This window comes from Dendropsophus ebraccatus, chromosome 9, assembly GCF_027789765.1.
Source record: "Dendropsophus ebraccatus isolate aDenEbr1 chromosome 9, aDenEbr1.pat, whole genome shotgun sequence".
Classification (NCBI taxonomy): Eukaryota; Metazoa; Chordata; class Amphibia; order Anura; family Hylidae; genus Dendropsophus; species Dendropsophus ebraccatus.
In genome coordinates, this window is record NC_091462.1 from 108369225 (window position 1) to 108508512 (window position 139288).

Consider the following 139288-nt stretch of genomic DNA (forward strand, 5'->3'; position numbering starts at 1 on the left):
ATATTACTATGGCTATTACTATGAATATTACTATGGCTATTACTAAGGATATTACTATGGCTATTACTATGGATATTACTATGGATATTACTATGGATATTACTATGGCTATTACTATGGATATTACTATGGATATTACTATGGCTATTACTATGGATATTACTATGAATATTTCTATGGCTATTACTATGGATATTACTATGGATATTACTATGGCTATTACTATGGCTATTACTATGGATATTACTATGGCTATTACTAAAGATATTACTATGGCTATTACTATGGATATTAATATGGCTATTACTATGGCTATTACTATGGCTATTACTATGGATATTACTATGGATATTACTATGGCTATTACTAAAGATATTACTATGGCTATTACTATGGCTATTAATATGGCTATTACTATGGCTATTACTATGGCTATTACTATGGATATTACTATGGATATTACTATGGCTATTACTATGGATATTACTATGGCTATTACTATGGATATTACTATGGCTATTACTATGGATATTACTATGGCTATTACTATGAATATTACTATGGATATTACTATGGATATTACTATGGCTATTACTATGGATATTACTATGGATATTACTATGGCTATTACTATGGATATTACTATAGCTATTACTATGGATATTACTATGGATATTACTATGAATATTACTATGGATATTACTATGGCTATTACTATGGATATTACTATGGATATTACTATGGCTATTACTATGGATATTACTATGGCTATTACTATGGCTATTACTATGGCTATTACTAAGGATATTACTATGGCTATTACTAAAGATATTACTATGGCTATTAATATGGCTATTACTATGACTATTACTATGGATATTACTATGGCTATTACTATGGCTATTACTATGAATATTACTATGGATATTACTATGGCTATTACTATGGCTATTACTATGACTATTACTATGGATATTACTATGGCTATTACTATGGCTATTACTATAGCTATTACTATGGCTATTACTTTGGATATTACTATGGCTATTACTTTGGCTATTACTATGGCTATTACTAAGGATATTACTATGGCTATTACTAAGGATATTACTATGGCTATTACTATGGCTATTACTATGGATATTACTATAGCTATTACTATGACTATTACTATGGCTATTACTATGGCTATTACTATGACTATTACTATGACTATTACTATGGCTATTACTAAGGATATTACTATGGCTATTACTATGGCTATTACTAAGGATATTACTATAGCTATTACTTTGGATATTACTATGGCTATTACTATGGATATTACTAAGGATATTACTATGGCTATTACTATGGCTATTACTATGGCTATTACTATGACTATTACTATGGCTATTACTATGGATATTACTATAGCTATTACTATGACTATTACTATAGCTATTACTATAGCTATTACTATGACTATTACTATGGCTATTACTATGGATATTACTATGGCTATTACTATGACTATTACTATGACTATTACTATGGCTATTACTAAGGATATTACTATGGCTATTACTATGGCTATTACTAAGGATATTACTATAGCTATTACTTTGGATATTACTAAGGATATTACTATGGCTATTACTAAGGATATTACTATAGCTATTACTTTGGATATTACTATGGCTATTACTATAGCTATTACTTTGGATATTACTTTGGATATTACTATGGCTATTACTATAGCTATTACTTTGGATATTACTATGGCTATTACTATGGCTATTACTAAGGATATTACTATGGCTATTACTAAAGATATTACTATGGCTATTAATATGGCTATTACTATGGCTATTACTATGGATATTACTATAGCTATTACTATGGCTATTACTTTGGATATTACTATGGCTATTACTTTGGCTATTACTATAGCTATTACTATGGCTATTACTAAGGATATTACTATAGCTATTACTATGGATATTACTATAGCTATTACTATGGCTATTACTATGAATATTACTAAGGATATTACTATGGCTATTACTATGGATATTACTATGACTATTACTATGGATATTACTATGACTATTACTTTGGATATTACTATGGCTATTACTATGGATATTACTATGACTATTACTTTGGATATTACTATGGCTATTACTATAGCTATTACTATGACTATTACTATGGCTATTACTATGGATATTACTATAGCTATTACTATGACTATTACTATAGCTATTACTATAGCTATTACTATGACTATTACTATGGCTATTACTATGGATATTACTATGGCTATTACTATGACTATTACTATGACTATTACTATGGCTATTACTAAGGATATTACTATGGCTATTACTATGGCTATTACTAAGGATATTACTATAGCTATTACTTTGGATATTACTATGGCTATTACTATGGCTATTACTAAGGATATTACTATGGCTATTACTAAGGATATTACTATGGATATTACTATGGCTATTACTATGGCTATTACTAAGGATATTACTATGGCTATTACTATGGCTATTACTAAGGATATTACTATAGCTATTACTATGGATATTACTATGGCTATTACTATAGCTATTACTACGGCTATTACTATGGCCTCTTTGTAGGATACGGACTGTTTACCCAGTGAGTGGGGTGGACTCCTAACACTGGGGAGTCTGCCATGTGCTACTGCTATTTTTTTAAAGGTTTTAGGTGTTTTTAAGATTTTCTGTATGGTTTTCGATACGTATAGGTATTTGTTATCTGGTTATATGATCTTAATGCTGGCACAATAATGAGTTTTTAATAAGATTCCTTTGGGTGTACAGCTTCTCCTAAAGGCCCTATTACAAGGAACGATTATCGGCCGATATTGTCCATTGTGTCCGATAATAGAAGGCAACGATTAGCCGACATAAACGATGTTGACTGATCGTTGCAGTTGTTGATAGACAAACGACTCATACAGCAACAATCTGCTGCCAACAAGCAGCAGACCGCCGCTATCCTCTATTTGCTGCCTGGACGATCAGCTCCCCTTCCACTTACCTGCTCGCTGCCATTGCATGTAATAGCGGCGGCAGCGAGCGGGGAACGAGGAGCAAACAAGTGCTGACAGTGCTCGTTTGCTCCTCTAGTCGCCCGGTGTAATAGGGGCTTAACACACAGCTTGTCTCCTCTTGTAAATTGTTTCTTTGTGTACTTAGCTGCACCCGTGGTCCTTGTACGGATGTTAGCGTAGTACCCACCTACCTGCATTGTTTACAGGGGTTATCTTAGTGACATCAATTATAATTTTTTTTTTTAAGTTACTCTCTGGGGTACTCCTAAAAAAGAAGTCATTTACAAATCTCTGTAACTTTTGGGAAAATAATATATATTTTTTTTTTTTATTTCCCCTCTATATATATACCTTAGGATGTGCAGTAAAGGAGGCTAGATAAATCCATGTACAGCTCACAAACGGAAGCAGGAAACAACATATCTATAAATTAACTCAGAATACATTAGTGTTGTTGTATAACCTATGGATGGTTTAGTTCTCACTGTAATGTTTTATGTAGAAAATGTAATTTTTTTAAAATAATGTTATGTGCTGTATTTCTAAGTTATATATATATATATATATATATACGTTATATATAACGGTATGCTGGGCTGTGTATTTATAATGGTATACTGAGCTGTATATATAATAATATTCTGGTCTGGTCTATATAATGGTATACTGGGCTGTATATATATATATATATAACGGTATGCTGGGCTGTATATATATAATGGTATGCTGGGCTGTATGTATAATGGTATGTTGGGCTGTATATATAATGGTATGCTGAGCTGTATATATAATGGTATGCTGGGCTGTATATATATATATATATATATAATGATATGCTGGGCTGTATATATAATGGTATACTGTGCTGTATATATAATGATATGCTGGGCTGTATATATATATATATATATATATAATGGTATGCTGGGCTGTATATATAATGGTATGCTGGGCTGTATATATATATATATATATATATATATATATATATATATATAATGATATGCTGGGCTGTATATATAATGGTATACTGTGCTGTATATATAATGATATGCTGGGCTGTATATATATATATATAATGGTATGCTGGGCTGTATATATAATGGGATGCTGGGCTGTTTATATAACGGTATGCTGGGCAATATATATATATAATGGTATGCTGGGCTGTATGTATATCATAGTATGCTGGGCTGTATATATGATAAAAATTTGTCCTACCTGTAATTTTCATTTCCTGGAGTCCGTAGGCAGCACAGTACGGGTTAAAGTCTATCCCCTACAACGAGGCAGAAGAGACATTAACAGCAGTAATGAATTAATTAATTAAGCACAGAACCTCCTCTATAAAACCCCCAGAGATACACAGACACACTGAGTTAGTATGCAGCAATATAGAAATTTTATTAGGGTGGGATCCCTGTGCTGCCTACGGACTCCAGGAAATGAAAATTACAGGTAGGACAAATTTTTATCTTCCCTGGACGTCCTACGGCAGCACAGTATGGGATCTAGGTAGCAGTGCAAGTTATAGGGAGGGTAGTTATTTGGCAATTGCAGCACTAAGCACTCTTTTGCCTAAGGCTGAAGTTTCTGACATGCTCAGCCGGTAGTGTTTGATAAATGTTGATGGTGAGGACCAGGTCGCAGCGCGACAGATTTCTTCCAACGGGATTCTTGCGACCTCTGCCCATGATGTGGACACAGAACGGGTGGAGTGCGCTCTAATCTGTATTTGAGGATCCAGTCCTTCTTGCTGGTAACAGAAAGATATGACATCTTTGAGCCATCTCGAGATAGTTGGTTTTGCAGCTTTTTTGCCTTTACCTTTGCCAAAGTACTGTATAAACAGATTCTCAGAGTCTCTGAAAGGTTGGACTTGGTCCAGATAACACAGTACGGCTCTTCTGACATCTAATAGATGTATAGAGGGATCTTGCTCCGATGACAGTGAGGGCAGGATTACTTCTTGTTGCATGTTAAATGAAGAAGCAACTTTAGGCACAAAACTTGGAAGAGTACGAAGAACCAGTGAATCCCCCAAGTCTCTTAGGTATGGTTCTCTTGACGATAATGCCTGTAGCTCGCTGACCCTTCTGGCGGACGTGATGGCCACCAGGAAACATGTCTTCCAGGTCAGATGTTTTAGTGTGGCTGAGGCGAGAGGCTCGAAAGGTGGAAGGATCAATTGTTTGAGAACAAGTTGTAAATCCCATGAAGGAAGAGGCTGATGGACTGAAGGGTGAAGGTTGTTGATTGCTCTGAAGAACTTTTTGATAAGTGGATGTTTAGTATACTTTCCCTGCAGGAAATGATTTATCGCTGTGAAATGCACTTTCAACGTGTTTAACTTCAGACCCTTTTCCAGACCATTCTGAAGAAATTGAAGGATTAAGGGCAAGGTCACTTCTGAATCAGATGCAAATGTTTTGAATATGTTCCAGATCCTATTATAGGACCTGTTAGTGGACCTTTTATTAGCATTTGAAAGGGTGGAAATGACTTTTTCTGAGAACCCTTCCTGTCTTAATTCATTTTCCATGCAAAGAGGTTGAGTCTCTTGATGTCTGGGTGATGAAGTCCTTTTTGAGATAGAAGATGTGGGACCTTGGGGAGTTCCCAAATCCTGTTCTTCGCCATCGATATTGCCAGAGTGAACCATGACCGACGAGGCCAAAACGGGAGAATTACAATGGCTGTCACATTTTCCCTCTTTATCTTTTCCAAGGTTCTCTGAATCAGAGCTGGAGGAGGATAGGCGTAGATAAACTTTTTCGCCCAGGAGACTGACAGACCGTCCACTGCCCAAGGATGGTGACTGGGGCTGAGTGAGCAAAAGTTCTTTAATCTGGCATTCTCCTTTGTCGAGAAGACATCCAATTCTGGGAGACCAAACTTCGCTATGACCTGTCTGAAGATGTCCATATTCAGAGACCACTCCCCTGGCAAGAGAGAGTGCCTGCTTAGAAGGTCCGCTTTGCAGTTCAGACTCCCTTTGATATGAACTGCCGTCAGGGATCTTAGGTTGGCTTCTGCCCACAGACAAATCTCCTTGCATTCTTTGATGAGTGATGGAGATCTTGTGCCCCCCTGTTTGTTTATATAGTAAACAGTGGGCATATTGTCCGACTGGACTAGAACATCCTTGTTTTGGAGAAGATTCTTGAAATGATAAAGTGCCAAACGTACCGCTTTGAGTTCTTTGAGATTGGATGGCATAGTTTTTTCTGCAACCGTCCATTTCTTTTGCACCCATTTGTCCAAGGCATGGGCACCCCAGCCGAAGGAGGAGGCATCCGTGGTGAGCACTATTCTCGTTGTCTGAAGAAGAGATGCTCCCCTGGTCAGATGCATGGGTTTCAACCACCACCGGAGGTTGTGACAGGTTTGATGGGAAATTGTCAGACGACGGTCCAAGGAGGACGAGCTTCTGTTCCATATTTGCAGGATTTCGTGCTGTAGAGGTCTGAAGTGGGCTCTTGCCCATGGAACGGCATCTATTGCTGACGTCAAGCAGCCCAGCACTTTCATGGCAGACCTGATCGAGAGTGTAGGGTTGGCAATGAGGTGGGATACTTCCTTCTTGATTTTCCTGACTCTCTCCAGAGAAAGAGTGAGATTCATCATTCGGGAATTGATTATAAATCCCAGAAACTGGATGGATTGAGCTGGGACCAGATGCGACTTTGGACGATTTATCAAAAACCCGTGAGATTGTAGCAGATTGGTTGTAATCTGGGTATGATGAATCAGATCTTCCTTGGATGAGGCCTTCAGTAGCCAGTCGTCGAGGTATGGTATCACATAAATCCCTTGGAGACGTAGGATGGCTGTACAATGGCGATCTTTGAAAAAACTCTTGGCGCTGAGCTGAGGCCGAATGGCAGGCAAGTGAACTGTAACTTCCAGACCTTGTCCCCTACTTGGATTGCTATTCTGAGATACTTCCTGTGGGCAGGCAGTATAGGGACATGGAGGTAGGCATCGGTAAGGTCTATTGTTGCCATGTAGTCGAACTGTGATAGGATGGGAAAGATCGATTTGATGTTTTCCATTTTGAACTTCTTGTTCACCACATGTTTGTTCAGATATGTTAAGTCTATTACTAACCTCCACCTCTTGTTGGGTTTTGGTACACAAAAAATTCTCGAGAACACTCCGCCTGCAGGATGTTGCTCGGTGACCCACTCTAGAGCGCCTTTCCGGATGAAGTCCTCTACAAGAGGAAGAAGGTGAGGATTTTCTGTTGTGTTTAGAAAGAACTTGTCTTTTGGAATGCGGCTTAGTTCTATTGAGTAGCCGTTTTTTATTGTGGAAAGAACCCAGGCATCGTCCACTGAGGCTGACCATACTTGTGAAAATCTCTGCAACCTTCCTCCAACTTCCGGAATTGGCCTGGCGTCATGCATCTGGCTTTTTAGTTTGGGACTTGTTCTTGTTATAGGAGCTGTAACTTTGCTTCTGGTTTTGTCTATAGCTCCGAAACTTACTGAATTTGTAATTCCTTTTAAATTTTGGCGAGGAACGGCGTCTCTGGTGAGAGGATTTAGGTGGTTCTTTTTTGCCTGGAAACTCCGAGCCTTTATCTTCATTAAGGTCCTTCAAGATCTCTTTAAGTTGGGAGCCAAATAGGCTATCAGGTTGGAACGGGAGGCTGCAGAAGTTCTGTTTGGATGCCAGATCACCTGCTGACCATTGCTTGATCCATAAGGATCTACGAATAGAATTTGCGAGAACTAAGTTTTTAGAGGAAGAGCGTAGTATGTCCAAAGGAGCGTCACATAAAAAATCGGTGGCGGATTTCAACATAGGGATTTTTTCTAAGATTTCTTCTCTCCGGGTGCCGTCTTGTAAATCTCTGGTCAGGTGACTGAGCCATACTCTCAGGGATCGGGCGACCGGCACTGATGAGAGTGCAACTTTAGAAACTGAGGCTGCCGCAGAATAAGATTTTTTAGCTAGAGCGTCTGCCTTTTTATCCAATGGATCTGTCAGGAGTGTAGAGTCTCGGGATGGGTACACTGATTTTTTAGCTAACTTAGCCAGTGCAAGATCCACCTTGGGAGGAAATTCCCACTGTGCAGTGGTTTTATCTTCCAACTTATAGACAGATTTAAAACGTGCCCCTGTATCAAGACGTTTTTCTGGCTTCTCCCAGTCCTTTTGAAACCATTCCTTCAGAAGGGGATGCTCTGGAAAAACCTTTTTGTCAGAGGAGGGAAAATAATACAAGGCATCTTTGGGTGATCTTCCTTTAATGCTCTTGTCGGATTCAATGGTTCGTTTCACTGCCTTTAATAGTCCTGACAATTCATCTTTATGAAATAAATACATATCTTCTGAAGAATCTGTATCTGAATCAGAAGTATTAGAGGATGAATGATTAGAAGACTTTGCTGGAGATTTATCTCTGGAGTCAGCTACTTTCTTTTTCTTAGCAGGTTGGGCATTAGACATCATCACTGATAATTGACCCTGGAACCATGAGAAGAAGTTTTGAGCCTGTGTTTTAAATGGGTCAGCTGAAGCCTCAGCACATCCATTGCATTGTTCTCCATCACAGTCATCAGGTAGTGGCTGAGAACAGGTAACACATAGTCTGTGTCTAGACTTGCGGCTCCTCTTCCTTCCTCCTTCAGAAGCAGAAGACTGAGACATCTGCATGAAAAAGGAGGGAATATTACTATCTGTAAGACACATAATAAATCTCCCACTGACATATACTCACTGTAAGCATCAGAACCTCCGGCTGCCCGGCAGAGTGCAAGACACTGACACTCAACATAGGAGGTTTAAATGGCCGCGCGAATCAGGCGTGTGGCGTCACTTCCGGTACGCCCTAACCGGAAGTGCCACCTCCGCCATGTTGGTACACCTTTTTTTTTTTTTTTTTTTTTGGGGAGTCCACCTTCTGGTTTGCTTAGCCTCCCATGCGGCCTAATAGACATAACGGGTCCCCGAGGTGCTTCAGGACTCACCCGTTATCGTTGCACGTCTGCTGGTAACGCTCCGGGCGGAATAGGGAGATCGGCCGTACTGCGGCATCAGCGGCTCCAGCAGCATGGGGAAGATTTCAGAGAAGACTGACTGTAATCCTGACAGTACTAAGCCTCTCTGTGTGCACATTCCTGCCTGCAACACTGCTAGGTAAGAAGGAAAAGTGCACTTATAAAAATACCAGTACTAGCAACACTGCTTAGTGTATAGTATGGAGGCATGCAAACCATAAGATTAATACCTAAAAAGAACAGAAATGAGATATGTTATAACAGATGTCTCTTCAAGCTAGTGCAGAAGAAAAAAACTCAGTGTGTCTGTGTATCTCTGGGGGTTTTATAGAGGAGGTTCTGTGCTTAATTAATTAATTCATTACTGCTGTTAATGTCTCTTCTGCCTCGTTGTAGGGGATAGACTTTAACCCGTACTGTGCTGCCGTAGGACGTCCAGGGAAAATGGTATGTTGGGCTGTATATATAACGGTATGCTGGGCTGTATATATATATATATAATGATATGCTGGGCTGTATATATAATGGTATACTGTGCTGTATATATAATGATATGCTGGGCTGTATATATATATATATATATATATATATATATATATAAAATGGTATGCTGGGCTGTTTATATAACGGTATGCTGGGCAATATATATATATATATATATAATGGTATGCTGGGCTGTGTGTATATCATAGTATGCTGAGCTGTATATATAATGGTATGCTGGGCTGTATATATATAATGGTATGCTGGGCTGTGTATATAATGGTATGCTGGGCTGTATATATATATATATATATATATATAATGATATGCTGGGCTGTATATATAATGGTATACTGTGCTGTATATATATATATATATAATATGATATGCTGGGCTGTATATATAATTGTATGTTGGGCTTTATATATAATGGTATGCTGGGCTGTATATATAATGGTATGTTGGGCTGTATATATAATGGTATGCTGGGCTGTATATATATAATGGTATGCTGGGCTGTATATATATATATATATATATATATAATGATGTGCTGGGCTGTATATATATAATGGTATACTGTGCTGTATATATATATATATATATATATATATATATAATATGATATGCTGGGCTGTATATATAATTGTATGTTGGGCTTCATATATAATGGTATGCTGGGCTGTATATATAATGGTATGTTGGGCTGTATATATAATGGTATGCTGGGCTGTATATATATAATGGTATGCTGGGCTGTATATATATAATGGTATGCTGGGCTGTATATATATATATATATATATATATATATATAAAATGATGTGCTGTGCTGTATATATATAATTGTATACTGTGCTGTATATATAATGGTATGCTGGGCTGTATATATAATGGTATGCTGGGCTGTATATACATATAATGATATGCTGGGCTGTATAGCTAGAGGTATAACCAGTAGTAAGAGGAGATTGTGATCCCGCTGTATATATCTCTAATGACATCACATCTGGAATACTGTGTCCAGTTCTGGAGATCTCACCTACAGAAAGATACTGATACCATAGAATGGGTCCAAAGACGACTACAAAAATGGTGGAGGGTGTGAGGTATAAACCATATCAGGAAAGACTTAAAGGGGTTGTCCGGCGATAAAAAATTATTCACAGAATAACACACATTACAAAGTTATACAACTTTGTAATGTATGTTATGTCTGTGAATGGCCCCCTTCCCCGTGTCCCACCACCCCCACCCGTGTACCCAGAAGTGTGGTGCGCTATACATTACCTGTCGCGTGCCGACCACGGTCTCCGATCGTCAGCAGTGACGTCTTCTTCGGGAGGCCACGGATCTTCCCGAGTGCCGGCCGCCCTCTGCAGCGTCATCCGAAGCTCAGCCGCGATTGGCTGAGCATAACTGTGCTCAGCCAATCGCGGCTGAGCAGCTGATGACGTGGCCGCGTCATCAGCCGCTCAGCCGCGATTGGCTGAGCACAGTTATGCTCAGCCAATCGCGGCTGAGCTTCGGATGACGCTGCAGAGGGTGGCCGGCACTCGGGAAGATCCGCCAAGCTCCCGAAGAAGACGTCACTGCTGACGATCGGAGACCGTGGACGACACGATATGCGGTGAGTATAATGCACCACACTTCCGGGTCTAGCGTGGGTGGGGGGAAACACGGGGAAGGGGGCCATTCACAGACATAACATACATTACAAAGTTGTATAACTTTGTAATGTGTGTTATTCTGTGAATAATTTTTTATCGCCGGACAACCCCTTTAAGGATTTGAATCTGTATAGTCTGGAGGAAATAAGGCTGTGTGTGAGGGGAGGGTGTTTGGATTGGATCTTGGATAACTTACTAATAAGGCTTGTGATAGGCCAAAGCACAGAATCAATCATAAACAGTAACAGAGCTTTTACTTTCAGCTGAATCGTAAACTGTAGAACTGTGACACCAAGTGGCGGGAGTTGCTTACTACAGTTACCTATTGCAGTGCATACACATATACATATACAGGATAACGACCCATACCTGCCCGAAAAAGAACAGCGGACCCCATTCCTGGACACTGCAGAAAAGATCCGAAGCAATGTGAAAAAATATTACTTTACTAAAAGAGTAGTAGAAGCTTGGAACAAACTTCCAGCAGATGTGGTTGGTAAATCTGCAATAACTGAATGTAAACCTGTCCTGGATAAACATATATCTATCCTAATATCTTTTAAAAAATTTGTAAAAAGGCAAACTAGATGGACCAGGAGGTCTTTTTCTGCCGGCAATCTTCTATGTTTCCAATAATGAGCCCCAACACTAATTCCATGTATGATCAGAGGCAATAGACATTCATACATCTAAGTCTTACTACACATGAATAGTATATGCCGTCTACAGTTCTCCTGATGTGCGGGTGTAATATACATCACAGGCACATGGTAGTCACACAGAAAATTGATCTGGTTTAGATAGGACATATCATTTGTTAGGCGGACATATCACTTGTGCAGCCTTTTTAGCTGCACAGGGGCCCAGGCCAATTGAGGGGCCCACCAGGCTCAGACTCTAAAGTGTAAGCTCAGCATGGCACATGTCTATAGTGGGCCCCCAGGCATTATCAACACCTGGGAAGTGTGGGCCCCCTACTCATGTGGGGCCCACTTAGTGACTGGACGCTGTGCCCGGCAGGGGCTGGTTCTCCTCTCTCCTCCTGCACGCTACTGCTGCTGACAGCCCCTCCCCCTCCTGTGCTCCACTGTCCGGCATACCTTGTATGAGGAGGAGAGGAGAGAGAGCATGTGGTGACAGGGGATGGAGGGATCCTGCAGGGTTATGGCTGCCAGGGACGGGATGTGATGACAGGGGATGGAGGGATCCTGCAGGGTTATGGCTGCCAGGGACGGGATGTAATGACAGGGGATGGAGGGATCCTGCAGGGTTATGGCTGCCAGGGAGGGGACTGTGAAGAGGAGCAACAGCAGCAGCTCTGATAATGAGTGATTGTCAGTATGTCTGTCAGGCTGCTGGAAGTTGTAAGATAGAGGTGGACTGTGGAAGAGAAAACACAGAGCCCCCCCCCCCCTTCTGATGCTGATGTTTGATTATAAGTTTATGCCTTTTTTGCCAATAACTGTGCCCCCCTCCACCCTGCAGCATGGTTGTTTTTCTCTTTAAGCCACATACAGTACATGTATCCCACCTGTTCCCCCCTACCCCCAGCAGCATGGTTTTGTATTATTTCCTCTCCCCTAAGCAGCTACATACAGTACGTCTCCCACCTGTGCAGCCACATACAGTACATGTCTCCCACCTGTGCAGCCACATACAGTACATGTCTCCCACCTGTGAAGCCGCATACAGTACATGTCTCCCACCTGTGCAGCCACATACAGTACATGTCTCCCACCTGTGCAGCCACATACAGTACATGTCTCCCACCTGTGCAGCCACATACAGTACATGATGTATCCAACCTGTGCAGACACATACAGTACATGTCTCCCACCTGTGCAGCCACATACAGTACATGTCTCCCACCTGTGCAGCCACATACAGTGCATGTATCCCACCTGTGCAGCCACATACAGTACATGTCTCCCACCTGTGCAGCCACATACAGTACATGATGTATCCAACCTGTGCAGACACATACAGTACATGTCTCCCACCTGTGCAGCCACATACAGTACATGTCTCCCACCTGTGCAGCCACATACAGTACATGTCTCCCACCTGTGCAGCCACATACAGTGCATGTATCCCACCTGTGCAGCCACATACAGTACATGTCTCCCACCTGTTCAGCCACATACAGTACATGTCTCCCACCTGTGCAGCCACATACAGTACATGTCTCCCACCTGTGCAGCCACATACAGTACATGTCTCCCACCTGTCCAGTCACATAGAGTACATTTATTCCATCTGTGCCCCAGCAGTGATTAAGGGCCCATTTGTTCTCTCTCCTATTACATTAGCAGCCCCCCCTTTCAGGTCTCCATTACATTAGCACCCCCCCCCCTTTCAGGTCTCCATTACATTAGCAACCCCCCCTTTCAGGTCTCCATTATATTAACAGCCCCCCCTTCAGGTCTCCATTACATTAGCAGCCCCCCCCCCTTTCAGGTCTTCATTACATTAGCAGCCCCCCCTTCAGGTTTCCATTACAGTAGCACCCCCACCCCCTTTCAGGTCTCCATTATATTAACAGCCCCCCCTTCAGGTCTCCATTACATTAGCAGCCCCCCCCCCCCTTTCAGGTCTCCATTATATTAACAGCCCCCCCTTCAGGTCTCCATTACATTAGCAGCCCCCCCCTTTCAGGTCTCCATTACATTAGCAGCCCCCCCCTTTCAGGTCTCCATTACATTAGCAGCCCCCCCCCCCTTAAGGTCTCCACTACATTAGCAGCCCCCCCTTTCAGGTCTCCATTACATTAGCAGCCCCCCCCTTTCAGGTTTCCATTACATTAGCAGCCCCCCCCCCCTTCAGGTCTCCATTACATTAGCAGCCCCCCCCCTTTCAGGTCTCCATTACATTAGCAGCCCCCCCTTTCAGGTATCCATCACATTAGCAGCCCCCCCCCCCTTTCAGGTCTACATTACATTAGCAGCCCCCCCCCCTTTCAGGTCTCCATTACATTAGCAGCCCCCCCCCCCTTTCAGGTCTCCATTACATTAGCAGCCCCCCCCCTTTCAGGTCTCCATTACATTAGCAGCCCCCCCTTCAGGTCTCCATTACATTAGCAGCCCCCCCCCTTCAGGTTTCCATTACACTAGCCCCCCCCCTTTCAGGTCTCCATTACATTAGCACCCCCCCCCCCCTTTCAGGTCTCCATTACATTAGCAGCCCCCCCCCCCCTTCAGGTCTCCATTACATTAGCACCCCCCACCCCCCCTTCAGGTTTCCATTACACTAGCGCCCCCCCCCCCCTTTCAGGTCTCCATTATATTAACAGCCCCCCCTTCAGGTCTCCATTACATTAGCAGCCCCCCCCCCCTTTCAGGTCTCCATTACATTAGCGGCCCCCCCCCCTTTCAGGTCTCCATTACATTAGCAACCCCCCCCTCAGGTCTCCATTATATTAACAGCCCCCCCTTCAGGTCTCCATTACATTAGCAGCCCCCCCCCTTCAGGTCTCCATTACATTAGCAACCCCCCCTTCAGGTCTCCATTATATTAACAGCCCCCCCCCTTCAGGTCTCCATTACATTAGCAGCCCCCCCCCCCTTCAGGTCTCCATTACATTAGCAACCCCCCCTTCAGGTGTCCATTATATTTACAGCCCCCCCTTCAGGTCTCCATTACATTAGCAGCCCCCCCCCCCCCGTTTCAGGTCTCCATTACATTAGCAGCCCCCCCCCTTTCAGGTATCCATCACATTAGCAGCCCCCCCTTAAGGTTTCCATTACATTAGCACCCCCCCCCCTTTCAGGTCTCCATTACATTAGCAGCCCCCCCCCTTTCAGGTCTCCATTACATTAGCAGCCCCCCCCTTCAGGTCTCCATTACATTAGCAGCCCCCCCTTTCAGGTCTCCATTATATTAACAGCCCCCCCTTCAGGTCTCCATTACATTACCCCCCCCCCCCCCCTTTCAGGTCTCCATTACATTAGCAGCCCCCCCCTTCAGGTCTCCATTACATTAGCACAACCCCCCCCCCTTCAGGTTTCCATTACACTAGCGCCCCCCCCCCCCTTTCAGGTCTCCATTACATTAGCGGCCCCCCCTTTCAGGTCTCCATTACATTAGCAGGCCCCCCTTCTTCAGGTCTGGTCTCCCATCTCTTGACGACCTTTTTGGGTGTGTCCTCTACCTTCCCGACTTTCTTTGACCTCCCCAATGAGCCATGTATGGTGCTTTATATACCCATCTTACCCCTTTGTTCTCCCCCGTTTCTCTACCTTTTGATCATCACAGGAACAGATTGTCAGATGGTCTCACAATGTTATTTTGCCTCTGTAAACCGTCTACCTGTGAAATCAAGCGACCTTCTTATGCGAGAATCTTGGGAAACAATGGGTATTTGGCATGCATGGAATCCAGACATGCAGCATTATACATAGTCCTCCATCCTGATCCCAATAAATAATATCAAATATGGAATCCTACGATAGTCATTTTCATAAGGTCCATTTCTTATCACTGTATTTTATGAATAACAATTTATGTTTTCCCACAGGATGCCTTCTGGGTATAAAGCTGCGGTCATGTGTAGGAGGTATCTTCCAGTAGTTATTACTGTTTCACTCTTTTTGGGCCTCACGTGGCATCGAAACCTATTTCAGGTGAGAAATAATGTTCAGTTTTAAGGGAATTATTGTACTTATTAATTTATCACCAACATTAAAAATTGGTAAATAACTTTATCATTTCTTTGAGATCTGTCACTAAAATGTGGACAGATTTGGGATTAAAGGGGAACTATTAGCAGGTTAGAAGAATCCCTATTGTGCACATGGTGCCGAGGAGGAAGGTATGTCTATTACCTGCATTCTCAGCGCCGTTCCCGTGTTATTAGCAGTGTAATCCTGGGTCCGTAGCACTGTTAGGACCATTGCCCCGCCTCCAGACCGCCCACTGCATTGATTATCATTAGAAGGAGCGGGGCATTGCTGTTAACGGTACTCCAGACATACCTTCCTCCTCGGCACCCGTGCACAGTAGGAGGCTTTCAACAAGTTAGATTCATCCAACCTGCTGATAGTTCCCCTATCCTTTAGCTCTTTCACAAAAAAAACCCCACAAGTCTGGAGGAACACAAGCTTATTTTGAGGATCTGTTACTGCATTGTCTAGGATAATAGATTTGCATATTTATAGATAACATATTGGTTTTTTATGGCCCATAAACTGCAGGATTCATTGAAGCAGGTGCTTCAAAATTGTCTAAGTCCACCAGAGGAGGCAAAAAATCTACAACAAATCAACAATCGACAAATCAACGATCGACAAATCAACGATCAACAAATCACCCAAAGGACTAATCCACCTAAGACTGAACTTCAAGCAAAAATAGATGCAATGTATCACAAAATTGAAAATCTCATCCCCAACGAGACATTCACAACTTTTTCCGCAACCACAAGTGGGAAAAAAAGCCAGGTTTCCCTTATAGACTCTCGAAAGAAATATTGTGTCGGAGAGGAATTTGTGGTACGGATTGATATGTACGACCATTTGGGTAAGAGGAAGACCTACGGAGGAGACTTTGTAAGACCAAGACTCATTTCTGAAGATCCTGAAGCTGCTGTTTCTGGAATTGTGAAGGACTTCAACAATGGGTCCTACCATGTGCACTTTCCCTTGTACTGGGAGGGTAAAGTCAAAGTCAACATCCTCTTATTCCACCCCAGTGAAGGGGTGGCTGCTTTGTGGCGGGCCAGGCATTCCAGTCTAGGAGTTATCGGTTTCGAGGGAAAATTTGAAAGATTGGGTAAAGAAGCCTTGAGTAAGTGTGGGTTTGAACTTGAAAAAGAAGAGGGTAAGGAGATCTGCGAGTACAAGGACGCTCTTTACGAGGAGGCCTACTACTGCTACAAAGTTCCAGGCTTCGCATGTGAAAATCTAAGAGACATGAGGGGCTACGAGCTAGATGTATCATATCTCACTGCGGCGGAGAGAGAAATGTTTCAGAGGTACATTGCCTATTCTCTATACTTACTAAAGAGGTCTCGAAAAAGCCCCAAATTTTTAAAGTCAATGTACATCTGGAAAGCACTTAAATGACTCAGAGCCAACTTCCTTATAATTGGTTGTACGCATAGCACCATGGTGGGAGGCTTAGCGAGCAAGGGAGTCTAATAATCTGCAAGATCGGCGCTCACTTAATAAGCCTATTACATGGCTATATATGTATGGGTAGCGATGTTCGTGCAGTCCTTGCCTTAAGTGTAAAATAATAAACTATATACATACCTGTTCATGGTCCCCAGTGTTCTTCTAGCTTCTGCCCGCTCCCCTGGAATTTCTGTGCCGGTCTCTAAAGTGACAGGCGCTCAGCCAATCACTGGCCAAGACGGGACAGTGCCAAGACTGCGGGGAGCAGGCAGAAGCAAGAAGAACACCAGGAATGTGGACAGCGACTCCTCCGATACCTACGAGTGTAGAGCCAGGCGGTGCCATCTGCTGTGATCTGATATATTGGACTAAAATAAAGAAGGTTCTTCACTAAGACTGGTCTATGTAATTACCCATGAAGGTTGAGGCCACTATGGAGGTGGAGCTCTTTAATAGTGTGTAGCTAAGACATCTTCATAACGATAAGAGATCATTTTTTGTGACCTCAAAACCCTCTGCACCGGTTTTGTGCAGTTTGTAGTTTAATACAGCATCTAGTAAGATCTTTAGGAGCACTTAGGGCCCCCAGAGCACCGATCTCCATCCGTCCTTCTCCACTGATAGAAGAGGTGGGCCGGCTGGGGGTGACTCTGGCCCAGTGCTCCAAATAGCCTTAGTAGATACTCCTGGCTTTTATAGTAGGTTTGGGTGGAGGGTTGATGTGCTTCTAGAAATGTCTATGTAGACCACTGTTGACCATGAATGGAAGTTTCCCAGGCCTTGTACATATTTACCAAGCACAAAGGGCACATGGTTTTACAACTACAGCTACAAGGTTTTCAGCTGGACAATAACAGCAATAACAACTGTATCCTCCAATGTTGATGCTATTGGGGAGGTTTATGGCCGGACAGTTGACCTAGGTGTGAAAGTTGACATGAAAATTTTGACAATTACAAAAGGGAATGGGTATACATATGGGTTCCCACACTCACAACTACAATGAGTTTCACACATATAGCCATACAAAGCCAGCTAATCTATATACAGTATATATATATATATATATATATATATACACCGGCATGTAGCTTCAAAACCAATGACAGTAAAAATCAACATAGGTACAACGTAAATATGCAAAAAAAAAAAAAAAAAACAAGAGCCCGTGGAGCATCATTTAAGAGTCTCCAAACACAGGATTAGCCAGATATCCCTCCGGGAAGGGTCCAGCCAAGGGGTGGCTCCTGTAGGGAAACCACCAAAACCACCTTTTTTAGTGGCCCTATAAGTCAATGTAATGACAAGGGAAAAACCAAGGCCAGGTAGCCATCCACAGACAGCTGTTTTGGGGTGTTGCCCCTCATCAGTGTGGAGCAGGATTCTGGCTAGGTGGGAGCAATGCCTAGTAGAGCCATAAGAGAAACAGATCGCTGATCTCAGCCAGACCAGCCAAACGACAACACTGCCAGCTTCCAGCTAAAGCGCTCAATGCAGTGAAATTCTAGGGGCATTGCCCTAATATTTTATTAGATCTTTATAAAATGTTAGCTCTTTACAGTTTTTGTTTTCTTTTTTAGTGAAAATATTGCTGTTGAAATCCCCGCAACATTTGATTCCGTAAGTGTTAGCAAATGTAAAGGTAAGTTTTTCTGAACCCAGACAGCATATAGATTTTAACTCAACAAACCATTCAATATAGGATGGACAATGTATGCTTTTGGCCTTAGACATGCATATACAGTGGTTTTGCAATAAATAAGAATATCAACAAAACATTTTTTTTCAGTAATTTAATTCAAAAAGTGACCTCATATATTCCATAGAGTCATTACATACAGAGGGAACTTTTACAAGCGTTTATTTCTGTTAAAGTTAATGATTATGGATTACAGCCAATAAAAACACAAAAGTCAGGATTTCAGAAAATTAGAATATTATATACAGTAAAACCAACACAGAAATGTCGACCAATTGAAAAGTCTGTACAGTAAATGCCCTCAGTACTTGGTCGGGGCACCTTTAGCATGAATGACGGCATCAATGCGGCAATGTGGCATGGAGGCGATCAGCTGATGGCACTGCAGAGGGGTTAGTGAAGCCCAGGTTGCTTTGATAGCGGCCTTCAGCTCGTCTGCATTGTTGGCTGTGGTGTCTTTCATCTTCCTCCTGACAATACCCCATAAATTCTCTACAGGGTTAGGGTCTGGTGAGTTTGCTGGCCAATCAAGCACAGTGATGCTGTGGTTAGTAAACCAGGGATTGGGACTGTTGGCCGTGTGGACAGGGGCCAAATCCTGCTGGAAGATGAAAATTCCCCCAAATCTTTTTGTTGATATTCTAATTTATTGCAAACCACTGTAAAAATATACATATATAAGGCATCTGACATGTTTTATATCATAGACCTCATGGATGGGGCCTCACTTTCTGCATCTGCTGCAGTCTATTATTTATAGGTGCTGAGTCCTCTTCTCCTATGGGAGGACAAAGCAGGACTGTATAAATCATGTAAGTACATGAAACCTATGATTAGTTCCTGTTTTTCCTGTCTCAAAGTAACGTTAGGTCACCAAAAATTTCCATGTAATGTAAAACAGTTAATAGAAGTGAGGGAGGAGGGAGATGCAGCTGCAGTTTGTCATTGTGAATGTGAGAATGCATGTTGTGAGAGGGAGAAGCATGGGAGACATCTTCTATAGCACTTTATTCTCTCATGGAAGACTCCTCTGGGATGTCTGGGTCTGGTCAGGTGGTGAGTCTTAAGGATGAAGGAGGAGGTAGGCCTCCCCAGGCGAGGAGGAACTGAGAACACAGTCACGTACACAGTCACTTGCACTCTCTCTTTCCCATCTTTGTGGTCATTTATATTATCGTTGATGAATTTAATAGGCCACATGTAGGATACAGTGATTGTTCTTGTGTTCAGTTTACACCAAGCTCAGAAACATTTTCTACTAACGTATCAAAAATAGTAGATTTTTAGATTGAAATATAAAAAACACAGATATTACCTCTTTAAAGCAATGTAAATCCAAAGTGTAACATAGGCACAGAACACAAGATAAAGCTATGGAACATGGTGAACATGGTGAGGGGTTATTTGTAGGAGTTATCCAGGATTATAAAAACATGGCTACTTTTCTCTAGAAACAGCACCACTCTTCTCCTGAGTTTGGGTGCAGTATTGCAGCTCAGTTCCATTGAAATGAATGAGGCAAGCTGTAATACCACACAAAACCTGAGGACTGGGGTGGTGCTGTTCTTGCAAAAAAGTAGCTATGTTTTCAATAAACCAAAATAATGACACATAGGTGTGCACTGGAGTTGTATACTCAAAACGCTAGGCGGTTTTTGTCCTATTTTTTTTTTCTTGCACATTAGTACAATAAAACAATGATTGCCAAGGTAGACGCACCCTTTACTGCGAATCAGACTAACTACTAATAAAATCCATGAATAAAGTAATTACTCCATTGACAAGGTGCGGCTTTATGAGGAATGAGCTGGTATCTGCACTGGTAGACATGCCAAGTAGCTATTTTTTACTAGACACCTTTATGGTTCTTGCATGTAATGGTTTTATTTACACTGTCACTGCCATTACAACTTACAAAGTCTAAATCAACAGGAGATGTGAAAAAAGCAAGTTTGCAATACACATGCATAATTTTTTGTTGTTGTTGTTGTTGTTGTTATTATGCTGTATAACAGCTATACTTACTGTATCCAGGTCCAGTCTCCTGAAGGCAGCTATATAACAGCTATACTTACTGATTCCAGGTCCAGTCTCCTGAAGTCAGCTATATAACAGCTATACTTACCGTATCCAGGTCCAGTCTCCTGAAGGCAGCTATATAACAGCTATACTTACTGTATCCAGGTCCAGTCTCCTGAAGGCAGCTATATAACAGCTATACTTACTGTATCCAGGTCCAGTCTCCTGAAGGCAGCTATATAACAGCTATACTTACTGTATCCAGGTCCAGTCTCCTGAAGGCAGCTATATAACAGCTATACTTACTGTATCCAGGTCCAGTCTCCTGAAGTCAGCTATATAACAACTATACTTACTGTATCCAGGTCCAGTCTCCTGAAGACAGCTATATAACAGCTATACTTACTGATTCCAGGTCCAGTCTCCTGAAGGCAGCTGTATAACAGTTATACTTACTGTATCCAGGTCTAGTCTCCTGAAGGCTGCTATATAACAGCTATACTTACCGTATCCAGGCCCAGTCTCCTACAGGCAGCTATATAGCAGCTATACTTACTGTATCCAGGTCCAGTCTCCTGAAGGCAGCTATATAACAGCAATACTTACTGTATCCAGGTTCAGTCTCCTGAAGCTTTTTAGTCTTGTCCTTATTGAAAAAAACAGAATAAGCATAAGAATTAGGCTCAGTACAGAGTCACAGCTCAATGTGTCCATCAATCACATGACTGTCTTCTCTGTGAGTGCTCAGATGACCTGGACTTCCTGTTTTTGCACTCCTTGAAGAAAAAAAAAGGGGAGGAGATATAGACACATTGGGGGGCACCAGGCCTGCCTCCAGTGCATAGAGCCAGACCGGTACAGGGAAAAAACATTGCTGAGTATTAGGCAGCGTTTAAAAAAAAAAAAAAAAAAAAGCACAGAAATTAAAAATAGCAGAGAATGCCTCCACCCGGACAGAATATTTTACACAGGAAGTTTCCACAAACGTTGCATAGATCATTAGTACAGGTGAATGGAAGAAACTTTGTAATATATCAGAGGGAGCTGAGAAGAGAATTTGGAGCCATATGAAAGGCTAATATCTTATGTAAATATGAAAATACCACAGTGAACAAATGATGTGTACGTAGACCGAAAGATTCACGAACGATTAATGAAAGATTAACTAGGATTTTATGCTCGGATAAAAGATGCCATCAACGTCACATGAACAATTTTTCGCTAGCCGTTTCATTGTTGCCTGTACACACATGGAAAGATTATTGCTTAAAGGGGTAGTGCGGTCTAAATGATTTTTTTACTAAATAACACACATTACAAAGTTCTACAACTTTGCAATGTGTCTTATTTAAGTGAATGGCCCCCTTCCCCGTGTTCCCCCCACCCCGGAAGTGTGATGCCGTATACTCACTGAATCACTGTCGACCCCGACCGCCATCTTGGGTCGAACACATCATCTTCAGGAGGCCGGCCGGATTGCTCCAACCCTCCCTCATGCCGCCCCCCCTCCAGCGCGTCATCAGCTGCTCAGTCGCGATTGGCTGAGCTCTGTTATGCTCAGCCAATCTCGGCTGAGCAGCTGATGACGCAAGTAAGGTATTAATAAAAAGTACTAATGGTGCAAAATATGATGCCGCAAATAGCCCCATAGACCAAAAGAAAAAATTACACCTCAAATAGCCCCATAGACAAAAAGAAAAAATTACGCCTCAAATAGCCCCATAACCAAAAGAAAAAATTACACCTCAAATAGCCCCATAGACAAAAAGAAAAAATTACGCCTCAAATAGCCCCATAGACCAAAAGAAAAAATTACGCCTCAAATAGCCCTATAGACCAAAAGTGTTATAACAGATCAGAATAGAGAAATTTTAAACACATCTATTCATTTTTGAAAAGTATTGAAATAGATAATACATACATAATGTCAGTTTTACCATACATTGAAAGGCGTAAAGACGAAACCCCCCTTACAAGTTTGGCGTTACAAAGTACAATTGTTGGAAAAATATAAGAGCATATATGTCTGTAGGTGAAAAAGTGCAAGCGCTATGGCCTCCAAAACATGAGGTAAAAAACAAAAGTGCAAAAATAAAAATTAGCCCCATCCTTAAGGGGTTAAAAGCATTTTTTCTGATATCTAAGAGATTGAGAGAGAGATTTTTTTTTCCTATTCAAAAAAAGTGTTTTATTTAAAGTTTTATGAAAAGGGTTACAAAAGCATAGAAACAGACAGTGTCAAGAACAGCAGCAGACCACTGATCACCTACGATCAAAAAGAAGGTATGAATAGCAACTAGAGATGAGCGAACCTGGAGCATGCTGGAGTCCATCTGAACCCGAACTTTCGGCATTTGATTAGCGGTGGCTGCTGAAGTTGGATAAAGCCCTAAGTCTATGTGGAAATCATGGATATAGTCATTGGCTGTATCCATGTTATCCAGACAACCTTAGAGCTTTATCCAACTTCAGCAGCCACCGCTAATCAAATACCGAACTTTCGGGTTCAGATCGACTCGAACCCGAACCCGGTTCGCTCATCTCTAATAGCAACATAATGTGTGTCACTGGAGCATTAGGAAAATAACAATCAGGTGTGAGTATCAAACATACTATCCTTAAAGAAGAAGTCCGGCCAAAATTATTTTTTATATGTTATTACTGATGGAAAGTTATACAATTTTCTAATGTACATTAATTATGGGAAATGCTTATATACTGCTATTTCCCTTAATTTAGTGTATCAGGAAGTGTTAGAATTCTCTCAGAAGCAGTGACGTCACGACGAATGGTGTAATTCCTATGGAGTGTCCAGCAGGGGGCGCACTATATATAGAAGTCAATGAGTACCATTGACTTCTATATATAGTGCGCCCCTGCTGGACACTCCATTGGAATTACAATGGATGTGTATGTAAATGTAATATACAGTATTTTTGATTGAATACATTTATGAAATACTTTGGGGAGCAAGTGTCTTTGCTCCCCAAAGTATTCCATAAATGTAATCAATCAGTACATCACAGTAAGCCCGCCAAACCGCTGCCGCCCGCCGCTACTGAACGCCCGCCGCTCTGGACTACACTCAACTACTACTCTCCCCTCATAGCATGAGCAGGTGATGGGAGAGTAATAGCTGGGTTATATCGCCGCCGCTGATGCGGCGCAGAGGGAGCCGCTCATCACTGCAGCCATCAACCCCCTCCTGCTGCTTCCTTACACTATCTGATGGCTGACTCCCCGCCCGGCCGCCGGCACGTGTGATCGGAGAGCGGCGGCCGGGCGGGGAGTCAGCCATCAGATAGTGTAAGGAAGCAGCAGGAGGGGGGAGCGGAGGGGGATGATGGCTGCATTGATGAGCGGCTCCCCTGCGCGGCGATCTCGACTACTACTCTCCCCACCTGCTCATAGCATGCGCAGGTGATGGGACAGTAGTAGCCGGGTTATATCGCTAATATCACCGCCGCTGATGCCGCGCAGGGGAGCCGCTCATCAATGCAGCCATCACCCCCCACCGCTCCCACCTCCTGCTGCTTCCTCACACTATCTGATGGCTGACTCCCCGCCCGGCCGCCGCTCTCCGATCACACGTGGCGGCGGCCGGGCAGGGAGTCAGCCATTAGATAGTGTAAGGAAGAAGCAGGAGGGGAGAGCGGAGGGGGATGATGGCTGCAGTGATGAGCGGCTCCCTCTACGCGGCATCAGCGGCGGCGATCTCAGAGATATAACCCAGCTACTACTCTCCCATCACCTGCTCATGCTATGAGCAGGTGGGGAGAGTAGTAGTTGAGTGTAGTCCAGAGCGTCGGGCGGTGGCGGTTTGGCGGGCTTACTGTGATGTACTGATTGATTACATTTATGGAATACTTTGGGGAGCAAGTATTCCATAAATGTATTCAATCAAAAACACTGTATATTACATTTACATACACATTTATTGTAATTCCAATGGAGTGTCCAGCAGGGGCGCACTATATATAGAAGCCAATGGTACTCATTGACTTCTACATATAGTGCGCCCCCTGCTGGACACCCCATAGGAATTACACCATTTGTCGTGACGTCACTGCTTCTGAGATAATTCTAACACTTCCTGACACACTAAGTTAAGGGAAATAGCAGTATATGAGCATTTCCCATAATTAATGTACATTAATTATATAACAATGTACAAATGTACAAATTGTATAACTTTCCATCAGTAATAACATATAAAAAAAAAATTTTGGCCGGACTTGTCCTTTAAAACTAAACAGTAATCACTGAGATGAATTGCGGGAAAATGCCCCACAGCCATGTACCCTACATGGGTCTTAGAACAAGCGATGGCTACTAAAGACTAAAGGAAAGACAGGAGTCAATAAGGTTACTTTCGGGTTGCTGGCACCCACGATCAACAAGTATTTAAACTCACATTTTGCTAAGACAAAATTTGTGCAACAAAAAGAAAACAGAAGGAAGACAAAATAGATAGGAAAGGGAGGGAGAAGAGGGTATCATCCCGAAGAGTACAGGCCTACCTCCGCCAGGTAGAGTAATGATGACCCGGGTGCTCGGGGATATCTGTAACACTGAAAGGGAATGCGTTTATTGACACTGGTTAGTATTATATAGGGCCCGACGAGGAACCAGGACAGGTATCCGGGGGGAGAATAGGAAGTCTAGCCAGCAAAACCACGTTTTTGAGCATTTAGTGGACTCTCGGGGGGTTGTTGCTAATAGTTTTTGAGAGCTAGATCTTACATTTGAAAACGTCCAGCCAAGATTTGAAAAAAATTCTGCAAAGAGTGTCTGTGGACCTCTGGACCTCGCACGTCACTGTATCAGTGGACACTCTTGTTCACTTTTGGTGGTGCTGGATGGAAAATGTGACTTTACTTCTGGATCTCTTCCACCAACTAAAACTCATGACTGAGTGCCCCAGCATCATCAGTTTCTAAATCTTATAGTTATTAATGGTGAAATTTTATGTTCTTGCATTTATTTTCTCAGATCAACCAGAAGCCCCGAAGCCCAAGTGTGTGACCGGGATGAACTCTCCTCTCCCGAGCGGATACTTCTATAACAATGTCTGGAGACCCGTCTACTGTAACATGACTTTATATAAAACTGCTGACGACTTTACTAAATGTCTGGAAGGGAAGAGGTTGTTCCTCATCGGAGACTCCACGTTACGTCAGTTTATAATGCACTTCACCGAGGGAATCAATAGTAAGACGTCTACTTAGAAAGTTGTCTTTACATTCTCAGGTTATGTTCACACTGCGTATGAATCCGTCCATAGTGCGAACCGCGAATATACGCACGTAGTTTTGAGGTTGATGCGTTCGCTGGAAAGTATACGATATACGCCCGCACAGTGCACACTACGTATGAGCTTACGGCCGCATCGTATACAGCGCCGTGAAAAATGAACGAGACCATTGTTTGAGGACGGAAATGTTGAAACTCACGGACGTGGATTTCCATGCGGTCCCGTACGGAGAACTTATTTCAGCCAAATTAAACTTGATTTTTTCGATCCAAAAGGTTTTATGTGGTTTACGGGGCTGGGCGAAGATTTCCAAGTAAATGACCTGTTTCAGATCGCTTCGAAACAAGCTAGGGAAGCATAACTGTACTACGGGCGTATGTTCGCGGTTCGTACGCATCCGGCCGCATGTCTATTTTTCCTACGCCCGTAGTTTCAGCCGCACATGTACGGCGGCGTACGATCTACGGACGGATTCATACGCAGTGTGAACATAGCCTCAAATTTGAATCCAACTGGAAAACAAATTAAGCTTTCCTTCAACTTTTCCCGGGAATCTCCCCAAACATAATAGAAGCCCTCTAGGCAAATCTGCATATGTATGTATGTATTATATTACAGAAAAATCTGAGTAATGATGCAGGTTGAGATTGAAACTTAAAGGAGAAGTCTGGGATGGGCGATTTTTTGTAAAAGTGCAGTGGAGGCTTAAAGAAATAATGGGCTCTCACCTTCCCTGCTAAAGCACTGATTCCACACACCGTTCCAGTCCCCCAAGTCCTGGCCGCTTTCTGGCCTGTGTTGGGACGTGACGTAACCTGACGGGACCCCGCTTCGGCCGCTAACTGGCTGAGCAGGCCTGACACATCACGACCCAGGTCCCAACACAGACCACGAAACGCCCGACACCTGGTGTAACAGGCCAGAGTATACCCCCAGCCCAGACTATACCCGGGGTTAAACTGGCCTAGGCCAGATTATACCCCGGGTATATTTTGGCCTAGGCTATTTTATACCCCGGGGTATATTCTGGCCTAGGCCAATTCATACCCCCTCAGGCCATTTTATACCCCCATGAAATCAGCAGCAGTGAGTGATATGCACAAGAAATACCTAATTTTTCACCATGTTATTGGGGATTCAGCTTTGTCTGCTGAGATAAGTGAGAAGCTGCTAATGGAAATCGTAAAAATCTAGTCACATGGGGGAGATTTATCAAACATGATGTAAAGTAAAACTGGCTCAGTTGCCCCCGGCAACCAATCAGATTCCACCTTTCATTTTCCAAAGAATCTGTGAGGAATGAAAGGTGGAATCTGATTGGTTGCTAGGGGCAACTGAGACAGTTTCACTTTACACCATGTTTGATAAATCTCTCCCATAGGGGACATTTATCATTGCGTTTGCACATTTTAATTTTAATTTTTTTTTTTTTTTGGGGGGGTGGGGGGCTAATAATGAGATTTTGTGAACTTTAAATATCTGTGCAAGAAGGTTTTTCCGCTATTTTACATCAGTTTGCAATGCCTGCACCCTTTTTCAAGGTTTGCAGGGGGGGGGGGGGTTCTATTAACTAGTTTTCATTAGATTTATCATGTGCAAATTTTAGTTTTTTTGCGCAAAATGCTACCTTAGTGTAGCTTTGTAGCCAAGCTGTTTTAAGCTGGGTTCACACTGTGTTTTTGCAGTCCGTTTTTTTCCTTTCCTTTCGTTTTTTTTTTTTTTTTTTGGACCGCGTTTTGTGTACGCTAGAAAAAGATGTGATTTGATCCGTTTTTCAATCCGTTTTTTTTTTTTTTTTTTTTTTGGTGCAAAAAAGGATGAAAAAAACGGACTGCAAAAAATGCAGTGTGAACCCAGCCTTAGGCATAAATTGTGCAATAAATCGTGCAAGATGTATAAAGGCGCTTGGGTCTAATGATGATTTTTGCGCAACAATCATAACTTTTGGCGCAGCCCATAAAAACCTCCTCCATCTACTGTCAGCTCAGTGTAAGCACTGTATTGTATTTCCCAATAAGAGGAAGCAGCTGTGTGTCCGAGTATTATAAAAAAAAATAAAATATGCACACTTTTCAACAAATTAGAGTTAGGCTGGGTTCACACTGCGTTTTTGCAATCCGTTTAACGTATATGTTTTATGGAAAAAAACGGATGCAAAAACAGATGCAATTGTGTTTCATCGGTTTGGATCCGTTTTCCATTGACTTCAATTCTAAAAAAAAATCGGATGCGTTTCTGTTAGGGTATGTTCACATCTCGTTTTTAGCCCCACGTGCAGCCCGACGTGCGGCCGACGGCCACATTGACTTGAATGAGCAGGACAAAGTCATTATGTAACTACGTTCTGCTCATTTACCGGACGTACACGGCTTTTGTGCAGGACTCAAAAGCGTGGTCGACCAGATCCTGCACAAAAGCAGTGTACGTCCGGCAAATCACTGTCAATGTGGCCAGCGGCCGCACTCCGGGCTGCACATCCGCATCGTTTTTTTACTGATTCCTGACGTGTAGCCCGACATGGGGCCAAAAACGAGATGTGAACATACCCTTAACATACACTACTTTTCTGTACGTTAAAAAAAACGTATCCGTGATAACATTATGACCTGGAAGGATATATTCTGGCCTAGGCTATTTTCCACCCCCTGGTATAGAATATATCCCCTGGGATAAACTGTGGCCTGGCCTATGTTACACCCCCTGGTATAGAATATATCCCCTGGGATATACTGTGGCCTGGGCTAGAACTGAGAAAACCAGTGACATGATAACTTGGAGGGACATAGTCTGGCCTAGACTGTTTTACACCCCCAAATATAGAGTTTATCCCCTGGAGTATACTGTGGCCTGGGCTAGACTATCCCCAGGTTTATAGTATGGACTAGGCTATATTACACCCCTGGGTACGAAAATATATGCCCTGGTGTATACTGTGGCCTGGGCCAGGGGTGAGAAAACCAGTGAAGTAATAACATTATGGCTATGTTACACTCTGGAGTATAGTTTGGCCTAGGCTATTTTATACCCCGGGGTATACTCTGGCCTAGGCTATTTTATACAACGGGGTATACTCTGGCCTACGCCAAACTATACCCGGGTATAATCTGGACGGGGGTTAATCTGGCCTGCTACATCGGCACATTTACAAAAAATCGATCAGCCCAGACTTCTCCTTTAAAGTAATCCATGTGGCTATCTGGGGAGTGTCCCTAACCTCAATAGAAACCTGCATAGGATTTATTGTGACCCTGCCCTCCACCACCATGCACCCACACAAAAATTTACATTTGGTAGCTAGGCCTAAATTTATCAGCTGTTATACTTCCTAATGGGCCCTGCTGATTTTCCCTAGTTCCATCTTAACATGCAGGAAATAGAAGGAGATGGCCATAGCTTATTAGTGGGCTTTTTCTGTTTGCCAAGGCAGGGACTGATGATCTGCAGAACCTGGTGATCATCTGATTCACTGGGGGATCAGTGAGAGTAGTTTTTTTTAACACAGTCTATAACTTAAAAAAAAAACTGTACTCAGTCCTGGGACTACCTCTTAAATAAAAAAAAAATATATTTTTTTTTTGTCCTCTAACAGTAGCTAAGTATTTCCGGTTCCACGGATCAGGATGGGATGAGTGGCACAAGGCACTGGAAGCCATAAATATGGAGAAAGACATGTACATCTCCTATAAGAGGCATGGATTCCCCTTAGAACATCCCCCGTTCTATTACTTCAAGGAGGACATGTACACCAGCCGCCAGATTGACGGGTTCGTCGGGGGAAAGGACACCATTATTATGATTACAATGGGACAACACTTTAGACATTTTCCTATAAAGATTTTCATTAAACGGGCTTTCAATATCCGCCGATCGGTGGAGCGGCTGTTCATCCGAAGTCCAGACACCAAGGTGATCATCAAGTCGGAGAACACCAGAGAAACCTTTTCCCCAGTGGAGATGCAAGGAGACTTACATGGCTACACCCAGTATCTGGTCTTAAGAGAGGTTTTCCAAGGGATCAATGTTGGGTTTGTAGACACGTGGGACATGACGGTGGCATCGGCCACTGTGATCGTCCATCCTCCAGGATACACTTTTGAAGGCATCCTGAGTCTGTCTTTTAGTTTTGCTTGTTCATAATAAAACAAAAAAAAGGTGAATCCATTGATCTTGTCCAATTATCCATGTGTCCAGCTTTAGGCTATGTTCACGGAACGGCCGGTCTCTGCATGGATCTTTCGACCACAGGGATCTGATGCGGGCGCATCAGCGCGCGCCCTCATCAGAACCTCCCATAGCACCCATTGAAGCTTTTAGTTTTGCTTGTTCATAATAAAATTTTTTTAAAAAAGAGAAACCCATGGTGGTTTAAAACCAAGAGACTTGTCCTCAGTTTGGGTATGGAGCTAAACTGCAATACCACACACAACCACACAAGTGGTCCCGTGTATTGCAAGAAAGTATCTGTGTTATCTTCAAACTTTATATACTAAACTGTCATTTTTCGTTCTATATACCTAGTTTATATTGTTACAACATGCAATATACTTCTTCCTTGGGATAGTTTGACCTTGAAATATTAACTATAGCTTTGGTGCTTTGACCTATTTTTTAAGTGCTTTGACCTATTTTCACTATTTCATGAACAGCTTGAAGTATGGAGTCCCAAATAACCCTAATCCAAAGTTGGTAGAAGGAATTGCTATGTTCTACTTTTATTACCCACTCATTGTCTTTTATTATTATCATTAAGTAAGTGATGGCTTTATATGACTACAAATCCCTTGGTTGCTTCAATAAACTTTAATTATATTTTATAAAAAAAAAAAAAACAAAAAAAAAACATTTTTACATAACCTCTTTACTGGTGATGAGTGGGTCTGTGGATATTCAGTTTCAACCGGAATACCAAGATGAAACTGTTGCGATCCTTTGTGTGGAGAGAAGCTAGGAGGAGGCAGAGGATGTGATGGGTTGATGACGAGGTCCTAGATCCCACATGGACTGAAGCCCATGAGAGTCTGGCGGAAGAGGTAAGAGGTGGTGGACTTGCAGCACCAGCCACCCAGTGGCCCATAACCAGTTGGTAGGCTGGTAAAGGCCACCACACATTTAAGCCAGCTCAGAGGAGATCACTTGTGTGGCATCTTTGCTGGCAAAATGCTAACAAGAGGACCCTGGTGTTTTGCAGGTTGTGCCACCAGGAAGGGGTAGAGTTCTGTAAAATAAAGTAAGACGAGGTTAACAACAGGGATATGGATAGGTAACAACTCGGGTAGGGATAGGTAACAACTGGGGTAGGTACTGGTAAAAACTGGAGTAGGGATCGTTGTCTGTAAGAGCTTAAAAAGCCATTACCCTTTTATATTTGTCACAACCAAGTCCATAATAACAATGAAATCCATCATATCTGCAATCATATATAGTTGAATCTCCATGCCTGACTTTGTTGGAGCTGTGATCTAGGGGTAACTCACCTGTTTAGAGACCTACAACAGTTCTTGGTTCAATTCCCCTGATGGAAACTAAACTATATATCACTTATCACTTATATTTCTTTTAAGGAGCTATTTATGTATTTATTTATTTATTTACGTACGGCTTTTGATATTCTAATGAAAAATGTAAATAATTATAAAGGGGATATTGATGTTATACGCTTGTCAACTCCTCCCACTTGGGGGCAGTCTGCTACAATGGCATATCTTTCAGTGCATGTAAGTATTTGTTTGTTATGTAATATTAATACCATGACTAAGGGAGAACCCTAAAATGCCTAGGCGTGTTTTTAACGTTGTTTGTTATTTACTTTCTATTTGAACTGTGGAATCCAGAGTTTATTTCTATTCCACAAAACCGGGATATAGCCCGAGTCTTTATCCTTGTGCTCTACTACTGGAACTCCAGACAAGGTACTGGGATATGAACTTTGACTACCGCTCTGTATGAATTGCAGCCCGTCTTTGGACCCATTCTATCTATCAATATACTGTATTTCTGTAGGTGAGGTCGTTAGAACTGGGCGCAGTATTTCAGATGTGATGTCACTAGAGCTCTATACAGCGATAACACAATCTCCCTCTACCTACTGGTTGTACCTCTAGCTATACAGCCCAGATTACAATTATATATACAGCCCAGAATACAATTATATATACAGCCCAGAATACAATTAGCTTTTCCTACCACCTGGTTGCACTAGTGACTCATTTTACGGCTTCTAAGTTACTATTCTTACCTACCAAACCTTCTCCTATGTCACTATCCTTACCTACCAAACCTTCTCCTATGTCACTATCCTTACCTACCAACCCTTCTCCTGTCACTATCCTTACCTACCAAACCTTCTCCTATGTCACTATCCTTACCTACCAAACCTTCTCCTATGTCACTATCCTTACCTACCAACCCTTCTCCTGTCACTATCCTTACCTTCCAACCCTTCTCCTATGTCACTATCCTTACCTACCATACCTTCTCCTATATCACCACCCTTACCTACCAAACCTTCTCCTATGTCACTATCCTTACCTACCAAACCTTCTCCTATGTCACTATCCTTACCTACCAAACCTTCTCCTATGTCACTATCCTTACCTACCAACCCTTCTCCTGTCACTATCCTTACCTACCAAACCTTCTCCTATGTCACTATCCTTACCAACCAAACCTTCTCCTATGTCACTATCCTTACCTACCAACCCTTCTCCTATGACACTATCCTTACCTACCAAACCTTCTCCTATGTCACTATCCTTACCTACCAAACCTCCTCCTGTGTCACTATCCTTACCTACCAAACCTTCTCCTATGTCACTATCCTTACCTACCATACCTTCTCCTATGTCACTATCCTTACCTACCAAACCTTCTCCTATGTCACTATCCTTACCTACCAACCCTTCTCCTATGACACTATCCTTACCTACCAAACCTTCTCCTATGTCACTATCCTTACCTACCAAACCTTCTCCTATGTCACTATCCTTACCTACCAAACCTTCTCCTATGTCACTAACCTTACCTACCAAACCTTCTCCTATGTCACTATCCTTACCTACCAAACCTTCTCCTATGTCACTATCCTTACCTACCAAACCTTCTCCTATGTCACTATCCTTACCTACCAAACCTTCTCCTATGTCTATAACCTTACCTACCAACCCTTCTCCTATGTCACTATCCTTACCTACCACACCTTCTCCTATGTCACTATCCTTACTTACCAACCCTTCTATGTCACTATCCTTACCTACCAACCCTTCTCCTATGTCACTGTCCTTACCTACCAAACCTTCTCCTATATCACCACCCTTACCTACCAAACCTTCTCCTATGTCACTCTCCTTACCTACCAACCCTTCTCCTGTCACTATCCTTACCTACCAAACCTTCTCCAATGTCACTATCCTTACCTACCAAACCTTCTCCTATGTCACTATCCTTACCTACCAAACCTTCTCCTATGTCACTATCCTTACCTACCAAACCTTCTTCTATGTCACTAACCTTACCTACCAAACCTTCTCCTATGTCACTATCCTTACCTACCAAACCTTCTCCTATGTCACTATCCTTACCTACTAAACCTTCTCCTATGTCACTATCCTTACCTACCAAACCTTCTCCTATGTCACTATCCTTACCTACCAAACCTTCTCCTATGTCACTATCCTTACCTACCAAACCTTCTTCTATGTCACTATCCTTACCTACCAAACTTTCTCCTATGTCACTATCCTTACCTACCAAACCTTCTCCTATGTCTATAACCTTACCTACCAACCCTTCTCCTATGTCACTATCCTTACCTACCACACCTTCTCCTATGTCACTATCCTTACCTACCAACCCTTCTATGTCACTAACCTTACCTACCAACCTTCTCCTATGTCACTATCCTTACCTACCAAACCTTCTCCTATGTCACTATCCTTACCTACCAAACCTTCTCCTATGTCACTATCCTTACCTACCAAACCTTCTCCTATGTCACTATCTTTATCTACCAAACCTTCTCCTATGTCACTATCCTTACCTACCAAACCTTCTCCTATGTCACTATCCTTACCTACCAAACCTTCTCCTATGTCACTATCCTTACCTACCAAACCTTCTCCTATGTCACTATCCTTACCTACCAAACCTTCTCCTATGTCACTATCCTTACCTACCAAACCTTCTCCTATATCACTATCCTTACCTACCAAACCTTCTCCTATGTCACTATCTTTACCTACCAAACCTTCTCCTATGTCTATAACCTTACCTACCAACCCTTCTCCTATGTCACTATCCTTACCCACCATCCTTCTCCTATGTCACTAACCTTACCCACCATCCTTCTCCTATGTCACTATCCTTACCTACCAAACCTTCTCCTATGTCACTATCCTTACCTACCAAACCTTCTCCTATGTCACTATCCTTACCTACCAAACCTTCTTCTATGTCACTATCCTTACCTACCAAACTTTCTCCTATGTCACTATCCTTACCTACCAAACCTTCTCCTATGTCTATAACCTTACCTACCAACCCTTCTCCTATGTCACTATCCTTACCTACCACACCTTCTCCTATGTCACTATCCTTACCTACCAACCCTTCTATGTCACTAACCTTACCTACCAACCTTCTCCTATGTCACTATCCTTACCTACCAAACCTTCTCCTATGTCACTATCCTTACCTACCAAACCTTCTCCTATGTCACTATCCTTACCTACCAAACCTTCTCCTATGTCACTATCTTTATCTACCAAACCTTCTCCTATGTCACTATCCTTACCTACCAAACCTTCTCCTATGTCACTATCCTTACCTACCAAACCTTCTCCTATGTCACTATCCTTACCTACCAAACCTTCTCCTATGTCACTATCCTTACCTACCAAACCTTCTCCTATGTCACTATCCTTACCTACCAAACCTTCTCCTATATCACTATCCTTACCTACCAAACCTTCTCCTATGTCACTATCTTTACCTACCAAACCTTCTCCTATGTCTATAACCTTACCTACCAACCCTTCTCCTATGTCACTATCCTTACCCACCATCCTTCTCCTATGTCACTAACCTTACCCACCATCCTTCTCCTATGTCACTATCCTTACCTACCAACCTTCTCCTATGTCACTATCCTTACCTACCAAACCTTCTCCTATGTTACTATCCTTACCTACCAAACCTTCTCCTATGTCACTATCCTTACCTACCAAACCTTCTCCTATGTCACTATCCTTACCTACCAAACCTTCTCCTATGTCAATTACAAATTTATTAAAATGAACAGGACCCAGAACAGACCCTTGTGGCCGTCACCTGTAACCAGTCTCGTAATATACACCATAAACAACAACCCTCGGATATCTATTCTTCAGCCAACAACAAATCCACTGAACAATCCAGGAAAAAGTTCAATTCCCAGTAACTTCTCTATCAGCTCTTTATGGAGCAGTGTATCCAGGGCAGTTTCTAGGTCATTTTGGTAACAGGGCGAATCTTGATAAAAGCGCCTAACAGATAATGTTCTGCTCAATACAAAATCATTATACAGTGACTCACAGGTGACGTCTTCTTTGATCTGAGGCGTCACTTTCCCTTTTGCTCTTTATCCGGCCCAGGCCTCCATGATGATTTCTTGCACCTACGTTTCATCTCTTTAGAACCTGCGAGACAGACATCTCAGGCTCCGCACTTGCAGAAACTTCCTTCCCTTTTCCCACCTATAAGGTCCCAAACTGTAGTAATTCTGCTGTTTGGTGCAGTAAAGTCTGCATGGTGTGACCTCCATTACACTGACATACAGGATGCTGGGAAAGCTGAGTGACCTCCATTACACTGACATACAGGATGCTGGGAAAGCTGGGTGACCTCCATTACACTGACATACAGGATGCTGGGAAAGCTGGGTGACCTCCATTACACTGACATACAGGATGCTGGGAAAGCTGGATGACCTCCATTACACCGACATACAGGATGCTGGGAAAGCTGTGTGACCTCCATTACACTGACATACAGGATGCTGGGAAAGCTGGATGACCTCCATTACACTGACATACAGGATGCTGGGAAAGCTGGATGACCTCCATCACACTGACATACAGGATGCTGGGAAAGCTGGATGACCTCCATTACACTGACATACAGGATGCTGGGAAAGCTGGATGACCTCCATCACACTGACATACAGGATGCTGGGAGAGCTGGGTGACCTCCATTACACTGACATACAGGATGCTGGGAAAGCTGGATGACCTCCATCACACTGACATACAGGATGTTGGAAAAGCTGGATGACCTCCATTACACTGACATACAGGATGCTGGGAAAGCTGGATGACCTCCATTACACTGACATACAGGATGCTGGGAAAGCTGGATGACCTCCATCACACTGACATACAGGATGCTGGGAGAGCTGGGTGACCTCCATTACACTGACATACAGGATGCTGGGAAAGCTGGATGACCTCCATCACACTGACATACAGGATGCTGGGAAAGCTGGATGACCTCCATTACACTGACATACAGAATGCTGGGAAAGCTGAGTTACCTCCATTACACTGACATACAGGATGCTCAGAAAGCTGAGTGACCTCCATTACACTGACATACAGGATGCTGGGAAAGCTGGATGACCTCCATTACACTGACATACAGGATGTTGGAAAAGCTGTGTGACCTCCATTACACTGACATACAGGATGTTGGAAAAGCTGGATGACCTCCATTACACACTGACATACAGGATTAGGGGATAGCAGGGTGACCTCCATTATACACTGACATACAGGATGCTGGGAAAGCTGGATGACCTCCATCATGCTGACATACAGGATGCTGGGAAAGCTGGATGACCTCCATCATGCTGACATACAGGATACTGGGAAAGCTATGTCGCCTCCATTACACTGACATACAGGATGCTGGGAAAGCTGGATGACCTCCATTACACTGACATACAGGATGCTGGGAAAGCTGGATGACCTTCATTACACTGACATACAGGATGCTGGGAAAGCTGTGTGACCTCCATTACACTGATATACAGGATGCTGGGAAAGCTGTGTGACCTCCATTACACTGACATACAGGATGCTGGGAAAGCTGGATGACCTCCATCACACTGACATACAGGATACTGGGAAAGCTATGTCGCCTCCATTACACTGACATACAGGATGCTGGGAAAGCTGGATGACCTCCATCACACTGACATACAGGATGCTGGGAAAGCTGGATGACCTCCATTACACTGACATACAGGATGCTGGGAAAGCTGGATGACTTCCATTATACTGACATACAGGATACTGGGAAAGCTGGTAAACTGTGAAAATTGGCGCCCGGGGCGGGGCATATCGCGGGGGTGGGGCTTATCATGGGGGCTGCTTATCGGGACATATCTGGGGCTCCCTCTGTGCAGCCTTCCCCCCACCCCCTCCTCATAGCCCCCACCAGCTACTCACCTGTCACCCTGCAGCCTCCAGCTCCTCTTCTTGGTGAGTCCGTCCTCTTCTGGCTGCCGGTACAGGCAGCCACCTGTCATACACAGCCGCCTGCACAGGAAGCCTCTGTGTCTCTGCCCCGGCTGCTGTTTCCTTTAGCTGTGTGTGTGTACGCACAGCTAAAGGTCTCTCTGGCCAGGGGATATGGACCTTAGATTCCAGATCCCCCGGCCAGCCCTGATGATGCGGGGGCTGCGGGCCGGGTACTGTCGGGTGCCGCAGGGCGCCCCCTAGCTGTGGTCACCCCGTGCGGTGGCCCGGCTCGCCCGCCCCTAGTTACGGCCCTGAGTGTATCAAAGGCTTTGCTGAGGTCCAGATAGGCAATATCCAGGCACCACCTTCATCCAGCATTTTTGTGACATAATAAGAAAAAAATATCAATGAGATTTCACTCCTTCCCTAAGAAATTACAGTTAGATTATACAGGGAAGCAGTAAAAGGGTTACTGCACTAAAGAAAACAGTGATAAGGAGACAGGAGCAAAAGAAGCACCACCTGGAGACTACACCTTCCCCTTCTCCAGGGTAAAACTGCTGCAGCTGCTTTTGCTTCTCCCCCCTCCAAAACCTCTCACCCAGAGGCAGAGCAGATACTTGCACACAGCAGCTCTCTGACAGAGGGACGGATAGGGGAGGAGGCGGGAGCTCCCTCTATGGTGCTTTAGAATAATCCCCCTCTTGTGGGCCAGAACCCGGGGTATACTTTGGCCTGGGCCCCGGGTTAATTATGGGAGGGGGTTAATTTGGCCTGATACACCAGTGCACCACCGGAGACACCAGTATTTTACATGGCAGATGGTAGCCATAGCGTCCCTTTAAAGACTTTGTATTTGGGCCAGAAGCTAAACTCTATGTTTGGGGGCCAACCCTGGCTTTAACCCCTGAATACCTACCATCTTAAATGGAATTTATTCCACCTTTAATGAGGGCAGCATAAACTAGTGGCAGAAATGCTGAACAGATGGGTGTGTTACTTACATCATTCTGTTCAGCCGTTCTCCTAATATGCAGGAGAATAGGATTGTTGCCACACCCCTCCCCCCAGCTGCTTATTGCCAGACTACTGCCTATATACAGCATGGATAGATAACTGCCAATCAGCAGCTGGTGGGTGGAGTTTCCTGCCTCATGAATATCCAGGACTACTGAGCTCATGCACATAATGGAGAGGACTACTTATTGTCCATGTTATTCAGGAGGAGATATCTGGATCAGCTGCACAGAAAAATGTAAGTGATACATCATTCTGTTCAGCTTCTCTGTCACTAGTTTATGCTACCCTGAGATAGGACACCATAAACTTACTGACATAGTGTTTTTAACCGTTTAAGGACCGTGCTAACTTTCGTTTTTGCGTTTTCGTTTTTTCCTCCATGTGCTTAAAAGGCCATAGCACTTGCATTTTACACCTACAGACCCACATGAGCCCTTATTTTTTGCGTCACTAATTGTACTTCGCAATGACAGGCTGAATTTTTCCATAAAATATGCTGTGAAACCAGAAAAAAATTATATGCACAGTGAAATAAAAAAAAAAACTGCAATTATTTTTCTTTGGGGGGGGGGGGCTTCATTTTTACGCCGTGTGTCCTATGGAAAAACTTAGTTGTTATATATGTTCCTCAAGTCATTACGATTAAAACGATATGTAACATGTATAACTTTTATTGTATCTGATGGCCTGTAAAAAATTAAAACCATTGTTAAGAAATATATGTTCCTTAAAATCGCTCCATTCCCAGGCTTATAGCGCTTTTATCCTTTGGCCTATGGGGCTGTGTGAGGTGTCAGTTTTTGCGCCATGATGTGTTCTTTCTATCGGTACCTTGATTGCGCATATACGACTTTTTGATCGCTTTTTATTACAATTTTTCTGGATTTGATGCGACCGAAAATGCGCAATTTTGCACTTTGGGATTTTTTTGCGCTTACGCCATTTACCGTGCGAGATCAGGAATGTGATTAATTAATAGTTCGGGCGATTACGCACGCGGCGATACCAAACATGTTTGTTTATTTATTTATTTATTTATTTTTATTTGTAAAATGGGAAAAGGGGGGTGATTCAGACTTTTATTAGTGGAGGGGATTTTTTATTAATGAAAACACTTCAGACGCTGCAGACCATCTAAATAGATTGCCGAGTCGGGAACAGCGTTGAAGCGACGCTGAGCCCCGGCCGGCTCAGTACAACGGATCTCTCCGTCGCGATCGCATCGCGGGGGGGAGATCCCCCACTAGACACTAGGGAGAGGGGCCACATTCACTATTCAAATGCAGCTGTCAGCTTTGATGGTTAATGGTTAATTAGCCGGCCGCGCCAGCTAATACACGCGGTCCCTGGCTGCACTTAGCAACCGGGGACCGCGCGCTGCAGAGAGGGCTCACACCGGGAGCCCTCTCTGTTTACTCTTAACGGCCGCATGACGGGTATACCCGTCATGCGTCGTTAAGAGGTTAAAGAGCAAGCAAGTTCTATCTTTGTGTGACACCGTTGTGGAGCATGAATAATAGATAATTATTTTTAAAAAATCTATTCCATCATTTAAATACAATTTTGTTAATAAGTCTGTGGGTGAGTATGAATACGGTGACCCCGGCTATGTACAGTTATTTCATGCTTTAGCACTCTTGAACAATAAAACCATTACTTTCTATAATTTGTCCATGAACATTTGCCAAGGACTGAGCGCTCTGGTTAGACACCTTCTGTAAACCGCCACCGATCTTGTAAATTGGGTCTCGTTTTAGTGAGTCTATTACGAAACATTCCAAGAAAAGGTATACAGGTGGAGGTCGACTGGTAAGTAAAATCTCAGGTTCACAGGCGCTGGTACGACTATATCTAATCACCGACGCCGCGAGGAAAATAGGAGCCGTCGTGCAAGAATAACAGTATAAAATACACGTTTATTATGGACAACGGGTTTCTAGGCATTAACTCTTTATCAAGGACTTGATATTTAATGGGTCAAAACATCCAATGATGCATGTTGTATTTTTTCTGGCCAACTTTTTTGTTTTCGGGAAGATACACCTACCCAATGCCAGAGCTTTCTTGATGGACTGACTTGATGGAATTGTAGTTCTGCAACAGCTGGAGGGCCGAAGGTTTCCCATCCCTGATCTACAGCAATGTCCACACATGTCTCTGTGACCAGGCTGAACTACCAGCACCCAGGTGAAAAATGGGTTCTCAAAGTTTTTCTCCTGTAAAGTCAATAACTCTACACAACCTCAAGGTTGTCAGTTGTTCTTGATTTTGATGGATGAGAGCACTAAGGGATTCCTTGTTTCTTAAGGTGCGGGTGTTATCTGTCATCTGTCTACGTGAGGATAATGTGACTGCGCTGAAGCTTGGTAAAACCACCTAACCTAATCTACCACCTCAAACTTCTGGTATAACTAGAATATGTCTCCAACCATCAACAGTGACCTTTAACCCCTTAACAACAATGATGTATATTTACATCATCGCCCCGCTATGGGGGTTCGGAGGGGGGTCCGCGCCTCCACTCTGAACCGATGCGATCCCGACTACTATCTGCAGCTGTGACTGTGGCTATTAGCCGGCTGATCGCCTCTCCCGCTTATTATAACCATTACATGACAGCTGCATTTAAAAGTTCTCCATTTGCCTTTCCCTGGGGTCTAGTGGCTGGATCCCTTGCCCATGATGCGACCACAGAGGGGGGGATCCCTTCAACTTACCAGCCAGGGACTAAACATTGGAATGACGCTGATCCAGGCTGCAGCAGATCAGATCAATAGAGCACCGATCTCATTGATCAGTGCTGTATAATGTATACTACACTGATCTCTATGAGAGATCAGTGTAGTTACATTAGAAGTCCCCCAGGGGGACTTCTAATTAATGTATAAGATTAAAAAAAAAAGTTTTTTTTATTAAGAAAAGGGAGGGGCCCCTGATAAAAGTCTGAATTACCCCACTTTTCTCGTTTTATAAATAAAATTAAATAAATAAACATATTTGGTATCGCAGCGTGCATAATCGCCGGGACTATTAAATTATCACATTCCTGATCTTGCACAGTCAACAGTGTAAGCGCAAAAAAACCCGCCAAAGTGCAAAATTGCGCATTTTGGTCACATTAAATCCAGAAACATTGTAATACAAAGTCGATCAAAAGTCGCATATATGCAACCAAGGTACCGATAAAAAGTACAGATCATGGTACAAAAAATGACACCTCACACAGCCCCATACACCAAAGGATAAAAGCGTTATAAGCATGGGAATAGAGCGATTTTAAGGAGCATTTATTTTCTTAAAAAAACATCAAATAAAATAAAAGTTATGCAAGTTGCATATCATGTTAGTCGTACCGACTTGAGGAACATATATAACATGTCAGTTTCAACATAGGATGAACGGCATAAAAACGACCATAAGGCTCATGCGAGTCTGTAGGGGAAAAAAACGCAAAAACGAAAATTGGCCCTGTCTTTTAGGGGTTAAGGGGGTGGCAGGAGACAAACCTGTTAGGGAGTGCTGAGGTAGCAGTTGCACCGCAGCTCATTGCTCTATAAAGAGACACCAGTATTTTACATGGCAGGTAATAGCTATTGTGGCCCTTTTATTTCATTTCGGTTCGGCAGGTTCACTGAATTTTGGCGTGATAACCGCACTAAAACAGCTAAGACTATGGCTATCACACTAGTGGGAGTATAGGGGTTCCTTTGCAGTGAAAACTACATAGAAAAAAATTGTTTTCTTTTGCATCAAAAAAAGGGATTTTTAATGTCACATTGCTTTCTATGGGTAAAGCGGCTGTTTCAAGTGTTTCTGCATTTGACTTTGCTGCATAATCCCCCCCCCCCACACACACACACATAAAAATGTATCAACACCAATGCCAGAAAAGCCTGCTAAAAACTATTAGAAAGCTGCATCTCTGCCCTGTGTTTTTCCCCTGTAGAGCTCTGTCTCTGCTCTTGTGTGTTTGCGGCCCTGCATGAACGTAAATCCACAGGATGAAAAGTATGGCAGCAATGTGCTGCAGACGGTCGTGAGCGAGGTGCTTACTGAGAGTCTGGCTGTCCACGAGTGTTTATGTGTTGGCCTGAAGTGGATAAAGGAGTCCACCGGTGCTTCATGGTAGGCCTCAGGCAAATGAGGATCTACCTGTGTTTTGGGGGTAGCCTGAGAAGGATGAGGAGTTCAGGCACCCATGAGTCTTTATGGGGTGGCCTGTGGTGGAGGAGGATATGCCACCATGTTCCTTTCCACCACTGCCCAGCTACATGGAGGTAATCGAGTCCAGCTGGAATGAGGAGCCACTTTGACACAGTCCACCACTGTCTTACTGGGAGGCCATATTGGGCCATGAAGCTCAAGTAAATGACTTGCTACTAGAAGTCCCAGAGAGGCCGTCAAGCTTTGCATGTACAGCAGTCCCAGAAGGGCCTTCAAGTTGGGAGTGTGCAGCAGTCCCACTGAGGCCATCACCTTCTCCTGCACCATCACCATCACCTTCTACTCCACCCCTGACCTATCGTACATGGTATAGGAGCAGGAGTGGGATACCAGGAGACGTGTGGAGCACCCAGACCCAGTTGAAGCTTGTCCTGAATGGAGGAAGGCAGAAATTCAACAAACATAAAGTGTATGACTTTGTGAAAGACCTAGTACATGGCTGCACCTAGGAGCTCTTTAAAAAGGGACTACCTCCCGGACTGTATGCATAACCTGGAACCCGGTGAGGAGGTGGAGTACACCCCTATGAAAGGGCTACGGGGATGGTCTGCTGCGTTGCCGCCTCCTTCCTCTACATCCACAGGTGCCCAGCTGTGAGAGGATACCCACATGTCGTATGGGCCACGGGATGAGGTTATCTCTTGGCCCTGTATGAGCGTCTTGCCAAGTAAGGCTAGTTGGAGAGCCCTAGAGAGTTATGGTTTGTGTTACGTACTGTATGTCCAGTTGGGCAAAGTGTTTAAGTGGACAGGGTATACTGGCAAAAAAAATTAACAGGACAGGAGCCATTTCACAGCTGCTCAGCTTAGGCTGGGTTCACACTGTGTTTTTGCAATCAGTTTTTTTCAAGCGTTTTTGCAAAAAAACGGATGAAAAAAACGGATGCATTTGTGTGCATCCGTTTTTCCATTGACTTGACGGATCCATTTTTTTTTTTACAATGGAAGTCAATGGAAAAACGGATCAAAATGGATGCACACAAATGCAGGATTGCAGGAACGCAGTATGAACCTAGCCTTACACTAACACCCTCACACTATTCCTCCATCTATCCCTGATACCTAATCAACCCTCTATAACCCTCTCTAATGCTGCGTTTACACGGAACGATAATTCGCCCGATCGTACGATTAACGTTTTCGAAGTGCCGATTTTTTAAAATAACGATCAGCGTTTAGACAGAACGATATATCGTGAATGACTGTTTACACGGAACGATCTGCGAATTTTTTGCGAACGACGATTTAAGAACACGTTCAAAGATCAAAATGAACGATTTCTCGCTTGTCGTTTGATCGTTCGCTGCGTTTACACGTACGATTATCTATCTCTCTCTCTCTAGCTACCATAAATGTATGTGCTCAGTTCACTGCACATGACCTGACTTGCTTAAAGGGAACCTGTCACCCCCCCGTGCCGGGGTGACAGGCTCCCGACCCCCGTTAGAGACCCCTATACTTACCTCATCCCGCCGGGTCCCGCTTCTGGATTCGGTCGGGTCCCGGAGATCTCAGCCGCTGCAGCCCGGCGCGTGCGCTGACAGATGAGTCCAACGCTCATAGAGAATGACGGAGCGCTGGACTCTCCTGTCATTCTCTATGGGTGTTGGACTCATCTCTCAGCGCGCGCGCCGGGCTGCAGCGGCTGAGATCTCCGGGACCCGACCGAATCCAGAAGCGGGACCCGGCGGGATGAGGTAAGTATAGGGGTCTCTAACGGGGGGTCGGGAGCCTGTCACCCCGGCACGGGGGGTGACAGGTTCCCTTTAAGTGTATATGGTAAAGGAGAAAAGGTAAAGTCGCAGGGGGGCGCTGCCTTGCAGCCCTTTGCCCGGCTTTTTGCTGTAATGGAATCCGCCATTTAGGAGGAAGCGTTTTTTTTTTGCTCCAACTGTTCAGCGTGCCGTTAAAATCGGTTAATAATTCTGTGGGTCAGTATGAATACGGTGACACCGGCTATGTACGGTTATTTCATGCTTTGGTGCTTTTGGACAATAAAACCATTACTTTATTTTATTTGTCCTTCAACATTTGCCTAAGACGTTCACTGTAAACCAGCACTTATCTCGTAAGTCGGGTCTCGTTTTAGCGAGTCTATTACTAAGCATTGGGTTAGTCCTCTCCCCCATGTAATAGGGGACGACTGATTATTTGATGGGTAAAACTACAGATTTTTTAGTTGTTTTTTTTTTTAGTTCAGCATCAATGTATTGCCATTTTAACACTTGCCCCGCCCAGGAACAATCCACAACAACATAGAGATGCCCCTTTATATGCAAAGACAGCAAAGCTCCTCCCCTTTTAGGACCCAGTTTCCCTCTGACAACGTTTCCGATGTTATTAGGACAACCCAGATTTTCCTAAATCATCATGTACAGCAGGGATTGGGAATCTTCTGCCCTCCTGCTGTGGCAAAACTTAGATTTCCACCATGCCCACCAATTTGTTAACCTCGATTCCTTTCTGTTCTGCATAGACAGTGGAATATAAGAAAATTTTTCAATGCGATTCTGTAATGTTTATACTGTTCACCATGCAGTGAAAATAAGTGAATAATTCTATGGGTGAGTAAGAGAGTAAGAATTACGGTGACACCGGCTCTGTACAGTTACTTCATGCTTTAGTGCTTTTAAACAATAAAAACATCACATTATTTTTTTTTCTCTATCAACATTTGCTATTTTATTGCTATTGTTTATTTGTTTATTTTAACCCCTAGAGGACCGGGCCAATTTAAATTTTTGCGTTTTCGTTTTTTCCCCCTTGCGCTTAAAAGGCCATAGCAGTTGCATTTTTTTACCTAGAGACCCACATGGGCCCTTATTTTTTGCACCACTGATTGTACTTTGCAATGACGGGCTGAATTTGTTCATAAAGTACACTGCGAAACCAGGAATAAACTAAATGTGTGGTGAAATTGAAAAAAAACAACACATTTTTTTATTTGGAGGTTTTTTGTTTTTACGCCGTTCACACTAGGGTAAAACTGTCTTGTTATATATGTTCCTTAAGTCGTTACGATTACACCATTTAAACCATTGTTAACAAATATATGTTCCTTAAAATTGTTCCATTCCCAGGCTTATAGCGCTTTTATCCTTTGGTCTATGGGGCTGTGTGAGGTGTAATTTTTTGCGCCATGATGTGTTCTTTCTATCGGTACCTTGATTGCACTTATGTGACGTTTTGATTGCACTTTATGTGACGTTTATTACAATTTTTCGGGATTTGATGCGACCAAAAATGCGTAATTTTGCACTTTGGGATTTTTTTGCGCCGTATACTGCGCAAGATTAGGAATGTGAGAAATTAATAGTTTGGGCGATTACGCACGCGGCGATACCAAACATGTTTATTTATTTATTTTTATTTATAACATGGGAAAAGGGGGGGTGATTCAAACTTTTATTAGGGGAGGGGATTTTTATTAATAATAACACTTTTTTTTTTTACACGTATTAGTTAGGGTTAGGGTTATTCCCCTTGGGGTTAGGGTGATTCCCCCTGGGGTTAGGGTGGTTCCCCCTGGGGTTAGGGTTATTCCCCCTGGGGGACTTCTAGTATAAGTACACTGATCTCTTATTGAGATCTATGCAGTACAGTTATACTGCATAGATCAATGAGATCGGCACTCGATTGGTTTTCGGCTGCTGCAGCTGAAAACAACCTAGTGCCGAACCAGGATCAGGGCCATTATGGCGCAGACCCTGGCTTGGTAAGGACATGGGGATCGCCCTCCGCGAACACCTCGCGGGGGGCGATCCCTCCAATAGACACCAGGAAACAGGCTGCATATAGTAAATCAGATACAGCTGTCAATTTTGACAGCTGCATCTGATTACTTATTTAGAGGGCACGGCGATCGGACCGTGCCCGCTAATAGCCGTGGTCCCGGGCTCTGAACACCCCTAGGCGGCTGAGGATGTAAGGGTACGCCCAGGGTCGTCTAGTGGTTAATTTTGACTTTTTTTTTTTAATTTTATTTTCCCATAATTTTTTCTTTTTGTCACTTAGGGATATCCAATACATTTTATTTAGAATAAATAGTGTTTACAGATAAAATGAATTTTCTGAGTAGTGTTGAGCGAGCCTGTCAATTTTTCAGGTTCAGCAATGTTAACCGCAACTAAATGCTCATGATTTCATGCCCCTGGCTTAAGAAGTTGGACTTTTGTGGTAATTGTATGTTCTATGTACACTTTCATTTTTTATTTAGACCGCTTATTGTCCTCAGGCTCAGTCACATGACCGCTCTGCCTGTGTTTACTTCCTGTGATGTCACGTTCCCTTCCTGTTTCCTGTTCCTTCCAGTGAGTCATCAGGTGGGTGGGTCATGCATTCATTTAGCCACACTTGTAGGAGGAGCTAACATCTGAGCCCATTAGAAACTGTAGCAGCAAGGGCAGCATGACATGGAGGGGACCAGGAGCTGATAGTGTAGCAGCCTGGAGTGAGGGGATCTCAGGGAAGATGGAGGCTATGATGAATAAATGAAGCTATATCCTGTCACAGGCCGAGTGGTAATAACTCTCTACCTTCCTGAGGTAAATACGGCCACTGAGGTTATAGAGGGGACTGCACCTAGGTGTTCGGTGATGATGGTACTTGTAGTTCCCCCTGGGGCTTCTCTATTACTGCTATTACTGCTGCATGAGGTAATAATGGAGAATCCCTTGATGGTGATGAGGTGCAGAATAATCAGACAACAGGGGGTCGAGGCCGTGAGGTACCGCAGTGACTGTTACTTGCATCAGTGTATAACTTTGATAGTTTCTTTGTGCTTAATATCTCTCAATATGGCCGACTGCCCGAGATGGGTGACTGATGTTAGTCTGGAGGTATGGTGGTATATGTGGAGTCGCCCTTTATGAATTGGTTAGATAGTTTACCACCAGCTGGTAGAATGGGAGTCCTTTAGGTTATCCGGGCCGGGCCGTAAGCCACAAGGTTTCAGATCCCATAAATAACTAAGGGCATGTCGAGAAGTTGCCCCTCAGTGTGATACCTTGATGAGCGGGTAGATCAGGCTCACTCTCTTGGTAATTTCATCCATAAAATAAGCTTCTTGGCTTTATCCTTCCATAGGTCACCCTATCCTAATCCTGGTGGCTCCAACATATCTCCTCACAGGCTGTAGTCCCCTCAGGGGATGTTACTCCTACTACAGCTGCACTCAACTAACCAGTGAATTCCTGTCACAACTGCCTCTTGAGGAGAGCTCATTAGAATAGCTCCACCCTCTTTCTGGATATTTCCACTCACTGATGTATTACACTAAGGAGGTGTTGCTATGGTAACCCTGAGTGTGGCGTGTAGAAGAATAGTTATAATGACCCATCTCCAGCAGAGCTGCAACAACAGAGAATACTAAAATGAATCAATTCCTATTTCTTAAGGATAGGATCCATTCTCTACCCAACCTCAGGGAGACCTCCAACTCCTGTACACTACAAGAGCTGAGCTGTGGGGGGCACAGAGGTAGCCATGTTGTGTGTGTGTGGGGGGCACAGAGGTAGCCATGTTGTGTGTGTGTGGGGGGCACAGAGGTAGCCATGTTGTGTATGTGTGTGTGTGGGGGGGCACAGAGGTAGCCATGTTGTGTGTGTGTGGGGGGGGGGGGGGGCACAGGGGTAGCCATGTTGTGTGTGTGTGGGGGGCACAGAGGTAGCCATGTTGTGTGTGTGGGGGGGGGGCACAGAGGTAGCCATGTTGTGTGTGTGTGGGGGGCACAGAGGTAGCCATGTTGTGTGTGTGTGGGGGGGGGGCACAGAGGTAGCCATGTTGTGTGTGTGTGGGGGGCACAGAGGTAGCCATGTTGTGTGTGTGTGGGGGGCACAGAGGTAGCCATGTTGTGTGTGTGTGTTGGGGGGGGGCACAGAGGTAGCCATGTTGTGTGTGTCAGTGGCGGATTATAATGTGGGCGGTTTGGGTGGCCTCCCGGGGCCCACGCCGCTGCGGCCCGGCCCACCACTGCACTCTTGTGACCGCAAGCATTATTTCGCTTGCGGTCACAGGAGTCCCTGGCTGCCTCCGGCTGATGTGCGGCTGCCAGGGGTGTCTCGTCCTCTCCCCGGCAGCGCGCGCATCACACAGCTAACTGTGCCACCTAAGCCCTGACTTCCGGTATTAAGAGCGCACGTTAGAGACGCTCTGTACCGGAAGTCAGGGCCCAGGCGGCACAGTGAGCTGTGTGATGCGCGCGCTGGCGGGGAGAGGACGAGACACCCCCAGCAGCCGCATCATCAGCCGGAGGAAGCCGGGGACAGACCAGGAGCCGAGAGGATGGACGGGGGAACGGATGGCAGGTGAGTTGTGTTTTTTTTATTTATTTACTGACTGCTGTGCAAGGGGTGGGGGCATCTATAAGGGGGGGGGGAGCAGAGGGGGGGCCATCTATAAGGGGGGGGAGCAGAGGGGGACCATCTATAAGGGGGGGAGCAGAGGGGGACCATCTATAAGGGGGGGGAGCAGAGGGGGACCAGGACCATCTATAAGGGGGGGAGCAGAGGGGGACCATCTATAAGGGGGGGAGCAGAGGGGGACCATCTATAAGGGGGGGGAGCAGAGGGGGACCATCTATAAGGGGGGGGAGCAGGACCATCTATAAGGGGGGGGAGCAGAGGGGGACCATCTATAAGGGGGGGGACCAGGACCATCTATAAGGGGGGGAGCAGAGGGGGACCATCTATAAGGGGGGGGAGCAGAGGGGGACCATCTATAAGGGGGGGGAGCAGAGGGGGACCATCTATAGGGGGGGAGCAGAGGGGGACCATCTATAAGGGGGGAGAGAGGGGGACCATTTATAAAGGGGAAAAGAGGGGGACCATCTATGAAGGGAAAAAGAGGGACCATCTATAAGGGGGGGAGCAGAGGGGGACCATCTATAAGGGGGGGGAGCAGAGGGGGGCCATCTATAAGGGGGGGAGCAAAGGGGGACCAGGACCATCTATAAGGGGGGGAGCAGAGGGGGACCATCTATAAGGGGGGGAGCAGAGGGGGACCATCTATAAGGGGGGGGGAGCAGAGGGGGACCATCTATAGGGGGGGGAGCAGAGGGGGACCATCTATGAAGGGAAAAAGAGGGACCATCTATAAGGGGGAAAGAGGGGGACCATCTATAAAAGGGGAAAGAGGGGGACCATTTATAAAGGGGGAGAGAGGGGGACCATCTATAAAAGGGGAAAGAGGGGGACCATTTATAAAGGGGGAGAGAGGGGGACCATCTATAAAAGGGTAAAGAGGGGGACCATTTATAAAGGGGGAGAGAGGGGGACCATCTATAAAGGGGAAAAGAGGGGGAACATCTATAGAGAGGGAAAGAGGGGGACCATCTATAAAGGGTGGAAAGAGGGGGACCATCTATAAAGGGGGGAAAGAGGGGGGCCATCTATAAAGGGGAAAAGAGGGGGACCATCTATAAAGGGGAAAAGAGGGGGACCATCTATAAAAGGGGAAAGAGGGGGACCATTTATAAAGGGGGAGAGAGGGGGACCATCTATAAGGGGGGGAAAGAGGGGGACCATCTATAAAGGGGGGAAAGAGGGGGACCATCTATAAAGGGGGAGAGAGGGGGACCATCTATAAGCGGGGAGAGAGGGGGACCATTTATAAAGGGGAAAAGAGGGACCATCTATGAAGGGAAAAAGAGGGACCATCTATAAGGGGGAAAGAGGGGGACCATCTATAAGGGGGAAAGAGGGGGATCATCTATAAGGGGGAGAAAGGGGGACCATCTCCTATAGGATTAGCACCCTCCTCTCCTGACATCCTCTGTGCTGCTGTGTTCTCCCCTATAAGATCAGCCCCCTCCTCTCCTGACATCCTCTGTGCTGCTGAATATAGTATAACAGCACAGGCGAAATAGAAAAAAGTAAAAAAATGATGAATTAGTGCACGCCTCACCAGACTGGGCTCAATGTCCGAGATTATCCAATAAATTTGAAGGAGACAGCACTTTGTAGAGTGAAAAACGGTGACTTTTATTCACACCTCAATGTTGCGACGTTTCGGCTATACACAGTAGCCTTCCTCAAGCATAAAACCAAGTGCCAATACACACACTTATATATGTGAACACTACAATCAATTTCAAAGCATCAGTTGTGAATCTTATAAACAGTGATAAAGCAATTCCTAAGTAATCAAAGAATATAGATGTTTAGTGAAGTATATACAATAAAGACATATAAATCATCATGTGTCTGTGTTCATTAATATTCATAAACATGTGACATAGGGAGCGATCCTCACACCGATCGCTCTATAATCCCAATATTTAGTATATAAACAATAAAACAACAAGTGACAATCATGTGTATACTATATACTATAATGAAAACGAGGGAGGGATGTTATTACCTAACACACAAGGATGAATGGCGTCCCATGACTCCAGGTGTAACATGGCGCAGGAACAATGACTACACTGATGCCGCGTCACTATCCGGCTGCCGCGCATGCGCACAGCAGTCGGCTGTTCCGCGGCGGCCATCTTAGAAAAGGGCTGAGGTGCCAGGAGTTCGGTTATAGTGAATATCATGTCAAAGCAATAAATTAATGATGCGAATCTACTAAGGTGGATTATAAAGGGAGGACATGAATAATAAAGAAGCATATGTGTCAGTTGGTAAAGATATAAACTCATAGCCCCGTTCACATCTGCAGTGGATCGTATTGTGGGCTTATATATATGTGACGTCACCTTCCCCGGTGGACTGCGCCACCTTCTATGACTGTATGTCGAAACTCCAACCTCATGTTCATATATGGCAATCTACACATAGTGTTAATCACCACATAGTCAACACAGCAGACCACCAATGAACCTCCGGTAAACCAAGAGACTATCATTGGGGCTGACGTGGAGTTCAACTCAAGTCAATTATTGAGGCAAGGGACAAGTTGCACTGTATAGTGCTTACAAGGACGAATAGCACTATATAGTGCTTACAGGGACAGATTGCACTGTGTAGTGTTTACAGGGACATATTGCACTGTATAGTGCTAACAAGAACACATTGCACTGTGTAGTGCTTACAGGGACACATAAGGGCAAATAGGTTCGCATCATCAACCCATACTAATCCACACTGATTCCACCACTACCATGACTTTACAGAAAAATTAAACAAAATATAAAATGCAAAAAAATTAGTCAGCCTTTTAATAAAAATAACTCCATGTGCATGAAAAGATGACATCAAAATTCTGATATAAAGATATTTAGATGTAGAGTAAAGGGAGCCAAATAAAGTTTCCAAGCTTGTGGTTGGTAGTTTTCCATCCAATCCCATAGATGAATTATCTAGAAGAAAAGAAACAAGAAGGTTACTGATCAAAATAAATCAATATAGATAAATACAACTCTGTGTAATATTGGCACTAGGTAACCTCCCACTACAGAGATGTGGAAAGACAGGATCACAGGGACACACCACGTTACAGTCGTATCCCAGATGGTACATTCAATGGCACACTATCAGATGTTGAATTCCAAATTCAAACCATGTGGGGCCAAGCTGTTCAGTTTATGTATCCACATAAGTTCTCTCTTTTTTAATTCTGCCACCCTATCCCCTCCTCTGCGTCTTCTTGGGATCCTGTCAATGATGGCAAATCTCAGGTCCTCTACTCTATGAGACATTTCCACAAATTGGTTGGAAACAGGCAAATCCACTCTCTTGGTTCTAATTGTGGACCTATGTTTATTGATCCTTGATCTACAGTTCACAGTCGTTTCCCCTACATATAGCATTTTGCAGGGGCAGGTAAGTACATATATCACAAAGTCAGTACGGCATGTCAAATAACTACGGATCTTGTAGACCTGTCCTGTCAGAGGATGTTGGAAAGTAGGGCCTTTTAACATTAGGGGGCAATTGCTACACCCCAGACAAGGAAAACAGCCATTTTTAGAGGGCCTAAGATATCCCTGAGTAGTGATGGATGTGGGACCCAAATCTGCCCTAACTAGGGTATCCTTCAGATTTTTAGGCCTCCTATATGCCATCCTGGGGGCTGTATTAAACTCCTCTATCTGTGGGAATGCCCTACCAAGTACACCCCATTCTTTCTGTAGTATTCGTGAGACATGTCTGCTGGCATGAGAATATGTAGTCACGACTGTCATACGTGGATTAGTCCTTGTCTCCTGTGGATTCGTGGTTGGTCTGGGGGATAGGGCCTTCTCTCTCTGTTGAGCAATTAACATCGGGGGATACTTCCTTGCCCTAAATTTCTCACACATGGTATCAAGTCTTTTTGGGAGTCTCGTCTGGTCTTGTACAATCCTGGTCACTCTCAATAATTGGCTGTACGGTAGAGAGCGAACCATCGGTCGTGGGTGGAAGCTGTCAAACTGAAGTAAATTATTCCTATCGGTCGGCTTTACATAAAGGTCCGTCAACAATCTGTCACCTTCTCTGTAAACCCAAGTATCCAGAAACTGTATCCCTTCTTCTGAGGCTACATATGTAAATTTGACCGTCTCATCTATAGTGTTAAGATAGCGGTAAAAGGACATTAGTTCTTCATCTGTGCCCTTCCAGATGACAAAGACATCGTCTATGTATCTCCACCACCTCAGGACATGCCCGAAGTGGTGGGACACATAGACGTGTCTATCCTCCAACGCTGCCATATACATATTGGCATATGTAGGCGCGACATTACTGCCCATTGCGGTCCCACGCCGCTGGGCATAGAACTGGTCACGGAACAAAAAATAATTTTTTGTCAGAATGATGGTCAGCAAGTCCAGTAGGAATTTTTTAGCATGAGGTGTAATGTCTGAGTAGTCAAGGGCCTCCTCGACTGCCCCTATTCCCCTAGTGTGGTCAATAGAGGTATACAGGGATGTAATATCAAAGGATACAAGGATCACCCGCTCTGTCAAGACTACCTCCTTCAATTTACACAAAAAGTCCTGAGTGTCCCTAATGTACGACCTGGCACATGTGGCAAACCCTCTGAGCACCTTATCCAGGTATATGGCCAGAGGGCCAAACACAGAGCCACAGCCTGCCACTATAGGACGTCCAGGAGGGGTTTTTAGACACTTATGGATTTTGGGAAGTATGTACAGGACAGGGGTCACTGGGTGTGTAACTTCCAAGAAATCCTTAAGTTGGGTATCAATGATATTTAATGCATACGCATCAGCAATAATTCCATCAATCTCATTTTTTATCTCCACCAATGGATCACGATCCAACGGAAAATATACCTCACGATCAGAGAGCTGTCTCTCAATTTCAGCAATGTATTGGCTCGTATCCATCACCACCAAAGCTCCCCCTTTATCAGCGGGTTTGATGGTGATGGAATTGTCCGTCCTAAGTACATCTATCGCTTCCCTTTCTTTCCTCGACATGTTATTAAAGCTATTAAATAAGTGTGTGTGTTTCAGTCTATCCATTTGTTGTATTACATTAGTTTTAAATGTTTCAATCACTGGGTTCGTAATGGGTGGATTAAAGCCACTCCTTTTACGTAACCCCACATCACCCAAATTGAGTTCACTTGGACCCTCTAGTCCCTTGTCACATTTATTAGACTTTTCAGAGAACCACACTGTGCTGCTGTGACCTCTCCTATAAGATCAGCCCCCTCCTCTCCTGACATCCTCTGTGGTGCTGTGACCTCTCCTATAAGATCAGCCCCCTCCTCTCCTGACATCTTCTGTGGTGCTGTGACCTCCCCTATAGACCAGCACCCTCCTCTCCTGACACCCTCTGTGCTGTTGTGACCTCCCCTATAAGATCAGCCCCCTCCTCTCCTGACATCCTCTGTGCTGCTGTGATGCTGTGACCTCCCCTACAAGACCAGCAGCCTCCTCTACTGACACCCTCTGTGCTGCTGTGACCTCGCCTATAAGATCAGCCCCCTCCTCTCCTGACATCCTCTGTGCGGCTTTGACCTCCCCTATAAGATCAGCCCCCTCCTCTCCTGACATCCTCTGTGCTGCTGTAATGCTGTGACCTCCCCTATAGACCAGCACCCTCCTCTCCTGACACCCTCTGTGCTGTTGTGACCTCCCCTATAGATCAGCACCCTCCTCTCCTGACATCCTCTGTGCTGCTGTGATGCTGTGACCTCCCCTACAAGACCAGCAGCCTCCTCTACTGACACCCTCTGTGCTGCTGTGACCTCGCCTATAAGATCAGCCCCCTCCTCTCCTGACATCCTCTGTGCTGCTTTGACCTCCCCTATAAGATCAGCACCCTCCTCTCCTGACATCCTCTGTGCTGCTGTGACCTCCCCTATAAGATCAGCCCCCTCCTCTCCTGACATCCTCTGTGCTGCTGTGACCTCCCCTATAAGATCAGCACCCTCCTCTCCTGACATCCTCTGTGCTGCTGTGACCTCCCCTATAAGATCAGCACCCTCCTCTCCTGAACTCCTCTGTGCTGCTTTGACCTCCCCTATAAGATCAGCACCCTCCTCTCCTGAACTCCTCTGTGCTGCTGTGACCTCCCCTATAAGATCAGCACCCTCCTCTCCTGACATCCTCTGTGCTGCTGTGACCTCCCCTATAAGATCAGCACCCTCCTCTCCTGACATCCTCTGTGCTGCTGTGACCTCCCCTATAAGATCAGCACCCTCCTCTCCTGAACTCCTCTGTGCTGCTTTGACCTCCCCTATAAGATCAGCCCCCTCCTCTCCTGACATCCTCTGTGCTGCTGTGACCTCCCCTATAAGATCAGCACCCTCCTCTCCTGACATCCTCTGTGCTGCTGTGACCTCCCCTATAAGATCAGCACCCTCCTCTCCTGACATCCTCTGTGCTGCTGTGACCTCCCCTATAAGATCAGCACCCTCCTCTCCTGAACTCCTCTGTGCTGCTTTGACCTCCCCTATAAGATCAGCACCCTCCTCTCCTGAACTCCTCTGTGCTGCTGTGACCTCCCCTATGAGATCAGCACCCTCCTCTCCTGACATCCTCTATGCTGCTTTGACCTCCCCTATAAAATCAGCACCCTCCTCTCCTGACATCCTCTGTGCTGCTGTGACCTCCCCTATAAGATCAGCCCCCTCCTCTCCTGACATCCTCTGTGCTGCTGTGACCTTGGGGGGGGGGGCGCAACATCAGGGTGAGTTGGCAATATGTTTATTGGGGGCAGCGGAAGTGGGGTGGGCAATGCTTACTGGGGGTAGCAGCAAGGGACCAAACATTATGTTTACTGGGGTCAGCAGGGAGGGGAGGCAGGCAGTGTTTTTTGGGGACAGCGTGGGGGGGGGGGCAGTAGCGGATCATAATGTGGGCAGATTGACTGGGGGGGGGGGGGGCCAGGTTGGGTGGACAGCCCAGGGCCCAGGGTACATTTAATCCGCCACTGGTGTGTGTGTGTGTGTGTGTGGGGGGGGGGGCACAGAGGTAGCCATGTTGAGTGTGTGTGTAGGGGGCACAGAGGTAGCCATGTTGCGTGTGTGTGGGGGGGGGCACAGAGGTAGCCATGTTGTGTGTGTGGGGGGGGGGGCACAGAGGTAGCCATGTTGTGTGTGTGTAGGGGGCACAGAGGTAGCCATGTTGTGTGTGTGTAGAGGGCACAGAGGTAGCCATGTTGTGTGTGTGTAGGGGGCACAGAGGTAGCCATGTTGTGTGTGTATAGGGGGCACAGAGGTAGCCATGTTGTGTGTGTGTATAGGGGGCACAGAGGTAGCCATGTTGTGTGTGTGTGTAGGGGGCACAGAGGTAGCCATGTTGTGTGTGTGTGTGGGGGGGGGGCACAGAGGTAGCCATGTTGTGTGTGTGTAGAGGGCACAGAGGTAGCCATGTTGTGTGTGTGTAGGGGGCACAGAGGTAGCCATGTTGTGTGTGTGTACGGGGCACAGAGGTAGCCATGTTGTGTGTGTATAGGGGGCACAGAGGTAGCCATGTTGTGTGTGTGTATAGGGGGCACAGAGGTAGCCATGTTGTGTGTGTGTGTAGGGGGCACAGAGGTAGCCATGTTGTGTGTGTGTAGGGGGCACAGAGGTAGCCATGTTGTGTGTGTGGGGGGGGCACAGAGGTAGCCGTGTGTGTGTGTGTGTGTGTGTGTTGGGGGGGAGGGGGGCAGAGAGGTAGCCATGTTGTTTGTTTGTGTGTGTGTTGGGGGGGGGGGCACAGAGGTAGCCATGTTACTTTGTAGTGTTGGGATCCTGGGATAATAGCTGCATGTATGTACACCAGTGTTTGCATGGATTTTATTAACCTCTCCAAAACATTGTGAGCTCTATTGGGGGCAGGGACCAATATGTGAGTATACAATCTCTGTACAGCGCTGCACAATAAGTTAGAGCTATATAAATAATGGAATAATATTGTTTTTATTGTGCTGTAAAGATGTACAGCGTTAGGGCAGTGTAATATGGAGAGGAGAGAGGCTACTTCACCTCATGCCACTCACCATTCTATCTATTTATTGCTGAGAAAAACCTTACTTAGACTGTGTGTGTGTATATATATATATATATATATATATATATATATATATATATATAAATAATGGTATGATTATGCTGGGCTGTATAAATGTATAATGATATGCTGGGCTGTATATATATATATATATATATATATATATATATATATATATATAAAATGGGATGCTGGGCTGTATATTTATAATAGCATGCTGGGCTATATATAATAGTATGCTGGGCTGTATATATAATGGTATGCTGGGCTGTATATATATATAATAGTATGCTGGGCTGTATATATAATGGTATGCTGGGCTGTATATATATATATATATATATAATGGGATGCTGGGCTGTATATTTATAATAGCATGCTGGGCTGTATATATAATGGTGTGCTGGGCTGTATATATATATATATATATATATATATATATATATATATATATATAATCAATCGTATGCTGGGCTGTATATAGATAATGGTGTGCTGGGCTATATATATAATGGTATGCTGGGCTGTATATATATAATGGTATGCTGGGCTGTATATATAATGGTATGCAGGGCTGTATATATATAATGGTATGCAGGGCTGTATATATATAATGGTATGCTGGGCTTTATATATATAAAAGTATGCTGGGCTGTATATAATGGTATGCTGGACTGTATGTATATATATATATATATATATAATTGTATTCTGGGCTGTATATATACTACCGTTCAAAAGTTTAAGGTCACCCAAAAATTTTGTGTTTTCCATAAAAAAATCACACTTATTCAAGACATTGACAAGGTTAGAAATACTGATTTGTATGTGAAATAACATTGTTCTTACATCACACTTTGCTTCCGTCCCAGAATCCTCCTTTTGCAGCAATTCCAGCATTGCACACCTTTGGCATTCTAGCTATTAATCTGTTGGGGTAAGCTGGAGAAATTGCCCCCCACGCTTCTAGAAGCAGCTCCCACAAGTTGGATTGGTTGGATGGGCACTTCTGGCGTACCATACGGTCCAGCTGCTCCCACAACAGCTCAATGGGGTGGTGATCTGGTGACTGCGCTGGCCACTCCATTACCTATGATAGAATACCAGCTGCTGCTTCTGCTGGAAATAGTTCTTGCACAATTTGGAGGTGTTTAGGGTCATTGTCCTGTTGTAGGATGAAATTGGCTCCAACCAAGCGCTGCCCACTGGGTATGGCATGGCGGTGCAGAGTGATAGCCTTCCTTATTCAGAATCCCTTTTACCCTGTACAAATCTCCCACCTTACCAGCACCAACCCCAGACCATCACATTACCTCCACCATGTATAACAGATGGCGTCAGGCATTCTTCCAGCATCTTCTCATTCGTTCTGCGTCTCACAAACGTTCTTCTTTGTGATCCAAACACCTCAAACTTGGATTCATCCGTCCACAACACTTTTTTCCAGTCTTCCTCTGTCCAATGTCCGTGTTCTTTTGCCCATCTTAATCTTTTTCTTTAATTGGCCAGTCTCAGATATGGCTTTTTCTTTGCCACTCTGCCCTGAAGCCCAAAATCCCGCAGCCGCCTCTTCCCTGTAGATGTTGACACTGGTGTTTTGCGGGTACTATTTAATGAAGATGCCAGTTGGGGACCTGTGAGGCGTCTGTTTCTCAAACTAGAGACTCTAATGTGCTTATCTTCTTACTTAGTTGTGCAAGGCGGCCTCCCACTTCTTTTTCTACTCTGGTTAGAGCCTGTTTGTGCTGTCCTCTGAAGGGAGTAGTATACACCGTTGTAGGAAATCTTCAATTTCTTAGCAATTTCTCGCATGGAATAGCCTTCATTTCTAAGAACAAGAATAGACTGTCGAGTTTCAGTTGAAAGTTCTCTTTTTCTGGCCATTTTGAGCGTTTAATTGACCCCACAAATGTGATGCTCCAGAAACACAATCTGCTCAAAGGAAGGTCAGTTTTGTAGCTTCTGTAACGAGCTAGACTGTTTTCAGATGTGTGAACATGATTGCACAAGGGTTTTTCTAATCATCAATTAGCCTTCTGAGCCAATGAGCAAACACATTGTACCATTAGAACACTGGAGTGATAGTTGCTGGAAATGGGCCCCTATACACCTATGTAGATATTGCACCAAAAAACAGACATTTGCAGCTGGAATAGTCATTTACCACATTAGCAATGTATAGATGTATTTGTTTAAAGTTAGGACTAGTTTAAAGTTATCTTCATTGAAAAGTACAGTGCTTTTCCTTCAAACATAAGGACATTTCAATGTGACCCCAAACTTTTGAACAGTAGTGTATACATATAATTGTATGCTGGGCTGTAAATATACATAATATGATGCTGAACTGTATATATATATATATATATATATATATATATATATATATATATATAATGGTATGCTGGGCTGTATATAAAGGTATGCTGAGCTGTGCTCTATTTAAAAATCTCAAGTCTTCTGGGGGCTTCTTCTGCCGACAATTTTCTATGGACACCATCATTCTGAGAAAAGCAAAACCATCAAGAATGAATAGAAACATGCTTATGTCTTGCTTACCTGTGAAGCACAGACCCTTATTTGTATATATAGGTGGTGTCTTATTTCTTAGTGTATCCTTATTCTTCTTCAGTTCCTGCTCATAGTCTGCTTTACACTCACTTAGGTGATCTCTATTACTGCACACCTGAACAGCCACACAGTCTCCAGCAGCCCGGGACACCTGACAACATCGTATAGACAAGAACCGACCCAGCTCCACCGGGGATAAGAGACCAGACTCTAGATCCAATACAGGACTCCAGGTAAGAAGAATGAGTGAGGGCGGGGAGGGAGCCAGGAGGAACATCATATAACTATGCAAGTTTACAGCTATTTTACATATACCCAAGGGATTAGAATGACAATGGATTAAAGAAGGAATTATTGTCATTTATTGTGCTTTGTGATTATTCTGTTTATTATTTAAACAGCAATTGTGGCGTTTTCTTTTTTTTTTTCCATTTATGTTGCTTATTATGCGGTATGTCTAGCATTATATTACCTTACATATATAAATTATAAGTCTTAGGGGAATAGTTGGTGGCAGCAGAAGCCCGTGTCGCCCCTTGCTGCTGCCATTCAATGTATAAGAGTATATATATATATATATATATATATATATATATATATACTGTATATATAGATATAAACTTTCAAATTGACTGCAGCACTCCAGTGGTTTTGAAAGTTTATTTATCTATTCCACCGGTTGGACCGAGGTGGGACAGCTGGCACCCATACACAAGTTACCTGAGTGCTGCGAATTTTTGATTTACTATATATATATATATATATATATATATATATATATATATATACACATATATATTATTTAAGTATAAAAAAAATAAATAAACATTGTTACTCTCCAGAGTGCTCCTATGAATAAATATACTCCTATACATCTGTATAACTTTATTTGAATTTTTTACTTATTTTTTACTTTATTCTTTTACTTTTTAGTTTTTACTATTATTACTGGATGGTTTAGTTCTGACTGTTATGTGTGATCCAGCATTGATGCAGTGTCCTGGAGCGTGGCTATGCTGCTGGGCTTAAAGGGATTATCCAGCGCTACAAAAACACGACTCTTGTCTCCAGCTTGGGCAGGGCTTTGCTGCTCAGTTCCATTGAAGTGAATGGAGCTTAATTGCAAACCGCATCTGAACTGGAGACAAGAGCGGTGCTGTCTCTAAAAGAAAGTGGCCATGTTTTTGTAGCGCTGGATAACCCCTTTAAGATGGTCCCTGTGCACTTGTAATATTTTATGTAGAATAATGTTTTTTGTAATGTTATGTGCTGTATTTCTAAGTTTTAGGATACTGCCAGGCAGAGAATGGGTTGCACAATAGTACAGGACACAACATGGGGTAGACCACAGTGCCACCTACTGGCACTCTTAAATTATTTCTGCTGTTGGATGTTACAGGGAAGTTTCCAGAAAGAGGGCGGAGTTATGTAAATGACAGGAAGTCAGTTGTGTTACAGAGGAGTGGAGAACAACTAGGACGTGAGAGAGAGAGTTCATTAGCTGCAACCTTATGGAGATTAGGCCCAGGATGGACATTGTAATGTTAAGAACTGTTATCCAGGACTTGAGACAACAGGCTTTGAGTGTTTGTTCTTTTCGAGAAACTCAGGCTACTTAGCCTTGTTTCCATGTTTTCGTCAATGTATGAGGAAAAGTTTTATTAGTGCTCTTTAGCATTTATCTGGAACTCGTATAAAAGTTTTTCCTGCCCAGCCCAGAGTCTTTCCTTTTCCCCAGCTGGCACTTAACCTGTTGAGGAGTATGCTTGTCCTGATGCCATAGAGTGAGGGTCCTATTACACTGAGCGATTTTTAACGATTAACGACTAACAATAAACAATCGCAAACGAGATTGTTTATGGTTAACCTGAAATCGTTCACCATATTACACAGAACAATAATCGTTAGTTATGATCGTTGCTATGATCGTTTATTCCTTCTGATCCCAGAAACACAATGAACAATGTGCTATTACACTGAACGATTAGTGAAAAAAACGCGAAACTTAAGCGAACAAATGTGGAATTACAGCGAACGATTAACGATAATTTTAGGTTCAGATCTAAATCAATGATCAACGACATACGAACTATTTTTCGATCGTTGCCTGCAATTACACAGAACGATTATCGTTTAAATTCAAACGATTTAACAATTTTTTGCACGGTAATCTTTCCGTGTAATAGGGCCCTGATGAAAGGGCTGTATTAACAGCTGCTGCTGCCCTAGGCACTAAACCTGAAGACGCCCCATCTTCACGCACCTATTGGCGATACCAGACCTGACCAATAGCACCATACCCCCCACCCCCTGGAAAAGACACTAGATTTACTGGCAAGTCTGAACGGGAGGAGGGAATCTAAAAAAATAAAAACAAAAAAATTAGTTTTTTCTGTCCCCCTGCTCCCTGGTGCTGCCCCCCTGCAAGGTGCTGCCCTAGGCACCGGACCACGGGTGCCTAGTGGTAAATACGGCCCTGCCTGATGATAAGATTGATTAATATAGTACCAATGTACTGCATTGATCTCTATGAACACTCATAGTATTGCTCATAGAAGTCCCATAGACAAACTACAAATAAGTGTGGGGAAAAAAATCTTTCCCTTCCCATAATAAAAGTATGAGTAACCCCCTGCTTTTCCTATATTTTTAAATAATAATAATAATAATAATAATAATAATATAATAATAAACATATTTGCTATTGTGTGGAATCACCCAAACTACTAAATCCACCAAAGCGAAACAAATTAATAAAAAGTAATTAAAAATTCACATACTGTATACTATATTGTACATGAGGTACCGATAAAAAGTACACATTAGGTCCATGTTCACATATTGTAAAACACTGGCTGTTCTGTGACCCGGCTGGGTCACAGAACGGCCGGTGTTGCTAAAGATCATCCCGGTCGATACTGCAGTACAGGCCGGATGATGTTAATTTCTGATGAATTGGAATGGGGGCGAATCAGTGTGCACCCGAATCCCAATTCACAGATGCACACAATGGAGCGTGCGGTCGGAGCCGCACTCTCCATTGTGTGAATTTACTGGTTCTCTGCGGCCACTATTCAATTAATTAATTGATTTATACAAAACATACGTTGTGATAACATGGCCTATAGCACAAAAATTTTTTGTCTCAAAAAGCTCCATAGACCATAAAATAAAAACGTGATAAGGATCAGAATAGCGACACATTGTAAACACATTTTTTAAAAGTAGTTGTCTATCATTGTAATCGTACGGACCTGAGGAACATAGATCACACGTCAGTTTTACTACAGGGTAAACGGCGTAAACATAAACCCAACCCTTCTTCCTCGCAGGACAAATGTCACCAGGCTAATGTTTTTTTTTCTCCCCCAGTTTCACAGCATATCTTATGGTAACCAAGCGTGTCTTTACAAAGTACAATTGGTGTCACAAAAAATACACAGTCTTTTAAAACGTTCGCCGGGGTGATCATGACCATACGACACACCTACTTTTTTTTAAACCTGTTTACGAACGACTGAAAGATTTCAAATTTTACGAACCGATTAGCGAATTATCTTTCAAAGACCAACAATTTTTTTTGACATGCTGAAAAACAATTTTCGCTCGTTCGCTCGTTTACAGCTATTCCACGGAACGATTATCGCTAACAAGCGGTCGTTGGAGCGAGTTTATGAACGATAATCGTTCCGTGGAATAGGGCCTTTAGGCATAGTTATCATGTATTAACTGTTGCTTTCAACGCAGTCCTGATGACACATAGTACCATGATGAAAGGAGCAATGTATGTCAGAAACACTTAGGAAGATTAACGCTTACATGGTATCTAATAACGTTCCTCGAAGCTGGACTGTATCTTTGCTCTGTGAGTCCCTGTTACGTGGAGGCATCCAGGTCTAGGGTGTGCGGAGGGTGTTTGCCAAAGGACTCAAGAGGGAGGGCTGGATCCATTGCTATCCATTTCTACCATGTATGTACTACACATATACTGTGCGCAGACCGATGAAGGCGAATGGCGGCCACATCTGACAGACAATCGATCGGGTTTAGACTCCTCTTCTGCTCTTTCCTTATTGATAACCTATTATTGCTTCTATCTTCTGGGAATCTGTCTTTCCTGGTAGCCACACCTGCCGAAAATGTTTGCACAGTACTGTATTACAGTGGGGCTGTGGAGTCCGGGAGTCTGTGCTGTCAGGCGGATTCATAGCATCTCCACGTTTACTGACTCTTCTGTGAGCAGCGGGATATCGACCAGTAATATCTATATAAATATAGGGCAAGAACCCACCTTACATATAGAAAGGGAGAAGAAGTCGCACAGTTATGTACATATATCTGTAACTATATCACAGCAAGACTGAGGTATATTCTATTCTCTAATATCATAGAAACATAGAGGATTGTCAGCAGAAGCACCCCCACCCCCACTTTATATACTCTGCCCTTATATTATTTCCTCACCTATTATCATATATACAGGAGATACCCAGGTTATACCAGCTGTACACATATAATTCTATACAGGAGATACCCAGGTTATACCAGCTGTACACATATAATTCTATACAGGAGATACCCAGGTTATACCAGCTGTACATATAATATTATATACAGGAGATACCCAGGTTATACCAGCTGCACATATATAATTATATACAGTATATACCCAGGTTATACCAGCTGTACATATATAATTCTATACAGGAGATACCCAAGGTATACCAGCTGTACACATATAATTATATACAGGAGATACCCAGGTTATACCAGCTGCACATATATAATTCTATACAGGAGATACCCAGGTTATACCAGCTGTACACATATAATTCTATACAGGAGATACCCAGGTTATACCAGCTGTACATATATTATTATATAGAGGAGATACCCAGGTTATACCAGCTGTACATATATAATTCTATACAGGAGATACCCAGGTTATACCAGCTGTACACATATAATTATATACAGGAGATACCCAGGTTATACCAGCTGTACATATATAATTCTATACAGGAGATACCCAGGTTATACCAGCTGTACATATATTATATACAGGAGATACCCAGGTTATACCAGCTGTACACATATAATTATATACAGGAGATACCCAGGTTATACCAGCTGCACATATATAATTCTATACAGGAGATACCCAGGTTATACCAGCTGTACACATATAATTCTATACAGGAGATACCCAGGTTATACCAGCTGTACATATATTATTATATAGAGGAGATACCCAGGTTATACCAGCTGTACATATATAATTCTATACAGGAGATACCCAGGTTATACCAGCTGTACACATATAATTATATACAGGAGATACCCAGGTTATACCAGCTGTACATATATAATTCTATACAGGAGATACCCAGGTTATACCAGCTGTACATATATTATATACAGGAGATACCCAGGTTATACCAGCTGTACATATATAATTATATACAGGAGATACCCAGGTTATACCAGCTATACATATATAATTATATACAGGAGAGCCCCAGGTTATACCAGCTGTACATATATATTTATATACAGGAGATACCCAGGTTATACCAGCTGTACATATATATAATTATATACAGGAGGTACCCAGGTTATACCAGCTGTACATATATATAATTATATACAGGAGATACCCAGGTTATACCAGCTGTACATATATATAATTATATACAGGAGGTGCCCAGGTTATACCAGCTGTACATATATATTATATACAGGAGATACCCAGGTTATACCAGCTGTACATATATATTTATATACAGGAGATACCCAGGTTATACCAGCTGTACATATATAATTGTTATTTATTTTATATTAATTATTATTATATTATCGCTGTATCTTATCGCTGTTTACCAGTCTGTTTTCCCACAGGATGCCTTCTGGGTATAAAGCTGGGTTCATGTGTAGGAGGTATCTTCCAGTAGTTATTACTGTTTTATTCGTTTTGGGCCTCACGTGGCATCGAACCCTATTTCAGGTGAGAAATAATGTTCAGTTTTTATCACTTAAAGGGAATTATTGTGCATATTAATTTCTTGTCAACATTGACATGAGGAAAGAATTAGAGATCTGTCCCTCAAACAGTGGGAGGAAATCTACCCCGTCTATGACGCGGCTCCATTGATTCTAATGCGGCGCCATACATGGGAACTGGGAGCCGTTCTATCCATTTTTAGAACTTGATGGTACATTCACTCTAAGGGTACCAGGGTGGAGCTGTATGTGCATTTAATATATCATATTGTCGTAGGGGGAATGGATTAGCTCTAGAAAACTTATATAAAGACTGACATAATAAAATAAACAATTACAGTATTATTATTTATATATATATATATATATATATATATATATATATATATATATATTGCTTGTTGTTTTTTTGTTTTTTTTTTGCAATATCTACATGTAGATAACATATTGTTATTTTAGGCTCATAAACTGCAGGAATCCTTAAAACAGAGGCTTCAAAATTGTCTCAGACCACCAGAGAAGGAAAGGACTAACTATCCTAAGACTGAACTTCAAGCAAAAATAGATGCAATGTATCACAAAATTGAAAATCTCATCCCCAACGAGACATTCACAACTTTTTCCGCAACCACAAGTGGGGAAAAAAGCCAGGTTTCCCTTATAGACTCTCGAAAGAAATATTGTGTCGGAGAGGAATTTGTGGTACGGATTGATATGTACGACCATTTGGGTAAGAGGAAGACCTACGGAGGAGACTTCGTAAGACCAAGACTCATTTCTGAAGATCTTGGAGCTGCTGTGTCTGGAATTGTGAAGGACTTCAACAATGGGTCCTACCATGTCCACTTTCCCTTGTACTGGGAGGGCAAAGTCAAAGTCAACATCCTCTTATTCCACCCCAGTGAAGGGGTGGCTGCTTTGTGGCGGGCCAGGCATTCCAGTCTAGGAGTTATCGGTTTCGAGGGCAAATTTGAAAGATTGGGTAAAGAAGCTGTGAGTAAGTGTGGGTTTGAACTCGAAGAAGAAGAGGGTAAGGAGATCTGCGAGTACAAGGACGCTCTATACGAGGAGGCCTACTACTGCTACAAAGTTCCAGACTTCGCATGTGAAAATCTAAGAGACATGAGGGGCTACGAGCTAGATGTATCATATCTCACTGCGGCGGAGAGAGAAATGTTTCAGAGGTACATTTTCTATTCTTTATTCTATAGGGGTCTCGAAAAAGCCAAAACATTTTTTAAGTTCATGTAAATCTCGAAAGCAGTAAAATGACTCAGAGCCTACTACCTTATATTGGTTGTACGAATAGCACCATGGTGGGAGACCAATGGTCTAAAGTCAAGATCGTTCTCCACTAAGAAGTGGGGTCCATGTCATTATCTGTGAAGGTTGAGGTCATTATGGATTCGTAACTCCTGCATAGTGTGTAGCTAAGAGACCTTCATAGCAATGAGAGCTAGTTTTAGTGAGTTCAATACCCTCTGCATGGACATAGATTATGATAGTCAGAGATGGTCACTTTCCGAGATCTCATTATCCCAAATTGGTTCATTTGGAAAGAATAAATTTAGTCTGAATCAAAAGTGGCCCAATAACCCTAAAAAATCCTATATGATACTTTGATGTATTCTCAGACTGTATCCAACTGTATCAAACCTCCAGAAATGGGCACTGTCATGGAAAAATCTTTTAACATGTCACAGAGACAGGTCAAAAGTTTTCATTGGTGGGGGTCTACGTGTTCATACCCTGGCCGATCAGGAGAAGGAGCTGGGAGAACTCTACACCACATGTTCACTCCCGGCTATGTGTCCTTTTCCAACCTGGTCGGCCCCAAAGACTTACATTATGTGGTCATCCAGGTCACATAACACAGAGCCAGAGGGAACATGTGAACACTCCGACTCCCACTGATCAAAACTTTTGACATGTCTCTGTGACGTGTCAAACGTTTCTTTGTCATGGTAGATACACTTTAACGCCAAGACGGTGTAATCGTAATCTTAGATTAGTATGGTTAGGAACCCTTTTCTTAACCGAAGAAACGAGTCCCAAAAGTTTTGGATTGACAAAATTATAACTTTTTGGAAATTGTCAATTAATTTAATTAGCTTAGAACCGATCTCCCTATCTCTATTTTTGATAAAATCCTACAACTACTAACCTCAGCCCTAACCCTAAGCTTCCACTAGGGGTGGCTGCAGGCAGACAGCATTGTATCATTTAACTTGAGGTCTGTGCAGGGGATTTGGAGCAGTGTATCAGAAAAACAGACCACTCAAGGGGTATGTTATTGAATTTTTAACCACATAAATCATAGAAGATCATAGTGTTCAAATGAAGATAATAACTGTTGTCTGAGGGTTTGCTAAAGTTGCATCTGTCTACCGTATTAATCTGGTGTCGGTGGGGGGGCCGCTTAAATTTGGCCCCGTTCCCTTTTCCCTGGCCGAATCTCCCGGCTGTAAGTTTGCTAAATGTCCCCTTTGGAGTCCAGTTAAAAATTTCCTCAACTGGATGCAGTGTAACAAACTTTCAGCTGTGAGCAGCATGTGTATTGGGTGATGTCCTGAGGAAACTCCAGCCTTGGCACATAGGATCACATTTTCTTGGTTCACTTTATTTCCGAGATTAAAAGCATGTAAATCACAGGATCTCCATCCCTTAACATGTTTCTGGCATGGATGCTGCACCTAATCATGGTACCTAATGTAAATATAAACCATTTGGAATCACTGAACACACTGAAAGGCAAATACCATACGCATTGTACTGCACATAATATGTTGTTTGCTACTTGATCTCTACAGTCCACCATCCGGAGGCATATTGGACTTTCACCTTAAATACTATGATTCCTAATGGTTAAAATTTCAGACTCGGGCAGGCAGAGATGACGCAAGACAGTGGGCCCTAAGGCTAGACCCACCCTCTGACCCTACCTGCTTGCCGCAACGACCCTAAACGGTCGCGGACAACCACGGTGCCGGTCCCTATACTGATGTAAGTGTAACGTAAAACAAAGACAGACGAACAAACACAATAGAGCGCAGTAAACAAGCCAAGTCAGCAACACACGGGCAGCGAAGTACAAAATCGGAAGGCAAGCGGGAAGTCGGTAACAGGCAGAAGGTCAGGAAACAACGTAACAGCAGCAGATAAGATCAGACAGGGTAGATAGGATAGGAATCAGGGGAGCTGGGACTAGAACACTCTAAATAGCCAGCAAATGAATCTGATGCTGGCTGTACTTTATACCGGATCAGGAGCCCAGACCATCCTCTCATTGGTCCGGCCTCCTGAATCCGAACCTTGTACAGCTGAGACACTGCAGGCTGAATGGCAGAGCAATCTGCCCTTCAGCCTGAGTGTGACTGCACTCAGCTGTGAGCGCTGGGCGGTAGCCGGCCGTGACACGGCTGATGCGGTGCTGTGTCCTAGTGCCGTCAGACGGGGCTGAGGCCGAGGAGGACGCCGCTGGATCCGCGGCAGGTAAGTTACTTACACGTGAAGTATTGTATTTCTATTAAAGGAGAAGTACGTCTATGAAATGTGTTTTTGAAAAAGCAGGTGGGGTGGAACATAATAACCATCACTAGTCACCTGTCCCCATGTATGTCCAGCGCTGGGTCGCCGCTCCGTGTCAGGAAGATTCTGAATTTACTACTATTTAAAAATCTCCAGTCATTCAGTACCTATTAGCTGCTGTATGTCCTGCAGGAAGTAGTGTATTCTTTCCAGTCTGACACAGTGCTCTCTGCTGCCACCTCTGTCCATGACAGGAACTATCCAGAGCAGTAGCAAATCCCCATAGAAAACCTTTTCTGGTGGCAGTGGAGAGCACTGTGCAGAGAGCAGCTGAGAAGTAGTGGAAGACTGGAGATTTTAAAATAGAAAAGAATTACAAATCTGTGTAACTTTCTGACACCAGTTGATTTGAAAGAAAACATTTTTACCCTTTAAGCTACGATTTTTAACCAATTATAGTAAAAAACAACAATCTGTATGTTTCTTAGAAAATGGAAACCGTCACCATGCAGGTAAACAATGGGACTAGTTTATGTTCAGGTCCTATATTGCTTTGGATATTCCCCAGAAGGGCAGTCCTGGGTATTTATACAGGCCATGAAAAAACCAATAGCAGCTCATACATGCACTGATTGTATGAATATGTATAACTTTTTTTTTCTTTTTAGGCAAAATATTGCTGTTGAAATCCCCCCAACATTTGATTTTGTTAGTGTTGGCAATTGCGGAGGTAAGTTTTTGTGATGCCAGATGCAGTATGGGTAGTAACAAACTATTCCCAATAGGACAACGTATGTCACTTTCAGCGTGTGTCGCAGTCCTCTATTACTTTGGCCTTATTCACACAGCATGTACTGTAACATGAAGATTTAAACCGTTTTAGACCTCCAGGCATCCAAACAAATGATGATGCGTAATGTGAGGCCTTAGGAGTAGTGATGAGCGAACGTCCCGATGTTTGGTTTGGATGAAACCGTGATGTGATGAAAAAAATTAGGACATATTGTAATGATCGTGATTATGGAACGGTCACCCCCATAGAAGTCTATGGAGAGTGCAAAATTTGCGGAAATTACATTTCAATCCGCAAAACCATCCGTATCACAGATCCGTTTTTGTGATATCACCAATCTTCTGCTGCCAGAAATATCCTGCCTGATAGAAATGACTGTAAAATGGCCCCCAGATGACCATGTGACCTTTTTTGGGCGGTTGGGACAACTAATGACATCATTTTTGCCATCCCCTTTTTTTCTTTACTACACCTTTTTTTTACGTTTTCCAAAAAAAAAAAAAAAACGGATTAAAAAACGGAACACAATACGGATGTAAAACGGATGATTTTTTGCGGATTGCGGATGAAAAATAGAGGATCCAGATTTTCACCCTGGAAAAGATACAGACATGTGAATGCTGCCATAGGCCTTAGCCTTATAGTGCTAAAACACTGGATTCTGTCAGCTTCCCTACACTGACAATTTCACAAGGTGCTAAGCACTACTCGGTCAGCTCTCCCTCCCTACACTGACAATTTCACAAGGTTCTAAGCACTACTTGGTCAGCTCTCCCACCCTACACTGACTAACTACCACTGTGAATATTGCTGCCTAACTATATTCAGATGCTGTCCCTGCTCCTTTCACTCTCCCTACTGAACGGCACAAGAGTCAGGAAAGACTAAGAAAATTCACCTCAGTGTGATGTTTTTATGGCATGTATGTAACGTAGGTAATAATACTAATCGTACAGCCAATCAGTGATCATGGCCACTTTTTGTCCCCTATAGAGACAGAATGTTATCAACAGGTAGTTTCGACAAAATTTGATGAATGTTACAAGGGAATATATCTTATCAGACAAAAATGCCCCCTCTGTTATCAGGCATATCCCCCCCCCCCACACACAAACACACTAAACTGTCATCTGCTCTAAAAAAAAAAAACAGATTAGCAACTACTTTTGTTTACTGACTATGACATGTAGCAGCTTAGGGATCAGATTGCAGGCAATACAAGTCTATGGAGGGGAGAGATGGGAGGGGGAGTGCCTGGGAAAACATACATACATACATACAACATGCTGTATGTCTAGCAGGAAGTGGTATTTTTTTCCAGTCTAGAGAGCAGGAGAGGTTTTCTATGGGGATTTGCTACTGCTCCGGACAGTTCCTGACATGGACAGAGGTGGCAGTAGAGAGCACTGTGTCAGAATAGAAAAAATAGTAGTAAATTACAAATCTCTGGCACTTTCTGGCACCAGTTGATTTGAAAGAAAGAATTTTTTTTTAAACTTCAATACTCTTGTTCCCCTATGGTGCTGCTGTATGGAAAATGTAACTTCTGGATTGCCTCCACCAACTAAAACTCATCACTGAGTGTCCCGGCATCATCGATTTCTAAATGTTTAAAATTTATAAAAATTTAAAAAAAATAAAGTCACAGAAAAAAAATGACTCACCTGCCCCAGGTAATGGTGCTGGTGAAATGTTATGTTCTTGCTCTTTTTTACTCAGATCAACCAAAAGCCCCGAAGCCCAAGTGTGTGACCGGGATGAACTCTCCTCTCCCGAGCGGATACTTCTATAACAATGTCTGGAGGCCCGTCTACTGTAACATGACTTTATATAAAACTGCTGATGACTTTACCAAATGTCTGGAGGGGAAGAAGCTGTTCCTTATCGGAGACTCCACGTTACGTCAATTTATAATGCACTTCACCGAGGGAGTTAAGAGTAAGACGTCTACACATTCACGTTCTCCAACCGTGGGCTGGAGCTTTCCAGTGCAGCAAAAATTTTTTATTAAAAGTATTGTATTTCCCCCAAAAAAACTTATACAAATCACCAATATACACTTATTACAGGAAGTGCTTATGAAGTGCTTTTTCCCAGCACTTACTACTGCATCAAGGCTTCACTTCCTGGATAACATGGTGATGTCACTTCCTGGATAACATGGTGATGTCACTTCCTGGATAACATGGTGATGTCACTTCCTGGATAAAATGATGATGTCACGACCCGACTCCCAGAGCTGTGCGGGCTGCTGGAGAGGATGATGAGATGCTAAGTGTCCCTCCAGTGCCCTGTGTCCCTCAGTACAAACAAAAGACAAAAACAAAGGCAGAGCGCCTCATAGAGTAGCACCTCTGGATCAGAATAGTGATCAAATATAGATTTAAAATCACCGCTCACCTTTTGGGGTTGTGGAAGCAGAGCCACAACACCCACCAGCGCATGTAATGGTGTGTCCAACACACCTCTCAGGGATCGGGGAAGCAGCAGTCTTCAGTCTTCAGCAGTCTTAGATTCAAGTAAACAAAATGTGCCAAAAACAGCAAAAGATGACCTGGAGATTCGCTCACCACCAGAGAATATTATGGAAACCAATGTTCACACAAAACACAATTTATTCAGTGGACTGTTTTGTGTGAACATCGGTTTCCATAATATTCTCTCGTGGTGAGCGCAATCTCCAGGTCATCTTTTGCCGTTTTTGGCATCATTTGTTTACCTGTGTCCCTCAGTGTCCCCCTGCCATCATGCTCCCCCTGCTCAGCTCTGGGAGTCAGGTCGTGACATCATCATGTTATCCAAGAAGTGACGTCACCATGTTATCCAAGCAATGACATCACAATTTTATCTAGGAAGTGACATCACCATGTTATCCAGGAAGTGACATCACCATTTTATCCAGGAAGTGACATCACCATGTTATCCAGGAAGTGACATCACCATTTTTTTTTATCCAGGAAGTGACATCACCATGTTATCCAGGAAGTGACATCACCATTTTATCCAGGAAGTGACGTCACCATTTTATCCAGGAAGTGACATCTCCATGTTATCCAGGAAGTGAAGCCTTGATGTAGTAGTAAGTACAAGGAAAAAGCACTTTATAAGCATTTCCTGTAATAAGTGTATATTGGTGATTTGTATAACTTTTGGGGGGCAATACAATACGAAATCTGCTGTGGATCCCTCTATGCAAATCTTCATAAGCCCTACCTCTTTAGAGTCCTACAATAAAGGGACTTATAGGACATGTGCTTACATTACATTACAGAATAATCCTTCCCTAAGGTGGTCGACTGTCCTGTGTTACAAGTAAGATCCACGGTGTAGGCGAGGGGTGAGACTCCCTTGTCTCCGGCTTCCCTGCTGGTCTGGTCTAATGACCCAGAGTGGTTGAGTAACAAGCTGGTGGAAACAGGTCTGCTCTCCTCTCTGCCTGGAACAAGACTCGGAGGACAGGTGTAGCACGTCATCCCGGGCCAGCCACTAACTAACTAACGGGAAGTTATTATAATAGAGGGAGAAGTGTGTGTAGCTGAACCTGGGTGGCGGCAGCTGTGCTGTGAAGGAGTGTGACATCTGGTGGTTGGAGTAAGGAACAGCGGCCTCCTAGTGTGAGACACTTTTACCTAGGTGTAAGAAAAGAAAGAAAAACAAGTAGTGGGACACTACATGTTTATTGTTTTGTATGCACCAGCAGCAATATATATAAAAGACCGGCCACTGGACAACCCCTTTAAGTCATCTGGTTTGCTGGGGAGTGTCCCTAACCGTGGGGAGCGTTCACACTACAGAATCGTGGATAACATCCTGCGGATTGTGCAGCTTGCCCCCACGCGATGCCACTTGACTCTCATAGACTTCTTTCTCTTCGGGCAGATTCCGTCGCCAGCCCAAAGCATTTGCATGTTATCCGCATGGATTCCGTAGTGTGAACATGCCCTAATAGAAACCCTCTTTATGCAATTTTTTATGAGATTTGTGGTCCTCCTCCCCCACCCAAGAAAATGGAACCTTTGTGAACTACGCCTAAATTTATTTGGGAAAAAAATATGATTATAATTGTAGATTCAAATAAGGAATTACATGTCTGGTAAAATGTCTGCCAGGGACACAGGGCCTTGCAACCACAGTTTTATTATAGAGTATCCCAAGTCAATAATCTTTTTTCAGGTTACCTTAAAGGGGGTGTCTAGGGGTATTATTTAAAAAAATATATATATAAGGTGTAGACGATCTCACTGATCCCCTGCCACTACTGATCTAATTCTTACCAGCTCCTGCTGATCTTCCCTAGCTCCATCTCAACACACAAGAAATAGAAGGAGATGGACACTTAGCCAATCAGTGGACATTTCCTGTTTGTCAAGACAGGATCAGGAAATGAAGATCAGTATAACCTGGTGATCATCTGATCACATAGGGACCAGTGAGAAGAGTTCCTCATTTTTTATTAACACAGTCTATACCCATTAAACGGATACAATAGAGATGAGCGAACCTGGAGCATGCTGGTGCCCATCCGAACCCGAACTTTCGGCATCTGATTAGCGGGGGCTGCTGAAGTTGGATAAAGCTCTAAGGTTGTCTGGAAAACATGGATACAGCCAATGACTATATCCATGTTTTCCACATAGCCTTAGGGCTTTATCCAACTTCAGCAGCCACCGCTAATCAAATGCCGAAAGTTCGGGGTTGGATGGACTCCAGCATGCTCCAGGTTCGCTCATCTCTAGTACAGAACAAAAATTCTTTCAAATCAACTGTTTTCAAAAAGTTACATTGAGTTGTAGTTTACTTCTATTTAAAAATCTCCAGTCTTCCAGTAGCTATCTGCTGTATGTCCTACAGAAGTGGTATATTCTCTCCAGTCTGACAGTAGTAAATCCCCATAGAGAACCTCTCCTGCTCTGGACAGTTCCTGACATGGACAGAGGTGGCAGCAGAGAGCACTGTGTCAGACTGGAAAAACCTATACCACTTCCTGTAGGACATACAGCAGCTGATAAGGACTGGAAGTAAAAATTTCACCAGAGTACAGCTTCAATTATACCCTTGACTGAATCTTTAATCAATTTTTTTGTCTTTTCCCAACAGTAGCTAAGTATTTCCGGTTCCACGGATCAGGATGGGATAAGTGGCATAAAGCACTGGAAGCCATAAATATGGAGAAAGACATGTACATCTCCTATAAGAGGCATGGATTCCCCTTAGAACATCCCCCGTTCTACTACTTCAAGGAGGACATGTACACCAGCCGCCAGATTGACGGGTTCGTCGGAGGAAAGGACACCATTATTATGATTACAATGGGACAACACTTCAGACATTTTCCTATAAAGATTTTCATTAAACGGGCTTTCAATATCCGCCGAGCGGTGGAGCGGCTGTTCATACGAAGTCCAGACACCAAGGTGATCATCAAGTCGGAGAACACCAGAGAAACCTTTTCCCCAGTGGAGATGCAAGGAGACTTACATGGCTACACCCAGTTTCTGGTCTTAAGAGAGGTTTTCCAAGGGATCAATGTTGGGTTTGTAGACACGTGGGACATGACGGTGGCATCGGCCACTGTGGTCGTCCATCCTCCAGGCTACACTTTTGAAAGCATCCTGAGTCTGTCTTTTAGTTTTGCTTGTTCATAATAAAACAAAAAAAGGGGGAATCCATTCCTCCTTTCCAATTATCCATGTGTCCAGCTTTAGGCTATGTTCACGGAACGGCCGGTCTCTGCATGGATCTTTTAGCCACAGGGATCAGATGCGGGCGCATCAGCGCGCTCTCATCAGAACCTCCCATAGCACCCATTGAGCCGGAGCCGCTCGCTTTACAGTGTAAACTGACATGACAGTTATTTGCGGCCCCGTTCAGGATCCCGGCAGGAGGGTATACGATGTGTATACGCTCCGGCCGGGATCCCATAGAACAATAGGCATCGTTCACCCGTACAAAGTACGGCCATTGTTGCCGATGTCAACTTTTACGTAGTGTGAACATAGCCTAAAAGTCCAGGAAAGCAAGGAACCCACCTATGAAGGAGCACCATTTTGTTTCCATCTGCACCATTCTGCCCTATGTCATGTGCCCCATCATATCAATGGTCTGGCCTATATTACTTCACAGCTGCAAGTGAAATTATGTGACAGCTTAAAGGGGTTTTCCAGGCTTAGAAGTGTAAAGAGACATGGGTGATGCAGTTTTCTTTTTAACCTGAATTACCTCTTTAAGCTAATATACTCAATTCTCTCATAAAGCCTATTTTTGGCTCTATAGAACCAGTTTACATTGTTATAAGATACAATATACGTCTGCCTGGAGATAGTTTGACCTTTTAATATCAATATAGCTTTGGTGCTTTGACCTATTTTATTGGCGCTTTGACCTATTTTCACTATTTGATGAACAACTTAAGGTGTGGAGTCCCTTTAAAACAAAATGGCCCCAATCCAATGTTGGTAGAAGGAATGACCATGTTCTACTTTTATTATCCACTTATCGTGTTTTATTATTATTCGTGCCATTACATGATTAGAAGCCTAAGAGCAAATCCCTTGATTGTTTCAATAAACTTTATTTATATAATATCAGAATTTTTTTTTTATAACCTCTGTACACAGTTTGAGCCTTACTTCTGTCATATATATGCATGAACATCTGACGTATACATAACAAGTGACGTTAATGACCAAGGGCTGGGATATTTAAAGAATTGTTAAAGATATCAAAGTTTCATAGTCTGTAATGAAAGTGCTCCTGTCCATAGGAAAGCACTAGATGAGACAACATTAATGTTTACACCCTTCATTCTGTTAATCCATATGGGACCCCCATTTCTCTTAAGAATAGGCCGGCGATGTTTAACCCCTTAATGACCCATTATGTATCTGATACGTCATGGTGCCACTAGGGGCGTTCAGAGGGGGTCGCATGCCCCCACTCTGAATCACTGCAATCCCGACTGCTATGTGCAGCCCGGGACCACAGCTTTTAGCGGGCGCTGATCTAATCGATCAGTGCTCTATAATGTATACTATACTGATCCCTATGAGGGATCAGTGTAGTTATATTAGAAGTCACCTCCCTTAATAAAAGTCTGAATCACTCCCCTTTTCCCATTTAATAAATAAATAAACATATTTGGTAGCGCCTATTATTACAGTATTCAATTTATCACATTCCTGAACTTGCACGGTAAACGGCGTAAGCGCAAACAAAAAATTTGCAATTTTGCGCATTTTGGCTATGTTCACACTGCGTAAACTTACGGTCGTAATTTTTCACGGCCGTGGATTTTCGTTCGAACATACGGCCGTTGTTTAATGTGGCTTCCTAGCATGATTTCAAGTGGCCTGACACAGGTCGTTTACTTTAAATATAGCGCCCAGCCCGAGAAACCACTCAGAATATATTTTATATCAAAATCAAGTTTACTTTGGAAGATATCAGATGTACGTTCGCGTCCGCATTGAAACTCACGGCCGTAGGTGCAGCATTTCCGGCCGCAAATAATGGTCTTGTTCATTTTTCACGGGGCCGTATAAAATCCGACCATAAGTTCGTACGTAGTGTGCACTTCCCGGCTGTAGTTCCATTGCATTACATTCATATCAGTGAACCTCAAACTCACGTATTTTTGCGGTCGTAAATACGACCGTAAGTTCACGCAGTGTGAACATCGCCTAATGTTGCATCAAATCCAGAAAAATTGTAATAGAAAGTAATCAAAAAGTCGCATATACACAAGCAAGGTACCGATAGAAAGAACAGATCATGGCGCAAAAAAATGTCTGACAGCTCAGAGACCGCTCTGTAACTACAGTGGCGGCTGCTGGTAGGGAGCAGAGGGCAGAGGAACGCCGTGACTGTGGACAGGTAGTGTATTTAGTTTAGGGTAAGGGCTATATGGACATATCTGTGCAGCCCTTGCTAAACGATTATCGAGCCGTGTAATAGGCTTGGTAAGCGAACGCCAATCTAGCAGATTATCGCACGCTTACAGGAAGCATCGGGCCGTCTAATACGACCCTTAGTTCTATGCGTGTTTGATACGGGAAACGTGTGTTTGACTGACAGCTGTGTGACGTGTGACTTTACAGTCAGCAGAAAGCAGCTGATAACTGGGAGGAGCAGGCTGCATTGTATTCTCCCATAGTAAACCTCTCCCTAGATTGACATGACTGATAATGAAAACGACAGGTTACACTCACCCCTCCCATAGTAGCCTCTCCCAGGAGAGATGGCTGATAACAGAGAACCATAACTTGGGTTTTGGTGTCCTGCCATTAACCGCTTTCTTTCCTTCCTAGGGAATAATACATTATATTCCGCTGTCCTACACTCACACGTCTCCAGTCATAAAATGACTGATAATAGTGATCAATAATTATGTTTCCTTATCCTATAATAAATCATCAGCCAGCGATGGCTGATAACAGAGAACAACAGGCAGTACTTCCATCTCCTAGATTATAGGACAGACACTTATTAGTGTCCTTAGAAACCTCAGGATAGAGGGTAAAGAGAAGTGAGCGTCTAGTATTCTGCTGTACATAGTATTAGGCTATGTTCACACTACGCAACAAAGGCCGTACTTTTTGCGGGGTGGAACAATGCCTTATTTTCAATGGGATCCCGGACGGAGAGTATACACATCGTATACGCTCCGGCCGGGATCCTTGCGGCGCCGCAAATAACTGACATGTCAGTTTTCTGCGGCCGCAATTCAATGAATTGCAGCCATAGGAAACCCTGTCAGTTCACACAATGAAGCGAGCGGCTCCGGCCGCTCGCTTCACTGTGTGTTATGGGAAGCTCTGATGCGCCCGCATCAGAGCTCTGCGGCCGGAAAGATTATATTATACTTAAGAACTGGCTCAGTTGCCCCTAGCAACCAATCAGATTCCACCTTTCATGCCTCACAGACTCTTTGGAAAATGAAAGGTGGAATCTGATTGGTTGCCGGGGGCAACTGAGCCAGTTTCACGTTACACCATGCTTGATAAATCTCCCCCATAGAGTGTAGATTTTCAATGAGATGAGAGACAGAAAATTCAGGAAATCGCTGTGGATCAGTGTAAGCTTGTTGTATCATGTAGGTGAAGTGATACTATTGGTGGCGATGGGGCCTTTGATATGACGGTCATTATTAGCTGGAGGATAGGGAGGGGTTCCGCAGCCACTTCAAACAGAAAAATAATGAACAGTATGTATGTATGTATGTATGTAAGCTTATTAGGTGTGATACTATCTGCAGAGATGGTGTATCTAAGGCTGTACTATGTCCTACTAAATGCATGTCAGGACATCTAAACAGCATATCCCTCTATGCACATGCCTTTTTTCTTATATAACTAACAAAACAATAATACCGCCTTATAATGACTAATACCACTTTATAGTGACCACATAATATCACCATATATTGAATGAATAATGCCACCATATAGTGCCTTAATAATACCACCTCATAGTGACTAAATAATATCACCATATATTGAATGAATAATACCACCATATAGTGCCTTAATAATACCACCTCATAGTGACTAAATAATATCACCATATATTGAATGAATAATACCACCATATAGTGCCTTAATAATACCACCTTATAGTGACCACATAATATCTCCATATATTGAATGAATAATACCACCATATAGTGCCTTAATAATACCACCTCATAGTGACTAAATAATATCACCATATATTGAATGAATAATGCCACCATATAGTGCCTTAATAATACCACCTCATAGTGACAAATAATATCACCATATATTGAATGAATAATAACACCATATAGTGCCTTAATAATACCACCTCATAGTGACTAAATAATATCACCATATATTGAATGAATAATACCACCATATAGTGCCTTAATAATACCACCTCATAGTGACTAAATAATATCACCATATATTGAATGAATAATACCACCAGATAGTAAGTTAATAATACCACCATGTATTGACAGATCAATACCACCACATAGTAAATGAATAATAACACCATATATTGACTTAAAGGGATTACCCAAGGTCCATAAAAACACAGTTGTTGTTTTTCCCCAAACAAAACAGTGCCACTATTGCCCTCAGTTTGTGTGTGGCATTACAGGTTCATTGATGTGAATGGAGCTGAAATACCACACAACCTGAGGAACAAACCCCATTAAAGTCGATGGGAGATTAAAGCATTTCTTCAGGACCCCCTACTCAGCAGTGGGGAGGAAGGTTTATGCAGGGGCGGATAAACTTTACTATAGGCCCCGGGCTGTTGTTAAAGCTTGGGCCCCCCAACCCACTGTAACTATGGCAGCACTAGATTTAGTCTAGTACTCCATAGTGCGGACTGTACAGGACCTGTGGTGACATCATAGTCACATGTTAAGGTCCTTCAGTATGTTCTCTAACGTTACTGAATTGTTTCCTGGCTGCAGTTTTGCTCTGATTATACAATATTGCTGATTTGCAAATCATGGCAGAACTGAAGCCAGGAGACAATACACCACTGAAAGTATAAGGGTGCTATTAGACGGAACGATTATCGAAAAATCAAAAGATCGTTCAGATTTGAACGATAATCGTTTAGTCTAATAGAAGACAACAATTAAACGACCGACAAGAAATCGTTGGTCGTTGGATAGAATTCGGACCTATTTTTATCGTTTGATCGTTCGCACATCGTTCTGTATAATAAGTCATAGCTGAAACGTACGCAATAGCGACGACAAAACGACCGCAAGAACGATCATAAGTAACGATCAGCGTTCCATGTAATTGGGCAAATGATTTCAGGTAGTTTGCCATAGCGGTCGTTTGGGATCGTTTATCATTAGTCGTCAGAAAATCGCTTGGTGTAATAGTACCCTAAGTCTGTTTGGGTGGCCATGGGCCCCTCAGGAGCTCAGGGCCCCGGGCTACCACCCAAAACGGACCTATTATAATCCGCTACTGGGTTTATGGTCCAACTGAAAACCTCAGAAAGTGATGGAAACACTATGGAAATGGAGCAGGAACAGCGGGGGAACATGCATGGCAGGGCTCCAGATGGCGACCAAAATGGTCGCCAATGCGACTGACATTTTGCAAATGGCGCCCAGATTTATTAATCTGGGCGCCATTTGCGACTGGCCCCGGCGGCAGCGCGCTGTCTCTTTAAGATGCGCGGCTGATGCGCGGCTGCCGGGGGTGTCCCATCCTATCCCCGGCAGCGCGGCGCATCAGTGAGCTGCCTGGGGCCCTGACTTCCGGCACAGGAAGCGCGCGTCAGAGACGCTTCCTGTGTCAGAAGTCACAGCCCCGGCGTACACTGACGCGCCGCGCTGCCGGGGATAGGACGGGACACCCCCGGCAGCCGCGCATCAGCCGGGGACAGCGTCCGAAGAACAAGAGGATCGCCGGGGGAGCGGGTTGTCAGGTGAGTTTGTGTGTTTGTTTTTTTTAAATATTGCTTAGCATAGAGGAAAGGGGGGGGGGGGCATCTATAATGGGGGGAGAAGAGGGGCCATCTTCAAGGGGGGGAGAGGGGGCCATCTATAAGGGGAGGGGGTATCTATAAGGGGGGAGAAGAGGGGGCATCTATAATGGGGGGGAGAGGGGGCATCTATAAGGGGAGGGGGTATCTATAATGGGGGTAGAGAGGGGGCATCTATAAGGGGAGGGGGTCATCTATAAGGGGGGGAGAAGAGGGGGCATCCATAATGGGGGGGAGGAGGGGTCATCTATAAGGGGGGAGAAGAGGGGGCATCTATAATGGGGGGGAGGGGGCATCTATAATGGGGGGGAGGGGGCATCTATAATGGGGGGGAGGAGGGGTCATCTATAATGGGGGGGAGGAGGGGGCATCTATAATGGGGGTAGAGGGGGTCATCTATAAGGGGAGGGGGTATCTATAATGGGGGGAGGAGGGGGCATCTATAATGGGGGGGAGGAGGGGGCATCTATAATGGGGGGAGGAGGGGGCATCTATAATGGGGGGAGGAGGGGGCATCTATAATGGGGGGAGGAGGGGGCATCTATAATGGGGGGGGAGAGGGGGCATCTATAATGGGGGGGGAGAGGGGGTATCTATAATGGTGGTAGAGGGGGTCATCTATAAGGGGAGGGGGCCATCTATAAGGGGAGGGCAAACTGGCTGCAGACACTGGGAGATAGATATATGCACAATTATTATTATCAGGGCCCCTCAGGTGTCTGTATTGTAGGGGGTCACTTGCATTAGTCACTAGGTGAGAGATATATCTATCTATATACACATCTTGTGGGGGGTCACTATGGCTGCAGTCATAAGTCTAGCTCAGTATGTATAGACTGTTGCAAGCTTTTAAAGGGAGCCTGTCACCCCCGGCGCGCACACTGAGAGATGAGTCCAACACTCATAGAGAATGACGGAGCACTGGACTCTCCTGTCATTCTCTGAGCGTTGGACTCATCTCTCAGCACACGCCGGGCTGCAGCGGCTGAGATCTCCGTGACCTGACCATCTTCAGAAGTGGGACCCGGCGCGATGAGGTGAGTATAGGGGGCTCTAACGGGGGGTTGGGAGCCTGTCACTCTGGCACGGGGGTCGACAGGTTCCCTTTAAGTTCAAGTTCAGAAGAGTAAGCCTCATTAGAAGGCTAGCCAAGTGAAGCTGAAGTACTGAGTCAGACTGAAAACGTTCAACATGGAAACTTGCAACTTGACAACCATATACAAACTAAGAAAAGAGAATCTAAAGGAGGAGGATGCTGCCGTGGCCTCTGCACACAGTAAGTCCCATTTAACATAACATTAATTTTACATGGTTTAAAATGTTGGCGACCAAATATTCTATTTGGCGCCTAAATTTTTCAGGTTAGGAGCCAATGGCTCCTAGGTAAATTTTTTAGTCTGGAGCCCTGCATGGATGCATCGAAGACTCCCAGGCCGCTGTATTAGCTGTACTATCTGTATACTGTATGACTATCAGACTGAGTGGACCATCTAATACTGGTATACTATACTGGATGTCAGGTGACACAGGGATATCACTAGTCCTAAAAAGCACCTTTGGGTAGTTGTGGACGAATGCTATTACTCATGCTTATTCCAATAACACAAACTGTGGCACAGTATACAACTGCATATACCAACTATATACCAGTATACTGTACCACTCCCACTATACTGTATTATACCGGTATATTCTATATACAGTAATACTTGCAGTATGCAAGTGAATCGAGCATCAGGTGACCTGGGTCTGCATACAGCCAGATCACCTGGTGCGGCCGACCAATCACTGCTAGACCAGCAGCCAACATGGCTGCAGCATAGCAGGATGTGCCAGCCCCTCCCCTGAATGTTTATTGGCTAATTTAAGCCACCAAACATGAGGGGAGGAGACTTGCTATTTTAAGAGATTACCATGCGGTAAGATCGAGTATGTTCAAGCACTCCTATACCTGCTACCATCATCTCTACTATTGACAGATGATGTTGGTGGAGAGAAGGGTCGGGTGTGTTGGTTTTTCAGCACCTGTCCCCATTGTTCTGGGAGGGATAAGCCAACACTAGAGCCGTTTGGCCGCTACTTACCCTTCCCCATAGAGGAAGCATGCTGAATGCTGATGTGTATAAGGAAGCCAGGAGAGATAACAGTTATTGTAGGTATAGACACCTTTAGTGACAACACAGGTCATAAAATTATATATCGGCCGCTAGGACTTTAGTTAATATGTAACTTTTACTACAACCCTATAAATATGGACTAAAAAAACCCATCAAAGAGTACATCATAAAGCCAAATGCAATAACCGAATGCTGTGAGGCATGGGGGGTGTTTGTTTGGGTGGACTTCCTGCCGGGCCAGCTGGTACAGTGGTGTGGAAGCTGAGTGGGTCAAGGATCACCTGGGCACTTGGGCCTCACCAGCACAAAAAAAGAGAATAAACCAAGTGTACAGTTGGGTGTGCAGGTGCGGATAAGCCAGAGTCCAGCGCTAGTAGTTGAGGCAGAGACCAGGTACTTTTAGGAGGAAGGTGCTTTGTAGTAGAGAGAAAGTAGAGGAGAGGAATTGCCAGAGGGGCCTTGTCCAAGGTAGAAGTGTACTCTGCCGGAATAGTAGAGGTGTAAAGAAGAAGAAAAAGAGAATACTCGTACTCATAGATGACTTCTAGTCTGACCGCCTTATGCTGCCTAGTTGCAAGCTACCCGTCCTAGGTGGGTAATACAAACCCTAGGCCTTGTTATCTGGGCTAAGCAGACTCCCGAGACTTCCCAGTTGTCCTGTGCTGCACAGTGGAATACGTAGATATTCCGTACCTTTGTTCCACTGGGGTCAGTTCCTATAACTGCTAAGGTAACTGCCTTGCACTTTGTAGAGAGGTTCCTGGCATGGACAAGGTGATCCCTATTTGGCTTCTCTCCCCCTGTAGAGTTCTAGCACTGCATAGCGGTTCTGGTGCTCATCAGAAAAAAAATGGCTTGTCTAGTTGGGTCCCTGTTAGACTGACTCCAGATGACAACTAACTCCAACTGCACTCCTCTTACCGGGACTAACTACAGGGGTCTGTCTAACCCTGTCCGTGATTGGTGGGTTGTGTGTGTGCAACGAGAAAGGAAAGAGAGGATAGGCTGAGGAAAGGACCACCTATGAGTGGACAAAAGGCAACACGTGACACCCAACAGTTAACCCTTGAGGAGCTACAGCTGTGCATAGAATTAAAGGACAACTCCCGCGGGACCCCAAAAAAAAAAAAAACACAGACACACACAGACACCATACTCACCATCTCTCCGGTGACGATCGCCACTCGATTCGCCCGCCGTCCGCCTCTCCGTCGCCGCCTTCCGCCATCCAGCGATGTCTCCAACTTCCGGGTCCAGGGGATGGAAAAGGCTGCCAGTGCGCTTGCGCACCGGCAGCCTTTTCATTGGCTGGAGCGCATCACATGGCTTCCAGCAAGCTCAGCCAATCAGGGCTGAGCAAGCTGGAAGCCATGTGATGCGCTCCAGCCAATGAAAAGGCTGCTGGTGCGCATGTGCACCAGCAGCCTTTTCATCCCCATTCACTTTGCATGAAGACGCCGAGGAGGAAGAAGACCCGGACCGCCCCTCGGCTCTGACGTCGTCGTCACCAGATGCCGCCCCGGAGAAGAGGACCGTGACGATCGTAATAGGTAATGTATACATTCCTTAACTTCCGGGGTGGGGGGTCGGGGGTCCGAAAGTGGGGGAAGAGGGCCAGGCCGGGTATTTAACCACATTACAAAGTTATATAACTTTGTAATGTGTGTTAAATGAGCAAAAATAAATTTTTGTGGGAGTTGTCCTTTAAGTTACTTACAAACACAGTAGTGCCACCTAGTGGGAAAAACACTAACTGCAGTGGATACCTCATCCTACTTGTGTAAACCCGAGGGAGTTACCTACTCAGGTGCAATAAGACTTAGGGGCCCGTACTACACTACACAAATACTGGGACAGAGTGGAGGGAGAAGGGAAGGGCAGCAATGGTGAATGATAAGCAATGTAACCAGAAACGATGGACATAAATTACATTGAAGCACTCTCTTACCCCACCAGCCATTATTAGTGATTTACTTCTATTCAGATCTTGGCGCATTGATGGAAAGGATGCTCACTGGTCATGCATAAGCACTTTCTTGGCTTACGTCTATCCTTTGGGGCATATACCCCAGATACCGCCCTGGAGCAAAAAGCTCACCCTACTTTATCACCTCCCCTCTTGGTCTCCAATCAGAGCACACACCCTAAAAGTGGTAACGCCCCCCACCACCACACTCCCCCTATATATACTGTCAGAAAAGAACCACTATAAAAAAAATATTGTGTGTCTCCTGTGTAGTCATAAATAGAGTTCAACGTGTTTCTGCCACAGGTCAACCTGTGATTTCATCAGAGGACTCTACAAATGGTGGATTAACAAATGCATTAGGCATTTCACATGCATATGGATTCAGCATAGTGTGGGGGATACCATATGTGTGTGAAATACCAAACACATCCCATGACCCTAGGTGTTTGTTAATCCATCAGCTGCAGAGTCCCCTGATGAAGCCACAGTTAGCTATGGCAGAAACACGTTGGGACTTGACCATAAACCCACCACCATAGACACTTATCCACAAGAGTGATCGCCAAGGGTCCAACTGAAATCTCGAGAATGGACTCCTAGATGGGACTGAATGGAGCAGGAGTGCTGTTCCATTCACTATCTATGGAAGCGTCATAGATGCCATTTCTACCATATCTAACCCCTTTAATACTACAAAAGCAAAAATGGAGCATAATAATTTACAGCTGGTGTGGTAAGACCAGTTATTATTACAGCTTATGTAAACTGTTTCTGTTTATCCAGCTTATCACTAGTGAGCTGGTCAAAAGCTTTTATGATTGTTAATGTGTAAAGCGGTTTAACAGGATGGACTGTAATAGGAGTTTTAGGTTACAGTTTAACTAGGGACCTACTGAGAGTTTTTTCTCTGGAAACCTTTGTGGCTTTTCCAGTTGATTTAAGATGAATAGATGGAATACAGTAAATGAGATGACGGAATGATAAGGAAACAATAGATACAGGGCTAGAATAGACAGGTATGTGACTCTGGGCGCAGACCTTCTATTTAGTGGTTCAACAGTCGTCCTCCTAAGATTTGTTTAAAAATTTGTTTTATTAAAAGACGTTGCACAGTATAACACAATGTGAAGGATAACACATATACAGACATATTGTTCAGCAGTAAACATGAACAATACAAACTGTAAAAACAATACAATAATACAAGGCAGCAGTTTACTGGACCAACGGACCTAATGTTTTATATGTGTCTGTATGGTACAAGGCTGCATGATATTAAAGAAGCAGTTCACTTTTTTTTTCGGCCCCCCGGGTAGCCGCTGTCATGTATACTTACAGAAGATGTTCGGTGTCCCGTTCCCGTCGATCAGTTCCCGTCCCGCGGTGCCGTTCAAATCGGGCGCGCTCACTTCCGCCGGCGCTGTGACTTCATGCAAATGCATGGAAGCGAGTGACTTCCGGCGTATAATCACTGGTCAGAGAAGAGGACTCGCAGCAGCCGGCGGAAGTGAGCGCGCCCGATTTGAACGGCACTGCGGGACGGGAACTGACTGACGGGAACGGGACACCGATCATCTTCTGTAAGTATACATGACAGCAGCTACCCGGGGGGCCGGAAAAAAAAGTGAACTGCTTCTTTAAAGGGGTTGTCTGTGCATAAAAAATATATTGGTGCAGGGTGGTATAAAAATCAAATACAAGGTATACTCACCTCTCCTGACCCCAACAGCTACAGCATCTCTCATCACACTACCTCCAATAGAGTCCCACCTCATTCTGTGATTGGCTGGGGACGGGAGGTCCTGGAGGGAAGACGCATCCTCAGCTACCAGGAAGCAGCCATGAGAAAAGGTATAGTAATTAAGCACCTCAGTCCCCATATAGAAGTTAGGCTCAGTGTCAGACTGGGGTATTTGAGGCCCACCAGAGGAAATGATCCTAGGGGCCCACCAATGAAGAACCAGTAAGAAACGACATGTCAGTCAATGTTAGTGCAGGCAAAAGGACACTGGTTGACCTCAGGGAGATCAACCAAAACACAGCACAGACACCATTGCAAGTTTTGATGTCAGTGTTTCTAGGACATTGCCCCAGGGAAAATAAATATGCAAAAAACACCATCACATGTTTCAACGTCAGTGAGCTAGTGGAAGCAATGCCCCTAAAACAGCTGTCTGTGGATGGATACCTTGCTTGGGTGGTTTCCTTGATTCGAGACCTTCATTGGTTTGATTGTTCCTTTCCGGAAGAAGTTCAAGCTAACTCCCTGACGTCGAGACACGTGATGGTGTCTCTGCAGTGTTTTGGTTAATCTCCCTGAGGTCAACCAGTGTCCTTTTGTATGCACTTACTAGGCGTTGCTCCCACTAGGCAAAATCCTACTCCACGCTGATGAGGGGCAAATCCACCCAAACAGCTGTCTGTGGATGGATACCTTGCTTGGGTGGTTTCCTTGACTGGAGACATTCCTTGGCTTGGTTGCTCCTTCCTGGAGAAGGGTCTGGCTAGCTCACTGACATCGAGACATGTGATGGTGTCTCTGCAGTGTTTTTTTAATTTTAGTGCAGCATCTAAAGCTGTGGGGTCCACCGGAGGATCCTTTGGTGGGCCAGTCCTACAATGGTTAGGCTCCTCTGTGCCCCCATATAGTATTAGTTAGGCCCCTCTGTGTCCTTATATAGAAAAGGTGCTGTTTGTACCCTCATAAATTATTTAGGACCCCTCTGTGCCCCAATAAAGTATTTAGGACCCTTTGCTTCCACAAAGTAGATTGGCCCTCATAGCAGTAGTAGTAGTAGTGGCAGTAGTTATGCCCCCCTCTGTGCATATATATAGTATTTAGACCTCTCTGTGCAGGTAGTATCTCCCATGTAGCTACCCCCTCCCTCCCAACCCCCGTTGGTTGTGTCTCTCATCTACACATCCCCCTTGTAGCTTACCTGACCCCATTAGGTAGTATCTCCCATGTAGACACCTCCCTGTAGGTAATCCTATACTCACCTGGCTTTGTGAGAAAACCTCTTGAAAGCTGAAGAGCTAAATTTTATTATGTGGGTGGAGTTAATCCCCTTAGTAATAACCTAGTAATCTGGATTTATGGTGATTGTGTCAGTCTAAGCCTTCAGCTACACGATACTCATTAGATATTGACACATATACTATGAGATAAATATAGTTTTTTGCGAGCTCCTAATGATTATACCTTTAGGATTTCACTGGAGTTTTCATCACAATGAGATGCAGACAGGTCGCTGCCTGCTGATGGTTTTTACCTTCTTAAGGACATCTTCATGAATTAGCTGCTGATTCTCATCACTGACATTTTAATTAAAGGGGTAGTTCATACACACAAAAAAATTCTTTCAAAGTGGTGCCAGAAATTTCTAACTTACTGCAGTGGAGCAAAACGCACAAGGCTGAAATACTCCATTGGATCTTGCTTGGCTTACTTGGCTTATCTTGAGATTAGCCTGTACAAGCCTGGGACTCATACTACCAAACCTGACACTGGCTGGACTTGTTAGGCAAAAGGTGGTCTTATTTACTGCTTATTCTCAACCACGAGTACGAGAGTCTTCTACTACACAAAGTTACTACAAACCATCCAAGCAGAGTACAGCAGTCCCCATTACAGCCCCCTAACCTACTCAACTCAGCTACATTTCCTTAAGCTACTTGACTCAGCTGTTCTTCTCCACTATCTACACTCTATGCACCCAAGCTAGATGAAAGGACATTGTTACGTTCCATCTTCTATGATTATCTTTTGCACTTATTTCACCTTTTTTGTACTGCACTCAAGATTTTAAGTAAACACTTTTCTGGTTAAGTGCTGGACTCTGTGCTCATTACTATCCGCCGCACCTCCACCTCCACCCACACTTGTGCTACACTTACTAAGCCCAGTGCTAGTGTGTCTGGGGGTGTGTATCACTCCTGACCACCGTGACAAGTGCCCAAGCAAAACACCAACTAACCCACTGCTAACAACACCTAGCAACCCCGCTCCACAGAATAGAAACTGCCCTGCTCAAGAGCAGAAACTTTCTGCTCTTGAGTGGAAAACACTGTTTAAAGCGGGGATTCCTGTCATTATGATAGGAGTTCCCGCTCCTCTAAACAGTGGTGCCTGTACACCTTCAATTACTGTCCGATGAACAATAGTCCACCTGAGAATTATCTTCCCAGGGGTTTGTTGGTATACAGAACAATATTCGAGTACCGAACAAAACTTTGGAGGAAAATGTTGTTTAAACCCAAAATTGCTTAAACACAGAGGTGTTCAGGAGGTACCAGTGTACTATAATACTGCTCCTAAGTTATATTTATATTTTATTGTTAGTTTGCCTTTTAGGTCATCCAATAACGTCGCTGCTTCATTTTAGCCTTATTTGGGCAAATATTGTCTTCCTGTACAGGCTGAGGGTACTGCCAAGAGGGTTTACCCTGGCACAATACCCAGTCTGGTATACATATTTAGCGGTTTCCTGAATTCTAGCCAAGTAGGTCCCCTGGCATTTAGGATTGGCCTGTGATACGGCGGTTACCCGCCATATTTTTCCGGTCATGGCCTCTGCTGTAGCGTTCTTGCTGGAGGTGCATCACTTGACCTCCGCAACGTCACATTTGCCGTCTCTGTTTTTAATAGCGGGGGAATCTTACGTCCCATGCCTCTGATGTACTGGGCAGCCGGATTCCCTTGTCATTAAGGTCTGTGTGTACTTCAATTATTTTCCCTGCCACACCTCAGCTGCACCTCCACCACCAGGCTCGGACTGGCCCACAGGGGAGCAGGGGAATCCCCCGGTGGGCCCTACCCCATAGTGGGCCCCTGACAAAAAGGTGGGCCTCCCTGTTTGGCAGCTCCAGGGTAACATATGATCCTACAGCACTGCTGCACACGCCTGTGAGCTATGTACAATCACTTGTAACTCCCCCTCTTATATGTAAACCAGCTGACAAGTTACTAGCAGTGAGCTAGTATCGCTGGTCACATACACAGCTCTGTGCAAAATCGCTATAATAACATGAAAGTTTTGGCGCTGGTTATATCTGGTGTATGTTGGGTGGGCCCCTAGAATTAAATTCCCTGGTGGGCCCAAGGTAACCCAGTCCGACACTGTCCACCACCATTAGTAAGCCAAGCCAGACACCCCTTAGACTCTGCTCCCTGGTGCAGCTTACTCCATCGTCCAGTGGATCCACGACTCCGGTCGGTCTATTATGGATATGATGACAGACAGGACTCTAATAGGAGGAGACTTTATATAGCCGACCTCTTCATGTGTTTGGCCTCTCAGATGACTTGTTGAGGGTGTTTGATTTTGCGACAACTTTTTAGTGGAAACCATGTAACCTTGGAGATACTTCCATGTCATTTTTTCACATTGTAACTTTTTTTTACCATCTAATTTAACCCCATACCTTGACTTACATGGCATCATTTACACCTTTCACACCCAGAGCTGCGCTCACAGTGCTACTGTACCTATAGCCAGCGAAGGTGTTAAAAATCTAGTGGAAACATCTAAGACTGCTGTGTAATCCCCTTTACTTCTCAGCCCATCCCATCTATTTTTATGGCACCTATAATTATTAGGGATACTGTAATGGTGGAGACGTACAACCGCCATAAGCATTCCTATGATTCACTGTGCTCTGATCTGGGTAAGACTGACGGTATTGTCATGCGGGATTATACAGATGGTGTGTTACACACCCAGATGCATATCGTCAATTTTATCTTGACATTTTCCAGGGCATGCAGTGCCTTAAATGTCGGTTTAGGTTTGCAGCAATAAGGTATGTAACATGGTCCCTGCTCCAACAGTTCTCCACCCCCCCCCCATGAGCCCCTCCCCCTTCTAGGGCCTTCCTTCACCCCTTTACTCCAGGGGTATCTACAAGTGTCAGTGTGCATCAGTGTTCACAATCTAGGAACACTCTCTGTAGTTTTGTTTAGGCTCTGTGCTTTTCCTGGATTATATTAAGGCACTATATGGTGGTATATATATATATATTATATGGGGGTTGTATTTATATATTGCATTGTTTTATCTGGTGCTATGTTAGAGCTATTGTGGTATTATTTAGGATCTATATAGCAGTAGCCTATGAAAACCTTTGTATTGTTTACACATTGTATGATGGTATTTTTGACACTGTTTGTATTGTTTGGCAGTATTTGGTCACGTGATTTGGTATTACGTCGTATGATGGTATTATCTGGCACTGTTAGGTAGCGTTTTTTAAATGTATTGTATTAGTATTTTACCAGTACTTGGTGCTATTGTGGTATTATTTAGAGACCATATGGCTGTAGCAGTTGTATCCTTTATGGCGGTATAATTTTAACATTGCGAAGTGGAATTATTACTTAATCAGATGGGTCTAGTGTTGTTATTATTATTATTATTATTATTATTATTGTGCTATTTGAGCAGTATTGTCACTTTATTGGGGATCTATATGACATTAGTATTCAGAAACTATTATGGGGGTAATGTTTAAACATTTTATGGTGATAATATTTGAACAGAGGTGCTTTGGTGCTTTTGCTTTAATGTTACATGGTAGTATTAGGCTAGGTTCACACTGCGTTTTTGCAATCTGTTTTTTTCATGTTTTTTGCTAAAAACGTATTAAAAACTGATGCATTTGTGTGCATCCGTTTTGATCCGTTATTCCATTGACTTCCATTTTTGACGGACACAAAAACGTAGCTGACACTACTTTTGTGTCCGTTAAAAAAACGGTTCCGTTTTGATCCGTTTTTTTTTACAATGGAAGTCAATGGAAAAACGGATGCACATAAATGCATCCATTTTTTTTCATCCGTTTTTTGCAAAAAATGGATGAAAAAAACGGATTGCAAAAACACAGTGTGAACCTAGCCTCATTCAGGTGTAATTATTTAAAATCTGTCTGACAGTATTGCCAGTTTCTTGGGGAAAAAAAAAACTGAAAACAAAACAGCACCACCCCTGTCCTTGGTTGTGTGTGGTATTACAATTCAGCTTCATTCACTTTAATGGAACTGAGCAGCAATACCACACCCAAACTGAGGACAGGAGAGCTACTGTTTCTGGAAGAAAGCAGACTTTTTTTTCTAAGGCTGGATAACCCCTTTAGTGCGTGGCAACATTTGCTCATGCCGTGGGAGTATTATTTCAACATTTTATAATGATATTATTTGGGAACTCTTAGGTATTGCAGCTCAGTTTCATTGAAGTAAATGGAGCACAGTTGTAATACCACACACAACCTGAGGACAAGGGTGGTGTCCTTTTCCAGTCCTCAATAACCTCTTTAACACTGTTTGATGATATTATTTTGCCACTCTTTGGTAGCATTATTACGTTGTACGATTTTATTTGGTGCTTTATTTAGTGTCTATATGGCAGAAACAATGTGATATTATTTGCCCCATGTTATTATTTGGGAAGTGTAAGGGAGTATAAGTTAGGTTACTATGTGGTAGTGTGATTTGATAACTTTATGGTGGTGTTCTTTGTGGTTTGTTTGCTTTGTATACTGGTAATATTATTTGGACACTGATGCTGTATAGTGTGGGATTGTGTACGGTGGCATGGTTAGCACTGCATGGTGGTATTATTTCTATGGTGATATCCTTTTGTATAGTGTTGTTATATAGACATTGCTGTGTGCACTGTTTAATGTATAATTTGCACAATTTTCATCTTTTACATCTTTTTTTTTATATAAAAATCTTGTCTTTTCCACCAGGAACACCACTGCCTTTTCCTGATGGCTCTGGTGAGAAAAAAAGCCTTCAAACCAGTCTTGTTATTCGTCATCTTCATCTTCCTGAGTTACCTCTGGCATAAAAGTGTGTTCCAGGTGAGCCGGTTTCTGGGGAGTCTTGGTATATGGAGTTAGGTATATGTGTGGTGTCCCACCATGGGTGTTGTTATTGGATACACCCTTCGCAAAAGTACTTCACCTGTACTTATTGGAGTACGTAAAGGGTTATTGTTTATTTGTGTGTCACATGGATCTGTGAACCTATGAGAGTGTCTCCTTCTGCTATCCTATCACTTTCTCTTTTACTTCTCCCATTTACAGCGCACCTTACAGTAGCTGTAGATAGGAAATCACATGGGTAGAGGAAGTGCAGCGTAGTCTTAGTCAGGTTCCTGTATGGTGAGGAAGCAAGACAAGACACAGCTAACAGTTTCTCTTCAAGTAACTCTGTACAACACTATGCAGTGTTAAACCCCTTACAAGAGAGGACACGTCAGAGATTATCTCAACCCACGCCGAGGACTAGGAGAGTCACAGTGCAGGACAGTATCCACAAAGCCAAAGAAAGCTAGGAACTGATCCGGATAGAGCAAAGTTGCTAAGAGCCTAGGAACTCTATCTCGCAGCGCAGTTGTCAGCAGGAAATTCTCAGGGACCCCTCAGCAGCCCAGCAGTTCACTGACCACAGGGAAACAAGCTGTATCCAGCCCTTTAAACTAAAAGCAGGTGTGCCATCATACCTGTGTGCCCAACCAGCACTGGCGTCACGACACAACACCCTAGGGCCCGGTTACATCTCGGCCAACCACCATATGAGTGGCGTCACACTTCACCATCTAGTAAGTAACTGGCTGTACCTCTGCCATCCGGAGGTCACCACAGAACGTTAACCCCCACCCCGTCTTCCCCCCACTGGCATAAAACTGGCATCAGAAAAACAAGGGGCCCAATCCTGTGACTGTGAAATGCAATGGAACTAGTATAGCGGTAGATGTAGCTGTATATTATAAAGAGGTTTTCCAGAATAAGACAATTGACATAGGATAGGCTACGCACAGGATATCCCTGACACCCAGCTCCCCTGCCCATCATCTGTTTGGTGCCTGCACTATAAATGGAGCCGGAAGCAGTTTTCTCTGTTCCCTGTTTAGCTGCGATGCCTGGATACTACAGCCTCAGCTCCTATTGATGTGAACAGGAGCCAAGGCTACAGTACTTACTGTAAGCTGTCAGGTCATTAGACTCGTGGTCAGTCCAATGGCAAATGTGCATGCCATACGCTGGTCTGTGGGGAGCCTGGTGCCGCTACCAGGTATATTCCATTGAGCACTGTATTATTGGGGTATAGGGAAGCATTGCTTCGAGGGAAGAATACAGTATCTCCATAACAAGGTGCCATACAAAGCACTATATGGCAGCACCATACTGTATGCAACCAGGGGCCTAGTAATTTATGCGTGCCCATGCAAAATTATTATGTATACCCTAATCATAGATAATATAGATAATCATAGATAAATTTTGTGGTCAAGTCCAGTATTAAGCAACTATTACACAAAGCGATTATCTTCCTTATTTGGCCGTTACCGATCGTACGAACCCGAACCCTCGGTAATGATTCCCGCTGTCTGCCCGCCATAGGCTGTATCCCAGTTTTCTAGGCGTTCCTCCCGCTGTATCCGCGGGCAGACAGTGGGAATCTACTGCCGAGCGTTCGGGTTTATACGAACCCGAACCTCGGCAGGTTCGGACCATCCCTAGTTCAGAGTATAGTAAATGAGTCACTAAGAATGGGAGGAGACTCCCTTTAAGGTGTTCCTGTCACTTTAAAAACCTGTTTAAAGTACCAGGTACGCCTGCTTATAAATGATGGTTGCTCATGTGTAATAGGGGATGAAAGGCCGATGGCTGATTAAAGCAAAGACGATCAGTTATACAGCAGTGGCCACGCGATTACTGAGCTGTGTAATAGATCCGGTGAATGAGCGCAGATCAGAGAGATCTACACTTGTTTGCTATACATGCCTTATAGTCTATTATGTCCCACAGATGTGACATGTATATCAGGCATGTATTGCCAGAGGCGTTATTACCACTGTAGCAGACACAGCAACAGCTATGGGGCCCACCGCATCAAGGGCCCCCTGATCTGTCATCATTTACAGCACAAGGTGGCCGAGCAGGCCTCATGGGATCTGCCAATGTCCCTGACAAGCGCTTGCAGTTATGACTACACTTCACTGCTCAGTGGTCACTCGTGGAGGGGGGGGGGGGGGCAATCAAAAGTTTGTTATGGGGCCCGGCCATTTCTAATTACGCCTCTGTGTATTGCCATCTGTATTATGGACACAAGACCTGGACTATAGGTTTGATGACCATAACTTACATATGTCAGCTTAGGTCATCAGACCCGTGGTCAGTCAGGGACATTCAGACTGGAAACTGCATATGATGTACGCTCGCCTGTGGGGGGCCTGGTGAAACTCACATGAAAGTTTCATTGACCACTGTATTATAAGGTATAAGGAAGCATTACTTTGAGGCATATGCTCAGCTAAAGGTTCACAGGACCTGATGCAAACACTTGGCATATCTACACTACCGTTCAAAAGTTTGGGGTCACATTGAAATGTCCTTATTTTTGAAGGAAAAGCACTGTACTTTTCAATGAAGATAACTTTAAACTAGTCCTAACTTTAAACAAATACACTCTATACATTGCTAATGTGGTAAATGACTATTCTAGCTGCAAATGTCTGGTTTTTGGTGCAATATCTACATAGGTGTATAGAGGCCCATTTCCAGCAACTATCACTCCAGTGTTCTAATGGTACAATGTGTTTGCTAATTGGCTCAGAAGGCTAATTGATGATTAGAAAACCCTTGTGCAATCATGTTCACACATCTGAAAACAGTCTAGCTTGTTACAGAAGCTACAAAACTGACCTTCCTTTGAGCAGATTGTGTTTCTGGAGCATCACATTTGTGGGGTCAATTAAACGCTCAAAATGGCCAGAAAAAGAGAACTTTCATCTGAAACTCTGAACAGTCTATTCTTGTTCTTAGAAATGAAGGCTATTCCATGCCAGAAATTGCTAAGAAATTGAAGATTTCTACTCCCTTCAGAGGACAGCACAAACAGGCTCTAACCAGAGTAGAAAAAGAAGTGGGAGGCCGCATTGCACAACTAAGCAAGAAGATAAGCACATTAGAGTCTCTAGTTTGAGAAACAGACACCTCACAGGTCCCCAACTGGCATCTTCATTAAATAGTACCCGCAAAACACCAGTGTCAACATCTACAGTGAAGAGGGGGCTGCGGGATTTTGGGCTTCAGGGCAGAGTGGCAAAGAAAAAGCCATATCTGAGACTGGCCAATAAAAGAAAAAGATTAAGATGGGTAAAAGTACACAGACATTGGACAGAGGAAGACTGGAAAAAAGTGTTGTGGACGGATGAATCCAAGTTTGAGGTGTTTGGATCACAAAGAAGAACGTTTGTGAGACGCAGAACAAATGAAAAGATGCTGGAAGAATGCCTGACGCTATCTGTTAAGCATGGTGGAGGTAATGTGATGGTCTGGGGTTGCTTTGGTGCTGGTAAGGTGGGAGATTTGTACAGGGTAAAAGGGATTCTGAATAAGGAAGGCTATCACTCTGCACCGCCATGCCATACCCAGTGGACAGCGCTTGATTGGAGCCAATTTCATCCTACAACAGGACAATGACCCTAAACACACCTCCAAATTGTGCAAGAACTATTTACAGCAGAAGCAGCAGCTGGTATTCTATCATAGGTAATGGAGTGGCCAGCGCAGTCACCAGATCACCACCCCATTGAGCTGTTGTGGGAGCAGCTGGACCGTATGGTACGCCAGAAGTGCCCATCCAACCAATCCAGCTTGTGGGAGCTGCTTCTAGAAGCGTGGGGGGCAATTTCTCCAGCTTACCCCAACAGATTAATAGCTAGAATGCCAAAGGTGTGCAATGCTGGAATTGCTGCAAAAGGAGGATTCTGTGACGAAAGCAAAGTGTGATGTAAGAACAATGTTATTTCACATACAAATCATTATTTCTAACCTTGTCAATGTCTTGTCTCTATTTTCTATTCATTTCACAACGTATGGTGGTGAAGAAGTGTGACTTTTCATGGAAAACACAAAATTGTTTGGGTGACCAAAAAACTTTTGAACGGTAGTGTATATAATATATATATATCTAATAGATATGCTGTCTCTAATAAATATATATTATACTATAGAAAGGCACCCCTCTCCTTTTTTTATGCGTGTAGGCCATCAAATAGTAGTTAAGTCCCTCTGGTCCCTCCAGTAAGACCCCCTTCTGTGGGCATTCCCCCTGTAGGTACCCCCCCATGTAGGCATTCCCCCTGTAGGTCCCCCCATGTAGGCATTCCCCCTGTAGGTCCCCCCCATGTAGGCATTCCCCCTGTAGGTACCCCCCCATGTAGGCATTCCCCCTGTAGGTCCCCCCCATGTAGGCATTCCCCCTGTAGGTACCCACCATATAGGCATTCCCCTGTAGCTAATCTCCCCATAGGCAGCCTCCTCCCCCATGTAGCTAATCCCTCGGTAGGCAGATCCCCCAATGTGGGCATTCCTCCTTTAGGGGATCCCCCATGTAGCCACCCCCCTAAATGCCCATGTAGGCAGGCAGCTCATCCCATGTAGGCATCCTCCTGTGTAATTAAAAAAAAATCCATACTCACCTGGCTTGCAGCTATGCAGTCCTCTGGTGCCTTCTCTCCTTTCTTAATGCTGGGAAAGGGGGCAGCTCGCCTCTTCTCCCCACAGGCAGAATGCACAAAAGTGACTGATAGGGCAGATAGCTAATGGTTTTTCACTTTGTCAATTACAGCACCGAATTAAGCAGTATGCTGTCCTGAGGCCACCACAATAAGTGGCCTCATGGATGAATAGCTCCTGCGTACAAAGCATGCACAGTCCAACAGCTTGATGGCACAGGGAGCATATAGATGCTGCTCTGCTATGTAAAGAAGGTGTAAGGAGTAGTGTTCTCTCCCCACATGCGGTGAAAGGCGAATGAAGGTGTAACTGGCCGATAGTGACTGTGAGCTGTCTCAGTAGGGATTTGCCTTGTGTGGTAATAGCCGCTACAAATCCCAGCAGATTGTATAGGCTGTTCACCACTGGCAGGACACCACTTTTTGTAAAAGGTTTGTCTGCACAACTTATTTGAAAGCCAAAGGAGTCAGTCGACAGATGCCACCTCAAGCCCAAGCCCTTTTGAACAGGTGGATGGTCTAGTCCCAGGTTTATGTCCCTGAACCAATTTTGTGTAATCTAAGTTTAGCATCGTACAATATATTTTGAGTCCTTTTGAGCAAATCGATTACTGCTTCTTCAGTAGGTAATGCTTTGAGTCCACCGTCTACATAGAAGTCTTTTTCCATAAAGTCTCTGGCATCTGTGACATACTCAGACTTTCCTTTTAATGCAGTTCACCTAAGACCATAATTTGCTACAGTGGGTGAAGGGCTGTTTCCAAATACGTGCGATACCCTCATGCGATACCCCACCATTTATAAATTGGTGTCATTGTCCTTGTACCACGGAAACCATGAGGAAATTCCTGTGGACCTCTCTGACCAGAGGAAAATCTGTTCAGCATCAGCAGTGATGGCAACAAGCTCTTTCCTGAACCTCATCAACACCCCAACTAGGTTTTTTGTCAGATTGGGACCTGTGAGGATGTCATTAAGAGATACATCTTGATTAGGGATGGTCCGCAACCGAGCTCCGTGTAGCGGGCGGATCCAGCGGAAGGAACGCTTGGAAAAATGAAATACAGCCATAGCCATAGGCTGTATCCCAGTTTTTCAGGCGGTCCTCCCGCTGTATCCGCACGGAGCGGGCAGACAGCGGTAATCCGATGCCGAGCATTCGGGTTCAGACCATCCCTAATCTTGATGTTTGGCGCTTGAGTCAAAAACAACACTAATTTGGTTAAGTTTCCATAGATGGTATACTCCGAATAAAGTTAAGTACCAGCACTCCTCATTCTTCCTTAAGGGTGGAGCCAGTTCTGCATGGTTGTTAAGGAATATTTTTGTTAAGGGTATGCTGAAAATAGTTGAATCTAAACAAAGTTTGTTACCAATTGTTTGGGAGTGTTACCGAGGAGGCTCAGAAAAGTAATAGAGAAACCCAGTGGTCAGTTTCATCTTGAGAGAACTCAGTGTGCATTATCTTGACAAACTTTCTATCTTCTACTGACAAGACTACTAGAGATGAGCCGAAGCTCTCATCAAGCGAAGCGAATCCTTTCGTTTGATCAGCGATTAGAGAAGTTTCCCAGGATTGAACCTGCTTTTTCCCGCATCCTGGAAGGAGTGGCAGGGAGTGGAGCAGTGCGGCAAGCCCGGCGGCGTGATCAGCAGAGCGCCGATCAAATGAAGCCATTCACTTCGCTTGATGAGTGCTTCGGCTCATCTCTAAAGACTACTTTTCATCATCCTTAGTTGTGTGAAACACTGATCTCCCCAAGTTGTTAGCATAGGGTGAGGGAATGACATTAGGCAGCCATAAGAAGTCTGGCATTTTCTCTTTCACCCCATAGTGATAAGGGAATGACTTGATGCAAGTTGTGCATCCATCGCTGCGCATCTAAGTCTTAAAGGAGTCAACTCCTGAGTGCTCCAAGCATACATTGCCTATGACTGTCCATGCCAAGTCCAGTCTCTGGGCGTACATGGCATAGTGAGGACTGTTACACTGTTTACGCACCTTGTGTACCCTTAGATTGTCTCTGCCAAGCAGGAATAAAATCTAAGCTTCCATATCCAAAGGTGGCATAACACTGGCCAGGTGCCTTAGGTGTGGTTGGTGAAATGTAGCTTCTGGGGTAGGAATCGCATCCCTATGATTGGGTATTTGATCACATTTAATCAGTGTTGGTAGAGGTATTTCAGTATCTCCGTTGATAGAAGAAGCAATGAATCCCCTTGCCCTCCTGCTGTTAGTCTCTATGCTGCCTGAGCAAGTGTTTAAGGTGTATGGTTTTGCTGGTCTTTAATCCCAAAAGCTTCAAACAATTTAGGCCCTGCTAGGTTGCGATCAATGATACCATACATTTTTACTGCTTTTTCTAATTGTCCCTTTGGGTAAACCTTGATTAGGCATATTTTGGCAAAACAATTGTCGCTCTGGCCCTTCAAGCATGAGCAGCAAACTTCTGTTGCAGTGTTATTCTGGGGATTCCCGCCATGACTTGGAGCAGGACAAAGCGATTATTGGCCGTATTTGGCAGATTGTTGTCCATTGCGGCCAATAATTGCTTCATGTAATAAAAGGCAATGATCAGTCAACATGCATGATGTCGGCTGATCGTATTCTTTCAACATTTTGACGGCAGCAATGATCCGATGCCGTCACTCTGCGTAATAGGAGCGGCGGCAGCAAAGCGCCGCTATCTCTTTTTAGGCTCCCAGATGATCCAGGGAGCCCCCTGCAGCTTCTCGTGACTCTACTGCCCCCCCCCCCCCCGCACTTACCTGCTCACTGTCGGCACGTGTAATAGCACCGGCAGCGAGCAAGGGACAAGGAGCAAGCGAGTGCTGACCTGACAGGTCTGCAATCGCTTGCTCCTGGTGAACAGCCCGTGTAATAGAGGATTTAGTCTTTCTAGCACTCACACTGTTCTTAAAGTCTCTGGGGGACATTTATCATTTGCACCTTTTTTTGAGAATATTTTTTCACTGTGCACTGGCTTATATGTTTGCAGCCTAGTAAGGTATTTATGAATATTCACATGTTTGTTCATAAATCACCTGCTATACTTCCCTGGCGCTGCGCATTTTACTGCAGGTATTCATGAATTGACCTTATGCTGCGTACGGTCAACGATTTCGAAGTAACGTTTTTTTTTATAACGATCAGCGTTTAGACGGAAGCCTATCTTTCACATAGGTTAAATCGGTGAACGACTGTTTACACGGAACGATCTGTTAATTTTTTGCGAACGACGATTTAGGAACATGTTGTAAGATCAAAATGAACGATTTCTCGCTCGTCGTTTCATCGTTCGCTGCGTTTACACGTACGATTATCGTTCAAATTTGATCGTTATTGTGCAAATTCGAACGATAATCGTTCTGTGTAAACGCAGCATTAGTAAGGAAAGTTCCGCTACCCTGGGACCGGAGTACAGATGCGAACGAAAATGCGAATAGTTCAATATTCTCACATGATAAATCCCTGCTGAGAAAATTCTTACGAATAACCACGCCCACAAGAGTTAAGAAGGCAAGAAACAGGCGCAAGCCGTCATATTCACGCATACACCGAGCTACGCTGTTTAGTAAATCTGACGAAGATCTGTACATATCAAACATACGCCAAAAAATGCTAAGAAACACAAGGTACACTGCTTGATACATGTCCCCCTCTGTGTTTATGTGTGACACTTACTTTGATGATGATAATGATGATGTCACTGAAGTTGTAGTGTTATAAGTCCAAACAATTGAGGCTGGGGTCATTCCTCACCTGGGCCTGTTCATCGATGAACCTCTAGAAGTGAATAAATGGTGGAAAGGTGACATTATGTGCTCTTTTGTATCTTGAGACTAATGTTGCCCACTTCTCTTGCAAACTGTGTGATAGTTTTGTGACAATCGGGTTTACTCCATGGGTGGTATACGGATAGCACAGACCAGACAGACGAGGATCTCTATTAGCAAGTTCCAGTTCCATGAGTAAATTGTTTAAGTCCTGAAGCTTCTTTTAGATTGATCTTTGGGATGTTCTGCAGTCTCTTGACACACCATGGCGTCTATTGATTCTACCTTGCTCAGTTCCAATAAGGCTTCATTGATATTAGAGTCTTTTATAAAGGTGATAAACTTTGCAGACAGTCTCTCATATCTTTCATGAGCTGTATTCAGCCTTCCAACAGCATATTGTAGACTCTCAACATCACCCTTAGAGGATTGAAATCCTGACATGAGGGAGGCAACTCGTTCCCATCACTATTCCAAGTTATCACAGGGCTCATCTTTTGCAGTATAGTAGTTTTCAATTACTTTTAGCGTTGGTTTGGAAAAGAGTCTTGATTGTATGACTTGGTCTGCTGGAAGTTTACGTCCTAAGGGCCCTATTCCACCGGACGATTATCGCTCAGATTATCGTTAAATCGTTCGATTTATTCTAAACGATAATCGTTCGGTTGAAATGCAGTTAACGATTAACGACCGAACGAAAAATCGTTGATCGCTTTATAAGACCTGGACCTATTTTATCGTTGCTCGTTCGCAAAACGTTCGCAAATCGTTCGCATTGAATAAGACATCGTTCGGTCGTTCGCAATAGATACGAACGCAATAGCGAATAAATAGCGAAGAAGAAACGATCACAATTACGATCATAAGTAACAATTATCGTTCCATGGAAATGAGTGAACCTTTTCAGGTCTTTCGCAATAGCGGTCGTTAACGATTATGCAAACGATAATCGTTCGGTGGAATAGGGCCCTAATTCCTGCTCTTCAAAATGTTCAGAATCAGGTTGTTTTTGCTGTATTTCATCACTGGGGAATTGCACAATATCCTTTTCTGCCATTTTGATTTAAGTTGCGCTGTCTCTTTAAGAAAGCAGGCTTTTGATTTGGGGGCTGAATGAAGCTTGCTGCACAGCTTCTTTGGGACACCCCAAGATGATTCCCTAAGTATTCTGAGTGAATTTTTTTTTGGGCGGGGGGGGGTTGTAGTCTGGGTTGCCTCAGCAATCTGTGGTCAATATATATATATAGCAAGTCTCGTGTGTGTGTGTGTGTGGGGGGGGGGGAGTATGGTCTTGTAGAATCTTGTAAGAAACTTGTAAGAGCGTGTAGAATATGCAAATGAACTGTCTGCTTCCCTTCAGGCTTCTCCAGACATGTTCTGTGGCTGGGCAAATTTGCTTCAATCTTTCTAGGGAGAGTTCTGAGGTAACTGGCCTGTAAGGCAATTTCTGACTGTTCTGTCCTTACATGAGGCGAATGAAGGTGTAACTGGCTGGTAGTGACTGTGAGACTTTCCTACCTTTGTATCCAGAATGTGGAGCAGGCCGAACCAGCACCAGCTCAGCTTCAGAAGACTCATATAGTACATGGTGATAGGAATAGGATACACACAGTAGTTATGTCTGTGGTTACTAACGCTGTTGCTGCTGAGGTAATGCTGGTCAGAAATCGATGCCTTCTCAGGCCCAAGAACAAGTGTGCTCCCTGTCTCACAGTGAGGAACAAAATGGTACCTCAGAGCATGTAACTAGGAGACAGACCTGAGAAAGCATGCCTAGTTTGAAAAAACTTTATTAAAAAAGAACAAGAGTGAGCACATTCAAATTCTGGCCAGCAGATGGCAGCATAGGAAACAATGCATAACATAGACAAATACAAATGAATGTAGAACTCATACAACAATTAAAGCAGCTGAACAACTGTATACATAAGGGAAGAACAGCACAAGTAGCTGTACATCTGGCAAGTTTCCATGCAGGAAATTTCCAAAGAGAAATCTATACGACAAATCTTTGCCAAATTTTGCATATTTTGCAGTGCAAGTAATAAAACCAGTATACGGAAGATTTATCGCACGGTAGGAATGGTATTTGTTGCCCATTGTAACCAATTACAGTTTAGCTTTCATTTTACCAGAGCTCATAAATATTTGATCGCTGAGCTGTGATTGGTCGCTAAGGGCAACAAAGAAGATTATTAACGCCAGACAGCTTGGGGACCCTTCCCCACTGTACTCACCTTCTCCGGAGCTTCAACACCAACGTCTCCCGACTTCCGCACCATCTCCGAACATCCTGGCCTTTGGTGATCGAGTGTCAATCCTTGTGATCACTGCGGGAGTCAGGGTATACAGACACTAGTTGGAGCACCAGGGGATTGGTAAGGAAACCCTCTTTAGGCTATGCTAACACATTGTGAAAATACAAAAATATTGTGCAAATGGATTCTGGTGCTGAATTGCTATACTAAAGTGCCAAAGTAATAAGCTGTTGTGCCACAGTAGATCAGTGTACAATTCTTTATGTGTACCGTTAGTCAGCACATGTCTAATATTCGTTACGTTGCTCTGTATTACTTGTCATAGTAGTTAATATATGTGCAATGGTTTAGATTCTCTCTGCTGCCACCTCTGGTGGATTGTTTGTGAGCGTATGAGAGGTAGGTCACATTACCTTCCCATTCAGGTTACCTATAGATGCCACTAGCAAGTTACATGGTGGGAGTTCCCGAATCCAACCCTCTCTCCAAAGTGAGCTGGAGTATACCTACTTATGTTAGTTCTGGCCTTTTTTTGTTTTGTTTCTGTGGTGCTCGCTGTCTGTGCCCAACCCGCCGGGATGATGTTATGCTTGTGGTTGGCGTATAGCTCAGCCAGTGATGGTACGGCCGTGACACCAGTGCTAAGTCAGCACACAGTTGTGGTGGTATACCTGCTTTGTTTAGTGGTTGGCTATTTTTCTCCCCCATGGTCGGTAACCTGCTGGGTTGTGATGGGTCCCTTGGACTCTTATCACAGTGGTCCAGAGTGGGAAGTGGACCCACCTGGACTGTCGGTACCACCACCCACAGAAAGGATAAAATGGCCCAAGGATAGTGTAGCCTGTGTGTAGGTGCTGGTGCAATGATCACTGAGTCCTAATAGAATAAATAAAAGTAGTTTTACTGAAAGTCTCTTGCAATACAGAGTAACTCTTCACTAGATGACTTCTGTGATACAGACTCGAGCTCACTGAATCTGTGCTGAGAGATGCTTAAGTGCTGAGGTAGAGTAGCAGTGCTGTTTCAGTTGAGTGTTGAGAAGAGTAGAGGAGCTTAAAGAAGTTGAGAGGAGTTCGTCAGGAGAGTAGTGGAATTAGTCAGGAGAGCCCCAACCCAGTGTAGTAATGTGCTCTGCCGGAACTTGACAGAAGAATTACTTGAAGAAGAATACTTGAGAAGACAATACTTGTGCCTGTGTGTCGACCTTACTGTCATTAGAACCACCTTCAGTTACCTGTCCTACGAGGGTGACACAAACCCCAGTCTTGGTTGCTAGAGATGAGCGGACCGTTGGACTTTCATCATGCCTTTGATCCCTGCCGCATACTTGAACTCCCGCGAATATGTGGCCAGGATATTCCAGGGGATTCAACAGGGATTCCCTGGAATATCCTGGCCGCATATTCCCGTGAGAGCAAGTATGCGGCTGGGATCAAAGGCATGATGAGAGAGCAAACTGCTTTTGGACCAAAAGTCCGAGCAGTTCGCTCATCTCTTGGTTACCTGACAGTAGCTAAGTGTCTGAAACTTTCTGGTGTCACCTGCACTGCGAGATAGAGTACATAGACCTTTATACGGTTGCGTTGCTCTATCCGGGTCAGTTCCTCAGTCTAGGATACCGCCCTGTACTGTTAAGAGAGGTTCTCGGCGTGGGCTGGGGTGATCTAAGTCTCGTCCTCTTTTAGCTGCTTAGCACTGCATAGTGTCTGTAGTTATAGCTTGTGGAAAGAAAGTCTCTGTGTTCTCCATACACGTGTGTCTGTCCACTATCACAGATGGTCAGTCCCAGACAGGGAACCTGGCAGAGCCAGGCCCTGGCTAAGTACAGCAGAGATGCCTGGTCTGTGTGTGTCCTACTCCTCGGAGAATCAGAGGGAAACTAAGTGATGCTACACTTCCTCTCCCCAAGTGACTACTTCCTACAGGGTGTGTAAGAATCTCTGTGAGTGGTGAAGAGAGTGTGCAGAAGAAGGAAGATAGGGATAGGTAGAGAAAACAAAGCATTTCTCATTGGTTCACAGAATCTGATAACAGAACAGTAACCCTTTAGTAACTACAGCTGCGCAACATATAAAGTTATACATAGTGACATCTGGTGGTGAAACTCATATACAACCTCATCACCACTCCACTTTAGAGTACAAGGCTTTTGCGACAGGTTCCAGACTAGAAACACCTGTGGTGGGACACCACATTAATACATTGCTTTAGTTAAGTTATATTTCTAGTAATTAAAATGCATGTATAGTTTATTATTTACATATATACTTCCACTGACTGGCGGTAGTAAGGGGCAATGCAGTATCCTCTGATGTCCCCAATGTTTGTGTTGGAACTGTAGGACTGTATAAGCTGCACAACACTATACAGAGCAGGGTCCCGTTCCCGCCGTGTACTGTATATTATTATATAGATAGAGTATCCAGGAGGGAAGCTGCCCAGCCTGTTCCCTGTATGCGGCAGCCTCTACACAGCGAGAGGTGATTGCTCTTACTCTGAGGCAGCCTCCTGCTAGATACTGTAGATAAGACTAAACGATACAAGGGAGGACCCTGCTCTGTATAGTGCTGCAGCTTTGACAGCCCTGCCATTCCCGACAGAAATGTTGCTGGCAGCAGAGGGCGCTGTGTCACCCTTTACTGGCGCTAGTCAACAGAAGAGCACATATAAATAAACAAAATTATACATTTATTTGAATAAATTATATGAAAAAAGTAATATAATTTTATTAAAGCAATGTATTAGGAAAAAGAAAAAAAACTTCTAGTCTCCGGAGTACCCCTTTAAGGGAGTGTTGGTGGAGAGAACCTCTCATTGTTGCTGCAGCCTTACAGACACATAATGGACAGCTAGAACACTGTCGAGTTCTCCCTCAGTACTTCAGACCGAGCATGCGTTGTCTATACCAGTGATTCTCAATTCCAGGTCTTAATGCCACCCCCCCCCCCCCCGTCAACAGGTCATGTTTTGAGGATTTTCTTAGTATTTCACAGGTGATATAATTATACTCGGTGCATCAGGTATTTTCACAGGTGACATAATTATACTCATCAGGTATTATCACAGGTGATATAATTATACTCAGGGCATCAGGTATTATCCCAGGTGATATAATTATACACAGTGCATCAGGTATTATCACAGGTGATATAATTATACTCATCAGGTATTATCACAGGTGATATAATTATACTCAGGGCATCAGGTATTATCACAGGTGATATAATTATACTCAGGGCATCAGGTATTATCCCAGGTGATATAATTATACACAGTGCATCAGGTATTATCACAGGTGATATAATTATATACAGTGCATCAGGTATTATGACAGGTGATATACTTATACACAGTGCATCAGGTATTATCACAGGTGATATAATTATACTCAGTGCATCAGGTATTATCACAGGTGATATAATTATAGTCAGTGCATCAAGTATTATCACAGGTGATATAATTATACACAGTGCATCAGGTATTATCACAGGTGATATAATTATACACAGTGCATCAGGTATTATCACAGGTGATATAAATATACACAGTGCATCAGGTATTATCACAGGTGATATAATTATACACAGTGCATCAGGTATTATCACAGGTGATATAATTATACACAGTGCATCAGGTATTATCACAGGTGATCTTTGTAAGGGATATCCTCAAAAAATGATCTGTTGGTGGGCCATGAGTACTGGAAATGACTGGTCACACTGGTCTATACAGCAGTTATTTTCAACCAGTGTGCCGTGGCATACTAGTGTGCTGCGACACATGGTCGGGTGTGCCGCGGGGGAAAGTTCCCCAAACTATGGTGCCCCTGTGAAACAGGAGAAAACAATGGGGGAGAGAAACCTGGGGATGGGGGAGAAACGGGAGAGAAGCAGGGGGGAGAGAATCCTGGGGATGGGGGAGAGAAACAGCGGAGAGAAGCAGGGGGGAGAGAAGCACAGGAGAGAAGTATGGGGGAGAGAAGCATGGGAGAGAGAAGCACAGGAGAGAAGCAGGGGGGAGAAGTATGGTGGAGAGAAGCACAGGAGAGAAGCAGGGGGGAGAAGTATGGTGGAGAGAAGCACAGGAGAGAAGCAGGGGGGAGAAGTATGGTGGAGAGAAGCACAGGAGAGAAGCAGGGGGGAGAAGAATGGTGGAGAAAAGCACAGGAGAGAAGCAGGGGGGAGAAGTATGGTGGAGAGAAGCACAGGAGAGAAGCAGGGGGGAGAGAAGCACAGGAGAGAAGCAGGGAGGAGAAGCAGGGGGGAGAAGTATGGTGGAGAGAAGCACAGGAGAGAAGTAGGGGGGAGAAGTATGGTGGAGAGAAGCACAGGAGAGAAGTATGGTGGAGAGAAGCAGGGGGGAGAAGTATGGTGGAGAGAAGCACAGGAGAGAAGTAGGGGGGAGAAGTATGGTGGAGAGAAGCACAGGAGAGAAGCAGGGGGGAGAAAAGTATGGTGGAGAGAAGCACAGGAGAGAAGTAGGGGGGAGAAGTATGGTGGAGAGAAGCACAGGAGAGAAGCACAGGGGGAGAAGAAAAAAGGCCCAGGTTTCACACTGAGTGAGTATAAATACATTTAGAATCTATATTATTAACTATATGTATAATATGTACTGTTTTAGTGTCATTTTGTGCCATTTTGGTTGGTGGTGTGCCCCGGGATTTTTTAAGTATAAAAAGTGTGCCGCGGCTCAAAAAAGGTTGAAAATCACTGCTATACAGGAATGGATACTGACGTCCTGTACATGGTGACAATGTCAGAGAACTATCCTCACTAAAAACCAAAGATCTGGCAGATGGTGATAAATCCAGGGGTGATGACAGCCTAAAGCCAGATCACTCTCCAGGTAGCACTGATAGACATTGCTGTGAGCGCTGTGTACGGTGATTTATTATCATCTGTCAGAGCCGCCAGGTCTATGTTTATAGTGAGGCTTAGGCCCCGTTCCCACTGAGGAAAGGTAGCGGAATTCCGCGACGGAATTGTCCGCCGCAGAATGCCGTTAGCCTCCCGCTCATAATGGGAGTCTATGGGAGGTGCGCGCTCCTGCTCTGTACACGCTGAAGAATGAACATGTTTCAGGGCAGGAGCGCGCGCCTCCCATAGACTCCCATTATGAGCGGGAGGCTAACGGCATTCCGTGGCGGACAATTCTGTTGCGGAATTCCGATACCTTTCCTCAGTGGGAACGGGGCCTTACTGCTCTCTGCTAGACCACAAAACAGAAGCTGTCCAGCCTGTGAAGCCGGCATATACTGTATGTATGTGTATATAAACTCACTATTTATTAAATAAAAGAATGTGTTAAAAAAGTGACCAGTAGGTGGCGCTGTAGCTATGCAAATCACACTACAAATTCTCAATTTGGTTTTTAGCAACCTCTTTATTCGCAAAACTGTATTCTCCCCCATGGAAAGCAGTGAGTCAGCTTTAATGGCTACAACATGCCGATCTTACCCCGGCTGTCATGGTAGATGCGTTCATTCAAGAAATCCCATAGCTAGTAGGCAGTGGCGTAGCTACTATAGGGGCAGGGAAGGGAGTTGCTATGGGGCCCATGGAGGGAGGAGGCCCAGGGAAGATAAGAGCCTCCTGTGTCCTTTTGCTTAACCCCTTATTTACTGCAGTGTGTAAGTGACCCAGTGTTCTCTAACATGCTGCCTAACAAAGAAAGGGTTAGTACAGAAGACAATTAGCTCTCTGCCTGACTACTTTGATAACCTCTGACCTCTGTTCTCTGAGTTCCTGCAGAGGTCAGGGGTTATCACTGCAGGAGTAGAAGGACAGAGCTACTTGTCTTCTGTATTAACCCTTTTTTGTGTTGCAGCATGTAAGAGAACACTAGGTCACTTACACACTCCAGTAAATAAAGGGTTAAGCAAAAGGTAGTCTGCTCCTGCACCTATGTATATAACCATAGGATTCTACCTCTGGCCACAAGAGAATTTTCTTTGTGGCCACATCACCGAGTATGTGTGTATATATATATATGTGTGTGTGTAGCGAAGGGGGGGCCCCATACAGTTTTTTGCTATGGTACAGGTGAGGGAGGAGGCCGCGGTGTTACGCGAAATTACAGCTGACCAGCCGCACATCTGTGAAGGCCTCACACGTGTGTATGTTCCAGTGTATATACAGACACATGTCTTTACATGCGTACATACTTTATATACTATGCTATACTATGCATGCATCTAAATACAGCATCAATATATCTACACATGTATGTACACATCTATGTGCATGAATTTACATATGTATGTATATATACACACGCATCTAGGTATCTATCTATTTATCAATCAATCAATCAATCAATCAATCAATCAATCATCTATCAAATAATTTAAGATACATATGTATATAGAAGTCATCTATTGCAGAATGTAAAAAAAAAAAAATAGTAAATACACGTTTAGGCTATGTTCCCACTTCAGGGACATATCGTGCAAAGGCAGCCGCCTCGTTATATAGATAGCAACTTATAATACTCATCTTTATTATCGGCCATCTATATGGAGCCTGCAGGAGGCTGCTACATCATTCAGAGGCATGGAGCGGAGTGTTTACAGCCCGGCAACTGAGACTAATTGAGGCAGAGACGCCATGACTAGTTAGCGCTGATTTGCATGTGTAGTTTCCCAGCACAGGTGCCTCCCTAAGGGCCCTATTCCACAGTAACGATAATCGGCCGGATCGACCCCATTTGGCCCGATTCGGCCGATTATTGTTCGGTGAAATAGAGAGAACGATCAGCCTATGATCGTGTCATCGGCTGATCGTTCATTTAGGGCCAGACCTAAAATCATCATTCCCCCACCGCGCATCGCTACGGTTGAATAGCGGTGCGCGGCGGGCGACCGACGATTTGACAGCACCAGCATCATCATCATCATACATTACCTGTCCAGGCTTCTCTGCGCTGTCTTCAACCCAGGGTCCCGCGCTCTCTATCTTCTGAATGGCCGGTCAGCTGATGGAGCGCTCAGCCAATCACAGGCCGGGACCGCCGCGGCCTGTGATTGGCTGAGTGTGGCCTGTCAGCTGACCAGTCATTCAGAAGATAGAGAGCGCGGGACCCTGGGTTGAAGACAGCGCAGAGAAGCCTGGACAGGTAATGTATGCTGCTGCAAGGGCTGCAAGGACATCGGTAACGATGTCCCTGCAGCCCTCGCTCAACGATCATTGGGCCGGGGAATAGACCCAGTAAACGAGCAGCGATCTAGCAGATCGCCGCTCGTTTACATCGTTGATCGGGCCCTCCTCGGCCCGTGGAATAGGACCCTAAGTCTTTAGCCCCAACCAGGTAAAGTAACTATCTCAGGGGCCACACCAAGTGATGTCAGCTGTGATTTCCACTACAGCCCCTAGGTGTCTCACTCCCCCTTTGCACAGCTGCAGTGCCCAGGGAGTTTAGCCATGTTCTGTATGTTAGCCTTAGGGTACAAACCCACTTGCCGGATCCGCAGCGAGTCCTCTCGCTGCGCATTTGCAGAGAGACTCGCTGCGGATCCTGGCCCTATTCTTTCAATGGCAGACAAAATCCCCAGCCCGCCCCGTTAACCCCCCGGCCGCCGGAGCATACACTTTACCTGATCCCGGCTCCGGCTTGCTTCAGCGGTTCCCGGTGTCTTCAGCAAGCCGGAGCCGGGATCAGGTAAAGTATATGCTCGCTCCAGCCGCCCGCCCGCAGCCCCGGCCGACTGATCATACCTGATCAGAGCATATACTTTACCTGATCCCGGCTCGCTGCGGATCCGGCAAGTGGGTTTGTACCCTTAGGGTGGGTTCACACTGAGGAATTCTCGCGGATTTTCAGGCGGATTCCGCGGCAAAATGCACGCGGAATCCGCACGGAATTCCGCCCGTAAAGAATGAACATTCTGAATGTACATTGGCTTTAATGGGCTTTCCGCTTATTTGTTCACACAGCGGAATTTCCGCGCAGAAAATTTCGCCGCCGATCCGTTTTCCGCCTGAAGAATTGACATGTCAATTCTTTGGGTGGATTCCGCTAGAGCAGTGCTTCTCAAACTGTGAGGCGGGCCTCACCAGTGAGGTGCCCCCTAGTTGTTGGTGAGGCCCAGCTGGGGAGCCAGTTTTCACAAAAGTGACTATGATCTGCACAGTCATTTTGCTGTTTGCAAAAATCTCCATTTTAGCAACATTATTAATTTGTTTTGTACTTGCTTTATTAGTATATAGAGCTTAAAGATGAGTGAAAGGTAGCCCTAGAATTTTTTCCAGCTTTTAAATGGACTTTCACCACAGATAGTGAGGCCGAGGCATCCTCTTGGTCAGTCTGGTGAGGCACAAGCATTGCCTTGGTCTGTTGGGTGAGGCTCAAGTAGAAAAAGTTTGAGAAGCGCTGCGCTAGAGGGAACGTATAGAAGTCAATGGGGCTTTAATTCTGCTTGAAATTCTGCTTGAATTCCGCTCACATTCCGACATTCCGCTCAAATTCTGCTCCTATTCTGCTGCTGAATAGGGGAGGAATTTCAAGCAGAAAACTTTCTGCTTCAATTCCTCGAGAATTCCTCAGTGTGAACCCACCCTTAGGGTGGGTTCACACTACGGAATTCTCGCGGACAATGTCCGCGGAATTCCGTCAGCTGTCCGCCCACACATCTGGGCGCCTTTCCGCCGGCCCCATAGACACCATTCTATGGGCCGGCGTATTCCGCTATACGCTGAAAGAAGTGTCATGTCACTTCTTTTAGTGGATCGCGGAATACGCCGGCCCATAGAATGGTGTCTATGGTGTCAAATAGTTGGGGTAATGTTCACTAGTCAGCTCCACCCAGAGACAGAGACCTGGGACTTGTACTACCTCACAAGACAGTCTCCCATATTATGTAGGCAGAAGGCGGCCAGATAGCAAAGTCATATCTAAATGTGAGTACGAGGATTCTTTCACCAAGATACCATATACAACCTACACTAGGTTGTATAACCTCGCACACAAGCCTCTTCCTTCTACTAACTTCTACCTCAAGAGTGTACTCAAAGTATTGTACTATTTTTGCACTAGCACCTGTGAGCAGTATTGTTATTATATTTTGTGTTGCATTGAAGCTTTCAAGTAAAGTTAAACCCCTGTTTACGTCAGGACTCTGTCATCTCTTACGCCGCACCTGCACCTCACACTAGTTCTTCCAAGGTTCATTGTCCGTGTGTCCAGGGTGGGTGTTACCCCTCTTGGCCATTGTGACAAATTGCTACTAAAACACCAAAGTCCACCGGCTCCAGTGCCCCGGGCCACGGCACATACAGTACAGGGAGGAATAAAACAACACTGTCGGGGAGACTGAGACAAAGGCAAACAAGCAGTTTATATGGTAGGAAACAGAGAGCATGGTGCCGAGGGCTGGAAGTTAGCTTCACTGGTGGCTTCTGACTCCATCACCCCTGGCACAAATGATATTGTTACACTTAGTAAAGTGTCCACACAGCTTTATTAGCACATACACAAATCACAGACCTGACAGGACAATGTGTTTATAGACCATGCAGCCCTGACGGCGGTCACGTATCAGTGCAGTTACGCCGCCTTTGTGTTGTACAAGCAAAGCTAAGATGGTGTTTTGCATGGATAACATTTGTATGTAGGTCTGTGGCCTTTCTGTTGTACATAGTTAGTTTTTAACCCATGTTATAGATCATGAACTATAAGAAAGAGGAAAAAAACAACACAATGTAATGATGCAAAATACATGACTCCCCATCACAGAGACTGTCAGGGTAATCCTCAACAGATTACTGTGCAAGACAAGTGGATGAGATTTTAATCTCTTATCCACCCATGACATACAGTTACATCAAAGGTTGCTGGGAAAGTGGTTTCAGGTACCTGCAGCTGATACCCACCGTCAATGTGCAACGCTGGAGATCTGGTTAACTGTTTAGGAGCTGAGTCATGGCGTGTGCACCGTCTCAGTGGAAGCCCCATTATGCAATCTCGGGGTGCTGGTTAGCTATCACGACAGCCTGAGGCACTGACAGGCTGCCATGGCACGTCTGCTGGTACAACCTGGTATAGGCAGGCTCTACTAGCAGAGTACCAATTAAGTAGATCAATGTAATACATGCACATTGCATTGATCAGTTGAACTGTTTAGGAGCTGTGATCAATAGTCGTAACAGTATAAAGTTATATAATGCGCCACTGATGACAGATCTGTTAGTGATAAATACTTTTTTCAAGTTTTTTTTTTTTATTATTACATTTTTGTAAAACTATAAAATCAAAAGTATATAAATTTTGTATCCTTGTTATCATACTCATCCACAGAATAACGTTATTGTAAGTTTTACCATATGGTAAAAAAGAAATTGTCTGTAATTATACTATGACCTTTTTAGTTATAATTTCACCCCACAAATAATAATTTTCCATTTTAGAAATACATATGTTAAAATGAAGGGTGCCAATACAAAGTTCAACTTGGGCCCCAAAAAAAGCTCTGTTACAGGTCTTAGGGTATGTTCACACTGAGTAAATGTGGCGGAATTCCGCGGTGGAGAATCCCGCCTGCCTCAGTGTGCCGCAGCCTGTCTATGAGAGGGCTTGCGCGCCTCCGCTCCAGCTGCTCTCCACGCAAATAACTCACATGCCAATTCTTTGCGCGGATAGCGGCACAAGCGGAGGCGCGCATACCCTCTCATAGGCGGGCTACATCACACTGAGGCAGATGGAATTCTGCGGCCGAGAGTTCCGCCACGGAATTCTGCCACATTTACTCAGTGTGAACATACCGTTAGAGGCAGTTTGCCAGATTGGGAAGGGGTTACAAAATCTCATCCACACACTACAGAAACTTTCCATATGGAATCTGACCTGTGCGCAGATTGTCACTGTTAACTTCAATGGGAAAAAGATATTTGCAAATAAACCTCTCAGTCATGTGTAGTTATGGATTTTGCTTTAGATTACTTTTGGATTCCCAATAACATGTATTTGTATCATGCAATGTACATCTGAAATGAAGTTGCCCATAGGGTCTAAGCCTTCTTCTATTATATTTTCAGGATTCCCTAAGATACTTGATCGGAAACTGTCCTAGTCCGGTTGCAGAAATTAGTCCGGTTGAAAAGAGTAATATCAACTTACCCTCACCACCAACTCCACCAACTCCACCCAAAGTTCTGCAGCCAAAACCTTACAATCTTCAATCTAAAATCAATGCAGTCTTTAACAAAATCCAAGGACTCATCCCAAATGTTACATTCACCGACTTTAATAGAAGCACAAGTGCGCAGAACAGTAAAGTGTCCATAGCCATCAAAAGGGAAAAGTACTGTATTGGAGAAGACTTTGTGGTTAAAGTTCATATGTACGACCACCTGGGTAACAGGAAAACCTATGGAGGAGACTTCATGAGATCACGACTTTTTTCTCCAACACGTGGAGCTGGTGTTTCTGGTAGGGTGGAAGACTTTCAGAATGGATCCTACCATATCCACTTTCCGTTGCTTTGGGATGATGGTAATGTCACGGTTTCCATTCGACTGTGGCATCCCAGTGAAGGGATTGCAACCCTCTGGAGAGCACGGCATGCCAGTCTTGGGGTTCTTGGTTTCAATGGAAGATACTTATACCTTGACAAGGAGGTTATCACTACATGTGGCTTTCAGCTGAACACTACCGAAGAGGTCTGCGAGTACAGAGATAAGTTCTATGAAGAGGTCTTCTACTGTATTAAACCAAAGAACCTACCGTGTGACTGTTTACATGATATGAGAGCTGTGGATCTTCAAAAATCCTACCTAACAGAAGGAGAGAAGTCACTGTTTCAACTGTAAGGTCCAAGATCTGACGCCAGGTTCTGGGTCATGCCTCTTAGATCTGGACTAATGGATTTAGTTGTGCCCAATACCTACCCTGTTGGCCAGAAGTCAAGCTCAGTCCCTACCATAGACCCTAGAAATGAGGCATTTGCAAAGAGTTTGGGGTACTATTGTTATAAGGTGGATTCATTGTACACAGTCTGGTTATAACCCAAACCTTCCATAGCTCAGTTGCAGTTCTTGCACCTTATAGAAAAGTTGAAGTTCTTGTACCTTAAAGAAGGCATAGTTGGGGGCATACATAGATGAAAATGGGTTATAAGGAATAATGAAGGTCCATTTTCAGACAAGAACCCCAAAGAAAGGTTTTTCCCATAAAGTATGAGCTGTTAACGTCATGGTCTCCAACCTTTGGATCACCAGCTTTTGCAATGCCACAGCCACAGGTTGGGGACCATTGCTTACTTGCCATGACCGTTGTGCATAGTTTCATATTACTGTTATTTTTATACAATATTAGTATAATTCTTACTGGTCATTTTCTTAATTTCTTGAAGTTCCAACATTGGTGTGGAAATGGCCCAAGGTTTGGAGACCATCGTCGTTATAGATTGTGGATGTAAGTCTACTGGTATACTTCTTTTTATGCTGCTTTAATTTTTACTCTAATCAAATGCAGAACCTACTGTACATATGGAACATGAACCCTGTGGGATGTGGATTCCAATGTATATGAGAATCATGGGGAATCTGCCTTCCGTTTATACTGCGAATAATGCTGCAGTTTTTTTTCCAATGGGGATTTTAAAATTTGCATTTTGGATGATAAAAAAAAAAATCATAGTACTGAAAGTAAGAAATATCTGCAGAAATAAAAAAAAATAATAGAGGTAATAAAATAAGAAATACTGAAATAATAAATATAGAAAACAAAATATTAGTATGAGCATAAACTAATAAAGTAGGTTATAAAAAAATAGTACATTGACAACAATGAAAAAGTCAAATAAATTAATAAAAATAAAAAAATCTAAATTAATTCACAAATATTAAAATAAAAAAATGGGTATAGACAAACCAATATGTGTGTGTGTGTGTATGTGTCCCAATATCACCATGGATGGCATTGTGCAGACACGTGTACTGCTTGGGATAGGAATTGACAGTTCTTATAAATAGGGTTTCTACAGGGGAGCATTGTTCTTTTTGACCCTTCCTTTGGCAGACAGAAAAGGTCCAACGCCCTTCTATCTAATAAAAAAAAATTCCTGATAGATATATAGATAGATAGTAGATAGATAGGAGAGATAGATAGATAGATAGATAGATAGATAGATAGATAGATAGGAGATATATAGATAGATAGATAGATAGATAGATAGATAGATAGATAGATAGGAGATAGATAGATAGATAGATAGATAGATAGATAGATAGATAGATAGATAGATAGGAGATAGATAGGAGATAGATAGATAGGAGATAGATAGATAGATAGATAGATAGATAGATAGATAGATAGATAGATAGATAGATAGATAGATAGGAGAGATAGATAGATAGATAGATAGATAGATAGATAGATAGATAGATAGATAGATAGATAGATAGGAGATAGATAGATAGATAGATAGATAGGAGATAGATAGATAGATAGATAGATAGATAGATAGATAGATAGATAGGAAATAGATAGATAGATAATAGATAGATAGATAGATAGATAGATAGATAGATAGATAGATAGGAGATAGATAGATAGATAGATAGATAGATAGGAGAGATAGATAGATAGATAGATAGATAGATAGATAGATAGGAGATATATAGATATATAGATAGATAGATAGATAGATAGATAGATAGATAGGAGATAGATAGATAGATAGATAGATAGATAGATAGATAGATAGGAAATAGATAGATAGATAGATAGATAGATAGATAGGAGATAGATGATAGATAGATAGATGTGATATTATACAGGTATATACCTCAGTAACAGTCTCTCTTTCTCTCTTTTTTTTATTATTGTTTTAGATAATTTAGGAATAACAAACTCCACCTGTCTGCCAGGGATGAGCTCTCCTGTCCCCAGTGGACACTTCTACAATAACACCTGGTATCCGGCTTATTGCAATATGACAGTCTATAAAACGGGGGAAGATTTCATCAAATGTCTGCAGGGGAAAAATCTCTTCCTCATCGGAGACTCCACGTTACGTCAATACATCATGCACTTCACAGAAGAAATTAAGAGTAAGTGTGACCGGTTATGGAAGGGTTAATAATGTCAGCTATGATTTTGGGATTTTTCCCAGGAAAGTGCAGGGGGGGGGGGGCGCGGGGAACTGCAGGGGGGCAGGCTTCCCGGGTGATTGCTAGATCGTCCGGGCAGCCCATAGAGGATAGCGGCGGTCTCCTGCCGCTGATCCTATTCCACGGAGCGATGGCAACAGATCGCTGCTATCACAGTCTTTTGTCTTTCAACATGGTGAAAGACAAACGACAGCAATGATCAGCCGACATCGTTCATGTCAGATGATCATTGTCTTCTATTACATGGGACGATTATCGTCCCTAACGGCCGATATTGGCCGATAATCGTTCCATGAAATAGGGCCTTAAGACTAGCCAGTATCAGATAAAAATTAAGCGGTTTAACTGTTTCAAAAGAGACGTTACCAAGTGAAGGACAGATCCAAGTCTAGCATGACGCCAAGACATCAGAGATGGAAATGTCAGGATTAGGTTGTGTTATCGAGAGTGGTGAGATATGTTAGGGACAGTGGACAAATTACAAATTCTGTAGTAGTATGGGGGGGATGTCACAGGAGGAGGTGTATAGTTGGATGTGATCAGCATACAGAACGTTCTGAAGGCCAAATCTGAACCCTGAGGAGCCCTAATAACAAGGGGAAGAGAAGAAGAAGAAACTTTTAGTCGAGTGTGGCAAGCAGGTTGTAAGGAGTTGAGAAGAGAAATGTAATTCGCATTCCTCACCATTTTTTCTTTTTCTCCATCAGTAGTAAAATATTTCCGATTTCACGAGGGTGGATGGAATTTGTGGGAGAAGACACTAGAAGCTATTAACCAAGATAAGGACATATATGTCTCCTTCAAAAGGCACGGCTTTCCACTCGAGAGCTTCGGGTTCTATTACTTTAAAGAGGACATGTACACGAGTCGTCAGATTGATCGACGTGGTGGGGGAAAGGACACCATCTTTGTTATTACAATGGGACAGCACTTTAGACAGTTTCCATTAACACTCTACATCAGACGAGCCATCAACATCCGCAGAGCCGTGGAGAGACTGTTCTTACGGAGTCCGGATACCAAAGTCATCATCAAGACGGAAAACACCAGAGGAATTATTGCTCCTCCAGAAAGAATTGGGGACTTCCATGGTTATACCCAGTATCTGGTGCTAAGGGAAGTATTTCAAGGAATCAATGTAGGCTTTGTAGATGCTTGGGACATGACGGTGGCCGCCTCCACGGATTCTGTTCATCCATTTGGATATACATTTGAAAATATAATGAGCATGACGTTCACCTTCGCTTGTTGAGGATTTTATCTTTTAATGAGACTAGTAAAAGTTATGAGACTGTTATATGAAGCTAGTCTCTACATGAGCAAGGTTCTTGCATTTTCACAAGTTCCTCTACATGGTCTGAAGAAGGTCGATTAACCAAAATTATAAAACAGTTCTATAGGACATATAAAAAATAAAGATTTTATACTGAAGTGTGAAAAAGAAGTGTGGACAAGTTTATTCCATGTGCATATCAAGGTTGGGAATGTATGAACACACCAAGAGTGCCGCCATGCTGACCAACATGAAGACCTTTCCTGATGACTACATAGTTTTTATTTAATGAAACATTGTCCATGTACATGTGTTTTGTTCACTTTTTCTCAACACTATATAGTATTAGAGTATTAGTATTAGAGTATAGAAATAAACCTAGCTTATAGATACAGCAACACAGCTGGCAATGATATCTTACAACACCAGAACCAAGGTTAGTGTGTAAATACAGTTCTATAAAGTAGCTCAGCACATAGATACAAACTATATGGATGCAGTACCAGAACCAAGCTCAAGACATAAATATGGTACGAAACAGAATGTACCATATAACTACTATAATACTGCTCTTATATATAAGACTATAACTACTATAATACTGCACCTGTATACTAGAATATAACTACTAGAATACGGTTCAGGGAAGAAAAAGAGTGCTGCACCTCACACCTATGGCTGATACTAGTACCTCTCGGCTGCATAAAAAACATCAGAATTCTGTATGTGAAATGATCAAGCCACACTGCCCCATGTACCTCGTGCCGGTATCTGATACACATGGGTCCCTACACTAAGTCCACACTGTGCCGGTCAGCGACCACCACCCCCGCAGGCACGCACAGTCAGGGAAGGGAGGCCATGGAACAGCCCTGCAACCCCCATGCCACAGGACCAGACCCAAAAATGCCACACCAAAACCCAGCCAGCACTGTGCATGCCTGCTGGGGGGGGGGGGGGGGGGGTTGGGGGTAGCCGCTGACCGGCACAGTGTGGACTTAGTGTAGGGACCCATGTGTATCAGATACCTGCACGCGGTACATGGGGCAGTGTGGCTTGATCATTTCACATACAGAATTCTGATGTTTTTTATGCAGCCGAGAGGTACTAGTATCAGCCATAGGTGTGAGGTGCAGCACTCTTTTTCTTCCCTGAACCATAACTACTAGAATACTGCTCCTATATACAAAAATATAACTACTATAATACTGCTCCTATATACAGGAATATAACTACTATAATACTGCTCCTATATACAGGAATATAACTACTATAATACTGCCCCCTATATACAAGAATATAACTACTATAATACTGCTCCTATATACAAGAATATAACTACTATAATACTGCTCCCTATATACAAGAATATAACTACTATAATACTGCCTCCTATATACAAGAATATAACTACTATAATACTGCCCCTATATACAGGAATATAACTAATATAATACTGCTCCTATATACAGGAATATAACTACTATAATACTGCTCCTATATACAGGAATATAACTACTATATTACTGCTCCTATATAAAGGAATACAACTACTATAATACTGCTCCCTATATACAGGAATATAACTACTATAATACTGCTCTCTATATACAAGAATATAACTACTACAATACTGCTCCCTATATACAGGAATATAACTACTATAATACTGCTCCCTATATACAATAATATAACTACTATAATACTGCCCCCTGTATACAAGAATATAACTACTATAATACTGCTCCTATGTACAGGGATATAACTACTATACTACTGCTCCTATATACACGAATATAATTACTATAATACTGCCCCCTATATACAAGAATATAACTACTATAATACTGCTCCTATATACAAGAATATAGCTACTATAATACTGCTCCTATATACACAAATATAATTACTATAATACTGCCCCTATACACAGGAATATAACTACTATACTACTGCTCCTATATACACGAATATAATTACTATAATACTGCCACTATATACAGGAATATAACTACTATACTACTGCTCCTATATACACGAATATAATTACTATAATACTGCCACTATATACAGGAATATAACTACTATAATACTGCTCCTATGTACACGAATATAATTACTATAATACTGCCACTATATAGCAATCAAGTTAATCTGCACAAAAGCTTTGCTTTCAAGAAACTATATGATTTTTTTTTTTTAAAGTCAATCCAATAGTTCCATATGTATAATGTTTCAGTCATGTAACCCTCATCAGACACTTGAAATAGATAACAATAATAAGTATATAGTGAAAAGAAAAAAAATGCAGACAATGAATGAATGGAAACATATACTGTCATATAGTGTTTCATGTAATAGTACAACAATATTCAGTATCCTGCACAGTGGAAAAAGGCGGGTGAAAATCCCTTTAGTTTCCTGATCCAGAGGATCATATTCATGGGAGCTGTAGGTAAAACCATGAATGTGTTATAGTTTAGGGGTAAAGGGGGGGGGGGGGGCAACCTGGTGAATAGAGGTGGGGTATGTGCAGAGTAAATATGCAGAATGACTAGTGGTATCGGATTGCGGTATGAAAACCGTAGGACACACATATATGTTAAGAGAGGCAAGTACTGTGTATAGAAACAAAGGGAAACATATACAGTACATAGAAGACACCCAGTGAGAGTCACTCACCAAGGCCGAGCCACTTAGCATATACATAGGAGCGTCATCAGCTGCTCAGTATAACTATGCTCAGCCAATCCCGCTGGAGGGGGGCCAGCATGAGGGAGGGCTGGAGCGGTCAGGCCGGCCTCCTGGAGATGTAAGTACACTGCATCACACTTCCGGGTCCGTGGCCCGGAGGGGGGAAACACAGGGAAGGGGGCCATTCACTTAAATAACACACATTACAAAGTTGTATAAATGTCTGAGACCGCACTACCCCTTTAAATAAAAAATTATAAAGAACCTTTCCACGTTCCCCCAGTGTCCTCCTGCGGCGTCTCCGGGTCCCCCACTGACCGCAGCTGCCAGAATCTGAGACAACACTTGATTTATAACTTTTTAGCTTTTGTGTCACTTGATAGTTTACTAGATAGTAAGATTCCGATACCACAAGGATGAAAGATACAAGGTTTGCAGTGTAAAATACAGTGGTACCTCGGTTTAAGAGAAACTTGAATTGAGAATGGTTTGCAAGAAGAGCTCACAGTTTTTCAAAATTGTGGCGTAAGAGCATTGCTTTGGTGTAAGAACTCCCTGTACTGGGTGGGAGGGGGAGTGGGGGAGGGGCATGGTCTGCATAGCGGGGTCTATAGCCCTGTACTCTGACCCAGGAAGTCTCCCTCACCTTCCAAATCATAGCAGATCCACTTCAGGCTGGGGCTTGCATCAGGGGACAGGACTGTGGAGGTAATCTCTCCATAGCCATAACCCCTCTCCCCAGGCAAAGAGTGCTGCTATACTGTGCCCACATCTGTCCTGCTCATTCCTTCCTGCTCCCTGCAGTCTCTGTCAGTCCTAGTGTTTCCCATCCTCCTTATTCCTGCTATAATGTGCCTGCACTCACACTTAGCTATACACACTGCCACTATAATGTGCCTGCACTCACACTCAGCTATACACACTGCTGCTATAATGTGCCTGCACTCACACTCAGCTATACACACTGCTGCTATAATGTGCCTGCACTCACACTCAGCTATACACACTGCTACTATAATGAGCCTGCACTTACACTCAGCCTTTCACACTGCTGTATAGAGAAGTTTCTGTCACTGTCCTCCTGCACGGTACAGTAACCTATATATCACATATCCAGCTGCTGTGTTATCAGGGTTATACAGTTACTATACATTATATACCACATGCTGCTATACTGTACAGTAACTTATATATCACATATCCAGCTGCTGTGTTATCAGGGTTATACAGTTACTATACATTATACACCACATGCTGCTATACTGTACAGTAACTTATATATCACATATCCAGCTGCTGTGTTATCAGGGTTATACAGTTACTATACATTATATACCACATGCTGATTGCTATACTGTACAGTAACTTATATATCACATATCCAGCTGCTGTGTTATCAGGGTTATACAGTTACTATACATTATATACCACATGCTGCTATACTGTACAGTAACTTATATATCACATATCCAGCTGCTGCAGTGTTATCAGGGTTATACAGTTACTATACATTATATACCACATGCTGCTATACTGTACAGTAACTTATATATCACATATCCAGCTGCTGTGTTATCAGGGTTATACAGTTACTATACATTATACTCCATATGCTGATTGCTATACTGTACAGTAACTTATAATATGACATATCCAGCTTTCTAGATGCTTTTTTCATTTGTTTTACCTGTTATTCAGAATAACAAAATGATTTTTGGGGTGTGGAACCAATTGTCTGCATATCATTGATTTCTTATGGGAAAATTTGCTTTGGTTTGAGAGTGGATTTGGATTACAAGCATGGTCCCGGAACGAATTATGCTCGTAATCCAAGGCACCACTGTATAAGTTATTGTGTGCATATTTTTGCAAACATTTCGAGTCTTCCAGTACTTACAGCTGCTGTATGTCCTGCAGGAAGTGGTGTAATCTCTCCAGTCTGACACAGTCCTCTCTGCTGCCACCTCTGTCCATGTCAGGAACTGTCCAGAGCAGCAGCAAATCACATTAGAAAACCTCTCCTGCTCTGTACAGTTCCTGACATGGACAGAGGTGGCAGCAGTGAGCACTGTGTCAGTGCACCACTTTCTGCAGGACATACAACAGCTGATAAGTACTGGAAGACTTGAGATTTTCTAATACAAGTGAAATACAAATCTTTATTACTTTTTTTTCACCAGTTGATTTGAAAACTTTTTTTCTGGAGAACCCCTTTAAGGAGGTTATTTGTTAGTTGTATCCCCCCCCCTTATTACTGAGCAGTATTACTGTACACACTACATTGTTTAGCCAGATTATAACATTTCTCCACGCTATACATTCAGCGTGTCTCACCCCACCCCAGGGCATGTATGTGACGTCAGATCCTCAGAGCCCATTTCATGTAGCCGGCCTCTGTGTTTGGCCTCTCAGGTGACTGTTTTTGGGTGTTTTTGGATGTTGTGACATCTTTTTAGTTCTAGCTGTACAAAAATTGATTTCCTCGATGTCTCATTACAAATTGACCAACATGGCTTTGTCCAGACTGACCTATATCGGAAAGCGACATCTGCCAACACACTTCTACATGCATCTTCTTCTCATCCTTCACATTTGATTAAGAACATTCCAGTTGGCCAATTTCTCAGGGCCAGAAGAATATGTTCTACTGATGAATTATTTGAGAAACAGGCTGAAGACTTGAAAACACGGTTCCGCAAACGAGGCGATAGCAATAGATGCATTAAGCGAGCGTACTTGCGAGCGAAACATTCTCATAGACCTGACTTGCTCCATCCTAAGAAGAAGGCAGAGACTAATGAGACACAGGTGAGATTCATCACAGATTTTAATGGACAAAGCCGCGCAATTGTTCAGGCATTGAACAAATATTGGCCTGTGTTGCGCATGGATGAATCACTCAATACAGTCTTACCTCCACAGGCATCTATTACCTACCGTCGTTCAAGGAATTTGAGGGACCACTATAGTCACTATCAACCAGCAAACCCAGCAGAAATCTGTAAAGGACTGAGGTGTAAGCCTGAATCTACCACTTGTGGTAAGTGTGTGTCTTGCCCGAATATGTGTAGAACTAATCTCTTCTATAATTCCGACCACACGAAACAATACAAGATTAGACACCATATCTCTTGTGATACAAAGGGAGTAATTTATTTTGCTACGTGTCCGTGTGATAAGATCTACGTCGGTATGACGACACGTCAACTCAGAAGACGTGTCCGGGAACATGTTCTGGACATTCGAGCAGCCAAGGATACGACAGAAATTGTAGGTCTCAAATCACTGCCTAGACATTTCAAATTGATGCATAATTGTGACGAAAGTGGTCGTTATAAAAGTGCCTGGAAATATACGTGGCGGTGATATTAAAAAACGTTTGGCACAAAAAGAGACAAGATGGATTTATCTTCTCAAAACAATGGCGCCGGTTGGTTTGAATGAATATAACAGCTTTGCCCCTTTTTTTATAGATTTGCCTCTTTTGTACCTATATGTAATTCAATAACTTTGCATCTATATCCTCACAAACAATTTACTTTGTTGAGGAAACCTTCTTCTTTTTATTTTAATCATGTGTTTGAGCCTTGGGCACACACATTTTTATCATCTTTTATTTATTTTTTATCTGGTATGTATGTTCATTTATGTCTATTATGTTTCAGTCCTTTATTGTGGATCTTCAATCAATTGAGACCTGGAGGTCTTTTAAGCCAGAGGATGCAAGATAGGAACGATGCTTAAGGACAACTTTTCCTCATCTCTTCGTGATACTTTATAATATTTATGGAAACATTGATACCTCTTGTCCACTTATTAATTGGCACTTTATGTGATCATATATTGCACTGCAGATTTGCACATTCACATGTATTTTGTATACTGTATAGGTATATATAGGTGATGCTTATGGACAACTTGTCCCCATCTCTCCTGACCCATTATAATATTTATGGAAATACTGATACCCCCTTTTTCACTTATTATAACTGTCACTTTACGTGATCATATAATGCACTTTAGATTTGCACATTTACATGTAATTTATATATTGTATAGGTATGTAGATATATTTATTTATTTATCTTTTAATATACATGGAGTAGGAATAAGTATACACATATATAATTGTTTTATATGGCACTTAGATATATGTGCTAAATACAATATCAATGACTAGCACTTGGCACTTTCACATGCAACACTGACTGTTCATGTATATATATACATAATTGGTGATATATATGTATTTTCTATATATATTTTTTACATAATCTTGTATTTAATTTATTAGATATTTTAGATAATAATAATTGTTTGAGATATTGTGGTAAGTATGCACTTTATTTTGGTTTTTGGTTTTTATTTGTGGCACTTTTTTGGTTGCACTGAGCACTGTGCACTTTATTCACATTTTTCACTTGTCATTTATGAAATTTGGTGTTCGGGTTTGATGTGTGGGTAATCGTTGTCTGTTGGCCATTGCACTGCATATTTATGTGTTACTATGAACTGATAGGTGCGTTTGCGCATGCGCATTAGTTTGAGTCGATCACAGCAACAAATAGGATTTAGTTTGATATGGGACTAGTTTTCGTTCTAATTTATTTGGATATAGCCATCTGTCGTTCTATTTTTTCTTTGTTTTCATCCTTTATCTTTATTCCTCTGGTTATGTGTCTTTTCGGTCACATGGTCGCATTCGCGGTCATGTGACCTGACTGTGCCGACATCATTTCCGGTTGTGTATGACGCGCCGCATCACATGATCGGCGCGCACTTCTGGTTTTCTCCGCCATGTTGGTCTCCTGGGTCTGTTGTTATTACTAAGGTGAGTTATCTCACCTGTGTTGGAGTATTCCGATTGGCCACATCTAGAATAAAAGAATTAGGTTTCCCCTCACTACTCATATCCCTTGACAAAGCGAGCCACGCGAAACGTGCGTAGGGTGAGTAGGTGAGTGGGACCTGTTGCAGTGCACGCATCCTCCTATTGTCCATATATTTATATTATATACCTTTGGTGATGTCACCTGCACATGTTGCTCATTGAGCAACTGTGATTTAATATAGGATTTTTTCTGTGTATATTTACTATATATATTTATTTATTTTCTTGTTGCTATTTATAATTGTTGACATGTCATTTTTTAATAAGAAATATTTCGAATAAAGATTACAATTTCATTCATTTATGACTGTCCTGCATTTTTTGTGATCCCTTGTGGATCTTTTTTGGTTTGATATCTTTTTAGTTCTGTAGGCAAAGCTTGGCGGTACCTGGAAATTTCCTCACATACTGAATGTTATCTAGTTGGGCCAAATACCTTGAGTTACATCACATCATGTACAACTGTCACACCCAGAGCTGCGCTCACAATGCTACTCATAACTGGTGACGGTGAGAGATGTTTCGTTCAGATTTTTAATCCTCTTATTTGTCAGCCCATCCCATCTATAATTATTGGCAATACTCTAATGGTGGAGACGTACAGCCACCATAAGCATTCCTGTGATTCACTGGGCTCTGATCCGGGTTAGACTGACGGTATTGTCATGCGGGATTATACAGATGGTGTGTTACACTGCCGGGTGCATATTGTGAACTTTATCTTGACATTTTCCAGGGCATGTGGTGCGTAAAATGTCATTTTAAGGTTTGTGCCAATAAGGTACAGTATGTAACATGGTCACTGTTAGGGGTAACCGTTCTACACTCCCATGAGCCCTGATGAATTGATTTTTGGTAAAAAAAAAAAATTGCGTTAAAAAAGCAGCGATTTTTTGACAAATCATGGCAGAACTGTAGCCAGGAGGCAGTACACCACTGAAAGTATAAGACTGTTTGGGTGGCCATGGGCCCCCCCAGGAGCTCAGGGCCCCGGCTGCCGCCCGAAAAGGACCTATTATAATCGCTATTGCAGCAGTCTCGCTCTAGGGTGGCACCTGTCATATAGCAGAAACATATTTTGTCAGTATTTTTCATGTATATGCAAAACATTACCCTGTAAGGTTACATTGCGGACCAAAAATGTACTGAATGTGCAGAATGCACGTGACTGAATGTGGGGAATGCATGCGAGCAGGGTGCCCAGTGGTTAGCGCTGTAGCCTTGTAGCACTGGGGTCCTGTGTTCAAATCCCGCCAAGAGCGGCATCTGCAAAGACTTTGTATGCTCTCTCCATGTTTGTGTGAGTTTCCTTCTGCAGTGTCCCAGAACATGCAGACTACTACTCCTATTATGGCCATTTCTCTTGCTGTGTCAATGCCTGTTCTGCTAAGTGTTTGCACTGCAACTTCTGCTGGTTTTCCCCTAGTATTCTCTGGTAATGTGCATTCTCATGTGTATTCTCATGTATTCCTGTGTATTATTGCATTGTACAGTGGTATGCAAGGCTGTTGATCACGTGACCTGTAACCATGGTTCCTCCAATGGCCGACTAGCTCTGGCCAGGAGCAACCATGTGATCTCCCACTTCCTGCTGACAAGTCAGTTCAGCCCCTGTTTTCAAGCAAGGAGGATGTGTTGTTCTGTCCTCTCCCTCAGAAGAGTGACTGAGTCTGCTGCTGTATTCAAGTCTTCGGCTGTATCTGCCTGCTCAAGTGACCGGATCCTTCTCTCTCATCTGGGTGTCATTCCGTTATCTCTCCTCATCGCTGCAAGGATTCACAGCAAGTATTACTCTCAAGCTAATCCACCCAGCAACGCTATTTCTGTCATACTCCTACTCCCATCATCCGGCACGTATTCTCACAGCCTATGCAGCACCACTCCTGCTTTATTTGTCAAAGCCTGCTATATACCCGGTTGCATCCGGACAGAACTGTTGCTACTAGTTACCTCATCTATAATAAAACCGCTGTTACTGAACCCTGGCATTGGTGTCCACTAACTGGTGCCCTGACTAGGTGCAGCGAAGAATCGCATGCCCATCATCACCCGCAGATTCCACAGACCGGCCCTACAGCTGTGCTGCCCTCAGGCCTATACCGTGACAAGTATAACCCCTGCAGCTGCCCCGGTCATTGCCCGCTCATAACACCAGCACTGCGGAAGTGGCCCCCAGGGGCCAGGGCATCGCACTTCCCCATAGATGCCACTAGAATATTAGTGAAAGTCGGTGGCACCGACTGGCAATGGGTGCTAATGTGCCATTGACTTTTGCTAATGTTTTTGTCCGAGTCCTACAATTCTGTGGTGCTCCACCGGTGTGGTGGACGACCAGTCACATGCCAGATGGTGAAGTGTGACCCCACTTCAGTAGTGGTTGGTCGGGGAATAGCTCAGCTAGGTGTTATGTTGTCGTGACGCCAGTGCCGGTTGGGCACACAGGTATGATGGCACAGGTATGATGTCACAGGAGGCTTGGCTGGATCCCCCAATCCCCTGAGTGCATCACCATCTCTGATCGCCCACAAGCAGCTGCTGCCCTAATTTTACTGATTGTGCAAAAGTCTGCAGTGAAATTAGGACTATGTTCACACATGTTGGAGTTTCATTGCAGTACTGCAGCATTTTCACAAAAATGATGCAGTAACACAAGTAAATCATGCTAAACGGCAGAGAGGATCAGAGCCGGCACTGCCAATCCCACCTGGACAAAAACAAGGCATAAACAGTATATCCCATGTAACATAATATCGGATAAAGTCCTTATTGTGGGGCTCAATTTCAAAGATAAAAGATGCTTGATCATAATATGTGCATGGAAATGAATAGAAAAAAAAAATTGAAAATGTTTTTTACTTTATTCCAATATCAGCGTTACAGGTAGAGAATACAGCGTGCTGTGTGGTGTTACAGGTAGAGAATACAGTGCTGTGTGGTGTTACAGGTAGAGAATACAGTGTGCTGTGTGGTGTTACAGGTAGAGAATACAGCGTGCTGTGTGGTGTTACAGATAGAGAATACAGCGTGCTGTGTGGTGTTACAGGTAGAGAATACAGCGTGCTGTGTGGTGTTACAGGTAGAGAATACAGCATACTGTGTGGTGTTACAGGTAGAGAATACAGTGTGCTGTGTGGTGTTACAGGTAGATTATACAGCGTGCTGTGTGGTGTTACAGGTAGAGAATACAGTGTGCTGTGTGGTGTTACAGGTAGAGAATACAGCGTGCTGTGTGGTGTTACAGGTAGAGAATACAGTGTGCTGTGTGGTGTTACAGGTAGATTATACAGCGTGCTGTGTGGTGTTACAGGTAGAGAATACAGTGTGCTGTGTGGTGTTACAGGTAGAGAATACAGCGTGCTGTGTGGTGTTACAGGCAGAGAATACAGTGTGCTGTGTGGTGTTACAGATAGAGAATACAGCGTGCTGTGTGGTGTTACAGGCAGGGCCGTATTTGCCACTAGGCACCCGTGGTCCGGTGCCTAGGGCGGCGCCCTGCGGGGGGCGGCACCCGCAGGACACATTTCTTTTATTTATTTAATTTTTTTTTTTTTTTACCCCCTCCGCCGCCCCGCCGCTGACATCCGCGCCCGGGTGGTGCGGGGGGGGGGGGGGGTCTTGTGATCAGTCGGCCGGGGGATCAGTCGGGCGGCAGGAACAGAGGCAGGCTGGGAGGGAAGGTCCCCCTATGCAGGGCCGGCGTGAGCTTCCGGCATAGACTGTCACACAGGCCGGAAGCTCACAGTGCAGCCCCGCCATGCCCGAACTTCCCTGCTCAGCAGCGGCGTGATGACGTCACACGCACGCTGCTGAGCAGGGAAGTTTGGGCATCACGGGGCTGCAATGTGAGCTTCCGGCCTGTGTGACAGTCTATGCCGGAAGCTCACGCCGACCTTCCTTCCCAGCCTGCCTTTGTCGCTGCCGGCCGGCTAATCCACCGCCCCCCCCCCCCCCCCCGCTGGTCCCTCTGCCCGCCTCCAGCTGGTCCCTCTGCCATCCCCCCCCCCCCCCCCCCCCCGCTGGTCCCTCTGCATCCCCCCCAGCTGGTCCCTCTGCCATCCCCCCCCCCCCCCCGCTGGTCCCTCTGCATCCCCCCCCGCTGGTCCCTCTGCCATCCCCCCCCCCCCCGCTGGTCCCTCTGCCCCCCCCCGGCTGCTCCCCTGCCACCCTAGCTGCCCTCCCATCTTCTCCCCCTGCTCCCCTTCCCCCTGTCGCCTCAGCTGCTCCCCCTGTTACCCAGCTTCTCCCCCTTTCCCTGCCACCCCTAGTTGCTCCCCCTCCCTGTCGCCCCAGCTGCTCCCCCTGTTACCCAGCTTCTCCGCCTTTCCCTGCCACCCCTAGCTGCTCCCCCTCCCCCTAGCTTCTCCCCCTGTTCCCCAGCTTCTCCCCTCCCTGTTAACCTGACTGCCCCCTCTGTCGCCCCAGCTGCTCCCCCTGTTCCCCAGCTTCTCCCCATTCCCCAGCTTCTCCCCCTGTCGCCCCAGCTTCTCTCCCTGTTCCCCAGCTTCTCCCCTCCCTGTTAACCCGACTGCCCCAGCTGCTCCCCCTGTTCCCCAGCTTCTCCCCCTGTCGCCCCAGGTTCTCCCCCTGTCACCCCAGCTTCTCCCCCTGCCACCCCAGCTGCCCTCCCATCTTCTCCCCCTGCCACCCCAGCTGCCCTCCCATCTTCCCCCCCTGCCACCCCTAGCTGCTCCCCCTCCCCCTGTCGCCCCAGCTGCTCCCCCTGTTCCCCAGCTTCTCGCCCTCCCCCTGTCACCCCAGCTTATCCCCCTCCCCCTGCCACCCCATCTGCCACCCCATCTTCTCCCCCTGTCGCCCCAGCTTCTCCCCATTGCCCCAGCTTCCTTCATCGCCCCAGCTGCTCCCCCTGTTCCCCAGCTTCTCCTGCTCCCCCTGTCACTCCAGCTACTCCCCAGCTTCTCCCCCTCCCCCTATCACCCCAGCTGTTCCTCCTGCCATCCCCAGCTGCCTCCTTTCCCCAGTTACCCCCAGCTGCCTCCCTTCCCCAGTCACCCTGCTCTGCCCGCCTGCAGACAAGTTGTGGTCGGAGAAGTCATCATGATGGCTGCACCAGATGGAGAAGAAAGAAAAAAGTGAGCAACGGCAATCGGAGAAGACGTCACCTGTGAGTCATTAGTAACTGCACTGTAATCACTTCTATAGTGTGCAGAGCCTGTGTACCACTGGGGTCTAAATGGGTCAGTGTATGGTTTGCGGTAGTGTACTGACACAGCCCCGCGGTCACTACAGTACACTAGCACAAACTTTTAAACTAGAATGCAACTACAACAGCTGCAGGTACTAAAACTCCCAGCATATCCTGAGGGCTGCAGACTTTCAGTACATGCTGGGAGTTGTAGTGCATGCAGCTGTTGTAGTTGGGTCCTATACACTAGGTGCTTTGTGGGGGCTCAGTGCAGGGAAGTGACCCCAGAACATCACTAATAGGGGATAGAACAACAACATCTCCCCCTATCCCCTATTAGTGATGTTCTGGGGTCACTTCTATATACTGAGCCCCCACAGATCTATGTATTCTGATCTCGCACAAAGCATCCAGTGTATTATGCACCTAGGACCCAACTACAACAGCTGCAGGCACTACAACTCCCAGCATGTACTGAGTCTGCAGCCCTCGGGATATGCTGGGAGTTGTAGTGCCTGCAGCTGTTCTAGTTGGGTCCTAGGTGCATTATACGACATATAGGAATACATACATCTGTGGGGGCTCAGTGCAGGGAAGTGACCCCAGAACATCACTAATAGGGGATAGGAGTAGATGTTTTTGTTCTATCCCCTATTAGTGATGTTCTGGGGTCACTTCCCTGCACTGAGCCCCCACAGATCTATGTATTCTGATCTTCCACCAAGCCTCCTAGGACCTAACAGCTGCATGCACTACAACTCCCAGCATGTACTGACAGTCTGCAGCCCTCAGGATATGCTAGGAGTTGTAGTACAGTGTAGACAGATGTATTGCTGGACCTTCAGGGCTGATGGTTGTCACCCACAGATTGCAGCCACCAGGAGCCTCTGCACACAGTGATTTATTAAAGGGTTGTCCTCTCAGAGACTACAAATCTCAGCATACCCTGAGAGCTGTATAAATGGAGGGTGTTCTGAGATTTGTCACAGATACAGATAAATCCAGGAAAGGAGCGGGTCAGCATGTCGCGTCTCACTGGTTCTATATTGGTGGGCCCCAGGTGCCCCAGTCCAACACTGGACAGAAGCTGTCCCCAAATTAAGTCCCCGCCCTCCTTCCTTCCTCCATCACGTCTGATGATGAGAAGAGCGGGCATCAAGCAAAAGGGCACCCCAGTACTACTGACAGTCGGGGGGTGCCGCTCAGTAGTACTGGGTGATGGAGTGCCGGCCTGCCAGCTGTGCCAGGGTATACACCATGCATGTAACCTGCCAGTGCCGAGGGGAAGGGGGCACTAGTTCGAGGGGGGGGGGGGGGCGCCTCGGCATGCAAAGTGCCTAGGGCAGCATGAACTCTAAATACAGGCCTGGTTACAGGTAGAGAATACAGTGTGCTGTGTGGTGTTACAAGTAAAGAATACAGTGTGCTGTGTGGTGTTACAGGTAGAGAATACAGCGTGCTGTGTGGTGTTACAGGTAGAGAATACAGCGTGCTGTGTGCTGTTACAGGTAGAGAATACTGTGTGCTGTGTGGTGTTACAGAAAAAGAATACAGCGTGCTGTGTGGTGTTGCAGGTAGAGAATACAGCGTGCCGTGTGGTGTTACAGATAGAGAATACAGCGTGCTGTGTGGTGTTACAGGTAGAGAATACAGCGTGCTGTGTGGTGTTACAGGTAGAGAATACAGCGTGATGTGTGGTGTTATTGGTAGAGAATACAGCGTGCTGTGTGGTGTTACAGGTAGAGAATACAGTGTGCTGTGTGGTGTTACAGATAGAGAATATAGTGTGCTGTGTGGTGTTACAGGTAGAGAATAAAGTGTGCTGTGTGGTGATACAGGTAGAGAATACAGTGTGTTCTGTGGTGTTACAGGTAGAGAATACAGTGTGCTGTGTGGTGTTACAGGTAGAGAATACAGCGTGCTGTGTGGTGTTACAGGTAGAGAATACAGCAAGCTGTGTGGTGTTACAGATAGAGAATACAGCGTGCTGTGTGGTGTTACAGGTAGAGAATACAGTGCGCTGTGTGGTGTTACAGGTAGAGAATACAGTGCTGTGTGATGTTACAGGTAGAGAATACAGTGTTCTGTGTGGTGTTACAGGTAGAGAATACAGCGTGCTTTGTGGTGTTACAGGTAGAGAATACAGTGTGCTGTGTGGTGTTACAGGTAGAGAATACAGTGTGTGCTTTGTGGTGTTATAGGTAGAGAATACAGCGTGCTGTGTGGTGTTATAGGTAGAGAATACAGTGTGTGCCTTGTGGTGTTATAGGTAGAGAATACAGTGTGTGCTGTGTGGTGTTACAGGTAGAGAATACCACGTGCTGTGTGGTGTTATAGGTAGAGAATACAGTGTGTGCTGTGTGGTGTTATAGGTAGAGAATACAGCGTGCTGTGTGGTGTTACAGGTAGAGAATACAGCGTGCTTTGTGGTGTTATAGGTAGAGAATACAGTGTGCCTTGTGGTGTTATAGGTAGAGAATACAGTGTGTGCTGTGTGGTGTTACAGGTAGAAAGTACAGTGTGCTGTGTGGTGTTACAGGTAGAGAATATAGTGTGTGCTGTGTGGTGTTACAGGTAGAGAATACAGCACTATGTGGTCTTACAGGTAGAGAATACAGTGTGCTGTGTGGTGTTACAGGTAGAGAATACAGTGTGCTGTGTGGTGTTACAGGTAGAGAATACAGTGTGTGCTGTGTGGTGTTACAGGTAGAGAATACAGTGTGTGCTGTGTGGTGATACAGGTAGAGAATACAGCGTGCTGTGTGGTGTTACAGGTAGAGATTACAGCGTGCTGTGTGGTGTTACAGGTAGAGAATACAGTGCTGTGTGGTGTTACAGGTAGAGAATACAGCGTGCTTTGTGGTGTTACAGGTAGGGAATACAGTGTGCTGTGTGGTGTTACAGGTAGAGAATACAGTGTGTGCTGTGTGGTGTTATAGGTAGAGAATACAGTGTGCTTTGTGGTGTTACAGGTAGAGAATACAGTGCTGTGTGGTGTTACAGGTAGAGAATACAGCGCTGGGTGGTGTTACAGGTAGAGAATACAGCGTGCTTTGTGGTGTTACAGGTAGGGAATACAGTGTGCTGTGTGGTGTTATAGGTAGAGAATACAGCGTGCTGTGTGGTGTTACAGGTAGAGGACTGTGGAGCACTGTGATGAACAGCTGAGTGAAAGCATTGCATTCTGGAACCAGTACTGCATTCTGGGAACTGCTCAACCAGGAAGTACTTTGTGGTGTTATAGGTAGAGAATACAGCGTGCTGTGTGGTGTTACAGGTAGAGAATACAGCGTGCTGTGTGGTGTTACAGGTAGAGAATACAGTGTGCTGTGTGGTGTTACAGATAGAGAATACAGTGTGCTGTGTGGTGTTACAGGTAGAGAATACAGCGTGCTGTGTGGTGTTACAGGTAGAGAATACAGCGTGCTGTGTGGTTTTACAGGTAGAAAGTACAGTGTGCTGTGTGGTGTTACAGGTAGAGAATACAGCACTATGTGGTGTTACAGGTAGAGAATACAGTGTGCTGTGTGGTGTTACAGGTAGAGAATACAGTGTGTGCTGTGTGGTGTTACAGGTAGAGAATACAGTGTGTGCTGTGTGGTGTTACAGGTAGAGAATACAGTGTGCTGTGTGGTGTTACAGGTAGAGAATACAGTGTGTGCTTTGTGGTGTTACAGGTAGAGAATACAGTGTGTGCTGTGTGGTGTTACAGGTAGAGAATACAGTGTGCTGTGTGGTGTTACAGGGAGAGAATACAGCGTGCTGTGTGGTGTTACAGGTAGAGAATACAGTGTGTGCTGTGTGGTGTTACAGGTAGAGAATACAGTGTGCTGTGTGGTGTTACAGGTAGAGAATACAGTGTGTGCTGTGTGGTGTTATAGGTAGAGAATACAGCGTTGTGTGGTGTTACAGGTAGAGAATACAGTGTGTGCTGTGTGGTGTTATAGGTAGAGAATACAGCGTGCTTTGTGGTGTTATAGGTAGAGAATACAGTGTGCTGTGTGGTGTTACAGGTAGAGAATACAGTGTGCTGTGTGGTGTTACAGGTAGAGAATACAGCCTGCTGTGTGGTGTTACAGGTCGAGAATACAGTGTGTGCTGTGTGGTTTTACAGGTAGAGAATACAGCGTGCTGTGTGGTGTTACAGGTAGAGAATACAGTGTGTGCTGTGTGGTGTTATAGGTAGAGAATACAGTGTGCTGTGTGGTGTTACAGGTAGAGAATACAGTGCTGTATGGTGTTATAGGTAGAGAATACAGTGTGTGCTGTGTGGTGTTACAGGTAGAGAATACAGTGCTGTATGGTGTTATAGGTAGAGAATACAGCGTGCTGTGTGGTGTTACAGGTAGAGAATACAGTGTGCGCTGTGTGGTGTTACAGGTAGAGAATACAGTGTGTGCTGTGTGGTGTTACAGGTAGAGAATACAGTGTGCTGTGTGGTGTTACAGGTAGAGAATACAGTGTGCTGTGTGGTGTTACAGGTAGAGAATACAGCGTGCTGTGTGGTGTTACAGGTAGAGAATACAGTGTGTGCTGTGTGGTGTTACAGGTAGAGAATACAGTGCTGTGTGGTGTTACAGGTAGAGAATACAGTGCTGTGTGGTGTTATAGGTAGAGAATACAGCGCTGGTGGTGTTACAGGTAGAGAATACAGCGTGCTTTGTGGTGTTACAGGTAGAGAATACAGCGTGCTGTGTGGTGTTATAGGTAGAGAATACAGCGTTGTGTGATGTTACAGGTAGAGAATACAGTGTGTGCTGTGTGGTGTTATAGATAGAGAATACAGCGTGCTTTGTGGTGTTATAGGTAGAGAATACAGTGTGCTGTGTGGTGTTACAGGTAGAGAATACAGTACTGTGTGGTGTTACAGGTAGAGAATACAGTGTGCTGTGTGGTGTTACAGGTAGAGAATACAGCGTGCTGTGTGGTGTTACAGGTAGAGAATACAGTGTGTGCTGTGTGGTGTTACAGGTAGAGAATACAGTGTGTGCTGTGTGGTGTTACAGGTAGAGAATACAGTGCTGTGTGGTGTTACAGGTAGAGAATACTGTGCTGTGTGGTGTTACAGGTAGATAATACAGTGTGCTGTGTGGTGTTACAGGTAGAGAATACAGTGTGTGCTGTGTGGTGGTACAGGTAGAGAATACAGCGTGCTTTGTGGTGTTATAGGTAGATAATACAGTGTGCTGTGTGGTGTTACAGGTAGAGAATACAGTGTGTGCTGTGTGGTGTTACAGGTAGAAAATACAGCGTGCTGTGTGGTGTTACAGGTAGAGAATACAGCGTGCTGTGTGGTGTTACAGGTAGAGAATACAGCGTGCTTTGTGGTGTTACAGGTAGAGAATACAGCGTGCTGTGTGGTGTTACAGGTAGAGAATACAGCGTGCTGTGTGGTGTTACAGGTAGAGAATACAGTGTGCTGTGTGGTGTTACAGGTAGAGAATACAGTGTGCTTTGTGGTGTTACAGGTAGAGAATACAGTGCTCTGGTGTTACAGGTAGAGAATACAGCGTGCTTTGTGGTGTTACAGGTAGAGAATACAGCGTGCTGTGTGGTGTTACAGGTAGAGAATACAGCGTGCTGTGTGGTGTTACAGGTAGATTTTACAGCGTGCTGTGTGGTGTTACAGGTAGAGAATACAGTGTGCTGTGTGGTGATACAGGTAGAGAATACAGTGTGGTGTTACAGGTAGATAATACAGTGTGCTGTGTGGTGTTACAGGTAGAGAATACAGCGTGCTGTGTGGTGTTACAGGTAGAGAATACAGCGTGCTGTGTGGTGTTACAGGTAGAGTATACAGTGTGCTGTGTGGTGTTACAGGGAGAGAATACAGTGTGCTGTGTGGTGTTACAGGTAGAGAATACAGCGTGCTGTGTGGTGTTATAGGTAGAGAATACAGCGTGCTGTGTGGTGTTACAGGTAGAGTATACAGTGTGCTGTGTGGTGTTACAGGGAGAGAATACAGTGTGCTGTGTGGTGTTACAGGTAGAGAAAACAGTGTGCTGTGTGGTGTTATAGGTAGAGAATACAGCCTGCTGTGTGGTGTTACAGGTAGAGAATACAGTGTGTGCTGTGTGGTGTTACAGGTAGAGAATACAGTGCTGTGGTGTTACAGGTAGAGAATACAGCGTGCTGTGTGGTGTTACAGGTAGAGAATACCCCGTGCTGTGTGGTGTTATAGGTAGAGAATACAGTGTGCTGTGTGGTGTTACAGGTAGAGAATACAGCGTGCTGTGTGGTGTTACAGGTAGAGAATACCCCGTGCTGTGTGGTGTTATAGGTAGAGAATACAGTGTGCTGTGTGGTGTTACAGGTAGAGAATACAGCGTGCTGTGTGGTGTTACAGGTAGAGAATACCCCGTGCTGTGTGGTGTTATAGGTAGAGAATACAGTGTGCTTTGTGGTGTTACAGGTAGAGAATACAGCGTGCTGTGTGGTGTTACAGGTAGAGAATACAGTGTGTGCTGTGTGGTGTTACAGATAGAGAATACAGTGTGCTTTGTGGTGTTACAGGTAGAGAATACAGTGCTCTGGTGTTACAGGTAGAGAATACAGTGTGCTGTGTGATGTTACAGGTAGAGAATACAGTGTGCTGTGTGGTGTTACAGGTAGAGGACTGTGGAGCACTGTGATGAACAGCTGAGTGAAAGCATTGTATTCTGGAACCAGTACTGCATTCTGGGAACTGCTCAACCAGGAAGTACAAAAA

At 44.0% G+C, this 139288-nt stretch overlaps 3 protein-coding genes and 1 long non-coding RNA gene across 7 annotated transcripts; 3 read left to right on the forward strand and 1 right to left on the reverse strand.

Moving 5' to 3' along the window:
* The first annotated feature begins 15751 nt into the window (after window positions 1-15751).
* Window positions 15752-30456, forward strand: LOC138801839 (NXPE family member 4-like). Its single transcript, XM_069984939.1, has 5 exons — window positions 15752-15856; window positions 16427-17205; window positions 18928-18989; window positions 26058-26276; window positions 29909-30456. The coding sequence occupies exons 1-5, from the start codon at window positions 15752-15754 to the stop codon at window positions 30454-30456; spliced, it is 1713 nt and encodes a 570-aa protein (XP_069841040.1).
* Window positions 30457-31215: 759 nt separating this feature from the next.
* LOC138801448 (NXPE family member 4-like) lies at window positions 31216-76890 on the forward strand. Of its 2 annotated transcripts, none has more exons than XM_069984293.1 (7): window positions 31216-31349; window positions 60118-60256; window positions 65907-66027; window positions 66483-67207; window positions 70220-70281; window positions 72064-72282; window positions 75442-76890. In XM_069984293.1, the coding sequence occupies exons 3-7, from the start codon at window positions 65923-65925 to the stop codon at window positions 75987-75989; spliced, it is 1659 nt and encodes a 552-aa protein (XP_069840394.1). In that variant the 5' UTR covers window positions 31216-31349; window positions 60118-60256; window positions 65907-65922; the 3' UTR covers window positions 75990-76890. The 2 variants fall into 2 exon arrangements, with proteins under 2 accessions (XP_069840394.1, XP_069840393.1); XM_069984292.1 differs by having other exon boundaries at window positions 65922-66027.
* Window positions 63729-103920, reverse strand: LOC138801449 (uncharacterized). Its single transcript, XR_011364620.1, has 4 exons — window positions 103734-103920; window positions 102124-102225; window positions 65904-66018; window positions 63729-64314 (listed from the first exon to the last, which is right to left on the reverse strand). It is a non-coding gene; the product is annotated as an uncharacterized lncRNA (long non-coding RNA).
* LOC138801447 (NXPE family member 4-like) lies at window positions 91616-120001 on the forward strand. 3 transcript variants are annotated; one of them, XM_069984291.1, is made up of 6 exons: window positions 91616-91713; window positions 93658-93771; window positions 115501-116270; window positions 116817-116878; window positions 118300-118518; window positions 119286-120001. In XM_069984291.1, the coding sequence occupies exons 2-6, from the start codon at window positions 93679-93681 to the stop codon at window positions 119828-119830; spliced, it is 1689 nt and encodes a 562-aa protein (XP_069840392.1). In that variant the 5' UTR covers window positions 91616-91713; window positions 93658-93678; the 3' UTR covers window positions 119831-120001. The 3 variants fall into 3 exon arrangements, with proteins under 3 accessions (XP_069840392.1, XP_069840391.1, XP_069840390.1); XM_069984290.1 differs by lacking the exon at window positions 91616-91713 and adding an exon at window positions 91839-91912; XM_069984289.1 differs by lacking the exon at window positions 91616-91713 and adding an exon at window positions 91856-91915.
* The last annotated feature ends 19287 nt before the right edge of the window (window positions 120002-139288 follow it).

What these genes read in the sequence shown, in the direction of transcription:
- LOC138801839 (XM_069984939.1), top strand. Translation starts at nt 15,752, where the DNA reads ATGCCTTCTGGGTATAAAGCTGCGGTCATGTGTAGGAGGTATCTTCCA. An exon ending in GGCATCGAAACCTATTTCAG is followed by an intron (nt 15,857 to 16,426) that starts GTGAGAAATAAT and finishes CATAAACTGCAG; the next exon opens with GATTCATTGAAGCAGGTGCT. An exon ending in GAGAGAGAAATGTTTCAGAG is followed by an intron (nt 17,206 to 18,927) that starts GTACATTGCCTA and finishes TTTCTTTTTTAG; the next exon opens with TGAAAATATTGCTGTTGAAA.
- LOC138801448 (XM_069984293.1), top strand. Translation starts at nt 65,923, where the DNA reads ATGCCTTCTGGGTATAAAGCTGGGTTCATGTGTAGGAGGTATCTTCCA. An exon ending in GAGAGAGAAATGTTTCAGAG is followed by an intron (nt 67,208 to 70,219) that starts GTACATTTTCTA and finishes TTTTCTTTTTAG; the next exon opens with GCAAAATATTGCTGTTGAAA. An exon ending in TAGTGTTGGCAATTGCGGAG is followed by an intron (nt 70,282 to 72,063) that starts GTAAGTTTTTGT and finishes TTTTTTACTCAG; the next exon opens with ATCAACCAAAAGCCCCGAAG.
- LOC138801447 (XM_069984289.1), top strand. An exon ending in GAGAAGTCACTGTTTCAACT is followed by an intron (nt 116,271 to 116,816) that starts GTAAGGTCCAAG and finishes AATTTCTTGAAG; the next exon opens with TTCCAACATTGGTGTGGAAA. An exon ending in CGTCGTTATAGATTGTGGAT is followed by an intron (nt 116,879 to 118,299) that starts GTAAGTCTACTG and finishes TTATTGTTTTAG; the next exon opens with ATAATTTAGGAATAACAAAC.